The sequence below is a fragment of the Eleutherodactylus coqui genome, chromosome 2, assembly GCF_035609145.1.
Source record: "Eleutherodactylus coqui strain aEleCoq1 chromosome 2, aEleCoq1.hap1, whole genome shotgun sequence".
In the NCBI taxonomy this organism is placed as follows: domain Eukaryota; kingdom Metazoa; phylum Chordata; class Amphibia; order Anura; family Eleutherodactylidae; genus Eleutherodactylus; species Eleutherodactylus coqui.
Genome location: NC_089838.1, coordinates 325,293,290 through 325,437,052, shown reverse-complemented (window position 1 = coordinate 325,437,052; position 143,763 = coordinate 325,293,290). Strand labels below are relative to the sequence as shown.

General features: G+C 46.6%; 2 protein-coding genes and 12 non-coding genes across 19 annotated transcripts; 2 read left to right on the top strand and 12 right to left on the bottom strand.

Moving 5' to 3' along the window:
• Nucleotides 1-41,569: 41,569 nt before the first annotated feature.
• TRAPPC1 (trafficking protein particle complex subunit 1) lies at nucleotides 41,570-59,070 on the bottom strand. 3 transcript variants are annotated; one of them, XM_066593810.1, is made up of 5 exons: nucleotides 58,996-59,070; nucleotides 53,282-53,380; nucleotides 53,093-53,163; nucleotides 44,201-44,339; nucleotides 41,570-42,128 (listed from the first exon to the last, which is right to left on the bottom strand). In XM_066593810.1, exons 2-5 carry the CDS (start codon nucleotides 53,378-53,380, stop codon nucleotides 42,000-42,002), a joined length of 438 nt encoding a protein of 145 aa, XP_066449907.1. In that variant the 5' UTR covers nucleotides 58,996-59,070; the 3' UTR covers nucleotides 41,570-41,999. The 3 variants fall into 3 exon arrangements, with proteins under 3 accessions (XP_066449907.1, XP_066449908.1, XP_066449909.1); XM_066593811.1 differs by having other exon boundaries at nucleotides 53,282-53,401; nucleotides 58,996-59,029; XM_066593812.1 differs by lacking the exon at nucleotides 58,996-59,070 and adding an exon at nucleotides 58,214-58,323.
• Nucleotides 59,071-59,199: 129 nt separating this feature from the next.
• CNTROB (centrobin, centriole duplication and spindle assembly protein) lies at nucleotides 59,200-90,051 on the top strand. 4 transcript variants are annotated; one of them, XM_066593807.1, is made up of 19 exons: nucleotides 59,200-59,308; nucleotides 65,096-65,469; nucleotides 68,088-68,175; nucleotides 68,250-68,307; nucleotides 68,935-69,079; nucleotides 70,028-70,144; nucleotides 73,838-73,954; nucleotides 77,666-77,764; nucleotides 77,842-78,048; nucleotides 80,409-80,555; nucleotides 80,782-80,915; nucleotides 81,004-81,129; nucleotides 83,451-83,592; nucleotides 83,853-85,146; nucleotides 88,080-88,219; nucleotides 88,531-88,597; nucleotides 88,741-88,795; nucleotides 88,893-88,980; nucleotides 89,068-90,051. In XM_066593807.1, exons 2-19 carry the CDS (start codon nucleotides 65,116-65,118, stop codon nucleotides 89,152-89,154), a joined length of 3,465 nt encoding a protein of 1,154 aa, XP_066449904.1. In that variant the 5' UTR covers nucleotides 59,200-59,308; nucleotides 65,096-65,115; the 3' UTR covers nucleotides 89,155-90,051. The 4 variants fall into 4 exon arrangements, with proteins under 4 accessions (XP_066449904.1, XP_066449905.1, XP_066449903.1 ...); XM_066593808.1 differs by having other exon boundaries at nucleotides 59,217-59,308; nucleotides 65,268-65,469; XM_066593806.1 differs by lacking the exon at nucleotides 59,200-59,308 and having other exon boundaries at nucleotides 64,855-65,454.
• A 3,145-nt stretch (nucleotides 90,052-93,196) lies between these two features.
• Nucleotides 93,197-93,278, bottom strand: TRNAS-AGA (transfer RNA serine (anticodon AGA)). Its single transcript has one exon. It is a non-coding gene; the product is annotated as a tRNA-Ser (tRNA).
• Nucleotides 93,279-93,926: 648 nt separating this feature from the next.
• On the bottom strand, nucleotides 93,927-94,000 carry TRNAI-AAU (transfer RNA isoleucine (anticodon AAU)). The gene has a single exon. It is a non-coding gene; the product is annotated as a tRNA-Ile (tRNA).
• Nucleotides 94,001-94,212: 212 nt separating this feature from the next.
• TRNAQ-CUG (transfer RNA glutamine (anticodon CUG)) lies at nucleotides 94,213-94,284 on the top strand. The gene has a single exon. It is a non-coding gene; the product is annotated as a tRNA-Gln (tRNA).
• A 4,101-nt stretch (nucleotides 94,285-98,385) lies between these two features.
• Nucleotides 98,386-98,459, bottom strand: TRNAI-AAU (transfer RNA isoleucine (anticodon AAU)). The gene has a single exon. It is a non-coding gene; the product is annotated as a tRNA-Ile (tRNA).
• Nucleotides 98,460-103,763: 5,304 nt separating this feature from the next.
• On the bottom strand, nucleotides 103,764-103,835 carry TRNAQ-UUG (transfer RNA glutamine (anticodon UUG)). The gene has a single exon. It is a non-coding gene; the product is annotated as a tRNA-Gln (tRNA).
• Nucleotides 103,836-106,928: 3,093 nt separating this feature from the next.
• TRNAQ-UUG (transfer RNA glutamine (anticodon UUG)) lies at nucleotides 106,929-107,000 on the bottom strand. The gene has a single exon. It is a non-coding gene; the product is annotated as a tRNA-Gln (tRNA).
• A 3,190-nt stretch (nucleotides 107,001-110,190) lies between these two features.
• On the bottom strand, nucleotides 110,191-110,262 carry TRNAD-GUC (transfer RNA aspartic acid (anticodon GUC)). Its single transcript has one exon. It is a non-coding gene; the product is annotated as a tRNA-Asp (tRNA).
• Nucleotides 110,263-111,617: 1,355 nt separating this feature from the next.
• Nucleotides 111,618-111,689, bottom strand: TRNAQ-UUG (transfer RNA glutamine (anticodon UUG)). Its single transcript has one exon. It is a non-coding gene; the product is annotated as a tRNA-Gln (tRNA).
• A 13,139-nt stretch (nucleotides 111,690-124,828) lies between these two features.
• TRNAD-GUC (transfer RNA aspartic acid (anticodon GUC)) lies at nucleotides 124,829-124,900 on the bottom strand. Its single transcript has one exon. It is a non-coding gene; the product is annotated as a tRNA-Asp (tRNA).
• Nucleotides 124,901-126,250: 1,350 nt separating this feature from the next.
• TRNAQ-UUG (transfer RNA glutamine (anticodon UUG)) lies at nucleotides 126,251-126,322 on the bottom strand. The gene has a single exon. It is a non-coding gene; the product is annotated as a tRNA-Gln (tRNA).
• A 7,887-nt stretch (nucleotides 126,323-134,209) lies between these two features.
• TRNAD-GUC (transfer RNA aspartic acid (anticodon GUC)) lies at nucleotides 134,210-134,281 on the bottom strand. The gene has a single exon. It is a non-coding gene; the product is annotated as a tRNA-Asp (tRNA).
• A 1,362-nt stretch (nucleotides 134,282-135,643) lies between these two features.
• On the bottom strand, nucleotides 135,644-135,715 carry TRNAQ-UUG (transfer RNA glutamine (anticodon UUG)). Its single transcript has one exon. It is a non-coding gene; the product is annotated as a tRNA-Gln (tRNA).
• Nucleotides 135,716-143,763: the final 8,048 nt, after the last annotated feature.

Below are 143,763 nucleotides of genomic sequence, written 5' to 3'. Positions count from 1 at the left end.
TTCCACAACCCTATACGGCAGCATCTCAAGGCTGATAAATTTGGCTATGTGGACGGTTAACGATTGAGCGTGCGGGTGCGTGGCGGCGTACTTGTGCTTGCGCTCCAACACTTGCGCTAGCGACGGCTGGACTGTGCGGTGCGAGACATTGCTGGATGGGGCCAAGGACAGCGGAGATGAGGGTGTGGGTGCAGGCCATGAGACGGTTGTGCCTGTGTCCTGAGAGGGAGGTTGAATCTCAGTGGCAGGTTGGGGCACAGGGGGAGAGGCAGCGGTGCAAACCGGAGGCGGTGAACGGCCTTCGTCCCACCTTGTGGGGTGCTTGGCCATCATATGTCTGCGCATGGTGGTGGTGGTGAGGCTGTTGGTGGTGGCTCCCCGGCTGATCTTGGCGCGACAAAGGTTGCACACCACTGTTCGTCGGTCGTCAGGCGTCTCTGTGAAAAACTGCCAGACCTTAGAGCACCTCGGCCTCTGCAGGGTGGCATGGCGCGAGGGTGCGCTTTGGGAAACAGTTGGTGGATTATTCGGTCTGGCCCTGCCTCTACCCCTGGCCACCGCACTGCCTCTTGCAACCTGCCCTGCTGATGCCCTTGCCTCCCCCTCTGAAGACCTGTCTGAGTAGGCGTTGCACACCAGGTGGGGTCAGTCACCTCATTGTCCTGCTGCTCTTCCTCCGAATCCTCTGTGCGCTCCTCCCTTGGAGTTACTGCCCTTACTACTACCTCACTGCAAGACAACTGTGTCTCATCGTCATCGTCCTCCTCACCCACAGAAAGTTCTTGAGACAGTTGGCGGAATTCCCCAGCCTCATCCCCCGGACCCCGGGAACTTTCGAATGGTTGGGCATCAGTGACGATAAACTCCTCTGGTGGGAGAGGAACCACTCCTGCCCAATCTAAGCAGGGGCCCGAGAACAGTTCCTGGGAGTGTTCCCGCTCCTGAGCAGGTGTCATTGTAGTGGAGTGAGGAGGCTGGGAGGAAGGAGGAGCAGCAGACAGAGGATTCGGATTTGCAGCAGTGGACGGCGCAGAACTGTGGCTGGACGATAGGTTGCTGGAAGCACTTTCTGCCATCCAGGACAGGACCTGCTCACACTGCTCATTTTCTAATAAAGGTCTCCCGCGTGGACCCATTAATTGGGCGATGAATGTGGGGACGCCAGAAACGTGCCTCTCTCCTAATCGCGCAGCAGTCGGCTGCGACACACCTGGATCAGGAGCTCGGCCTGTGCCCACACCCTCACTTGGGCCTACGCGTCCTCGGCCACGTCCACGTCCACGTCCTCTAGGCTTACCCCTACCCCTCAGCATGCTGTATTACCAGTGATTTGATTTCCCAGGCAGGAAATAAATTGGCGCAAGCCTGCAGGCCAAATATAATTTCTTTTCCTTTTTAGCAAAGGGAAGACCCCACTGCGTATATTCAATGAACAAGAAGTTTAATATCTGTGGTGTGGCCCTCAAAAAGTGTCACACAACTATAGTGTAGCAGAGTTATTAACTCTAGCAGAGCAGGTATTTGCCAGTCAGGAAAGACAATGGCGCTAGACTGCAGTAAAGCGTAGCTGGTTGCGTCTGATTTTTGTACGTTCTCCACGCAGCACACACGTACACGGAGACCTTAGGACTGACACAGGCTGGCCAAATATAATTTTTTGTCCTTTTTTGCAAAGGGAAGACCCCACTGCGTATATTCAATGAACAAGAAGTTTAATATCTGTGGTGTGGCCCTCAAAAAGTGTTACACAACTATAGTGTAGCAGAGTTATTAACTCTAGCAGAGCAGGTATTTGCCAGTCAGGAAAGACAATGGCGCAAGCCTGCAGTAAACCGTAGCTGGTTGCGTCTGATTTTTGTACGTTCTCCACGCAGCACACACGTACACGCAGACCTTAGGACTGACACAGGCTGGCCAAATATAATTTTTTGTCCTTTTTAGCAAAGGGAGGGCCCCACTGCGGATATTCAATGAACAATAACTGTGTTGTGGCCCTGCCTACACAATTCTGTCCCTGTAGTATCAATGGAGGGTACAATGCTCTGCACAGACGATTTTTAGAAAAAAAAAATATGCAACACAGCTAACAGCAGCCAGCACAGTACTGCACACGGATAGAAGTGGCCCTAGAAAGGACCGTTGAGGTTCTTGAAGGCTACACTCACTCCTAACACTCTCCCTGCCTAACCCCCACTTCTGTCCCTAATGCCGGGTGCAATGCTCTGCACTGCCGATTTTGAGGGAAAAAAAAAAAAAAACACTGCTAGCAGCAGCCTGCACACAGGTAGATGTGGCCCTGAGAAGGACCGTTGGGGTTCTTGAAGCCTACACTAACTCCTAACGCTCTCCCTACAGCAGCACCAGCAGCAGCACTTTCCCTCAGCTAAGTCACAAGGCATGTGTGGCGAGCCGCGGGAGGGGCCGATTTTTATACTCGGGTGACATCTGATCGCCCCAGCCACTCACAGCAGGGGGGTGGTATAGGGCTTGAACGTCACAGGGGGAAGTTGTAATGCCTTCCCTGTCTTTCAATTCGCCAGAAAAGCGCGCTAACGTCTCAGAGAGGAAACTGAAAGTAACCGGAACACCGCTTGGTACTCGTTACGAGTAACGAGCATCCCGAACACCCTAATATTCACACGAATATCAAGCTCGGACGAGTACGTTCGCTCATCTCTAATTATTAGCTTTAGTTTTTCTGACACTTGCCCTACAGTTTCTGCAGATGGCATTATATTCTTCTTTAGATATTCCCCCATTAGATATTCTTTCCATTTGATAAACATATTTTTCTTAGTTTTTAACATGTCTGTAAGTTCTGTGTTCATCCATCGTGGTCTCTTTAAATGTTTCCCATTCTTCCTTCTTTTAAGGATTGCTAACGATGGTTCTTTGAGAATCTCATTCTGCAATATTTCCCAACCTTCTTGGACATTTCTGTCCTTAAGAACATCCAGCCATTGGATTCTTCCTACCCTCTTTCTGGGTTCATTAAAATCTGCTCTTCTGAAATCCAATTGATTTAAAAAAAAAATACATGCCATACTCTAAACATGCACTTGAGGCCCCTGTGATAATATTGAACTGCCAGATCAAAGACCAGGAAGTCTTTTCATGGAGATACTGACACCAAAAGCCAAGAGGCTTGGAAGTCCACTGAAGTAACCCGAACAATGTACAGCTGCCCTCCATGTGATGATACACCCTAGCAGATTCTACACCGTATAGACTAAAATATTATACTGTTATTTACAGATACTTTTTTTAGACACAGACCCCCTTTTGCCCATGGGCTGTATTGGGCATTGCAGCACAGCCTCAATCACTTGAATTCTACACACAATCCATGGAAAAAAGTTCTGCAACTTTTGAGGAATGAAAACAAACTTTTTCCATTCAGTCTTGGATAACCCCTCTAATTTGGAGCTAAAGAACGATTACTTTGGACTTCATTCCCTGAGACTTAGCTGGCATCACTGGTGGTTCATTCACCCGCAGACGGTGGTTAAAAGAAGAACTACAAGATTTACATATTAGCTCTCAAACCACGGGTGGTCAGATTGGTCATATCAGTACCAGGAGGCAGCTGTAAAGTCTCCTGAGCAATGCTCCTGTTATACGGCCACTCCGGTGATCTTTGTTTTTTACTCGTTCATTATGCAGCTATTCCCCCAGTATATATAAGTCAGCTAGTGTTACCTTGGTTAGTTATTCCTTTCGATCTGAGACTCCTGGCCTCTTTCTCCCCAGATTGTCATGTGATCTCATTTCTGACCAGCTCTGAAGTTATGCTGTATGAAACTAGTCAATTAGTCAGTTTGTGTGATGCTATTGTATGGATCTACCACAGAAATTGCCTACAGGGGAACACATACACTTCTATCACAGTTACTGCTGATGGTCACACAGGTATAATAGAGGAGATCACAGCTCATTCTCCTGACTGTATACTTATTGGATGTAGCTTATATAGGTGAATATTGAAGGTAATGATAATCAAACTGCCCCCCACCCTCACAGGCAGAAATTGAATAGCCTCTAGATAATGCTTTGCTGATGCATCATGGGATAGAAGTGAAAGTTAAAAAAATCGAACCATCAAGATGGTGGCTGATAAGCATCAGACAGGGGCATGAAAGTGACTGCAATACACAAAGGAGACCCCCCAGAGTGTGACAAATAATCAGGTTGATGGGGCTGGGGATGGAAAAATGTGTTTGTGCTTGAGTGGCCCTTTAAAGAGGTGCTTTCATTTCGACGACTTGTACCCATAGTCCTATTTCGGACATATGGATGCAATAGAGGTGGTCCTCAAGGACAGGATTGCTGCTTTGATGGATAGTACAGCTTGTTCAGACAGCAGATTTTTGAGAATTTGAGGTGGAATTCACACTGATACAAAATCCACAGTGAATCCGCATCCCGTAACATTCAATGTGAATCCGCACCGCAGTCTATGCAGCACAGGCTTTTTTGCATACGCAGATTTTAAATCCGTGTGCAGAAAAAAAAAGTCATGTCACTTCTCGATGCGCATGGAATCCACATCGGGAATGTTTCACTTGGATTACCCAGTGAAAAAGACTAAATCCGTGTGCAGATCTATGGCCAAATATGTGCACAGCCATGGCAAGAATCTGCAGCTAGGTTGCGGACTCCTGCTGTGAATTTTAGAAAATCTATCGGATTCTACCCTGTTAGCAGAACATACCCGAGGGAGACGTTCACACATTGCTGATTTAATGCAGATTTTGTTGTGGATTTCGATGCATCCAGATCTGTGAAGAAAATCTGCACCTAATCGGCTACATGTGAACACAACAGAATCTGCTGTGGAAAATCTGCAGTATAAGGCTGTATTCACACGGGCGTATATTGACCGGGTCTTCACACCCAGCTGATATGGCCTGCCCCTCTGATGCATTGGTTTACAATGCATCAGTGCACATGGAAGTATTTCTGTGGTGTAAAAGTGCCTGGCGGGGCCAAGATGGTGCATTTCGGCCAGGTGCTTTACGCCGGCAGCGGCTGCATAGACTCCTGTGGGAGCCTATCACAGCAGCCGGAGAAGGGAGGTGGGAGGGAGTCTAGCACCATGACTCCTAAACTCCCTCCCCTTCCCTGCTCCTCCCCACCCCATGCCGTCTTTTTGCAATGGGAGGGGGCGGGACGGAGTCATAGCTAAGCTCCACCCCCGTCCTGCCCCACCCTTTGCTGGCCACGACAAGGAGTGGAGAGGGAGCGGGATCTTAGCACATTAGCTCCCGCTCCGTCCCGCCTCCTTCTCTTGCAGAGATCCAGTGAGTGGGAGGGAAGAGGGAGACAGCTTAGCAGAGCTAAACTGTCTCCCCTGCCTAACGGCATTGTGGGCACGGCATAAATGCGCCAGGTTTGGGCTGGCTGAACGGGCGCACAAACGTTAGCTTTCTGCACCCGTTCACACATTTTCATGGCTCCGGTGGTTGCACGTAAAAACGCCGTGTGAATAAGCCGTAAGCCCCAGGGACAAAGTTTTAAAACTTTTGTTCATTCGGTGCGGAAAAATTCTGTGTGGAATCCGGTGCGTATTTGAAATCCACCGCTGGCTTTAAATCCACAGCATGTCCGTTTATGTTGCGGATTTTGACAACAGATTTCAACCTTTGAATTGCAACAGTTGAAACCCGCAGCAAATCCACGCCAAAACCTGCTGCCAAATTGACACCACTGAGGTGCAGATTAGTCTGTCGATGGCTTCTAAGAACTGGCAGCCCCTGGAGTCTAGAAAGCTGTAGACGATCGGATGGCTCAAGAGTAGATTTGTTTAATTTTGGATAAAGCTGAGGTTTTTATCAACTAGACTAACTTCTGGTTTGTAATGGAGCGGTGGGGGCGCCTCAGGAGCTCATTGGCTCTCTGGTAGCCCTATATAGGGAGAATTAGTCTTCGCCTAAAGTGTCGAGCAGCGTTGACTTTAAAGTAAGTCTGTCACCTAAAATTAGCGTCTTGACCTAAGGATGTGGGATATGCAGGCAATTCTAACCAACATTCCATATTTTCACAGTGACTTAAATCCCATAAACTTGCCATTTTTGCATCTCTCTGTGGTATGCACATAGCTGTAACGGGTCAATGGGCATTTAATAGTTGCAGGTTAGGCCCAGTCTCTTTTAAAACTCATGCCTTGGTATCTCTACAGATGATGTGCGCTGTATGTCCGTGCACCACGTTTCCGGAAGCGATGCTCCTGTCGTGGACCTCTTACTGACATCACATGCATGCGCTTTCCTCTTTGCAGCTTCCCATGGGAATAACCTAAGTCATAACATCTCTGAGGAAGCAAGATGGCCGCAGCCGGGAACATCAATGTGCATGCCTTGATTCTGGAAGTGTGATGCATCCGTAGTGAGTGAACGCAAAACGTCTCCAGCTAACGTGAGCTAGTGATGTCAACAGAGCCAAGGCAAATCAATAGGAGAGACCAGACCGGTCCTGCAAAACTTACAGCTAATTTTCATACCACGCATGCTGGGTGAGAGGGGCAATTTTGAGGAATTGGAGTTACCGTGAAGAGAAGAGTTGTTACGGCCAGAGTTGGCTGCGTACGCTACATCGTTAGGTTGGATATTAGTATGCAAATTTTAGGTTAACAACTTCCTTTAAGATTGCTGTGTGACACTTAGGCTGCCTGTCCATGAGCGTTGCGGTATCCCACGACAGATCTCCACCGCGGGAGCTGCCGCCCGGGAGCAGGAGCCGGCAGACGGATCTCCACTGTCAGCCTGTCTGACAGATAGGCTGGCCGCGGAGAATTGCGGCAATTCGCAGCATGCTGCAAATTGCCGGCCGCGAGCGAAGAATGGCAATGATTCTCCACTCGTGGACAGAGGGCCGGTGCTATGGAAAGCTTCAGATAGCATTATTCGCTTGTGATATACCACCGGAGGAATCACGCCCGTGGACAGGAGCCCTGGGAAAACTTAATTCTCTATCCATAGTGCAAATAGTGAGCTAATGAACCCGAAGGCGACCGTGCTACTCCATTAGAAAGTAACATCCATGTTGTATAGATTTTATCCAATTTCATGTTAAGGATGGTAGCTTGTGGACCTTTAGCCAGAGTAAACTAGGTAACTATTGCTAGGAAGGCCCCCCGAGAGAGTGTTAAAATACAATGCGACAATAATGTAACTTTTGTCTTCTGAAATGAGAATTGTTATGGACGCGTGACGATGGACGTGGGATGGGTGGTAATGCTTGGTATAGGGAACATGCCCCGTGTATGTACTACTAACCTAGGGTACTTCCGTTGCCACCGTATGATGAGTCACCATATTTATTGAGATACCACATTTCTTCTATGGATGAATATCTCCTTATTGGAGAATATCACTAGTATATCTCCCTATACAATGGGGCAGATTCAGCATGACCAAATGGCCATGTAGACTTCTAAGGATGCACTATTAGGACTCCAGCTAAACTAGAGCTTGTACAGAGCCCTAAATCTTTGTGACATTCTCTATGTGCCCAGCCATGAACTTGGATCTTGGTATGATTGACGTCATTGTCCTTGAAGACATCTTTAATAGGTTCTGGTGATTAAAGGCTCCATAAAGGTTTTGGTGTTTTGACTAAGAGTTGGAGTCGCAATGTCCCCTAATAAGACAACACAATGTTCTAGCAGTAGTTTTGCTCGTCATGATTGGACAAGGCGGTAAAATGCTGGTGTTCTAGGCTCAGATCTCATCAAGGACAATATCTGAATAAACTTTCAGAAACTCCAGATTTGAACCTAAAACTCCAGCACTGAAAGATAGCAATGCTAACAACTGAACCACCACACTTGTTCTTCTCCAGAGCAGAAGAGGGAGAAAAAAAAAACAAACACAAAGAGAACATCAAAATTCTAAACATATGTTGTCCTTGGACAGATCTGAACTTAGAACTCAAGGACTGCAAGGCAGCAGTGCTAACAACTGAGCCACTACACTTGTTTTTTCTTTGCAGGAGGAGGGGGAGGAGGAAAAGAATATTGGTGCACCACCAGAGGTGGTCCATTCACTGACATGCAAGAAGATACATGTGACTAGAGGTTGCTGATGTGTAACTTTCTGCTTCTGCACTGATTTATATGATACATTTTGGAAAGAGAGAATGGGACTTGTTATGCTGTTTCGGTGCTCCATCCCCTATAACAGAGGGGCAAACAGCTGTGTTATTCCATATGATTAGTCGTAGCATTGTGATCCGCCTGCCTGGCCCGCCAGGGCAGCTGCACCACAGGTGGCGTCCTATCCCTTTGTCCCAGCCCTGTGATGGAATCTGGACTCTAGGCCAATAGCAGCATAGGTTTTCAAACTTTTTTTTACCATAGAGGAAACCGTGTATGGGACACCTCTTCAATGGATCCGTTAAAAAGAGGGTTAACTACATATGGTACACAAGGTTGCTTAGGAAAATCAGACACTTAACCCCTATTTGACCAAGCCTGTTTGCACCTTAGTGACGGAGCCAAATTTTGGAAATCTGACATGTGTCACTTTAACATAGAATAACTCCGTAAAGGTTTTGCATTACCAAGTGATTCTGACATTGGTTTTTGGCCACATATTGTACTTTATTTAGGTGGTGAAAATAGTCTGATAGAATTTGTGTATATTTATTAAAAGTGCCAAAATTGGGAAAAATTTGAAAAAATTGTCATTTTTTTCACCTTTTCAACTGCAATATCTCAAATATGTGCAAACATACGGTACACTTTTTTGATTAGATATATATTTCCATCTGTTTGCTTTATTCACATTGGAAAAACTTTAGTTTTTTTTTTTTTCAATTAGGAGACGTGCAAATTTAACATTAATTATTAACATTTTGAGAAACACTTTGTTTTCCTGCACCAAGCCAAGATTACAAAGGCTCATAGGTGTCAGAATGATAGATGCCCCCACAAATTACCCCATTTTAAAAACTGCACCCCTTAATGTATCCACTAAGGGGAGTCATGAGTATTTTGACTCGACGGTCTCTTTTCAGGAGTTAATGCAATTTAGAGGAGAAAAAATAAAATTTCATATTTTTGCAAATATGTAATTTTAAAGACAGGTTTTTTTTCTATAGTGCACATGAAAATGAGGATTTGCACCCCAAAATTGATCCCCGTTTGTCCTGTTCAGAAACATATCCGTTGTGGCCCTAATCTTCTGTCTGTATGTACGAGGGGCCCAAACCGAAAGGAGCAGCCGGTGGCTTTCAGAACAGACATTTTGCTTGAAGGCATTTGAGGCCCCATTGCCCACTTGTAGAGCCGTTGAGCAGCTAAAACGACAGAGAACCCCCCCAAAATAACCACATTTTGAAAACCAGACCCTTTAACGAATTCATCTAGGGGTGTACTGCATATTTTGACCCTACAGTTTTTGAATGAATCTAAGCAAAGCAGAAGGAAAAAATTACGATTTTTCATTTTTTTGGCTATTGTGTCAATTTAAAATCATTTTTTTTTTGTACAGCACACACATGAATGAAGACTTGCGCCCCAAAATGGATCCCCCTGTTTTTCCTGTGTTAAGAAACATACCCATTGTGGCCCCAGTCTACTTACTGGGCACACGCCTAGGCCTAAAATGGAGTGAACACCCGTTGGCTCTCAGGGCACAACTGAATAAATTCCAGGCCCAATTTCTCACTTGTGCAGAAAAAATATTGACTCCTTAAAAGTACCCCCCCCCCGCGCCCTTTTTGGCATTCCCTAAATCTTAGATAAAAGTAATAATGTAAACTGAGTGATATGTCTGAAAACAGGGGTAATTACGAAGGCCTGGTTGGGATGGGCACATGGGGTAATAAAACCATCTATCCCTCCTCCTCCCATGCTTCCTGCAACACCCAACACTTTTTTGGGGGTATTTCTTGACCTCAGCGGCAGGGATGGGGTGTAAAGAGTGGCGCTCTGTGAGGCTTCGTAATCTTGATGAGGTGCGGCGGTCTCCGACAGAAGGCGCACAGCAAGCTGCTCCTGGAACTGCCGGAAGGCGAGCGTTCCCGGGGCTTCTTGTCAATTACATCGGCATTACAGGTAGCGGTCTGCATAACGCCGGGCTCAGATGGACGAATGTGGCGCTGCGTAGGCCACTTAATGTACTGCGCATAACTGCGTACTCACACAGCCCGTACACAATGTAGTTACGTATGGGCTGCGGGTATATCCACGACCATGGAGCACAAAGGCCTCTATGTTGCGAATATCTATGGTAAAATTGAACCCGCTGTGTTCTGCTTTCTGTGAGTGGTTTACGTATTTCTGACCTGCTAATGTGAGCGGAGTTCTGTAATCCAGTGCATTTGATTGATCTGTGTATTACTGCAAATCAAATGCATGTGGAATCCGCAATTTCTACCCGGTCGTGTAAGACCGGCCTAATGGTAGATGGCTACCTTTTTATCACGTGACCGGGGACCGCTCAATGAGGCCACCCGTCACTGCTCCAGGCACTACCGTTGGTTGCCAGGAGCAAGGAAATTTTAAATTTCCTGGGCCCTCCCCGGGTTCTGCACATGTGTCTGGCACTTTGCCGGCGGGTGCATGCGCAGAAGCCAGAGAAGGTCCACGGAGAAGGATCACACCTTACCTGTAGTTTCTCCTATCAGTACAGAGCTACAGCCTGGCTACAGTCTCCAGGGCCGTGCTGCAAAAACCTACTGAAGCAGTGAAGAACCAGGGACTACAGCCACCATCCTCAGGACCAGATGCTGACTTAAGGCCGTGTGCACCGGTACGGGGGCGCCATCCTGTTGGGATTTCCTGTTCCGGCTGCGGCATAAGCCATATCTGTAGCATCCAGGTACGAAATCTCCAGGATTCTTTCATCATGGAAGAAGAAGGGGCCGGACACTTTCCCAGAGATTATAGCGCAAATCACATTCACCCCAGAGGAGTCGCCCGTACGCTCCACGTAAACCAGTGGTTCCCCTCCGCCAGATTCTGACATTACGCTTGTTTCCCTAAAGCTGGAAGGCGACTTCATAACTAAAATCTACGCTTTCCATTAGACTCTCACAGAAAGAACGGCGCCGCGCGTTGTCGTCCGGTTTCAGGCTAGAAACAATTACAATCAGTAGGGATAACATCACAAACGTTTGCACAGCATCTTCCGCACAGTCGGCGGCGGGACGACCAATTCTCCGCTCGCTCTGATGGTGGGTTTCTGAGGACTTTGTGTGAAGCTTGCCGGACGCGCTCCAGTGAATGTAATCAATTACTTGCACATCATTCTGTCGGCCTCTTTGTCTCCGGGTCAGCAGCCGGTAAGTACAATGTCTAATAGTAAAGCTCTTCTTGTGATAGATGTCCTTGCGTCATTTCTTCTTATCACGAGGCTCCGGGTGTAAGGACTTGTCCTTTTGTACTAAAACAAAGAAATTGTCCACCCAAGGTTCTGGCATTGTTCCTTAGACTATGTTCCTAGATTACGGCCTGCAGTCTGCTTTCTCCAGGCTTCACCTGCTGATTATGTTATGTTCCATTACCAGTAAGAAATGCTTTACTATCTAAGATGTACTTAATAAACGAGCTTCAGAGGAGAAGCTGGAGACTCCGTCTCGACTGTCTTCATGCACCGTAATAATAATTAAGCATACCTGACGGATAAGGCTATGATATCCATTGAGTAGCACCTCAATTAAGTGATTAATTAACACTCCAGTAATAAAGGTTAACCCTTTGCAATCCAATTTTGGATTCAGGGTTTCCTAGGGGGCTTTCTCTTTCTGCCATCTACTGGGCTAGAGCCAGTACTGCGGTATGTGACATACTGGAGAGGCCCCCGACAAGAGAGCAGCCAGTAATCCACAGTAAGAATACCCTGCCGGGCGTCTTCCAACATCGGAGCTGTACAGCCTTCAATAAGAATGTCTTTAGACGTCAGACAGTGGATTGGATAGGGTTAAAACTAAAAGCCCTTTTGCCAAATTTATAATAAAGGAATCTAAATAATAAAACAAAAATACATATTTGGTATCGCTGCGTCTGTAAAAGTCACCCTGTCTCCAGGGAAAGATGCATTAAACAGTGATCAAAAAGTCATATGTATTCCAAAATGTTACCAATGCAAACTACAGGACGTCCCGCAAACAATGACCACAACTATGTTGACCGAAAAATAAAAAAGTTATTGCGCACAGCAGACTTTGAAAAAAATCCAAGTAGTACAGCAAAAAAAAAAAAACTATAAGTTTGGTATCGTAGTAATTGTACCGACCCATAGAATAGACGTATCAGGTCATTTTTGTTGTAGTTTGTGCACCTCAGAAACGACGCACCGAAAGATGGTGGAATTTCATTCTCTTTCCATTTCTCAACACTTAAAATTTTTTTTACGTTTTTCATTACATTATAAGCTACATTAAATAACACCATTGAAAAATACAACTCGTCCTGCAAAAAACAACAAGCCCTCATACAGCGACGTGGATGGATAAATAAAAGAGTTATGATTTTTTAAAAGGGGGGAGGAAAAAGTGAAAATGGAAAAATGAAAAAAGGTTGGTCACTAAGGAGTTAAAATTGGAGTGCACTTACAAATTGTGTGCCCACTGGGTAGATCTTCACCAAACTTTGTTCAAAAATGACATTGCTCACTGATAGCAGATTGGAAGATGTGAAAATCAAGGACACAGAACTCTCTTCTATCTTTGTTGGCAGCCATTTTGCCTCATACCCCCCTAGCGACAACTACTGCAGAATAAAACTTTTTGGGCCTCATTTAGCACAACTGTCTACCACAAGACAGTCCTTACTGTCCAACCAATCACAGTGCAGCTTTCATTTTATCTCAGCAGTTTGAGAAATGAACTCTGCCTTGTGATTGGTTTCCTGGGGGTCCCAGTGGTTGGACCCCCAGTGATTAGACGTTTATCCTTTATACTACAGAGAGGGCATAAATGTTTGGTGGTTTGATTACTGGTAGCAGAAATCATACAGGTGTATCTAATATGTAAGCAGCAACATCAGAACTCCTGCTGGATGACAGGAAGACAGTAGCCAACTGTGAGCTACTACTCTGCTATTAGGAGTCCTGATCTGCAGCAGAGCCCCATACAGAGAACAGTATAGGAAGCTTATATAATATTATTGAAATCTTCATGGACACCAAATGGTGAATTTGAGTAGTTAATAAAATATAATAAAATATTATCCAGCTCTCCCAGCATGCAGTCTCATAGAGAAACAAACTACTGCTGCTCCCCCTCCCCTCTCACAGCATGCAGTGCCATAGAGAGAGAAACTGCAGCTGCTTCTTCATTCACATCATGCTGTCTAGAGAGAGAAAGAAAGACAGAAGCATGCAGTCTCGTATAGAAAGAGAGAGGAAATGCTCCTGCTTCCCCCTTCCCTCTCACATCATGCAATCTCATTTATATAGAGAGAGGAACTGCTGCTGCTCCCCCCTCTTCTCCCAAATCATGCAATCTCATAGAGAGAAAGAAGCTGGCTCCCCTTCCCTCACAGCATGCAGTACCATGGAGAGAGAAACTACTGGTGATCCCCCTCCCCTCTCACAGCAAGCAGTACCATGGAGAGAGAAACTACTGCTGCTCCCCCTCCCCTCTCACAGCAAGCAGTACCATGGAGAGAGAAACTACTTCTGCTCCCCCCTTCTCTCTCACAGAATGCAGTACTATGGAGAAAGAGACTACTACTGCTCTCCTTCCCTCTCACAGCATGCAGTACCATGGAGAGAGAAACTACTTCTGCTCCCCTTCCCTCTCACAGCATGCAGTACCATGGAGAGGGAAACTACTGTTGCTCCTCCTTCCCTCTCATAGCATGCAGTACCATGGAGAGGGAAACTACTGTTGCTCCTCCTCCCCTCTCATAGCATGCAGTACTATGGAGAGGGAAACTATTGCTGCTCCCCCTCCCCTCTCACAGCATACAGTTTCATAGAGAGAAACTGCAGCTGCCTATCCCTCCCTTCTCACAGCATCAAGTTTCATAAGTGCATTAGACAGTGAATGAGGAATTTTGCAAACATGTAGAGAGAAGCTGCTGATGGGAAGAGGGGTACCACAAGCCGCTGAAAGCCGACGTAGAGGTCACTTTCCCTACTAAGATACATAACAAGTCACTACTGATGTGTGCAAAAAATGTTCTAGCTATAGGTATGTTATAAGGATCTTTGGTCCAAAAACAGTACAAGACATGTTAGGTGTAGATATCCTCCCATCACATAGAAGTGACTCTAAAGGGTGAGATTTATTAAGGCTGGAGTTTCATATGACGGTCATAATCTAAACTGCACTGGAGAAAGATGTGCCAAAATGATTAAAGACAATGTGTAATCAAAAATAACCTTTTTCAACTTTCAATGTCACAATCTATATTTTAAAAAGATCCTGAAATCCTGCAGTTCTCACTCTGACCACTACGCCCAATAATAGTCCAACATTTCCTGTTCTACAGAGAAAACTTCTCAGCAGTCATCTCATTATCTCAGGGAGGATAAGAATGAAAGGGAACACCTATATAGATAGATAGACAGACAGATAGATAGATAGATAGATAGATAGATAGATAGATAGATAGATAGATAGATAGATAGATAGATAGATAGATAGATAGATAGATAGATATGAGATAGATAGATATGAGATAGATAGATAGATAGATAGATAGATAGATAGATAGATAGATAACACAGGATCCAGCATTCACAGTAGGCAATGGTCAGAGCTCACCTGCTCATCCTCCCTGCAAAGGTCACAGGGAATTCCCACAATACTCTCCCATAGAAGTTAATGAGTCCACTCCTGTCCATTGCTTGAGATGCTGTAAAGCACATATATGAATGCTGTTATCAGCAGCTCAGGCAAGATGGCCACCCCTGCAGATATGTACAGACAGAAGAATTAAAAATCTACAGAAAATAAAAAAATAGAAAAATGGAAAATGTTTCATCAACTGTATTTAATTAGTACAAAAGAATATAATTTGCCTTTAGTTTGGCAGATCTTTTTCTGTCTATGCACTAGAAATTCAGATCTACAGCAAATATCTGCTGACATACATTTGCGCTATGATTTCTAGCCTAAATTATAGTAAATGTATCAGTCCACAGAAGGCCCCACCCCTTCTAACAAGCAGAGTCCACTATTCCCAGCACCTTAGAAAAGTGCAAAAAGAGGGGGATTTGGGAATGTAAATTATTATGCAACTGTTGCATGTGTCATAATTAGTGACTTTTTAAGGCCACAGTTGTATCGCACAAATTTTCAGCTTCCGCAACTGCCTCGACCACTGCCAGGGTCAGTGGCCAGTACGTGACGCGTCACTCCTACGCCGGCCGCGTCTATCCTCCGGAGTCGATGGTGAAGGCGCACGTGTCCCTCTTCCCGGCACGCATGCGCACTCGCCATCGACTCTAATCAGTGCTGCTTTAATTCCACATTTACTTCTGGTTACTGCAATCACATGATTGCCTCAGCCAATCCCCGGGCTCAGCATTAGAATGGCTGAGGCTACTGATTGGCTGCAGGCAATGAAGACTGGAGTGGTGGCAGGAGGAGTGAAAGGGTGAGTTTTTTTTAATTTTGGCCGACTATTCCTTGGCTGCCCCCAATATCCAAAACATCAGGGATTAAAACAGTTTAGTGAAAAGCTTGTAGAAGCCATGTCTCCTTAGTAGTAGGGCCTTGAGCATTTCCTGGAGACTGTATTTAGTCATTGTATCTGCATTCCTTACTCTTACCTATGTAGTTAATGTACACATTATGTATTCATTCATCAGTACTAAACTTTAATGATTTGCTACATTTTCTACTCCAGTAAGGTGTAACTTAGGTTGTTGTCTAAATTGAAATGAGTACTACAACAATGGGGTCTGCCGCTCGAGACCTTTGGTCATTCAGGTTGCTGTCCTGTGTGGCGAGGAGGTGTGGGCTCTGGCTTCACTCCTATTGAAATCAATGGGAGCACTGCACTACTTTTCTACTTCCTGCCCAGGACAGGGTGTCAGAAACAGGAAGTGGAATAGCAGTGTGGAGCTCCCATTAATTTCAATGGGAGTGAAGCCAGTGCCTCCACTTCCTCCCCTGTACAGTGATGACGATATCCAGCCTGTTTAACTAGACAGTCGGCCTGACTATTAGCTGATGGATGGGGATTCTAAGCAGCAAACCCACGTTTGTCAACTACTGATGACCTATCCAGATGATAGGTCATCACTTGAAGACCGAGCAAAAAACCCATTTAAATCACAAAGTAAATTAGGAAGTCACACAACTTTATACAATGATTAATCTTAAATTAGATGAAACATAAGAACTCCTTTATGCAAAGTAAGGCTTGAGGACTAAAGTCCATCCATGTAAACAATAAAGCTCCATAGATCTCTGTTGTTAGACCACTGACATACAGTTTTAATCCCCTCATAAAATAAACACTCCTGCTGACCTAGAAAGTTCTCAGTATTATCAGCACATGCAGATTGTCTCCTTTCTACAAGTCTTGGTTACAAGCTCTCAGAGGTTACCTGTATCTCATGATCTTGTCTGTCACTGAAAGTCCATGTGTCCTCATGAAGCCCTCTATCCCACGGTCTACCTGTCGACTAGAGGCCCAACGATGAGGTGGTGAAAGAGCTTCCCCTGATCCAGAACTCAAAACTCTTCGTTTCCATCCTCCTCCACCCTTGCGATGAGGGCTTCCGAAGATATCATTGCAAGATGCTTTATAGGCATACATGAAGAAGACACTCCAGAAGACTCTCCAAGATATGGACAAGTTTAGAAGACGAAGAAAGATGATTTGGAGAAGACAAAGAGCAAAAAATAAGTATGAAGACCAGATAAAGGAATGAATAATGAAGAAGAGCAAAGAAATATCACACAGATGAAGAAGAGGTTAAAAGATGACCAAGGGAAGAATCCAAAGACGAAGAAGAAAGAAGACAATATTACGAGTGGAAGCTCTGTATGAAGTGAAAACTAGAGAGATGACGCATTAGTCTCGCTTGAGATGTCTCACAGACACACGGAGCACGACATCGGTGTCCCTTCTGTGTCTGGGTGCCTGAGGGGGTCACAGCTGAGGCACAGAACTGTGCCAGGGAGCGCGGACTGAATAAAAAAATGAGAGAGGGGAGACAGAGGGTAACGGGGAGAGGAGCCAACCAAGTGAGAGACTGAGATTAGAACCGACAGGTTGACATAAGCAGAGTTAACGTACGAGGGAGGGAACGAAGACAGAGATGGGAACACATGGAAGAAGTGAAAGTACACGCTGCAAATAGACTGGAGGCTAGCGGTACTTCTTCAGGTCCCGTTCACACCTGTCAGTATTCTTTCTCTGTTTTGGTCCATCTGGCCAAAGGACGTTTGAAAATGGATGTCAGGATGGATCAGTTATAACAATGGGACTTACTATTGTGTAAAATGGGCTCAAAATGAGTCATTTATTATCCACGAACATGTTGGTCACAAACCAAGTTCCATAGGAATAAATGGGATTCATCATGATAATGGGTTACATGGACAGAAAAGGAGAAAAAAAAAACCTGAAGCTAGTGTAACCGGCAACCCATATGGGGCTATTTGCTCCAGGGTAGGACGCCATGTGGCCATTCTATTTTTATTGTTTATGATCTATGAAACATGTCTATATTTTCAAGTAACTCCTTCCAACATAAAATGCCCTCTGACAATATACTGATCACAGGGGAACTTGTTGTCAGGACCCTGAAGCAGGGTGACCAGCAGATACAAGTTGTGGCAAGGCCATTTTCCAGCCTTCGCGGGCAAAGGGAGCTCAGGTTTTCAGCGGCACTCACAGGTTTAGGTGCACGCTAGTTGGTAATGATCAGGACAGGAATAGCATTCACCACTACCAGAAGCCTCTGGGCAAACAGCAGGTCACAGGCTTTTCCCAGACCGTGGCCTTGTTTCTTGATGTCAAGGGGAGAAATCCACTCCATGTTGATGCAGCTTAACAATCAACTTTATTGGAACAAATCAACTTCTTGCTTTATCTCTCTCTCAGGGACCAGACTGAGAAGCTGTCTGATGGCTGCCATGGACAGGCAATATTTGGTCCACTCTAGGGTCGGACAGTTGTAACCAACAGAGCTCATCTATCTCTCTAGTGTAGCCTTATTTCCGAGCCTGCGCACCTGGTGGAACCCAGCTTTAGTTTTCTCTCTAATGGCACACAGCAGACCAGTTGTGAAATTAGCAACGCCTTTTACAGTATTCTCGAGCATCATGTTGCAATGCCTGAATCCCAACTTTCTTACTTGTGGCCAGGGGCGTAACTATAGAGGATGCAGGGGATGCGGTTGCACCCGGGCCCAGGAGCCTTGGGGGTCCCATAAGGCCTCTCTTCTACATATAGGGAGCCCAGTACTATGAATAAAGCATTATAGTTGGGGGCCCCGTTCCAGGTTTTGCATTGGGGCCCAGGAGCTTCAAGTTACGCCTCTGATTGTGGCACTTGAACTCCTCCCACCCAGGTCCCAAGGGCACTACAGTGCCTAAACGTTACAAACAGCTAACAATCACAAGGAATATAACATGTATGAATTATAGACCGGCCTGGGCACCTTCCCTACACCCCCCACACAACAGGGGCAAGCAACAAGGGAACCTGTCCCCTTCCACCATTCCCAATAAGTTTTCCTCTGTAAAGAAGCTTTTTAAATGTATATGTATTAGTGCTGAGTAGTCCTGCATACCTCTAGTAAAGTAGTTCTAAAAGTCCTGCACCGTATGCTAATTAGCTTTCAACAGTCCGGTGGGTATATCCAGACTGTGAGCTGTGAGTTGAATTCATCCATAGCTTGCTCAATTCTTTTGACTCACTTGGATGACGTCCCCTATATCATCTACAAGCTGCTTCTCTTCTATGGACATGTGCAGAGGAAGCATGCTGAGGACCAGCGCATGCGCAGTTTTTTTAGCCATGTTGTGGGCACAGGAACCAGGTTTACTTTGCACATGTGCCACTCCTGATATCCAGACATGACAAGTGGCTCATAGATAATGTAGGGGATTCATCCACCTCAGTCAAAGGAAGGGGGACAGCTTTTACACTCCAGATACGTCCATCGGACTGTTGAGAACTAATTAGCATATGTGTGGCACTATTAGAAACTACTTTACCAGAGGTATGCAGGACTACTCAGCAGTAATAGATAAACATTTAAAAAGGGGTTTTACAGACTGAAAACCTGGTGGGAATGGTATCATAGGGGGTAAGTTGATGACCAGTTCCCTTTAATTGATGCCCAGCTGCATGAAATTCGACCAAGTCAAGTCCTTCAGAGGAGAGGCGCTAGAATGAGATTTCACTAAAGGAAGATCCCCTTCCAATAAAAAAAAAAAGTTACCCCAACAGTCAATATGAAAAAGGGTCTTCTAAAGCAGACAACCCCCATAAATGCAGAAACACCACCTCATCCTTGTAACCTCTATATTCTTATGTGGTTGATGCCATTTAATGTGTTGGACAATGTTGTATATTTTTATCTATGCATTTCACACAAGTTCTAGTAAAGCAAAATTAAACCCCCGCTTTGTTTTGCCTTCCGGTATGCAGCGTTGGCTCACTATGGACATTGCAGATGACAAACACCTGTACCCATGTCGAAAATGACAGTGACATATAAAGAATTAAAGAGAACCTATCAGCACTTTTCACCACACTGACCCAAACCTGTGTAGAAAACGTATTTCCCCATGTCACTTTATAAATCATACCTGAAGAATTGCTATTTAGGGCTCAGTCACACAGGCGCTGATCCGCCCGTGTTTCAGGACGGGAAAACGGCCGTACCGCGTGCGGAAGAATCTCCGCATGACCAGCTCTATTGCCAGCCATATGCTATTTTTTTGGCAGGTGCGGAGATTCGTCCGTACCTGCAGTGCGGCCGTTTTCCCGTCTTGAAACACGGGGGATCGGCGTCTGTGTGACTGAGCCCTTAAAAAGTTTCCGTGTGGCATGTAAATTAGGCAAAACGGTGCATTGGGCGAACTGGACCATCCCTCTTCTCTGCAACCTTTCCCTATAAGTCCTCCTCCTTGGGCCCTTGACAAACCACCAGTAGAGAGGATCGTCTGACCCTAGATCAAGCATGAGGAGCTTCAACTGTTTCATTGTACACCATCCAGAGACAGGTAGCACCATCGTTACATCCCTGTGTCTGTCAGAACCATTTCCATTCACTTGGCTAAAGAACATTTGGCCTCACCGCGCCCATTACATGTTCTATCATTGCCTATGTTTGCAGTAGTGTTGTTAATGATAAAACTGGCCGCTACAGAGTGAAACCGGATTGTCTTCAGCGATGAATTGTGGTTTAGTTAGGGCACCAATGATGACCGTGTTCATGTTTGGAGACCTCGGGGTAAGCGCCTCAATCCTGCCTTTGCTGTGGAGCGGCACACTGCCCCCTACTGGTGTGATGGTCTTAGGGGCCATTGCATATGACAGTCTGTCCCTCCTAGTAGTGCTACGAGGGACAATGACAGCTCAGGGATAAGTTCAGCACTTCCTGCAGCCACATGTGTTCCTCTCGTGGCGGCTTCCAAGAGGCAGCAGGATAATGCTTGGCGACATACACAAGGGGGGCACAGGAAGCCCCCACAACATAGCCACACTTCCGTAGCCTAACAGGTCACCAGATTTATCACCAATAGAACATGTATGGGACCAACTGGGATGTCAACTTTGATGGCATTACAAGTTTGTACAATCTAGAGGCTCAGTTACAGCAAAAGGGGAGCAATATGCCGCAGGATACCATACAGAACCTGTATGCCTCCGTGCCCCCCCATATTGCATCTTGTATCCAAGCTACATGCGGACCAACGGGGTACTAGAGCTTCCTTTCCTGCCCATATCATATCATCCAAGTTAGCGGTGGTACTACAGAGTACTAGAGCCTCCATGCCTGCCTGTATCGCACCTTGTATCCAAGTTAGAGGCGGTACAACAGAATACTAGTGCCTCCATGCCCACTTGTATCGCATCTTGTATCCAAGCTAGAAGCAGTACAACAGGGTACTAGAGCCTCCATGCCCCCTCGTATCACATCTTGTATCCAAGTTAGAGGTGGTACAACAGGGTACTAGAGCCTCCATGCCCACCCGTATCACATCTTGTATCCAAGTTACAGGTGGTACAACAGGGTACTAGAGCCTCCATGTCCTCCCATATCACATCTTGTATCCAAGTTAGAGGTGGTACAACAGGGTACCAGAACCTCCTTACAAGGGGTCAGTTCTCCACTATAAATGACCCTTCTGCTCTGATATTGTAATCACTCACTTATATCCACGTTACAATCACTCAGAGAAAGTTTCATTCCATCTGGCAACTTCTAGGGGAGGGATTGGTTTTGCAATGAGTGTATGTGATTGCGGGATCCATTACACATGACACCTATGAGCAAGCCTGAGTAGTACACACTTTGCAGTTTGATTGTGTTTGCACAGCTTCTGCCCCCACTTCCCGCATTATCACCGGACATACTATTAGAAGACCACAATTAGAATGTAGTAGTGCAACAGTTTGCAGGAACATATTAAATACGGAAATTCTATCAGATTATAGGTGAATTAAATAGGAAGAAAGGAGGCTGAGAGAGAAGCAAGAAAAGGATCCCAAAGCCAAAACAAGGCCAACTTGGAAGAAAAAGCTGAATGGGCTAAAAAACAAAGCAGAGGGCAGGAGCCTACATGGAGGAACAAGGATGGTGGGATATGACACAAAGCAAGAATGAATGATATGGAAGAAGTCGCCAGCCTTGTGTCTTACATCTTCTGATTCTACATGAGCTCTCTTCTCCTGAGCGCACAGAGAAGAACTGTGGGAAGATGACAAATCTGCTGGGGGCATAGACTGTCCTGACACTAACAGTCCCTGACACCTTTTAGGACAACGCATCGTCTCTCCCTGTGTTGAGTCACATGGATGCTCATAATAACCCGCAGCATGTTTTCAGTTTACATATTCCCCCCTCCCGAACCTCGATCAGTGAATACAAGGTTTGGAAGGCGATGTTCTCTCTTTTATCTGTGCTCACGCATGTAATCAGGGCCAATTATGAGAATCAGGGTTTGTTCTCTTCTTCCATTATCTGTATTTAACCCCTGCACAAGCTGGCAGTACCCATTACAAGAGGAACAACAGTTTCTTTTTTGACCATCGCAGGTTAATGTCTGACCATCCGTAAGAGGAATGATGTATCCTTTATCACAGGTCCTGGATAGTATGTCAATCCATACACATTACAAGAGTGGTAGAGTCTTAGGGTCCATTTACACAGGATGACCTGTTGGGCGCAGATGCCTGAAATGTTGCCTCAGCGATGATCATTCCTTTGCTTTTACACAGAAATGAGCATCGCTAATGAATGGATTGGACGGGGATTGTTCCAGCCTCCAATCACAGCAAACAGACAGTTGTTCTTAAAGGGGTTGTCCTGCGCCGAAACGTTTTTTTTTTTTTTCAATAGCCCCCCCGTTCGGCGCGAGACAACCCCGATACAGGGGTTAAAAAAGCAAACCGGACAGTGCTTACCTGAATCCCCGCGCTCCGGTGACTTCTTACTTACCTGGTTAAGATGGCCGCCGGGATCTTCTCCCTCGGTGGACCGCAGGGCTTCTGTGCGGTCCATTGCCGATTCCAGCCTCCTGATTGGCTGGAATCGGCACGTGACGGGGCGGAGCTACAAGGAGCCGCTCTCCGGCACGAGCGGCCCCATTCAGAAAAGAAGAAGACCGGACTGCGCAAGCGCATCTAATCCGGCGATTAGACGCTGAAAATTAGACGGCTCCATGGAGACGAGGACGCTAGCAACGGAACAGGTAAGTGAAAAATTTCTGATAACTTCTGTATGGCTCATAATTAATGCACAATGTACATTACAAAGTGCATTAATATGGCCATACAGAAGTGCTTAGCCCCACTTTGCTTCGCGGGACAACCCCTTTAAGTGAACTCACTGTCTGGAGGAATCCAAACAAATTATTGGTCCGTGTAAAAGAGCCCTAGGATGTCCTGCTTAGGCTGCAGTGATGGGTCATGGCATCACAAAAATAAATGTTCCAAATGGTCACTTGGGAGGGTATCCACTTTTTGTAATGCCTTTAAATTTAAAAGCCACCTGAAAATAAGTGGATTACAATTTGTCTCACTAATGAGAGTTCAACTTTTAAATTCCTATTTTGCATCTGTTTTCTCTCAGAAAGTAGATGGAACATCAACTGGTCTTCCAGTGTTTCACATTTTTTTAAATGATATAGAGGAGGGAATTGAGGGGAAACTGATCAAGTTTGCCAACCACACAAAGCTAGGAGGGATAGCTAAAACTGGAGAAGAGAGAGAGGATTCGAAACAATTGTGGACAAACTTGAACAGTGGGCGGCGAACAACAGAATGGTATTTAACAAAGAGAAATACAAAATACTACATCTTGGTAAGAAAAATGAAAAAAGCACATATAGAATGGGAGGAATTGGGCTAAGCAGCAGCACATGTGAAAAAGACTTTGCTATAATAATAGATCACAGACTGAACATGAGTCAACAGTGTGATGCAAGGCAAACACAATTCTGGGATGTATTAAGAGAAGCATAGAGTCTAGATCACATGAGGTAATTATCCCCCTCTACTCTTCCTTAGTCAGACCTCATCTGGAATACTGTGTCCAGTTCTGGACACTACAATCTAAAAAAAAACAACAATAAACTGGAACAAGTTTAGAAAAGAGTTACCAAGATGGTGAGCGGTCTGCAAACGCTGTCCTTAAAGGATCTGGGAATGTTTAACTTGCAAAAAGAAGGCTGAGAGGAGAGCTGTCTACAAATATCTGAAGGTCTGTTACAGTGTAGAGGGATCAAACCTATTATCGTTTGCATAAGGAAAGACTAGATGCAATGAGATGAAACTGAAAGGGAGGAGACACTGATTAGATATTAGAAAGAGCCTTCTGACAGTGAGGGTGATCAATGAGTGTTACAGGTTGCCATGGAAGGTGGTGAGTTCCCCTTCAATGTAAGTTTTCAAATAGAGGCTGGACAGACATCTGTTTGGATTGATTTAGTGAATCCTGCACTGAGCAGGGGGTCGGACCCGATGACCCTGGAGGTCCCTTCCAACTCTACCATTCTATGATTTATGGAATCATTCATACGACCGATCCCACCAGCAGCATGCCAGACAAAACTGGTCAATGAGCAACACCAGTCTTGCTGGCCTATGGTCAAACACTACCACCCCTAGACACAGGTAAACCTATAACTTCCAGTTTTAACCCCTATTCTCACATTCCCCAAAGTATACCACTGACTTCTGTATCTGCATGGACACAAGACATCTCGCCTTCAGGGCTCCTGCTTTGCTAAAGTAGTGCAGACAGCTGCAGCTAGTGATACAGAGGTCAGGGGTTACTGTGGAGGTTCTCAGAGCAGGGGTTGAAACTGCCAGGGTTTAAGTGAGTTAAAAAGATCTATTATCTTTTTGGAAAACCTCTGTATATCTCTGCCCTTGGGAAAACGATGGGTGAGATTCTCCAATCAAACGGATTATATACTCAGTAGACGTCCATCATGAACTATCGTTTTTGGGGGGGTTTTCAAAACCATGGCCCAAATAGTCAAAATCCACTTTGGGTGATTGTGTATGCCCTGCTTCTACTCTAATCCTGTACATCCCCTCCAGTGAATTATAATGTAAAGTACTGCTTGGGGATTGGTTCAGGTCTGCCTGACTACAGCATTGGTCCACACAAATATACTCCCTAAGCTCTCCAGCTTTTAGGAAACAACAGTTCCCCAGCATGCCCTCCCAGCAACAGACTACACAGGACAGGCTGGGAATTGTAGTTTCCCAACAGCTGGAAAACCAAAAGGTATAAAAAGTACAAAGCAAAATTTAAAAACTCTTAGAAAAGCAAAACCTATAATACATTTTACGAGGGGGTGCTGATAAGTCTTTGGCTTTACCCAGAAAGAAATGAGATGGGAAGATGAAACTTTACAATTATTCCACATACTCTCCACTGATGTCAACACACTTCTTACATCGGTATTCCAAGTTTTGTAAGCCTTGCAAAAAGAAGGATTTCGGTTGTGCCTCAAACCAGTCATCCGTAGCAGCCATGGCATCAGAAATGGTGTGAAATTTGGTCCCCTTGAGGTGTTTCTTCAGGTTTGGAAACAGATGATAGTTGGAGGGAGCCAGATCTGGTGAATAAGATGGGCGGTCAACCAGCTGGAGGCCTAGCTCCACCAGTTTTGCTGTGGTCGCTTCTGCAGTGTGAGCGGAGGCGTTGTCTTGCAGGAACAAGATTCCTTTGGACAGCTTGCCGTGCCTTTTGGCCTTTAGAGCTGCCTTCAATTGGTCCAAAAGTTCAATGTAATACCTTGCATTGATGGTGGAACCATTTTAAAGGTAGTCCACTAGCAGCATGCCGTCCTTATCCCAGAACACAGACGCCATCACCTTAGTGGCTGAGAACCACTGGGCCTCCACTTTGACTGCTCCTTGGTTTCAGGGTCATACAAATAAATCCAGGTCTCATCCATAGTGACCAGTCGATCCAGGAAGTTCTTATCAGTCCGGAAACGCTGACAAATGGTCGCATGCTTTTCTGATCTGTTGTCAAACATTTGGGGACGCACTTTGCAGATCGCTTCTTCATGTTCAAATGTTCATGGATAATGAGACAAACACGTTCACCAGAAATCCCCATGATGTCTGCTATTCCTTTAGCCAAAGATGGACGATTCTCCAGTATGAGGTTGTGCGCAGCATCGACAATCCCCAGAACAACAACCTCTCTAGGTCATCCAGGACATTCCTCATCATTGGTGCTGAAGTGGCCCGTTTTAAATTTGGCAACCCAGTTCTTAACTGTAGAATATGAAGGGCATTGATCCCCCAATGTCTGCGACATATCACCATGAATATCCTCCGCCGACTTTCCTTGCAGAAACAAGGATCTTATCACTCCTCTGCTCTCATTTGCTGTGAATATCACCTTAGACTCCGCCATTTTGTTTTCCCGCGTTCCTAGATCACTGTTGCCATAAGCTACAAACACAACATTATGAAAACATATATTAGACACATAAGGCTTTCATGTGATGTAACATTCGTTACCATAGAAACAAAAAGAACACAAAGCCAAAGATTTATCAGCAGCCCCTCGTATACCACGATTTCTGTGCCTCTAAGCCTGCCTGTATTTCAGAAGGATATTCATCTCAACTCGGCGTCTGATTGGTGTTTTGGATACCAAATTATTGCAGAGGAACATGAAATCTGCAGAAAGCTGAATTCCAAAACTGTGCACTAACCAAGACATCCATAGGACATAAAATAAAGAATCTTAATCTTAACCTTTACAATTATCATCCGAATTATCACTGGAAACCGCAAATTGAGACAATAATCACGCCGTGTACGCGCAGCCGCTGAAAGGGCAGTGAGTAAGAAACTGCTCACCTGTCATGGTCGGTTTTTTCTCAGCAACTGTAAACCAAGTGCCTTTCGGGCCATATAAACAGGAGCCACTCAGTCTTTGGGGGACAATCCACGGCCACTCCGCCTCCATTCACTGTGAGTGATAGTCGGGCCGTAGTCCAGCTGTCGGGTGCCGTCACCCAACAATTATCTTATGTAAGGAGACCTTAATTCATATCTGGTAGTGTTTTAGCACTCTGGGTCAACTGACCCTGAGGAATGATGAAGCTGGCATATGCCAGGAGATGTCAACCATAGCAAGTTATAGAGTACATAATGGTTCACTCTTCCAATGTTTGTAATTCAGCGCTTCTGTGATGCACCAGAAATTGATTCCACATCATGCGCAATTACCCAACACCATGTACACCATTTTTTTACATGATACACTGAATTGTAACTTTATTAACCCCCCACCCCCTCCATCAGATAGTAACATGTTGAACCTTCTTTGGCCTTCAGAACTGCAGCAATTCATCATAGAATCCATCCACAGGTATCAGAAAACCTTCCCTCCCCTTCCACCAGTCTGACAGGAAGGGGTCAGCGCTTCATTCTGTTTGCTCTAAATTCTGACTGCCCCACAGTTACTGGAGGGTGCATGGGGGAGAATCCAAAGAGCGACAATGATGATCGTGGTGGTTCCACATATACTCAATTGGGTTCAAGCCTAGGGAATTAGGGGGCAAGGGAAGTACTTGGAAGTCTTGGTTGTGCTCCTCCAAGCAGTGTCAGACATTTCTAGCTGTGTGACTCTCGTATTGTCTTACTGGAAGATCCCATCTGCCCCGGGAAGACAAACAGCATATATGGGTGTACATGATCTGCAAGGATGGATTCATAACCAAATCGATTCAGAGTGCCATACACATGGATGAGTTGGCCCAGAGAATGCTACGAAAACATTCCGCAGACCATATCGCTGCCGCCACCGGCTTGTGTTCTTCCAGCAATGGTTGCAGGGTGTTTGTTCTCTGATGTATCTCGCCTGACACACCAACATCCATCTGTTCAATGAAGCAGAAAACATGCCTCAACGGAGAAGGCAACCCTTTGCCTATAAGCAGTGGTCCAATTCTGAAATTGCTGTGCAAATTGAAGCCTTTTCTCTTGTTAGCATACAGTAGGTGCAGTGCCTATCTGTGTGACTCAGAGCCCCATACGCAGTAGGATTCACCGATCTGTTACTTTAGACACATTTGGTGGTCCCCCGATTCATTTTTATGGTGAACTGCTCCACTATAGCGTATTGATCGGCCATTGCGCAGCTTCATAGCCGACGTTCCCCTGTCACATCAATAACATGTGGCGCTCTGCAGTTTTCACGTTGGTTATTCCCAATGGTGCCATTTGTCCACTCACAACACACTTCCACCACAGCAGCATGCGAACAGTTCACAAACTGCGCTGTTTGAGAAACACGGCTATCCTTGGTCCAAAAGCCAATAATCTTCCCTTTTTGCAACTCTGATAAATCGTCCCTTCTACCCAAGGAGTGATATGTGAGCAGACAGCCTTTCGCACACCCTATATACCCACGAAGCCAGCGGCCAATGTCACTTCCTACCTGGGCTACTCACTGCCGATGTCGAAAGTAGGAGATGGTCATAATAATGGACTTGACTGTGTATAATGTCCTCTCAATTTCCGTGGCCCTGGGGAAAAATTGGCAAAGTGGCCCCATGTTGTAGGTGAGCCCAACTAGCACCAAGTGGGGCAAATACAAGTAGGTAGGGGTCAGCAAATTGCCTGCAGCAGCCACAAAGGTGGTAGGAGCTTGTGTGGGTGCAGAGCTCACCCCGGTAAATTTACTATGAAGCACAGAATATGTTAGGCTGGAGGTCACATTTAGGTGCCACCTACCTCTAACCCGTAAAGCCTCCATGATGTAAATGAACATCATAGACTGGCTTGTCTTTAGCTTCTATGACAGACATTTATGTCCCGTGTTCTGCGCCCACATGATCCCTGTGTTGACTGACAGCCGCTACTCTCGCTGTAATGGCAAAGACTCTGTTCCCTGTCATTTAACTCCCTAGTTGCTACCGTCAATAGCGACCATGGTATCTAGATGATTAGACAGAGGGATTGGGCTCCCCGTCGCCATCGCCACCCAACAAATGCAATCGTAGTATGCCAATGGGCAACCATGGCAGCCAGAGGCTTAGAAAAGACCCCCAGGCATGCAATAGCTGTATAACTTTTAGGCTGAGCCTTCAGCACAACCTAATTGATTGCTTTGCAGTTTTAGACACACAGGGAATAATTCTTTGCTACAGTACACTAAGTTTACCAAATATCACATAGTAACGTCCCTCATGGGACTAAAAAAATAACAAAATAAATGTTAATAAAGTTTATTAAAAATAAGAAAAAACATTGCCGGTATAATTACCTCCATACTGTCACTGTACAAAATCCATTAAAACAAGACCAACATTACCAATAATAACAGTATATAAGGGACTAATGATACCCCACACCATGATCACATATTACCACTACAGAGTGATTATTAACATACTGTCACTAAATAAGGGCTACTATAAATATCAGTATTTACCATAAGAACACTATATGAGGGCCAAATAATACCGCCAGAATGTGATCACACAATACTACCATATTGGTACTGAAAAAATGACTATGGATCAATATTACCCTGATATAGTGGCCATATAGCAGTATATACTAGATCTACATAGGCACTGTGCAGGCCATATAAATGATTATAGTATCGTTATCCAGTAATCACAGGTGACGTCCCCTCTAACTAGAGTTGTTCACTTCCCCTTTTTTCTTCATCTAGCCCAGACCGTCATGATGACCTCTCCCAGTCACAACTTGTCTCTGCAGAATTTGACACAGACATCTTTGACAAACTTCATTTTCCAAACTTCTACATCATTTCTCCATCCATAGTGCCCCAGATAGTAGTAATTCCACCTGAGGAGACACACACAAGAATAGTATCTGCCTTTTTGAGTTCTCTGTACACCGCATATCGTACTGCTACTTTTTGTCTCACATACACATTAAAAGTACCTCTCTCAATAATAGTGTTCCACTAATGCCCCCATTCAATAATAATGCCCCAAATAGACCTCCACTGAGTAATAATGCCCAATATAGGCCCCCCACTCAGTAATAATGCCCCAATATAGGCCCCCATGCAGTAATAATTTCCTATATGGGCTCACACTCAATAATATTGCATCTCACATGCCGCCATTCAGTAATAATTCTCTAAATGGGCCCCCACTCACTAACAATACTCCACATATGCCCCCACTCAGTAATAATGCCCCATTCATGGCCCAGAAAGAAAGTATGGCTATATTTACATAGATGTGAAGGCAAATGCCCCACCTCCCTTGAGATGCAGACAGACCAAATGCTAGCATGGAGAAGCTTATAACAGGTGCAAAGTAATTATGAACAACCGCTCACATGACCGCCCTACAAAGAGGGGAGTGGCTACCCAGTACTACACCTGCACATAGATAAAGTATATAAAGGGTATGAGGCCCATTGAAGTGTGTGATGCTCCATGTCAATTGCAATGTGGATTGCTTAGGGGTGCGGTTCAGCCCGCTGAGTTCTGTATTGTGGGCTTTGGATCTGCATGCTGTGTTGCTTCTCCTGCTCCTGGCCTCTGCAAACTGCGCTGGCACTAACACTGTTCACCCACTGATGTGTCCCATGATCATGGAACCCAGAATTCAGCAGGTGAACTGCACGAGCGTGGACTACAGAGGCGATTAGAACTTTTTTTTAACATTTCACCAGAAACTTAAAAAAAAAAAACCTCCCATCCACCGACCCCAGGACCCGACTGGCCAACCAGGAATTTTCCCAGTGGGTTGTATGGCCAGTTCTTTCCAGCTTACTAATGATCAGACTCCCACTGTGTATCCTCACTACGCATGTTTTTGGTGGTTGTCCACTTGTGAACTATTGATGACCTATACTCAGGGCAACCCCTTTATAATTGGAAATTACTACTAGAAACAATGTTATCATTTCTTGTGTGCCTCCTGACTTGGTGTATGAATCTGTTTAGCTTGCCTCCACATGCAATAATACAGTAGCCATTATGTAATAGTTAGAGTTACTCGCCTGTATCTCATGCCGCTTGGCATTCCTTGGCTCTGGTAGTCTTGGGTTTGGTACTCCCGAGAGTTGCATAACAGTTGAGACCCTGCAGTACCATTTTCTCCTCTCTTCTTCAGATCTAGACGGGGCTTCAACTTCTTGGAGACATTAAAGCCATAAATTTCATCAACACTGAACCTCCCTGCCCGCCCCAGGCTGCCGCGTTGAGGATGGGAGAACATCCCAAGTGGTAGAAAACCAGGTAGATAGTAGAAAGAAAGGAGATCGAAGGATGGAGATGAAACCACAAAAAATAGGTGTCGTAGGACAAGGATAGGAATGGATACAAGTATATATGGATGGAGAACAAAAAGGATAAGACCCAGATGCTGTATAGGATAGAAAAGGGTAATAGAGGGAGGTAATGTAAGATGGAGAACAAGAATGATGATACGGTAGGGAGCGGAGGACAGAGGACAAAGAGGGTAATACAGCTAGGTAATGTAGGACAGAGAACAAGGAGAGTTACACAGGTAGTTAGTGGAGGATGGAGACCAAAGAGAATAATAACACAAGTAAGTAGTAGAGGATAGAGAAGAAAAAAGACACATGAATAAGTAGGGATGAATGAAGAGTAAGAATGAGAATACAGATAGGGAGTGTATGATAGAGAATAAGGCGATTAGCACAGGTAGGTAGTAGGAGTCAGAAGAAAGAGGATAATATAGGTAGTGGAAAATTGAGACTATAATGGATAATAAAAGGTAAGTGGTGGAGAATAAAGGATAATACAGGTGGGAGTGGAGGATATAGATGATTATACAGGTAGGCAGTGGAGAATATAGAGGATAGTACAGGTAAGTAGTGGGGTATAGGAGGGATAATACAGTTAAGTAATGAATAATATGGGTGATGATACAGGTGAGTAGTGGAAGAGAGGGATATAGAGAATAAAATAGGTAAGTATTGGAGGATAGAGGATAATACAGGCAAGTAATGGATGATATACTGGGGGATATACAGGATCTTACAGGTAAGTAATGGAAGCTATAGAAGATAATATTGGTGAGTAGTCTAGGATATAGGAGATAATAAAGGTAAGTAATGGAGGATCTACAGGATAATACAAGTAAGTAGTGGAGGATATGGGAGATAATACAGGTGAGTAGAGGAGGATAATACAGGTAAGGAGTGGAGGATGGGGAATAGAGAAGATAATACAGGTGAGTAGTCTAAGATTAAGGGGATTGTGTGGATAATATAGGTGCGTAGTGGAGGATATGGGGGATAATACAGGTGAGTAGTGGAGGATATGGGGATAATACAGGTGAGTAGTGGAGGATATGGGGGATAATACAGGTGAGTAGTGGAGGATATGGGGATAATACAGGTGAGTAGTAGAGGATATGTGGATAATACAGGTGAGTTGTGGAGGATATTGGGGATAATTAGGTGAGTAGTGGAAAGTATAGATGATATTACAGGTAAGTTGTGGAGAATATGGAATACAAAAAGTAATACTGGTGGGCACTTATATGAGAGAAGACAGGTAAGTGGCACAGGTATGTCAAATACCACAGCAACACAGTGTAAAGTGACAGATGAAGTGTGAGCTCTGCGGACAAGGTGCTGATCCCAGGATCCTTCATCTCCTTCTATCTGCTCTCCATGGTCAGTGTTTCTTCTCGTCTTCTCCCTGACATGACAGAGGAGCTGTGTCCCTTCTATATGTGCACAGCCCCATCACCGCTGTCACACCTGTAGCTCTGCCTGTTCGCTCTGCTCCCTGTCAGTCCCTGTCACTGCTCCCCCTCCACTTCCTACTCCAGATTAGTAGAGCGATTAGCAGCTCACATCCAGCCAGACAGATGGTATGCAGGGCATCGCCTCTCCTGCAGAGCATCGCTCTCCCCAGCCTCTGCTAGAGACATATAGGGCATCATCTCATCCTGGCTCTTGGCAGATCACCTCTCCCAGTAACAGAGCTTCGCGCATCCCTCTGCGTAGCGCACATCTGTCGCTTTAAATCGCCCTGACGTATATTCGGATTGTGAGGAATATTCTCTATGTGCCACATTTAAGTACATTTAAAGAGAACTTCCCAAAAATCAAAAGGCAGATTTCCCATCCAGATAAGGGAGAGAAGAAATTGCGCGAGAACGCGGTGAAGCAGTCCTGCGTCTATGGTGGCCATCCTAACAGCACATTGACCCAAACGGGCACTTTTACCCGCACTGTAATATTACGCAGGGTACTGGGGAGTATGCAGATTTTGACATGAAATTGCTGGCAGATTTAAGAAGTTTGAAAATCCGCGTCAAAATCCACACGTTAGTTATGCCGAATTTGTGAGGATTTTTCCACACCAGATAATATTCCAATGTGTGTGAGAGCGCCCGTACAGTCAATGCGGGCACACAGATGGAACGGGGTGCTATGTTATTGGTATTGAGGTTGGTATGGTTATGGATAGCATTCTTGTTCTTGCAGCCTTCTGCCTTTATGTTGGGGTGGAAGCGAGGTGAGAAAGTCTCTGCGCGAGCTCTGGAAGACGTCACAGGCAGGAGATAGGGAAACTCCCTGGAGGAGCCTCGGATGCAACTCTACAGCCCAACGGGCATTTCTGAGATCCTGCGGGAGGCTGGAATGCTTCTTGTAATGGTACGATGGTCCAAGTAAAATAACCACAGCCTGTCCGATTCTGGGGCGATATCTCAGATGTTACCCATTCAAGTTAATAGATGCGCAAAAGAAACCAGACAGAGACACAAATTGAGTGAGAATATCGGCCATGAGAATATGGCCCAACTGCGTTCTGTCTCTGTATCAGCCTGAAAGAGGACGGGCAGACTCACAGCCCCCTTCTGTATATATCACCCTGCAGGGGGAGGAGCAGACTCATAGCTCCCTTCTGTATATATCACCCTGCAGGAGGAGGAGCAGACTCATAGCCCCCTTCTGTATATATCACCCTGCAGGAGGAGGAGCAGACTCATAGCCCCCTTCTGTATATATCACCCTGCAGGAGGAGGAGCAGACTCATAGCTCCCTTCTGTATATATCACCCTGCAGGAGGAGGAGCAGACTCATAGCTCCCTTCTGTATATATTACCCTGCAGGGGGAGGAGCACACTCATAGCCCCCTTCTGTATATATCACCCTGCAGGAGGAGGAACAGACTCATAGCTCCCATCTGTATATATCACCGTGCAGGAGGAGGAGCAGACTCATAGCCCCCTTCTGTATATATCACCCTGCAGCAGGAGGAGCAGACTCATAGCCCCCTTCTATATATATCACCCTGCAGGAGGAGGAGCAGACTCATAGCTCCCATCTGTATATATCACCGTGCAGGAGGAGGAGCAGACTCATAGCCCCCTTCTGTATATATCACCCTGCAGGGGGAGGAGCAGACTCATAGCTCCCTTCTGTATATATCACCCTGCAGGAGGAGGAGCAGAGTCATAGCTCCCTTCTGTATATATCACCCTGCAGGAGGAGGAGCAGACTCATAGCCCCCTTCTGTATATATCACCCTGCAGGAGGAGGAGCAGACTCATAGCCCCCTTCTGTATATATCACCCTGCAGGAGGAGCAGACTCATAGCTCCCTTCTGTATATATCACCCTACAGGAGGAGGAGCAGACTCATAGCCCCCTTCTATATATATTACCCTGCAGGAGGAGGAGCAGACTCATAGCTCCCTTCTGTATATATCACCCTGCAGGGGGAGGAGCAGACTCATAGCCCCTTCTGTATATATCACCCTGCAGGAGTAGAAGCAGACTCACAGCCCCTTCTGTATAAATCACACTGCAGGAGGAGGAGCAGACTCATAGCCCCTTCTGTATAGATCACCCTGCAGGAGGAGGATCAGACTCATAGCTCCCTTCTATATATATCACCCTGCAGGAGGATCAGACTCATAGCTCCCTTCTGTATATATCACCCTGCAGGAGGAGGAGCAGACTCATAGCCCCTTCTGTATAGATCACCCTGCAGGAGGAGGATCAGACTCATAGCTCCCTTCTATATATATCACCCTGCAGGAGGATCAGACTCATAGCTCCCTTCTGTATATATCACCCTGCAGGAGGAGGAGCAGACTCATAGCCCCCTTCTGTATACATCACCCTGCAGGAGGAGGAGCAGACTCATAGCCCCCTTCTGTATACATCACCCTGCAGGAGGAGGGGCAGACTCATAGCTCCCTTCTGTATATATGACCCTGCAGGATGAGGAGCAGACTCATAGCTCCCTTCTGTATATATCACCCTGCAGGAGGAGGAGCAGACTCATAGCCCCCTTCTGTATATATGACCCTGCAGGATGAGGAGCAGACTCATAGCTCCCTTCTGTATATATCACCCTACAGGAGGAGGAGCAGACTCAAAGCCCCCTTCTATATATATCACCCTGCAGGAGGAGGAGCAGACTCATAGCTCCCTTCTGTATATATCACCCGCAGAAGGAGGAGCAGACTCATAGCTCCCTTCTGTATATATCACCCTGCTGGAGGAGGGGCAGACTCATAGCCCCCTTCTGTATATATCACCCTGCAGGAGGAGGAGCAGACTCATAGCCCCTTCTGTATAGATCACCCTGCAGGAGGAGGATCAGACTCATAGCTCCCTTCTGTATATATCACCCTACAGGAGGAGGAGCAGACTCATAGCCCCCTTCTATATATATCACCCTGCAGGAGGAGGGGCAGACTCATAGCTCCCTTCTGTATATATGACCCTGCAGGATGAGGAGCAGACTCATAGCTCCCTTCTGTATATATCACCCTGCAGGAGGAGGAGCAGACTCATAGCCCCCTTCTGTACATATCACCCTGCAGGAGGAGGAGCAGACTCATAGCCCCCTTCTGTACATATCACCCTGCAGGAGGAGGAGCAGACTCATAGCCCCCTTCTGTATATATCACCCTGCAGGAGGAGGAGCAGACTCATAGCCCCCTTCTGTACATATCACTCTGCAGGGGGAGGAGCAGACTCATAGCTCCCTTCTGTATATATCACCCTGCAGGAGGAGGAGCAGACTCATAGCTCCCTTCTGCATATATCACTCTGCAGGAGGAGGAGCAGACTCATAGCGCCCTTCTGTATATATCACCCTCCAGGAGGAGGAGCAGACTCATAGCCCCCTTCTGTATATATCACCCTGCAGGAGGATCAGACTCATAGCTCCCTTCTGTATATATCACCCTGCAGGAGGAGCAGACTCATAGCCCCCTTCTGTATATATCACCCTACAGGAGGAGGAGCAGACTCATAGCCCCCTTCTATATATATCACCCTGCAGGAGGAGGGGCAGACTCATAGCTCCCTTCTGTATATATGACCCTGCAGGATGAGGAGCAGACTCATAGCTCCCTTCTGTATATATCACCCTGCAGGAGGAGGAGCAGACTCATAGCCCCCTTCTGTACATATCACCCTGCAGGAGGAGGAGCAGACTCATAGCCCCCTTCTGTATATATCACCCTGCAGGAGGAGGAGCAGACTCATAGCCCCCTTCTGTACATATCACCCTGCAGGAGGAGGAGCAGACTCATAGCCCCCTTCTGTACATATCACTCTGCAGGGGGAGGAGCAGACTCATAGCTCCCTTCTGTATATATCACCCTGCAGGAGGAGGAGCAGACTCATAGCCCCTTCTGTATATATCACCCTGCAGGAGGAGGAGCAGACTCATAGCCCCCTTCTGTACATATCACTCTGCAGGGGGAGGAGCAGACTCATAGCTCACTTCTGTATATATCACTCTGCAGGAGGAGGAGCAGACTCATAGCCCCCTTCTGTATATATCACCCTCCAGGAGGAGGAGCAGACTCATAGCTCCCTTCTGTATATATCACCCTGCAGGAGGAGGAGCAGACTCATAGCCCCCTTCTGTACATATCACTCTGCAGGGGGAGGAGCAGACTCATAGCTCCCTTCTGTATATATCACCCTGTAGGAGGAGGAGCAGACTCATAGCTCCCTTCTGTATATATCACCCTGCAGGAGGAGGAGCAGACTCATAGCCCCCTTCTGTACATATCACCCTGCAGGAGGAGGAGCAGACTCATAGCTCCCTTCTGTGTATATCACCCTGCAGAAGGAGGGGCAGACTCATAGCCCCCTTCTGTATATATCACCCTGCAGGAGGAGGATCAGGCTCATAGCCCATTCTATATATATCACCCTGCAGGAGGAGCAGACTCATAGCCCCCTTCTATATATATCACCCTGCAGGAGGAGGATCAGACTCATAGCCCCTTCTATATATATATCACCCTGCAGGAGGAGCAGACTCATAGCTCCCTTCTGTTTATATCACCCTGCAGAAGGAGGAGCAGACTCATAGCTCCCTTCTGTATATATCACCCTGCAGGAGGAGAGGCAGACTCATAGCCACCTTCTGTATATATCACCCTGCAGGAGGAGCAGACTCATAGCTCCCTTCTGTATATATCATCCTGCAGGGGGAGGAGCAGACTCATAGCCCCCTTCTGTATATATCATCCTGCAGGGGGAGGAGCAGACTCATAGCCCCCTTCTGTATATATCACCCTGCAGGAGGAGCAGACTCATAGCTCCCTTCTGTATACATCACTCTGCAGGAGGAGCAGACTCATAGCTCCCTTCTGTATATATCACCCTGCAGGGGGAGGAGCAGACTCATAGCTCCCTGCTGTATATCTCACCCTGCAGGAGGAGGAGCAGACTCATAGCCCCCTTCTGTACATATCACCCTGCAGGAGGAGGAGCAGACTCATAGCCCCCTTCTGTATATATCACCCTGCAGGAGGAGGAACAGACTCATAGCCCCCTTCTGTATATATCACCCTGCAGGGGGAGGAGCAGACTCATAGCTCCCTTCTGTATATATCACCCTGCAGGAGGAGGAGCAGACTCATAGCTCCCTTCTGTATATATCACCCTGCAGGAGGAGGAGCAGACTCATAGCCCCCTTCTGTGTATATCACCCTGCAGGAGGAGCAGACTCATAGCTCCCTTCTGTTTATATCACCCTGCAGAAGGAGGAGCAGACTCATAGCTCCCTTCTGTATATATCACCCTGCAGGAGGAGGAGCAGACTCATAGCCACCTTCTGTATATATCACCCTGCAGGAGGAGCAGACTCATAGCTCCCTTCTGTATATATCATCCTGCAGGGGGAGGAGCAGACTCATAGCCCCCTTCTGTATATATCATCCTGCAGGGGGAGGAGCAGACTCATAGCCCCCTTCTGTATATATCACCCTGCAGGAGGAGCAGACTCATAGCTCCCTTCTGTATACATCACTCTGCAGGAGGAGCAGACTCATAGCTCCCTTCTGTATATATCACCCTGCAGGGGGAGGAGCAGACTCATAGCTCCCTGCTGTATATCTCACCCTGCAGGAGGAGGAGCAGACTCATAGCCCCCTTCTGTACATATCACCCTGCAGGAGGAGGAGCAGACTCATAGCCCCCTTCTGTATATATCACCCTGCAGGAGGAGGAACAGACTCATAGCCCCCTTCTGTATATATCACCCTGCAGGGGGAGGAGCAGACTCATAGCTCCCTTCTGTATATATTACCCTGCAGGAGGAGGGGCAGACTCATAGCTCCCTTCTGTATATATCACCCTGCAGGAGGAGGAGCAGACTCATAGCTCCCTTCTGTATATATCACCCTGCAGGAGGAGGAGCAGACTCATAGCCCCCTTCTGTGTATATCACCCTGCAGGAGGAGCAGACTCATAGCTCCCTTCTGTATATATCACCCTGCAGGAGGAGCAGACTCATAGCTCCCTTCTGTATATATCACCCTGCAGGAGGAGGAGCAGACTCATAGCCCCCTTCTGTATATATATCACCCTGCAGGGGGAGGAGCAGACTCATAGCCCTCTTCTACATATATCACCCTGCAGGAGGAGAAGACTCATAGCCCCTTCTGTATATATCACCCTGCAGGAGGAGCAGACTCATAGCCCCCTTCTGTATATATCACCCTGCAGGAGGGGCAGACTCATAGCTCGCTTCTGTATATATCACCCTGCAGGGGGAGGAGCAGACTCATAGCTCCCTTCTGTATATATCACCCTGCAGGCGGAGGAGCAGACTCATAGCTCCCTTCTGTATATATCACCCTGCAGGAGGAGGAGCAGACTTATAGCTGCCTTCTGTATATATCACCCTGCAGGAGGAGGAGCAGACTCATAGCCCCCTTCTATATATATCACGCTGCAGGAGGAGGATCAGACTCATAGCCCCTTCTATATATATCACCCTACAGCAGGAGGGGCAGACTCATAGCTCCCTTCTGTATATATCACCCTGCAGGAGGAGCAGACTCATAGCCCCCTTCTGTATATATCACCCTGCAGGAGGAGCAGACTCATAGCTCCCTTCTGTATATATCACCCTGCAGGAGGAGCAGACTCATAGCTCCCTTCTGTATACATCACCCTGCAGGAGGAGCAGACTCATAGCCCCCTTCTGTATATATCACCCTGCAGGAGGAGGAGCAGACTCATAGCTCCCTTCTGTATATATCACCCTGCAGGGGGAGGAGCAGACTCATAGCTCCCTGCTGTATATCTCACCCTGCAGGAGGAGGAGCAGACTCATAGCCCCCTTCTGTACATATCACCCTGCAGGAGGAGGAGCAGACTCATAGCCCCCTTCTGTATATATCACCCTGCAGGAGGAGGAACAGACTCATAGCTCCCTTCTGTATATATCACCCTGCAGGAGGAGGAGCAGACTCATAGCTCCCTTCTGTATATATCACCCTGCAGGAGGAGGATCAGACTCATAGCCCCCTCTGTATATATCACCCTGCAGGAGGAGGAGCAGACTCATAGCCCCCTTCTGTATATATCACCCTGCAGGAGGAGGAACAGACTCATAGCTCCCTTCTGTATATATCACCCTGCAGGAGGAGGAGCAGACTCATAGCTCGCTTCTGTATATATCACCCTGCAGGGGGAGGAGCAGACTCATAGCTCCCTTCTGTATATATCACCCTGCAGGCGGAGGAGCAGACTCATAGCCCCCTTCTGTATATATCACCCTGCAGGAGGAGGAGCAGACTTATAGCTGCTTTCTGTATATATCACCCTGCAGGAGGAGGAGCAGACTCATAGCCCCCTTCTGTATATATCACCCTGCAGGAGGGGCAGACTCATAGCCCCCTTCTATATATATCACGCTGCAGGAGGAGGATCAGACTCATAGCCCCTTCTATATATATCACCCTGCAGGAGGGGCAGACTCATAGCTCGCTTTCGTATATATCACCCTGCAGGGGGAGGAGCAGACTCATAGCTCCCTTCTGTATATATCACCCTGCAGGAGGAGCAGACTCATAGCCCCCTTCTGTATATATCACCCTGCAGGAGGAGCAGACTCATAGCTCCCTTCTGTATATATCACCCTGCAGGAGGAGGAGCAGACTCATAGCTCCCCTCTGTATATATTACCCTGCAGGAGGAGCAGACTCATAGCTCCCCTCTGTATATATCACCCTGCAGGAGGAGCAGAGTCATAGCCCCCTTCTGTATATATCACCCTGCAGGGGGGTGGGGGACAGACTCATAGCGCCCGTCTGTATATATCACCCTGCAGGAGGAGCAGACTCATGGCCCCTTTTGCATATATCACCCTGCAAGAGGAGGAGCAGACTCATAGCCCCCTTCTGTATATATCATCCTGCAGGAGGAGCAGACTCATAGCTCCCTTCTGTATATATCACGCTGCAGGAGGAGGATCAGACTCATAGCCCCTTCTATATATATCACCCTGCAGGAGGGGCAGACTCATAGCTCGCTTTCGTATATATCACCCTGCAGGGGGAGGAGCAGACTCATAGCCCCCTTCTGTATATATCACCCTGCAGGAGGAGCAGACTCATAGCCCCCTTCTGTATATATCACCCTGCAGGAGGAGCAGACTCATAGCTCCCTTCTGTATATATCACCCTGCAGGAGGAGGAGCAGACTCATAGCTCCCCTCTGTATATATTACCCTGCCGGAGGAGCAGACTCATAGCTCCCCTCTGTATATATCACCCTGCAGGAGGAGCAGAGTCATAGCCCCCTTCTGTATATATCACCCTGCAGGGGGGTGGGGGACAGACTCATAGCGCCCGTCTGTATATATCACCCTGCAGGAGGAGCAGACTCATGGCCCCTTTTGCATTTATCACCCTGCAGGGGGAGGAGCAGACTCATAGCCACCTTCCGTATATATCACCCTGCGGGAGCAAGAAGAGCCGACTCATAGCTCCTTCTGTATATATCACCCTACAGCAGGAGGGGCAGACTCATAGCCCCTTCTGTATATGTCACCCTGCAGGAGGAGGAGCAGACTAATAGCCCCCTTTTGTATATATCACCCTGCAGGGGGAGGGGCAGACTCATAGCTCCCTTCTGTATATATATCACCCTGGAGGAGGAGGAGCAGACTCATAGCTCCCTTCTGTATATATCACCCTGCAAGAGGAGCAGACTCATAGGCCCCTTCTGTATATATCACCCTGCAGGAGGAGGAGCAGACTCATAGCTCCCTTCTGTATATATCACCCTGCAGGAGGAGGAGCAGACTCATAGCTCCCTTCTGTATATATCACCCTGCAGGAGGAGGAGCAGACTCATAGCTCCCTTCTGTATATATCACCCTGCAGGAGGGGGAGCCGACTCATAGCCCCCTTCTGTATATATATCACCCTGCAGGAGGAGGAGCAGGCTCATAGCTCCCTTCTGTATATATCACCCTGCAGGAGGAGGAGCAGACTCATAGCTCCCTTCTGTATATATATCACCCTGCAGGAGGAGGAGCAGACTCATAGCCCCCTCTGTATATATCACCTGGCGGGAGGAGGAGCAGACTCATAGCTCCCTTCTGTATATATCACCTTGCAGGAGGAGGGGCAGACTGATTTGTTCCCTATTATACGTTTTGCTGTATTTTCCACCCATAGTATGACACATGTTCTAGTAACTGAAGTAGTTTAATAGACAATAACATTACACCCCGTTCCCCCAGTATACAGCAGAAACCAATCACAGGTAGACGAGCATTAACACTTAATAGAGTCCATATCAGATGAAACCAACCAGCCGCTGCTCCTGTGTTGGTTCGGAATCATTGGAACCTCTTCTATCAGTAACTGTGGTATTAGCTGAAGACTCTTCATACTAGATGTACAACGATTAACAATTGTTCACAAGCCTCGTGTAACATGCATGTGTTTTAAGCCATTTGTGTGAGCAAGGAGAGTCCATGGGGTTCAGACATTATACAGCAATTTCTCCGTTAGTGATGGGAAGTCTCCTAGTGTTGAGTTTGGATACCCCAGAGCCTCCAAGGTATCATCTTCTGGCTAGGCGCTCAAGGTTGGCGCGAGTCCTTTAGATTGGGTTTAGCCAGCCCGGGCAGAGAAGTAGGGCAGACTCCGGATATAGCTGTCCAGTTTGCTTTTGAAAAGTTCACTTTGAATAGGCTCATTGAGGGAACAGAGGGCATTTTTCACCACATATTCTACGTAAATCTGCAGATAAAAATGGGACATTGTAGATTAGGAGGAAATACATCATGGCAATATCATCTACAGATTTGTTTGAGGATACGACATAAACAGGGTGGTCTGCTAGGGCCTCATATGCTGTTTTCCGAGTTGTATAGCTTGCAGGCAATGTTTTAAAGGGGTTGTCTAGTTGTAAACTATTCATAGCCTATCCCCAAGATAGGCCATCAACAGAAGATCGGCAGCGGTTCACAGCCCAGGACCCCCTCTGATCAGCTATTCTCTGGGGTGGTGCTCTCCAGTCCCATTCTCTCCCCAGTGGTCTGCCTTGGTATTACAGGCAACGTTATCCTGCGGCCAGGCTAACAATAGTTTACAATCTCTTTAAATATAAAACTTAAGGCACTTTTACACAGAACGATTATTCAAAAAAAAAGTTGGATCATGCGAATTTCAACAAAAAACCACGGCCAAAGACTGAACAAAAAACTATAATTCTTCTGCTTATTGTACAATTTACGGAGGAAAAAAACCCAAAACCTTACTTGCTTGTTATGGGCAAACAGCGACCACTCGCTGGTAGGGATTGGCTGAACAATCGGGCGAACGAAAATAAAATGATCTGCGTGTATAAATGATCTGAACGAGTGAAGTCTGTCAGCATCTGCTCGTGTGAAGGGGCCTAACCTATACGCACTACGCTGAACCCCAACCAGGCTCCGTTTAGTTTGGCAGCAGAGGCGATGTCCGTATACACATGCGTATTGGCTGCAGGTATTCACTGGCCTCAGTGGCATAGGTCTCAAGACCATTAAGCCCACTGACTGCCTGCAGCGGCCATGCGTCAATACAGAAGATCACCTCTACAGCTAAAGTAAACTGATCCCGGAGGGGAGGACAGAAGGACATCATTGGAACGGCAGAGGAATGGGGTGACGAATGTCCGTATCTAAAAGCATGCTGCGCTATTTTGCGCAGCATAGGCAGAGGGCTGGATGGACGCCGTTACAGTCAAGGTTTCCGTTATAGAATGCATCCAGCATTCCCATGAAGTGTGGTCTTGGCTCTGGGAAAACACCAATCCCCACTGTAATCATAGGTCACTGATTGTAATGGGCGACCTATGCTTCCTAATCGGTACTACAGCGATCTTCTCAATCTTGAATAGGACAAGCTCAAGAATACAAATATAAACTACTCAATGAATATTAAAGGAGCACTTAAAGGACGGATTGGATCTCGATGAGCAAAACATATGTGCTCAATGTGAACTTGCTTTCACTTGTGAAGAAAATGGGGCACCAATGGCGGACCTACCAATACTGTTGATCTCTGGTGAATGCCGAAGGAGCTAGACGATGTTTGGCTGTGAGCATAGCTCCTAGTACAGGACCTCGGGCCCCCGTGGAGACGGTGTATCATAGTTTGGTCAGTAGGCTCTGGAGGTCATTGTGTCGGGCTCCGGCCTGGTCCTCCAGCTCTCCTCGTGTAGTGATTTGCATGCTGGTATCCGTTCAATGCTCTTGAGACCGTGCAGGAAGACACAGCGAACCTTCTTGTGACGACACTTATGGATGCCCCATCCCAGAGCAGCAGGACTACCTGTACACCCTGATTGGGCTGCAGGTGCGCCTCATGTACCAGTAGTGAGGAGGACAGCAGAACTAGAGAAGTATCAGACAGGAAGGAGAAGAACTGTCTTCAGTCCCTTTTTGAGGGCGTCTTGCCGTTCCTCTCCGGTGCTCTTGTTGTTATTTTCATTTGCACCAAAGTAGGGAAAAAGGATTCATAATCACTTCTGCTTCCTGACTGGATTTATATCCATGGAGTATAAGTGATTTGGGGTTATACACAACATATACTTCATCACTCAACTGTTCCTGAAATGTTTTAAACAGTGTATTATCTAATATATTCTACAGAAATGGTGACTGAACACCCGTGGGACCTTCACTCCTCAACAAACACAAGTATAAAGATCTCCAGTCTTCTTGGAGTCATTTCATCCTAACGATCCACTGAAAGTACATTCTACCTCCTGAGCTCCGCTTCCCTTTCATGCCCCAATTGCCCTTACAAGGCCCATAGTCTCTCACCGTGCTGTAGATCTGATGAAGGACGTCCCGTGTGCTCCCCACGCTTAGGTCTGTGTTCATCACCATCTTCAGACCACTCGGAGTCTCGTAGTAGTGAAGCTTATACTTGCTAGTTTGGAAGGAAAGGAAGCCGTCCTTCCTTTAAGAGGCTGGTTAAAGAACATTACGCTTCAGTGGGCCGACTCTCCTACAGCTGCTGCTTAAAGGGAACTTGTCATCGGTTTTCATCAATATAAACCAATGGCAGCACACGATCGATCATGAATAAACCACTTCATGCCTGGTGAAATAAACTTTAAATGTCATCTTCAAAACAGGATCCTAAGAGTCCAGTGGGTGTGGCCGCAAAATGATTATAGTGGGTGTGGCCGGACTGTTCCTGCTGCCCGAGTATGCCCTGTAATCCTGATCCCCTGCTCGTGATTGACACAGATGACGTCTCCTGAATCATCCACAATTCTGTCTGGATCTTGCCCACCCAGAGATAGGCGTTTGCATAGTTTAGCCACACAGGAATTCTGCTGAGGCACTGCCGACTGAAGAAGCCCATCTATTGGAAGCCAGACGGGCACATGCGCAGGACAGTCTTAAGAGTCCGACAACCATAAGGCTAAGCAAACTGTGCATGCGCCGCTCCCTAGGTGCATAGCGCATCCGTGAGATTTAGAAGGGATTGTGGATGGCGTACGAGATACCATCAAAAAAGCGGCGGAGGGCCAGGAGTAGATGGCAGTCTGTGCAGCAGGAATTGTTCATACCCACCGGATTGTTAGGATCCTATCGGCATATATCACTGGAATGTTTAACTTTATTTCACAAGGAATGAAGACATAATAAGCCATAACACACACAGATATCGAATGATTTCTATGTGGTTTATATCATGCTGCCGACGCTTTATAATCCTGAAAAAAAAGATAACAGGTTCCCTTCAAGTGGCTTGTCAAATTTTAAAGAACTTTGAATACATCAATAGTACAAGCAAATAAGTATCTTTCTAATATATGTGCCTCTTTCTCCGCGTTTTTAAACTCTTTTTCTTACCTGCTCCTCCCCCTTCCCCTCTCCATAGACTTCTGTGGGTAACATGTAATCTGATCTCTAAGTGAAACTCTTTGAGATACAGATTTTATCAGTGAATTCAGAGTCAATAGTCTCACAATTTACAAAGGAAGGTGGCGCCAGATAAGTGGAGTAAGAGCATGTTTCTGTAAGATGATATATTACAAAGTTTCTTATTTTTCTAACTACTTATGTAAAGTTACTCACCAGTTTTGGGTAAAAGTATTCCAATAGGTGTCTACAGAAAGGACAAGAGATTTACCCCCAAGCCCGGTTTTGACACTAATGGACTACTATAATACTGCCGTCTATGTACAAAAATATAACTACTATAATACTGCACCCTATGTACAAGACTATAACTACTATAATACTGCCCCCTATGTACAAGAATATAACTAGTATAATACTGCCTCCTATGTACAAGAATATAACCACTATAATACTGCCTCCTATGTACAAGAATATAACTACTATAATACTGCACCCTATGTACAAAACTATAACTACTATAATATTGCCCCTATGTACAAAAATATAACTACTATAATACTGCCTCCTATGTACAAGAATATAACTAGTATAATACTACCCCCCTATGTACAAGAATATAACTACTATAATACTGCCCCCATGTACAAGAATATAACTACTATAATACTGCCCCCATGTACAAGAATATAACTACTATAATACTGCCCCCTATGTACAAGAATATAACTACTATAATACTGCTCCTATGTACAAGAATATAACTACTATAATACTGCTCCTATGTACAAGAATATAACTACTATAATACTGCCCCTATGTACAAGAATATAACTACTATAATACTGCCCCTATGTACAAGAATATACAATAATACTGCCCCCATGTACAAGAATATAACTGCTATCATACTGCTCCTATTTACAAGAATATACCTAACATAATACTTTCCCCTATGTACAAGAATTTAACTACTATAATACTGCCTCCTACGTACAAGAATATAACTACTATAATACTGCCTCCTATGTACAAGAATATAACTACTATAATACTGCTCCTATGTACAAGAATATAACTACTATAATACTGCTCCTATGTACAAGAATATAACTACTATTCTACTGCCCCCTATGTACAAGAATGTAACTACTATAATACTGCCTATGTACAAGTATATAACAACTATAATACTGCCCCCTATGTACAAAAATATAACTACTATAATACTGCCCCCTATGTACAAGAATATAACTACTATAATACTGCCCCCTATGTACAAGATTATAACTACTATAATACTGCCCCCTATGTACAAGAATATAACTACTATAATACTGCTCCCTATGTACAAGAATATAACTACTATAATACTACCCCTATGTACAAGAATATAGCTACTATAATATTGCCCCCTATGTACAAGAATATAACTACTATAATACTGCTCCTATGTCCAAGAATATAACTACTATAATACTGCCCCCTATGTACAATAATATAGCAGCTATAATACTGCCCCTATGTACAAGAATATAACTACTATAATATTGCCCCCTATGTACAAGAATATAACTACTATAATACTGCCCCCTATGTACAAGAATATAACTACTATAATACTGCCCCCTATGTACAAGAATATAACTACTATAATACTGCCTCTAATGTACAGGAATATAACTACTATAATACTGCCTCCTATGAACAAGAATATAACTACTATAATACTGCCCCCCTATATACAAGAATATAACTACTATAATACTGCCCCCTATGTACAAGAATATAACTACTATAATACTGCCCCCTATGTACAAGAATATAACTACTATAATACTGCCCCCTATGTACAAGAATATAACTACTATAATACTTACCCCTATGTACAAGAATATAACTACTATAATATTGCCCCCTATATACAAGAATATAACTGCTATAATACTGCCTCCTATGTACAAAATATAACTACTATAATACCGCCCCCTATGTGCAATAATATAGCAACTATAATACCGCCCCCTATGTACAAGAATATAACTACTATAATACTGCCCCCTATGTACAAGAATATAACTACTATAATACTGCCCCCTATGTACAAGAATATAACTACTATAATACTGCCCCCTATGTACAAGAATATAACTACTATAATACTGCCCCCTATGTACAAGAATATAACTACTATAATACTGCCTCCTATGTACAAGAATATAACTACTATAATACTGCCCTCTATGTACAAGAATATAACTACTATAATACTGCCCCCTATGTACAAGAATATAACTACTATAATACTGCCCCCTATGTACAAGAATATAACTACTATAATACTGCCCCCTATGTACAAGAATATAACTACTATAATACTGCTCCCTATGTACAAGAATATAACTACTATAATACTGCCCCCTATGTACAAGAATATAACTACTATAATACTGCCCCCTATGTACAAGAATATAACTACTATAATACTGCTCCTATGTACAAGAATATAACTGCTATAATACTGCCCCTATGTACAATAATATAATTACTATAATACTGCCTCCTATGTACAAGAATATAACTACTATAATACTGCTCCTATGTACAAGAATATAACTACTATAATACCGCCTCCTATGTACCAGAATATAACTGCTATAATACTGCTCCTATGTACAAGAATATAGCTACTATAATACTGCTCCTATGTACAAGAATATAACTACTATAATACTACCCCCTATGTACAAGAATATAACTACTATAATACTGCCTCCTATGTACAAGAATATAACTACTATAATACTGCCTCCTATGTACAAGCAGTATTATAGTAGTTATATTCTTGTACATAGGGGGCAGTATTATAGTAGTTTTATTCTTGTACATAGGGGGCAGTAATATAGTAGTCATATTCTTGTACATAGGAGGCAGTATTATAGTAGTTATATTTTGTACATAGGGGCAGTATTATAGTAGTTATATTTTGTATATGGGGCAGTATTATAGTAGTTATATTTTGTACATAGGGGCAGTATTATAGTAGTTATATTCTTGTACATAGGGGGCAGTATTATAGTAGTTATATTCTTGTACATAGGGGGGTAGTATTATAGTAGTTATATTCTTGTACATAGAGGGCAGTATTATAGTATTTATATTCTTGTACATAGGGGGGCAGTATTATAGTAGTTATATTCTTGTACATAGGGAGCAGTATTATAGTAGTTATATTCTTGTACATAGTGCGCAGTATTATAGTAGTTATATTCTTGTACATAGTGCGCAGTATTATAGTAGTTATATTCTTGTACATAGGGGGCAGTATTATAGTAGTTATATTCTTGTACACAGCAGGCAGTATTATAGTAGTTATATTCTTGTACATAGGGGGCAGTATTATAGTAGTTATATTCTTGTACATAGGGGGGTAGTATTATAGTAGTTATATTCTTGCACATAGGGGGCAGTATTATAGTAGTTATATTCTTGTACATAGAGGGCAGTATTATAGTATTTATATTCTTGTACATAGGGGGGCAGTATTATAGTAGTTATATTCTTGTACATAGGGGGCAGTATTATAGTAGTTATATTCTTGTACATAGTGCGCAGTATTATAGTAGTTACATTCTTATACATAGGGGGCAGTATTATAGTAGTTATATTTTGTACATAGGGAGCAGTATTATAGTAGTTATATTCTTGTACATAAGAGGCAGTATTATAGTTGCTATACTATTGTACATAGGGGGCGGTATTATAGTAGTTTTATTCTTGTACATAGGGGGCAGTATTATAGTAGTTATATTCTTGTACATATTGGGCAGTATTATAGTAGTTATATTCTTGTACATAGAAGCAGTATTATAGTAGTTATATTTTGTACATAGGGGGCGGTATTATAGTAGTTATATTTTGTACATAGGGGCGGTATCATAATCTTACTTTTGTCCATGCTGGACAGCTGGAATAAGTTATATATTTTTGCATTCAGAAAACCGCAGATTCTGCTCTGTAACTGTGTATAACACAACCAACACATATCATTATGTATGACACTAGAGAAGTATTGAGCAGGGAAAATGTTATGTTAGTAGGCACAGCACTGTAAACAACCACTATTAACCGCAGGCAGTGCTTGTCTCTGCTTCTGTCTCCCTCTTCCACCCTCCAGAGTTATCCCCCTGCTTCACTTATTGTTCTTGTTACTAGACATTGGCATCACTTAAAGTGAACCTGTTATCTTGGAACAGCACCATGAGTGAAGTTACAGTGCTGTTCAGGGAGGTGACGGGGACCAGGGCAATGAACTTTTTATACTCATCTGCTCCCACTGGTGAAGTCCATGTGCAATCTGAAAATCTGACCCTTTTCAGAAGTTATATTATATTATATTAGAAGTCTATGGGAGTGCGTGTACACAGCAAAAAAGACAGATTTTCACACTGAGCACGGACTGGCCTAACATAACATAGTTTATGGTGCTGAAGTGACAAGTTCCCTTTAACAACAGGCAGTAGACAGTACATTTGAAGGAAGGGAGACCCCTAGTGGCCAGCACTGCAGAGCGCTTCATCAGCACAATGTTGTCATTTTACACCTTTGCTAGTTATCACGTTGGCCATCACATAAGCAAACATTTCTTCCATTGTTGTATTTTTGATCATGTTTGAATCTTGGACAAACTCTTTCACCAAGCAAGGGTTCTGGGGTGATAAAGCACTCACCAGCTGATAGGGTACCGCCACCCATACACACCAGATTAAGGTTAGCAGAAATGGCCAATTGTGACTATTCTGGCCGACCATCATGTGGAAGTGATACCGGAACAATAACTGACATGGTCTACCATATATGTGATCTGTCAGCCACTGCCGGTGAAGATATAAGTGTATGCCACGGTGAGAGGAATGCAGCTGATCATTTGCTACTTTGTGCAAGCATGCCCACTACTGTTCCAGCACAGTCTGGCACGTTGGCACCCATCTGATCGGCCGCATGCAGGCAAATACTTCTACGTAGGGCCAGCTAGAGAAAGCAACCGACTTCCTCTGGAAGGCAAAAGTGGCCATTCACCACCCAGGAGGCTTCGTGTTACCTTTCCTTGGACCAAACAGCTGCGTAGCTGATATCTATGGGCTGAAATAGTCTTTTAGCCCTTAAGGACGCGGCACTTTTTCAAAAACTTTTTCCTCCTCACTTTCAAGGAATTATAAGTCTTACTTTTCCGTGGCCGTCGCTGTCTGAGGCTTGTTTTTTGTGGTACAAGTTGTATTTTTCAATAATACTATTTAATGTACCAAATATTATATTATAGTGGAGTGAAATGAAAAAAACCCCTGCAGTTTCCCTACCTATGGAGGGTAGGGGGGGTACTACTCGTTTTCCAACATACTGCGGCAAAAATGACCTGATCACTTTATTCTGTGGGGCGGTACGATTACGACGGAGCCAAATGTATTTTGTTTTCCTTGATGTACTACTTTTAAAAAATAAATTATCTTTAAAAAAAAAAAAAGCTCTCTGTCGCCCTCTTGTGACCACTATAACTTTTTTTTGATGCTGCTGGTGGGCTGTGCAGGAGCCCATTTTTTGTAGGACGACCTGTGGTTTCTATTGGAACCATTATGGCATACATGAGACTTTTTGATCGCCTTTTATACGTTTTTCTGGGAGACGGTGTGACCAAAAAAAACTAAGTTTTTGTATTGTAAAAAAATAAAAGGTACTTTAATTAAAAAAAAGAAAAGATCAAAACAAAACCAAAGCATTTGGCATTGCCACGCCTATAAATGTCTGATGTATCAAAATAACGCATTATTGTATCCTGCATGGTGAACATCAGCAGGAAAAAAAAATACAGAATAACCAGGATTGTGCTTTTTCTACTTATTGTTTCATTTTTTTACTATTTTAACATCCCCATAGGGTACTTGAACTTGCAATCGTTTGATCACTTATAACATATACTGCAATACTTCAGTTTAGCAGTATGTAATATTTTTATCGGCATTCTATTAGAATGGGCCACAGGCCTATCCCATGGCAGATCTGCGGAGACTTTAGAAGGACCTGGGCTGCCATGACAACCAAGCAGCACCTTGCAATCTCATCGTAGGGGGGGAATGTTTAGGACTAGAGATGAGCGAGCGTACTCGATAAGGCAAACTACTCGAGCGAGTAGTGCCTTATTCGAGTACCTGCCCGCTCGTCTCCAAAGATTCGGGTGCCGGCAGGGGGCGGGGAGATCTCTCTCTCCCTCTCGCTCCTTCCTGCTCACTGCCGCAACTCACCTGTAAACCGCGCCGGCACCCGAATCTTTACAGACGAGCGGGCAGGTACTCGAATAAGGCACTACTCGCTCGAGTAGTTTGCCTTATCAAGTATGCTCACTCATCTCTATTTAGGACCCTTGAACCCCGATAGTGCCATTTAAATCCTGCTGTCAGAATCGACAGCCACATTTGAACAGTTAGGAGACAGACGATACCTGCCGTGTAGGGAGCGGAATCAGCTTCCAATCCATACCAAGCCCCGACGCTGGAGGACAGACAAGTACGTCCTTTAAGGTCAAGGGGTTAAAGGGACACCCTGGTGAAACTTTGCTCATTCATTATGTAATTAGCCCCCCCAGTACATATAAATGGGCCACTGTTACCTTAGTTAGTCATTCCCTTAGCCTCCGTACCCCAGTACATATAAATGGGCCACTGTTACCTTAGTCATTCCCTTAGCCCCCCAGTACATATAAATGGGCCACTGTTACCTTAGTCATTCCCTTATTCCCCCAGTACATATAAGTGGGCCACTGTTACCTTAGTCATTCCCTTATTCCCCCAGTACATATAAGTGGGCTACTGTTACCTTAGTTGGTCATTCCCTTAGCCCCCCCAGTACATATAAATGGGCCACTGTTACCTTAGTTAGTTCTTTCTATCTGAAACTTCCAGCCTCTTTCTGCTCAGATGGGTCATGGAATACCAATTCTGACCAGCTCAGATTTACCTGGCTTTGAGTATTCTCATATCAGTAATTTTCCAGTCAGCATGATCCCTGCGATGGAGCTCATCACACATGCTCTGCAGAGGGGGACACAGACACACACACACAGCTCCTGTCAGACAGGTATAATAGAGGAGATCACAGCTCATCCTCCTGACTCTATACTTATGAGCTGTAGCTTATTTAGTTATATGTACACTAGCATACAAAAGGTAACGGCAGTGTTGCAGAGATGGCACTGGCTCTAGTTGGTCATATAATGGGCAGATGCATTATGGGAGAGTAAGCAGAGCACAGAGAAAGTGAAGAGGTAAAATCTCACACCAAGATGGTGCGTGTTAAAGGGGTTTTTCTGAAACATTAAGAAAAAAATTGTATGGGTTTAAAATCGTGTGAAGAAAGAACCCATACTGACTTATTCTGGCAGCTCCAGGTCCAGCTCTGCAATCTTGGTGCCCGCCGCACGGAGCCAGAAAGAAGCAGCGCCCGGTGAAGTGCCAGTCACTGTGCATGTGAGCGCTCAGGCAGTCCCAGGCTTCAGCAGTGATTCTGTTATGGTTGCTGAAGCCTGTGACTAGCTGAGTGATCACATGCACAGTGAGCGGCACGGGACCACTCTGCGCCTCTTCTGGGTTTCGTGAGGCGGGCACCGAGGTTGCAGCGTTGGATGGAGAGCAGCTGTAATAAGTGAGTTTGCATTTTCTCTTCTGACAGGAGGCCGCACTGCAGGGAAGTGACTGCAATATACAGAGGAGACATCCAGAGTGTGACAGGCAGCCAGGTGAGGGAGCGGGGGTGCTTATTCTAGCTCTCAGGGTCTCCAGGTAAGGATACATGTCCACAGGGCTCATCTTGCTGACGAAGGAGCGGATGGAGAAGAGCATCCCGTACATCAGCTTGTATTCCTGGGAAGGAGAAGGGACAAGAAGGAAGAGCGATGTTAGAGAAGTACTGAGACAGAGAGGGAACTGGGGGCAAGATAGGGATGTGAGCAGTTTGTGACTACTCCTCGAGTGACATCACCTCATCCTTCGAGATCCCGGCCTGCTTCCGGCGGTTCCACTCGCTGTAGTGAAGACAGGTCCCGTTCCGGTCAAATATGTACAGATTGTGGATCGTCATCTGGGAAAGGCAAACAAAAGCCTAAATGGGATCAAAGAAGGTGGAATCCCAAACATATAAAATCCAGTTATGTCTTCTCAGCCTCAGGGATATTTTATATATATATACACATATACATACATACACACATACATACATATATACATATATATATACACATACATACACACATTTTTTTTTTACATTTTAGTAAAATTTCTCTTAAAGGGGTAGTCTAATAAATAAACAACATGGCCGCCATCAGCAGACTGTGGGAAACCAATGCCGCAGCTCATCAATACATCAAACGTCTTGCTGACACAATCTGTAGGTTGAGGCTCACCAGGCGGGAGGAGCGGACCGCTTCCTCTGAATCCCGACTTGACCGGAGATTTTTTATTTTTTTAATCCCTGCTTATAAAAAAAAAAAAATTATATATATTTTTCCCGCAGTCAGATCGCCACGAGGCATTGCTTATACAGGAGGAGTTGAATATATTTTTTTTTAGTCTGAATGCCCACGGATGGGTTTCGGACCACCTAATAGCTTTCTGCCTGCCAATGCTCACATGCAAAATTCTACCATGGATTTCCGCAGCGGGAAATAAATGGCGGTACGTTCTATTTGCCGCGGATTTACGTCGCGAGAGATCTATCATTAATAAAGCATTAATGGAGACCGTGGAATTCCGTGATCACCAGCAGGCACTTTTTGTTTTTAAACGCGGCGTAAATCCGCGAGCGTATCCGGCGACGCTCATGGGCATGAGCCCTAAATCCGCGAGCGTATCCGGCGAGGCTCGTGGGCATGAGCCCCTAATGGCACCACATAATGTGGCGTTAAATAGAAATAAAGATGCGATTGTGCCGTTTTTAAGGAGTTTTTGTATTTAAGGCCTCCAGGGTGCGGTGTGATGACGCTCTAACTTTATTCTATGGGTCAGAGATAGAACAATACAGCTGACCGATCCCGGGAGCGAATGGCCGCGCAGTCGCTGCATTATAACGTGACAGGTAATCAAGGGATCAAGTCCCAGGAGTTGGAAAAGACATGAAATCCTGCTGCGGATTAGTTAGATTCTGGTCCAAACTATTTGAAAGTGAACAGTAATTAGTTGTGACGATACATTAGCGGCTCCGGCATTGTGTGTGAGCCGTAACACCGGGGCACGCCTAAGAGGAACGGTTAGGTTACTTAGAATACCTTGCAGCCTGGAATCTGGGGAGTTTGCTTTCAGTACTACTGGTCTCTCAAAACACTATTTCCTCGTTTTTGGCAAGGGTCTTGGGGAAAAAGATGGAGGGGGGGGGGGTCCAGCCAACTACAATGGTCCATTTCACAGCAGATAGTATAGGCGCCAACACCTGGCGAAGCCTTTTAGGGAGCCCTGGTATGGATGCATTAAAGAGCGCAGATGAGGGGGAGCATTGGACCCGGGTTCAGAGTTTGGAGGGAGCCCTGGTATAGATGCATTAAAGAGCGCAGATGAGGGGGAGCATTGGACCCAGGTTCAGAGTTTGCAGGGAGCCCTGGTATAGATACATTAAAGAGCGCAGATGAGGGGGAGCATTGGACCCGGGTTCAGAGTTTGGAGTTAAAGAGTCTTTCAGCTCTTTACCAATGTGCCTGGGGAATCGGACAGAACCAGAATATATGAGATAGAGTACCAATGTCCACAGGGTTGTGAAAGCAGGTATTTGGGTAGCAGGGGGTGATTTTAGAGCGCCGCTCCGGAGGCTGGTGGGCACTTTGTATGAGGTCTCTTTAATGTTGTTAGTTTGGGAAACAGTAAGATTGTTAAATATCTCCTGCCAGGATCCCCCTCCGAGGATAGAGCATAGTTCTCTCTCTCATAAGCATTTACGAAGTAAATAACCGCACGACTGAACAAACTGCCGCCATTTTTTAATAAAATGACACGTACAGTTAATGGCTTTAATCATCCGCATTGTTCTTCTCCCAGCAGAGTAAGCAGTGGACTAGTTAGGTATGCTAAGCAAACACAATGGATGGTTTTTATGCGGGCTAAAAACCAGCTCTTAGCGACAACTGAACGAATTGCGCACGACTGCTCACCTTTACATGTAACGATTATCGCTCACTTTCAGCAAGTTGAATGAATTTTGAGTGATAATCGTTACATGTAAAAGGGCCTTCAGACCTGCATAGAGGGACTCCCAAACTGGCCATACAGATTAGATAAGCCTCCCTTGCCTCTAGGAGAGTTACTGCAGAAAACCTTGAACCCCGTTATCCATGCGCATGCTTCCCGTGTGTATGCTATGCAGTACACAACAAAAACTTACATACATGCGTGTGTTAAATCCCCATCGCCCACACAGGCGTGTAATAAGCACCAAAATAGGATTCGCTGTGTTTTTCTCACATGTAATAAGTGGGTGAAAAAATAAAACTCAGATGCGAGAGTCCCAATAGAAATCAATGGGCTTTTAGCATTGCGTGATACACATGTAATCCGCCGTGTGAGCGCGCCCTCATGGCACATTTACACGGGACGATTATCATCCAGAGTTATTCAAGCTCCGGCGGGAATCTGAGCTCAAATTGTGCCACGTAAACGCATGCAGCGACGGAACAAGAATTAGCCATAGACGCTCCACCTCCATGCCGGCAGCGCTGTGAGCAATGCCCGCCGTATTTGCTCCTCTGTAACACTTTTTCAGTATATATGCTGAAGAAAAAAAGCCAAAACGTGGTAAATACTGCTGCAGAATCCCAATAAAATCTGAATTTTGCCCGTATAAAGTGTTAAGAAAATTGTAGATGAATGTATCAGGTCATTGTTTGTGCTATTGGATTGTAGACTAGAAATATATAGCATGATGCTAGTATAAGTAGTGAAGGGGTTAAAGGGGTTGTCCCGCGAAACAAAGTGGGGTTATACACTTCTGTAGGGCCATATTAATGCACTTTGTAATGTACATTGTGCATTAATTATGAGCCATACAGAAGTTATTCACTTACCTGCTCCGTTGCTGGCGTCCCCGTCTCCATGGTGCCGTCTAATTTTCAGCGTCTAATCTCCCGATTAGACGCGCTTGCGCAGTCCGGTCTTCTCCCTTCTGAATGGGGCCGCTCGTGCCGGAGAGCGGCTCCTCGTAGCTCCACCCCGTCACGTGTGCCGATTCCAGCCAATCAGGAGGCTGGAATCGGCAATGGACCGCACAGAGCCCACGGTGCACCATGGGAGAAGACCCGCGGTCCACCGAGGGTGAAGATCCCGGAGGCCATCTTCGCAAGGTAAGTAAGAAGTCACCGGAGCGCGGGGATTCGGGTAAGTACTATCCGTTTTTTTTTTTTAACACCTGCATCGGGTTTGTCTCACGCTGAACGGGGGGCTATTGAAAAAAAACCAAAAAACGTTTCGGCGCGGGACAACCCCTTTAAGTATAACTATTTCTATATACTAGTGAGTGTATAAGACAGGGATAAGATAGTCCCCCAGACCCCCCCTCCCATTTTTTTCTAATGAAATCATAACGGTTTCTTTGCATGTTGTAGTTATACCTAAAAAGGTGTAACTCATGTTAATCATTTTAGTTGTACCCCATCATGTATTATCACTAGAGATGAGCGAGCGTACTCGGAAAAGCACTACTCGCTCGAGTAATGTGCTTTATCCGAGTATCGCTGTGCTCGGGTCTGAAGATTCGGGTGCCGCTGCGGCTGACAGGTGAGTCGCAGCGGGGAGCAGGGGAGAGAGGGAGAGAAAGATCTTACCTCCGTTCCTCCCCGCTCTCCCCTGCAGCTCCCCGCTCCGTGCCGGCACCCGAATCTTCTGGGACGAGCACAGCGATACTCGGATAAAGCAAATTACTCGAGCGAGTAGTGCTTATCCGAGTACGCTCGCTCATCTCTAATTATTATTAATCTTAGAGGTATGTACTTTTCCTGTGATGTCACTTATGGTATATAAACCACATGCATCTTTGAATACATTAGTAATCATCTGACACCGCACAGGCTGGTGTGATTTGTGTTTCTCCTGAGGGCCCTGGGCTTCTACACGAGATCTGGGATCGTCTTCTCCTTGGTAAACAAATCAAATTCTCCTTCCATAAAGCGCTCTAAGAGGATCGCGACTGTTCCCCACGGACTCTGATAAGACGCGTCGCACTCACCCCATTTTGAAGGATTAAAAGAAAAAATTGGAACACAAACGTAAAGCCTTCAGCGCTTCTGTTCGCTGTTCGGCGCCGTCCGCAGAAATATCGGTTCTATTTTTTTTTTTAAACAGAAAACTAAATTATTGGAAGCAGCCGGAAAACATTCCGTTTACTTTCCTTTTTCTAATAAACAAACAGTGCAGACTGCGGCGCTCGTTTCCCGCTATGACCTCGTTCAGATGGCGTTTATTCTCTCTTACGGTTTTCTGGACTTCTGTTCCGTTTTTGAAGCGGACAAAAAGAATTAACGATTTCCGGTTTTGCCCATCGATTTCAATAAGTTATCAAAAAAAACGGAACGCAAGGCTTTGAGTTCGCGTCCGTTTGGTTTTCTAGCTGCAGGACTCCGCCCGCCGCGCCATTTATTCCTGCAAAACACAGAACCCAAACGAAAGGGAAACAAAGAGAAAGCTTCCTGTTTATGTCACAGTGGCAGGACGGCGGGAGCCACCCGTTACTCAGGGGTTAATACAGCTTAGTCTGAACCTTCCCCGATCCCGTTTACAGGCGGCCATGTTTAGGCTCTGTATCCGCGCTCCTTCCTCATCAGTGGAGGTGATGCCCGCCCGGCACACCGTGTACTCAGCAGGTTCACACGGGCACCCCCCCCCCCATACGGGCGCGAGCGTATTGCGGAATGAACTACGGCTTTTAGCGCACACTTACGTGTTATACTCTACTTCCTCCTCCCCCGTAAGGCATCTTCATTCGCACACGGCAAAAAACTGCACCGACTGAGCGGCTAATTAGTCTAACGAGTTCCAGATGCCATTTTTTTCTGCGTAATTCCGCAGTGTTTCCCGCATCTCCGTTCAGCGTATTTTGCGCACATTCGGCAGCCACGTTGACTTCTTGCGGACTCTGGCGTGACGTCTGTTCAGCTGAATGGATTTATCCGCATCAGTGACTTTTTTGAGAAAAAAATAAAAATGGCGTCCGCTCCACTTCAGGCGTTCGCCATTTCCTAGAAGCACTTGGATAAACCGCGCACGGCGCCCGCATGGAGTCTGCGGTAAACACGCTCACGTGCCTCAAGAACGCAATTTCACAGAAACTAGGAGATTTTTAATCAAAAACACATCGCCATGAAAAAACGGCACGCTGGGCCCGATACGGCGCCGCCCGTGTGACTCCGGCCTGGCGAGGGTTAATCACTGCTCTGAAGAAGCCCTTAGCGAAAAAAAAGGTGCCGCAGTTTGCGCTATTTTGTCAATTACAAAAAAAAAAGCCCGAAAGGCGCCGGAAGGCCAGAACAGACGCTCAGAGCCCCCCGGGACCAGCGGGGAGTAACGCAGAACCGGCATATCTGTTCCGCGTCTCCTCTGATGGAACAGCAGAGCGAAAAACAAAACTACTGATGTGAACGAGCCCTAAACCTGCGGGAGGACTACAAATCCCAGCCCAGCAGGGAGTCACATGACATCATAGGCAGGCATGCAGGCACTTACTGCGTCCAGTCCAGTCAGCAGCCTAACTTCCGGGATAGAAGCCCCGCCCCGCGCTCTGCGTGATGACGTCACGCCAGGTTACTGCATGGCGAGCGGCCTGCGTATATGGAGGACGTAAGGAGGAGGCAGCGTCTGTCTTGTAGGACCGTTGAAGCCTTCGGGAAGTTCAAAGATGGCGGACGCTGATTCACTAGAGCGACTGTTGCCATGGTGAATCCGTTAGCTGGGCGGGCGCAGGAGAGTGACGTCATGCGGCGGCCGTGGAAGCGGGTTCAAAGAAGGCAGAAGTGCGGAGTGAAGCGGCGGCTGTGATGTGAGTCCTCGGGGTGCCGTAATATCACGTTACCGGTTGGCACTGCCCGCCGGTGTTACTCACAGCGTGTTTGGGTTCTGCTCCTGTTCACACGGGCGGGTTTGCTGCAGTTTTTCCTCCTGGATCCGCCATATAGAAAATTCACAGAGGTGAAGAAGGGAAGGAGGTATTCAGTAACTGGCCCCTCGCTGGCGGAAACATCTGCGCAAAACCCGGGGGAAACTAACGTACGGAGGGGGATGGGAACCGGCTGCGTCTGTTATAGCGCCATTTATACTTGTAGACTCCGCCTCTTCTCAATAAGGAGGGATTTTGCCCAAACCGGCGCAGAATGCGGTGTTGATGCCGACATTCCGCAGCAGATCGGCGCCGTGTGACCGCGCCCTTACGGTCGTCCGTGCGGTTTTGGTCACGTGATGCGATTGGGTCTTTTCCCCCTAGTTTTAGTCCCCTCACCTGTGACTGACATCATGTGACCGCGGTGACCGCCATTCATCGGGGGGGGGGAGGTTTCCGTGTCGCACATAGATCAGCGTGTTGTTGCGTGTCCGCCGCTGATCTCTGCGCTGAGCGCCCCATTATCAGAGGATCTCCCCGCTGTTCACACGCAGCGTATTTCGTGTGGCTCCATGTCACTATCTGCGATGAAACCCGCGCCGAATCCTGTTATGTGTGACTCTATCCAGAGGGGGCTGCGAGGCGGTGGGACCGCTGGGACCCCAACTAGAGCCGCGCGTCCACCTCCGTGTGACCGCTGAGCAGCAGCCCAGTGCAGCGCTCCGCCATCTTTATCAGCCCCACAGAGATGAGCCCAGCGCTGTGGGCGGAGCTATATGGCGTCCATCTACAGCAGCGGATTGGTTCCCATTTTTAACGGATTTGCTTTTTTAACCCCTTAGTGCCGACATATTTTGGCCATAAGGACACGATTTCTGTGGATTTCCGTCTCCACAGAAGCCATAACTGTTCGTTCTCCCGTCGCCGCGGCCGGCCTCGTTGTCTGCCAACTGTAGTTTTATCGGTTCCCCTTTTTGGTGCGTTTGATGTATTGCAGGACTTTTATCATTTTTCTGGAGACCCAAACCCCCATTCTGCCTCTAAACGGCGCCATCCTCATCCTGCGGGTCGCTACGGTTACCAAAGTAAAAACCTTTATTTTCTGGAAGTGATCCTTCTATCTACGGCGCTGCGCTCGCGCTCCCACAGCGGTTTTATCTCCCCGTGGACGGAGATCTGTGAGGCTTGTTGTTTGCAGGACAAGTTGTAGTTTTTATTGGTACCATTTTGGGGTACGTCACGGCGTTTTTCATCACTTTTATAGATTTTTTTTTTTGTGAGATAAAACAAAATAAGCATTTTGCCTCTTTTTTTTTTTTATCGTTTTTTTGCTGTGTGTGACAAATCTTGTGTTCAGTTTGTAGTGCCGGTCGGTACGGACACAATGATACCAAATATGTGGGGTTTGCTTAAGTTTTAACTTTTTTTTTTTGTACGAGTACGGTAGGAGGAAAAGTAAAAAAGTTTTTTTTGTGTTACATGTTTTTGTTACGCTCTTTATGTCCCTGAGGGGGACCTGATCCGTAGCACCGATGATCGCTATGATAAAGCATTGCAGGACTTCAGGACTGCAATGCCTTATCGCTTGTAATAGCCATCATAGGCACTGGCAAAGCAGGATGCCTGTATCTGCCGTCCTGTTGCCATGGCAACCCATCGGGCCTCCATGGGGGTCCAATGACCTCATAGAGGGAGCGCCCTCCCTCTGAAACCCTTTACATGCTGTGATCTACATAGATCGTGGCATGTAGGGGGTTAACAGAGGCGGTCCTGTTGTTATGTACCCCCCACTATTGCGGCAGGAGACCGGCTGGCTCAGCTTCTGACCTCACGTCCTCCACAGGGTGTAAGTTTACGTCCTGTTGTGTTCAGTACCCTGCAGCCGGGACGTGAGATATATTCTATTTAAATGGTTTTATTATGGAAAAACCTAAAAAATATCATTTCGGTATTGTCGTAATCCTCCCGTCCCGCAGAAACAATTCGCCGCGCCATTTATGCTGCATGATTAGTGCTGGAAAAAAGAAAACAAGTGACAGAATTGATGGGATTTTTTTTTTCCTGCCCTACAAAAGTTAGACGTTACACGTACCCCATAAAGACGTTACACGTACCCCATAAAGACGTTACACGTACCCCATAAAGACGTTACACGTACCCCATAAAGACGTTACACGTACCCCATAAAGACGTTACGCGTACCCCATAAAGACGTTACGCGTACCCCATACAGACCTTACGCGTACCCCATACAGACCTTACGCGTGCCCCATAAAGACCTTACGCGTGCCCCATAAAGACCTTACGCGTGCCCCATAAAGACCTTACGCGTGCCCCATAAAGACCTTACGCGTGCCCCATAAAGACCTTACGCGTGCCCCATAAAGACCTTACGCGTGCCCCATAAAGACCTTACACGTGCCCCATACAGACCTTACACGTGCCCCATAAAGACCTTACGCGTGCCCCATAAAGACCTTACGCGTGCCCCATAAAGACCTTACGCGTGCCCCATAAAGACCTTACGCGTGCCCCATAAAGACCTTACGCGTGCCCCATAAAGACCTTACGCGTGCCCCATAAAGACCTTACGCGTGCCCCATAAAGACCTTACGCGTGCCCCATAAAGACCTTACGCGTGCCCCATAAAGACCTTACGCGTGCCCCATACAGACCTTACGCGTGCCCCATACAGACCTTACGCGTGCCCCATACAGACCTTACGCGTGCCCCATACAGACCTTACACGTGCCCCATAAAGACCTTACACGTGCCCCATAAAGACCTTACACGTACCCCATAAAGGGTACAAATAAAACTCACAAGGCCACGAAGTGCGAGCCTCAGACGGCCATGTTGGCGAAAAATCAGTTATGGCTTTCAAAAACTGGAGGTGAAAATCCCCCCCAAATGATCGGGCCGCGTCACTGAGGGGTCAAAATGAAAGGGGAACCAAAACGGAATGAAAGCAGCTGTGACTGGAGGCGGCGGGGGGCTCTCACAGATCGGGGGGAGTTTTGGTTTTTTACAGTCCTATCCGTGTTTTTCCCTTTGCTTACGGTTTGCGGCCGCCCTTACCGGATGCGTCTTGTATTTCTCCCCCGTCTGCGCGCGCTCGTATAAAACGGGGGTTATTTAAAGGGGTTGTCTCGCGAAACCAAGTGGGGGTATACACTTCTGTATGGCCATATTAATGCACTTTGTAATGTACATCGTGCATTAAATATGAGCCATACAGAAGTTATTCACTTACCTGCTCCGTTGCTGGCGTCCTCGTCTCCATGGTTCCGTCTAAATTCGCTGGCAGCTTGCTTTTTTAGACGCGCTTGCGCAGTCCGGTCTTCTCCATTCAGCACGAGCCGCTTCAGTGTGCTCCCCGCTACAGCTCTTCTGCGCATGCGCAGACGAGCTGTCACTGCTCGGGAGCGCGCTGCAGCGGCCATTCTGTACCTTCCTCTGTTAGAGGAAGGTGCAGAAACTGGAGCTGCCCAGCGGAGAAGCCCAGCCCAGCAGCCCCGAGAAGCCTCCCAGGTAAGTGATTTGCCGGGGGGGGGGGGCTGTCGCTGCGCCGGGGGGGGGGGCTGCCGCTGTGATGGGGGAACTAGCGCTAGGCCGGGGGGGGGGGCTGCCGCTGCGATGGGGGGGCTGTCGCTAGGCCGGGGGGGGCTGCCGCTGCGATGGGGGGGCTGTCGCTAGGCCGGGGGGGGCTGCCGCTGCGATGGGGGGGCTGTCGCTAGGCCGGGGGGGGCTGTCGCTGCGATGGGGGGGCTGCCGCTAGGCCGGGGGGGGCTGCCGCTAGGCCGGGGGAACTAGCGCTGGGCTCCGGAACCTAGCGCTGGGCTCCGGGGCCTTCACCTGGGCTGAGGGTCTAGCGCTGGGGAGCCGGGGGCTAGCGCCGGTTACCTGCTGCCTGGCGGTGGGCGTCTGGTCGGCGGCTGCGATGCGTCCGGTTGCCATGGAGACACAGCTGGCGGCGTCTCGGGAGCGCGCACGTCGGGCTGCAGCGAGCGACGGGGAAAGAGCCGGCAGCCATCTTGAGGAAACTTTTATAAGTTGCTGAAACGCTGGAACGGTAAGTACGAACCAGCTAGAAATGTCATTTACAGGGGGGCTTAGTAATGTGTACTTAATGGGGGGGACTGGGCAAAAAAAAAATTTAACTGCTTCCTCGAGACATCTCCTTTAAATGCAAAACAAACGCAGCCGCAAATGGCGCCTTTCCCATGCGTTCCGGCACCCGCTGACTACAATGTAAACAAACCCCAGAAGGCTCCTCTCCATTTGCAGTCTGTTAATTGTTTTCATTTTACAATCGGAGATCAGGCAGAACCGACCTGAGCCCTGGAAATCACACTGAAGTCAAAGGGAAGTGACAGAAAACCCAACCGCCGGCCGGTACCGCCCCAGGTCTGCTGCCGCCCGCGTGTTCCTGCGGCCCTTCTCCATCCATCCAGGAAGCCGCGGCGGTTCTCGCACAAACACACTGGTGGTCAGCGGGTAGCGGACATGCTGAGGACTTACTGCAGCAGAAACCTGCGCCACAATGGTTCTGTCTTTTCACGCTTTGCTGTAGGTTTTCCCTGGGAGGGCGCTCACACAGCAGATCCTTTTTTATACGGATTTCCCTTTAGATCCGTGCCCCATTACTCTTAGTGACAATCTGCGCCATCGTCTTTGCCAAGCAGATTCTTTTTTTTTTTTTTCCCTGCGAAAAGATTTGAAATCCAAGTGCCGAAAAAAAGTAACGTCAATTCCTGACACTGCGTCCCTACCCACCGGGTACAGACTAACCGGGGACCCCCACTGATCTCCAGAAATGGAGTCCTGAAGGTCCCCATTCATGCGGGCACGTCACAACCCCTATTCTCAGGATTAAAGGAGGTCCGAGGAATTGGACCCCCATAATTACTAAGCTATCTCCTAGCCTGTGGATGGGGATAACTCGGCACAACCCTTTTAAAGGGGTTTACCAAGCAGCGTCCACTGTTAGTGGGGTACTCCGGGGTCGGGCGGGAGCCGCTGCTCTGACCACTGTGTTGGCCGCGGCTTGTTATTGAAATCGATGGGAGCTGCACCTGCAAGCACTGGCCACTACAGAGGGGTCGGAGCAGTGGGGTTCACTCTGACCCCCATGAATTCCGCACTGACAGCGGTCACTGCCTGGAAAACCTGTCTCAGGTCCGGAGCTGGTGACAACTTACAGAGTAGCTGCAATTAAAATTTATTTTCTAGAGGTTGATAAAAACCCGTTGTGAAAATGCATAGAATCACCTATTCTGTCCATTTTAGAAAGGGGAAAAAATAGTACCGCTACTGTTTCACTTTTTTCTTATTTGGGAAAATTGCTATCGTGGACCTCCTTATTTCATGGTCTATAGGCATAGCTGAGAGGTGCTGGTGTTCACCCCTCCCCCGAGTGCCCCTTCCCCCCCGTCTTTACTCCTGAGTGGTGGTGTTTTGGGTTTGCCGTTTTGCAGAAGGGTGTTTCCGCTACTGATGCCAGGCAGCTCTTGGCGGTGCCCTTAATGGACATCGGCTGGCAGAGGCTCCGAAGCTTCATCTCCCATAGGTAGCAGCTATATTCAGTTAGATAAGCTTTGCAGTAGAGCATTTATGTAACCGCCTCCTCCATGGTACCAGCGCTCTTGGTTTGGTGTTGGAGGAGGACAGATACTTCACCCTCCTTATATTATTACATGAGTAACACCTGCTCTCCCGTCTCTCCTCCAGCTTCCTGTCTGTCTCTTTTCATGGCTCTTCTTCACGCCTTCTCTCTCCAAGACGCTTCCCTCCTCAGCGGCATAGAGCCTCTTCCTCTGTCGTCTCCTACATCTCCACGTCACTCCATCACCACTCTTTCCTCTCCTCCACCTCTCCTCCTTTCACCTTCTACTTCTCTCAGACGCGCCGTCTCCTCTGAGGTGACGGCTCAGCTCTACGCCTCCTTGAGACGCAGCCAAGAAGTGGATGAAGAAGAGGAGTCTGAGGAAATCCATAAAGCCTCGAGAAGAACAGAGCCGGCCCAAGGTCCGGCCATGACATCTGAGGTGGAGGATGAATTGTCAAGGAGGCTCCAGGAAGGTGATGAGGTATCAGAGAGGAAGGTGCACTGAGATGAATTCCCTTCTTGCACGTTATTGCCTTGACCAAACAGACATGTTGGAGATGGGAAGCAGCTTCCAAACACCTTTTAGTGCCACTTCTATCTATGGAGAGTAAGATACGGCAAACCTCCAGTCTGTCATGTTCTCTGGGGCAGCAGACATCAGGGGGTGGTCTACGAGTCTCTGTACCCCTTAGATTGTCTTCAGATACCACCTCAGTGTTATATCTATGGGCAGCCTAGGCACATACGGCATAAAATCCTACGTTATACAAGGGGCTGCTGATAAGTCTTTGGCTTTACCGGGAAAGAAACGAGATAGGAAGATGAAACTTCACATTTCTTCCACATACTCCCCACTGGTGCAAACACACTTCTTACATCGGGATCCTAAGTTCTGTAAACCTTGCAAAAAGAAGGATTTCTGTTGTGCCTCAAACCAGTCATCCGTAGCAGGCATGGCATCAGAAATGGGGTGACATTTGGTCCCCTTGAGGTGTTTCTTCAGGTTTGGAAACAGATGGTAGTCGGAGGGAGATACATCTGGTGAATAAGGTGGGTGGTCAACCAGTTTGAAGCCTAGCTCCACCAGTTTTGCCGCGGTCGCTTGTGCCGTGTGGGCGGAGGCGTTGTCTTGCAGGAACAAGATTCCCTTGGACAGCTTGCCGTGCCTTTTGGACTTCAGAGCTGCCTTCAATTGGTCCAAAAGTTCAATGTAATACCTTGCATTGATGGTGGAACCATTGTGAAGGTCGTCCACTAGCAGTGCGCCCTCCTTATCCCAGGACACAGACGCCATCACCTTATTGGCTGAGAACCACTGGGCCTCCACTCTCTGACTGCTCCCCCTAGTGGTGGCCGTATATATCTGTACACAGATGCCATCACCTCAGTGGCTGAGAACCCCTGTGCCTCCACTCTGACTGCTCCTTGGTTTCAGGGTCATACAAATAAATCCAGGTCTCATCCATAGTGACCAGTCCATCCAGGAAGTTCTTATCAGTCCGGAAACGCTGACAAATGGACCGGGAAGTCTTCACTCGCATGCTCTTCTTATCTGTTGTCAAACATTCGGGGACCCACTTTACAGATCGCTTCTTCATGGATAATGAGACAAACACGTTCACCATAAACCCCCATGATGTCTGCTATTCCTTTAGCTGAAATTGGCCGATTCTCCAGTATGAGGTTGTGCGCAGCATCGACGATCTCCGGAACAACAATCTCTCTCGGTCGTCCAGAACGTTCCTCATCATTGGTGCTGAAGTGGCCCGTTTTAAATTTGGCAACCCAGTTCCTAACTGTAGAATATGAAGGGCATTGATCACAGGGCACATGAATATCCTCCGCCGACTTTCCTTGCAGAAACAAGGATCTTATCACTCCTCTGCTCTCATTTGCTGTGAATATCGCCTTAGACTCCGCCATTTTGTTTTCCCGCGTGCCGAGATCACTGGTGCCATAAGCTACAAACACAACATTATGAAAACATATATTAGACACATAAGATTTTCATGTGATGTAACATTCATTACCATAGAAACAAAAAGAACACAAAGCCAAAGACTTATCAGCAGCCCCTCATATTGTATGTTCCTCTTGCCGCCACTAGATGGTGCTGCTGTTCTTCGCCTGATTATGTCTCTACCGCCACGTTCTTCCAGCGGTTGTTCATATGGCGGTGCTGCGGTTATCGGATCGTGTTCGTGCTTCTGGAGATGTTGGTCCCCACGGCTGGAGAGTCTTCTGTCTATTCACTGACAACAAGCAGAGGTTTCTGTAGCGGAAGGTTGCAGTGCTTCCTCACTCACACTAAGGGTTTGTTCGCTCGTATCTGAAATAGTGCCGATTTTTCACGGCCGGCAATCTGCATCGTGATTGATGTGGTGTTTGTTAGGAATCTGTAGCAGATTTCATCGTGGACCGTTGAAGGGGTGAAGTCTGCGGCGGATCCACATCAAAGCCACAGTAATGGCGCATCTTTTGATGTGACTTTTTTTATTGCGGTTTGGTGGAAAATCTGCCTCATTTCTGTTACATGTGAACGCACCCTTAACCCCTTAATGATGAAGTACGATCCCGCTGCATACAATGCCGGCTATTTCTTATAGCGGACGCCCATCGGCAGCAGCCGCACTCAGCATGTATGCATTTTATATCCCCCAGTCCGAGTACAGGTGTCCTGAATGATACCCTGGTGAGGCAGTTGTGAGGTGCTGTTCGGTTGTCATGGCAGCCTGGGGCTTCTGCAGGCCCCCCGGCGCTGCCGTGGTTGATTGCCTGTGAGATCGTGATATAATGTAATACTCTGGTATTATGTTATACTGCAGGAGGGATCAGATCATTGTAAGTTGAAGTCCCCCCTATGGGGAGTAAAAGAAAATAGTTTTAAAAAAGTAAAAGTTTTAAAAATCTACCATTTTCCCATATTTATAATAAAAAAATGTAAAGCAATAATAGAAAAAGAAGTCAATGCAATAAAAAACAAACCTTTGGTGTTCCTGCGTCCGTGAAAGGCTGATCCAGCCAAGTAACGCATTACGTGTCCTGCACATGGGGTAATAAATGCATGCCGGAATTGGGTTTTGTTTGACGCAGCTTGTGATGTCTGCTGTACAGGAGCCGTTGCCGTACATCTCCCAGATGGAGTCCCTGCGATGCCACCTGAAGAACATGCTCACCCTGCACAGCACAGCGCCCCCATATGGTGAGTAGAACGAGGACCAGGCGACATGGAGGTAAACCATAGGCGGCTTCATTTCAGCTGATTGTACTTTGCAGGAGAGGCGCAGGAGAAGAGACTGGAGCAGCAGAGCGACGCCACAAGCACCCTCCTCAGGTACAGCGCAGCCATCCACCGATGGCAAGTGTGCGCCGCAGTGATTGGCCAGTTTACTGCAGTCCCCATCTAGTAGCAGGTTGGACTCCTTTGACCTTCAGTTCGTCATGGGGTAGATTCTACTAGGTGTTAAAGTTGTTCTGCAGGAATACCGGCCCCCGCGGACAGGAAGCTTTTATAGTTGCCACATAATTACATGACGCTCCTCACACGCTTCTGAACAGGAAGGGGTCATCGATTCCTACTAGTTGCGCCAGTTGTTGACCCTTCCATCAGCACGGAGTAACGTAAATCTGGATTCATCCGACATGTGGATGTTATTTCACTGCTCAGTAGTATCATTGTTGCGCTTTTTGTTCTTTCTCCCCTACACTGTCCTTTGCAGACGTGGGGTCAGGGCCGGGCACATTATTTTCTCCATATGCACAGTAGAGAATTACTTCCACCCCCCCCCTTTCTATACAGCTGACTGGTACTGTGCATCTGAATGTTTCCGGTGTCAGTCATGTACCACTGAGGAACCCGCCTGCTACTCCAGTGGAAGGAATGCATCTTGTGCCCTTAGTTGAATGATACTTGTATCCCGCTGATTACTTGAGTTATGTGCTGTTCTCTGCTCTCTCGTAGTGCCCGTCCTGATCAGGACCTCTCCCCACCCTTGTCTCTAGCTGGCTTAGAGGGGCTCTTCCCTCGTTATTCCACACTGTACAACGCTCCTCTGCCTGACCTACAGCTGAGAGAAACTCTGGAGAAAGAGACGGCGCGACGCAAGGTAATCCTGTCCAGACCCGGCCCCCGTCTGTAGAGGTTTGCTGTGTTTATTCCATCGCTCTGGCAGAGTCTCTGCTTTTGTGTTTCTTCTCATTTTACTCTCTTTGCCCATAACTCCTGCTGTCTTTGCCTCTGCCGCCTGCCCCCTTTTGTGCTTCTTTTTGCCTCTGGTCCACACTTGCATCCCTACACCCCTTTCCTTACACTTGCCTTCAAGCCACTTTTTGCCCCTGCCGCCCATCCCCTCTTGCACCCCTCTACTTGTCTCTGCCTTGTCTCAGCACCACTCTTCCACCTCTCACTTTGCCCCACCACCTGCCCTTCCTCCACCTCTCTCTTTGTCTCTACCCACTCTTCCGTCCCACTTTAGCCCCTGCCGCCCGTCCCTCCCTTCTTCCACCCCTCTTTGTCTCTATCTACTCTTCATCCCTCTTTTTCCTACGCTGCCCACCCCCTCTCCAGCCCCCTTTTTTGCTGCCACAGGCCCGCTCTTCCGCCTCTCTCTGTCTCTACTGTCTACCTATTCCTTTACCTTTTCTACCTCTTCTGCCCCTCTTTTTTCTGTGACCAGCCTTCTTCCTTCCCTCTCTTTGCCTCAGCCTTCAACCCCCTCTTCTGCCTCTCTCTTTGTACCTGCCCCCACCTACTATTCCACCCCTCTCGGCAATATCTGTAAGGTGGCTCCTGGCTCTCCTGTGTGGGCCAACCCCTTGGACCCCGTTCCTCCACCTCCTCCCCTCCAGATCTCCCTCAGTGACTCTCCGTCATCTGTCGTGACTCTGGATCAGCAGTTAAGCCTCTGTGTGATGTAATCCTGTTAATGCATCACGTGGGGACTGTCCAAATTAAAACCAGCTCAGCTTTCTTCTAATTACCCGGCATCCCCTCCCCCCACCCAGCACCTTACCAAACGCCTCCCCCACATGGCAGTCTGTGTCTCCCTCCGCAGCACCTGGAACGGCACATCCAGAACCTCCAGAACGAGATGCTTGAGCTCCAGCAGAGGGTGTCGGTGATGCTGGCGGCTGACCGCCGGAAGGACAGTATGATCCAGCAGCTGGACCAGGTGACCTTATACCACTGCATGTATGGCTGATGGAGGCTCTGCAGTCACATGACCACCACGGGAAGTGCCGACTGATTGTGTCTATAGTCATTAGGCAGTTGCATTAAGAACGAGTTGCTCCTGTTGGCAGTGTGACAATGGAGCTGAGGGAATACATGGAGGTCTGCAACTTGCTTGTGGTGAAATCACTAAGCACCAAAATAAGTATGAGTGTGCCCCCTTGTTGTCCCACTGTGTACTCCAGCCGTGCCGTGGATGCGGTTTGTGCTTACAGTCTGTGCCCTTTATGGTACGTTCACAATATGAAATCTGTGTTGGATTTGCATATCGGCTGCTGCGGATCCCCACATGGAATGGCTTCATCCAATGTGCGGAGAACCCAGTGCGGATTCTGCGTCAAGTATTGTCTGTCTCGCGAAGAGAATTAAGAGTATGACCGCTGATTGTGGTTGACGGTCAAATGTCATTATTTAAAAGGATATTTCAGGCTTTTTTTTTAAGTGATAACCTTTCTTTAGAATCGGTCATCAGCATCAGATCGTCGGGGTCATCAGCATCAGATCGTCGGGGTCATCAGCATCAGATCGTCGGGGTCATCAGCATCAGATCGTCGGGGTCATCAGCATCAGATCGTCGGGGTCATCAGCATCAGATCGTCGGGGTCATCAGCATCAGATCGTCAGGGGCCCCACCGATCAGCTGTTTTTTCCGAGCCGAAGCAACTGGAGCTAGTTCAGCTCTGTACACTGTGTAACTGCCCGGAATTGCCCTCAATGAGGCCAGGCATGCAGTATCTTTGCAGGCCACTGCACAGTGTATGGAGACATCACAGCAGCTGTCTACACCCACCAGCTCATAGATAGGGGAGCAGGATCTCTTCTCTGTGTGCAGTGTATGGAGACATAACAGCAGCAGTCTGCACCCACCAGCTCAGAGATAGAGAAGAGATCCTGCTCTCATGTGTGTGCAGTGTATGGAGACATCATAGCAGCAGTCTACACCCTTCAGCTAAGAGATAGAGAAGAGATCCTGCTCTCCTATATGTGCAGTGTATGGGAGACATCATAGCAGCAGTCTGTACCCACCAGCTCAGAGATAGAGAAGAGATCCTGCTCTCCTATGTGCGCAGTGTATGGAGACATCATAGCAGCAGTCTGCACCCACCAGCTCAGAGACAGAGAAGAAATCCTGTCTCCTATGTATACAGTGTATGGAGACATCATAGCAGCAGCCTACACCCACCAGCTCAGAGATAGAGAAGAGATCCTGCTCCCCTACATGTGCAGTGTATGGAGACATCATAGCAGCAGTCTACACCCACCAGCTCAGAGATAGAGAAGAGATGCTGCTCTCCTATATGTGCAGTGTATAGAGGCATTACAGCAGCAGTCTACAGCCACCAGCTCAGAGATAGAGAAGAGATCCTGCTCTCCTATGTGCGCAGTGTATGGAGACATCATAGCAGCAGTCTGCACCCACCAGCTCAGAGATAGAGAAGAGATCCTGCTCTCCTGTGTGCGCAGTGTATAGAGGCATCATAGCAGCAGTCTGCACCCACCAGCTCAGAGATAGAGAAGAGATCCTGCCCTCCTATGTGTACAGTGTATGGAGACATCATAGCAGCAGTCTACACCCACCAGCTCAGAGATAGAGAAGAGATCCTGCCCTCCTATGTGTACAGTGTATGGAGACATCATAGCAGCAGTCTACACCCACCAGCTCAGAGATAGAGAAGAGATCCTGCTCCCCTATATGTGCAGTGTATGGAGACATCATAGCAGCAGTCTACACCCACCAGCTCAGAGATAGAGAAGAGATCCTGCTCACCTATATGTGCAGTGTATGGAGACATCATAGCAGCAGTCTGCACCCACCAGCTCAGAGATAGAGAAGAGATCCTGCTCTCCTGTGTGCGCAGTGTATAGAGGCATCATAGCAGCAGTCTGCACCCACCAGCTCCGAGATGGAGAAGAGATCCTGCTCTCCTATGTGTGCAGTGTATGGAGACATCATAGCAGCAGTCTACACCCACCAGCTCAGAGATAAAGAAGAGATGCTGCTCTCCTATATGTACAGTGTATGGAAACATCATAGCAGCAGTCTACACCCACCAGCACAGAGATAGAGAAGAGATCCTGCTCCCCTATATGTGCAGTGTATGGAAACATCATAGCAGCAGTCTACACCCACCAGCACAGAGATAGAGAAGAGATCCTGCTCTCCTATATGTGCAGTGTATGGAGACATCATAGCAGCAGTCTACACCCACCAGCTCAGAGATAGAGAAGAGATCCTGCTCCCCTATATATGCAGTGTATGGAGACATCATAGCAGCAGTCTACACCTACCAGCTCAGAGATAGAGAAGAGATCCTGCTCACCTATATGTGCAGTGTATGGAGACATCATAGCAGCAGTCTGCACCCACCAGCTCAGAGATAGAGAAGAGATCCTGCTCTCCTGTGTGCGCAGTGTATAGAGGCATCATAGCAGCAGTCTGCACCCACCAGCTCAGAGATAGAGAAGAGATCCTGCTCTCCTGTGTGCGCAGTGTATAGAGGCATCATAGCAGCAGTCTGCACCCACCAGCTCAGAGATGGAGAAGAGATCCTGCTCTCCTATGTGTGCAGTGTATGGAGACATCATAGCAGCAGTCTACACCCACCAGCTCAGAGATAGAGAAGAGATCCTGCTCTCCTATATGTGCAGTGTATGGAGACATCATAGCAGCAGTCTACACCCACCAGCTCAGAGATAGAGAAGAGATCCTGCTCTCCTATATGTGCAGTGTATGGAGACATCATAGCAGCAGTCTACACCCACCAGCTCAGAGGTAGAGAAGAGATCCTGCTCCCCTATATGTGCAGTGTATGGAGACATCATAGCAGCAGTCTACACCCACCAGCTCAGAGATAGAGAAGAGATCCTGCTCTCCTGTGTGCGCAGTGTATAGAGGCATCATAGCAGCAGTCTGCACCCACCAGCTCAGAGATGGAGAAGAGATCCTGCTCTCCTATGTGTGCAGTGTATGGAGACATCATAGCAGCAGTCTACACCCACCAGCTCAGAGATAAAGAAGAGATGCTGCTCTCCTGTGTGCGCAGTGTATAGAGGCATCATAGCAGCAGTCTGCACCCACCAGCTCAGAGATGGAGAAGAGATCCTGCTATCCTATGTGTGCAGTGTATGGAGACATCATAGCAGCAGTCTACATCCACCAGCTCAGAGATAGGGAAGAAGAGATCCTGCTCCCCTATATGTGCAGTGTATGGAGACATCATAGCAGCAGTCTACACCCTTCAGCTAAGAGATAGAGAAGAGATCCTGCTCCCCTATGTGTGCAGTGTATGGAGACATCATAGCAGCAGTCTACACCCACCAGCTCAGAGATAAAGAAGAGATGCTACTCTCCTATATGTGCAGTGTATGGAGACATCATAGCAGCAGTCTGCACCCACCAGCTCAGTGAATACTTGAGTTAGTGATGGAGCCTGCAGAGGGGAAACTGGTGATAGATATAGGATACAAGTCATGCAATGGTTAAATATTCCTCATGTTCACACAGAGCAGCTTATTCTGAAAAGTCACCTGAAAATGCGGGTTCCCTTTTAAGATGTGTGTTTTTTTTTTCAAATTCTTTCTTCTATGCATCTGTTGTTAAGCTTCTGGGCTCATACAGACTTTCTGTCCTCAGACTCTGGCCTTGGTGGTCGGGGGGTGGAAGCAGCAGGAACTTCAGAGAGAAGAGTCTACACATCGTCTCAGACAGGAGAAGGAGGAGATGGAACAGGCCAGGACCAGAGACCAGGAGGTGAGCAAACGCTCGGCCAATGTTATGCAGATATCCCTGGTCTAAGGCTGGGACATCGAAATACCGATACATCGCTAATGCTTTGGCGATGCCTTTCATCGATATTCTGTTTGATATATCGGTAACATCGATAGTTTAAAGTGATATAATATCAGTTTTTGTAAAGAAGAGACTTGTCTTGTGGTCCGGTGACCAGATGTTCTTTCTTTACATTCCGCCCTTTCCCTTGTGTTGGCACAGGATGTAGTTTTGCTCACGAAACTTATAACCAAGTTCTTAAAACTTCTGTAAAGTGTGAGGAGACTCTTTGTGACCAATAAGGTTTGCTCCAGGCTAAACGACTCTCAGAATAGTGGGGTCTTCGGCCCCTCCCCCACATGCGTTTGTTCATCGCGTTAGACGAGGCTCTGAATGCTTGCGTCTAACGCCATGGCAGTGGGCAGTGCTGTCTAAATGAAAGATGGAGGGCTGCGCTGAACGCGTCTAACGCGAACGCAGTGCCCATAGAGCCATTTCTTGGCTCATTCGATAACGATTATTGGGGCCAACGATAAAAACCTTCTTCTCATGGACCTCATTGTAATTCTATGGCTCATCTGTCATTTTTATTTTCATTTGTAACTTATTTTCCTGTTATTAATAGTTAGAAGTTAATAATAAATTCAACGGTTTAGAGTTTTAAAAGAAATCTATAATTTTTTGCTGATTGTTGCTTTATTAACCCCAGACCTGCTTTATTTCTATACAGCATTTAAAAGTCGATCTATCGATAGTTTCCACCGATATTTCACAATAATCGATAGTTTGCTCAGCGATAGTCGATACTATCGATATTTTTGTGTCGATGTCCCAACCCTCCCCTGCTCTCATTGGTTGCCCAAATCCATAAATGTCATTATGCCACCAGATATGTTCTCAGGGTAGCAAGTGATCAGACGGGTAACCATAAACCCGTTTAACCCTAGTTCCTTGGTGGCAGACACCGGGTCATGATCAGGCTGGCACTTATACATTTTACATCAGCAGATCACAGAATTTAAAACTCCTCCAGGCCTGGAGGAACAAAGATGGCCACAGCAGCTTCTCTGACGACCTGATGCACACTGTGCGTTAGCATGCATCATTAGTCTGGGGGCCCTTTTACACGCATCCAGCGGGAATCTGAATGATTATTCAGTATAAATGCATGAATGATTAATGAGAATTTGTTTGCTTGTCGTTCAGCTTCTGCATGCAGAAAACTGAAGGATGGCTCGGCCGCGTAAGTAGGCAGTTGCGGTGCGGTTCGGAATGATGATCCAGGTCACTCTGCCTTCATTCACTAACGATGCTCATTCCTGTGTAAAAGCACAGGAAAGATTATTGTTGGGACGTCTTGTCCAGCATTTGCGCCTCACAAGTCGACCCATTAAAAGACCCCTGAGATACAACAGCTGCTTTGATGACCCAGTACTGCCCCATGAGCAACACTGGCCAGTCAGAGCAGCACGTGGGGCCGTAGGCCTCCCTCACGGGCACTTTTTTCCCGCTATTAACGCAGCGTTTTCAGCGCTTCGCTAATCGCGGTATAACGCTTCCATTGTTTTCAGTGGAGCCTCCCGGACAGACGCTCGATTCATTTTTGAGCCGAGTCTTTTCTATTTTGTGACATTTAGCGCAGCTCATCGCTTTGCCGACTGCCTTGTGAAGGAGGCCTTGGGGTCCTCTTACACAGAATGATGACCGTTTAAAAAAACCGTTGGATCGGGTGAATGTGACCGCTAATCATTCAGTGTAACCACGGACAATGATTGAATGACGAATGATAATTCATTTGCTTCTCGTTCGTCCATTTTATACAACTCGTTTTTGCTCATTTGCGCGTCGTTGCTTGTGAACGGCGATCGTTGTACAGGGAATGTAAATCACTCAATGATCTGCCAACGCATTTGCGAACAATTTATCTGCCTGTATGAACGGGCTGCACGAGCGAACTCTGTCATCTCTCATGCGAACGATTTATTGTTCTGTGTGAAAGGGGCCTCAGACTACTAATGCATACTTCTCGCAGTGTGCGTCAGAGAAGCGGTTCAGCCATCTTTGTTACTCCAGGCCCGAAGAGTTGCTTCAATTTGAGAGGTACAGACATCTAGGTCACTTGTCATGGAATATCTCTTCAAAGCTAACCTGTCAGGCCCTCGGGTCAGCAGGGCCGGCTGCATAGCCTTGCAACTGTGGTCCTGCTGACAGATTTACCTTGGCCCCCTCATTCCACCTTACCAAGTCTTGTCGGATTCAGCTCCTGACGCTTTGAATCTGTCAAGTCGGCGGTCTACTTTGCTCACTGTCAGTTAAATCTGATGTCTTACATTGAGAGTGAACAGTGGAGACCGCCTACTAGAGAGATTCGAAGCGCCAGGAGCTAAATGTACGGAGACAAGAAAATCTGTGACAGTCAGCGGGTCCACAGTTCCAAAGCTATGCAGCCGGCTCCACTGACTGAGGACATGGCAGGTTCCCTTTAAACGCTTCACGCCTCAGGCTATATATCTATGTCCTGGGCTTTTGGGGTTTGTATGGAGTAGGCTCAGGAGCCAATCCCGCTACATATTATGCACGGGCCGGCTGTCTTTGACAGCTGACATTCCCCACATCCGCTACAATCCGTATATGAAAGTAACACATTATTCATCCCACACGGGGGACATCAGCAGGAACAAAATTACACAACGACAGAATTATACTTTTTTTTTTGTCACCCTGACTCCAAGAAAAATTGTAATAAAAAGCCATCAAAAAGTCGTATGTACTTCGAAATGGTACCAATAGACACCACAAAAAGGACACCCCGCACAACTGTGCAGACGGACATATAAAAAAGTTATGGCGGACAGAAGATGGAGGCAGAAAACCATTTTTTTTAATGATTGATCATTTTCTTAAAAGTATTCATTCTGACCCATAAATAAAGTTATCGTGTCCTCTCTGCTGCAATGTGTGCCCTGTAAAAGCAAGATCACCCCTCCCCCCACCTTCCACACACGCGATGCTATAATGGCTGCTTTTTCTCCCATTTCACTCCACTTAGATATTTGTAAGTTTCCGGCACATTATCTGGTACCTCAGGCAGCTGTCTGAGGGCTGGACGGTCCACGTCGATGGGCAAATAAGAGTTGGGTTTTTTGAGAGTGGGGAGAAGAAACCAAAAATAAATAGGAAAAAAAAAAAAGAGCCTTGTCCTCAACGGGTTAAAGGGAATCTGTAAGAGGGTAAGCTGAGGAGGCCCAAGTGTTAGCACTATTGGTATAACCCACAGAAGACATTCTGCACAAAGAAACCTGCAGTGAACACACATATCAGTAGGTATTCCGTGGTTGGGGGGGGGGGGGGGGGGGGGGGGGTCGCTTTTTGCACCTGTAGACGTTAATGGGCAATTTTGGTCTTTGAATATGGAGAAAAATAAGAGATGCTAAAAGAAGATTAAAAAAGAATTATTTTTTTTATGCACAACATTGGGCCACGTAAGAAAAACGAAAAACCTCCCCTTTGAATACTTATTAATTCAGAGGGTCTGTATTCTGTCTGTATTCAATCAGTGAAAAATATGGACTGCGTACAAACAGAAAATCCGCCCATATGACGGGCCTAACTGCTTAACTGAAGGGAAGGACTTGTGTCCGCTGTGCCACCACTGTCTGTTATTCTTCACTCCTAATCTCCCATATGCCCCAGACCGTGACACGAGTGGGACAGGAACTGGCTGCGGCTCTGGAGTCGTTGGAGCGGGAGAAGAATGCCACCAAGGAGCAGCAGATAGAGCTGCAGGGACTGGTAAGGGCTCAGTTACTGCCACACTAACTGCCCAATGCCTCTACATCTAGTGTGATTGGTCGATGTTCTTCCTTCAGGCTGATGAGCAGACGGCTCGAGTGTCTCGGCTGCAGGAAGAGCTGGAAGCGGAGGAGGAAGCCAGAGAGCAAGGAAGCCGAGAACTGGAGGCGTTGCAGCAGCGTATGCAGGAGCAGCAGAGCTCCTGGGAGGAGAGGGAGCAGGAGCTGCAGGAAGAGTGCAGACGGGTGGAGGAGCGGGGGATGAGAGAACTGGAGGAGGAGAAGGTAACCCCATGTCCCAGAATCCTCTGCTAGATATATCTTCTCTTTGTAGAGGGCACTTTCGTATCTTGAAGGTCCCCAGATGTTGTGCACATACAAGCCTGCTAGACTTCGTTGTAGAATAGTACCCCCCTCCCCACGGCTCCGCTGCAGTCATCATGTTCGGTATTGGTAATGCCCTTAGGGGATATCCACCATGATTGGGGTGACACAGCTGCTACCCCCTCAGATCAGGCAATTACTCAGAGAGAGTTCACCTTTAATAATACACATCATGGTCACTGGCGATGGGATGTCATGTAATATAGGTACTCTGACTTCTAGATTTGGAATTGAGAAGTTAGGCCAGTTTTTCCTAAGATTAGCCAAATTGACTTCTAGCTCATGTTTTTTTTTTTTGCCTTTTCTCTGGATCAACATTGCAGGATAATAGACCGAACTGGATGGACAGATGTATTTGTTCAGCCTTATGTACTATGTTTAAAGGGAACACATCACCTCCAAACATCCCTATAAACTGAGTGATGCTGCTGTTTGGGAAGGTTATAGGAAGCCGGTGGGGGGTGGGTTGTACTTTTTATACTCTCCAGTTCTCTCGGTCCTGCGCTGCCCCCTGGTGAAGTTGGCAAGTGGCACAAAAACGGACTCTTTCAGACCGTCGTGCATGCGTTCCCATAGAAGCCCTAAATCTGCTAGGACACTTTTTATTTTTTCTGTTACAAAAATGCTACATTTGTGTAGATTGCTCTCTCAGACCTTATTTCTGGTGTCTTTTTGCACAAAATAAAACCTCCTACTTTTTGCTGTTGGTCAGTAGTAAAGCACAATTTTCCATCCCTGCCCCCTCACCTGATTTCCCGTCACACTCTGGAGGTCTCTTCTATGTCTTGCAATCCCTTCCATGCAGTGCAGCCCCTGTCTGATGCTTATCAGTCACCATCTTGATGCTGAGATTTTTTTTTTTGCTTCCAGTTTCACATGTATCCCATGATGCTTCAGCACAGCATTAGCTGAGGCTATAACATTTTTATCTGCTGGGGGCAGTTTGATTGTCATTACCTTCAATATTCACCTATATAAGCTACAGCCCATAAGTATACAGTCCGGAAGATGAGCTGTGATCTCCTCTATTATACCTGAGTGACAGAATCTGTGTGATTATCAGTACTGTGATAGGAGTGCCTCTCTCTCCCTCTCTGTGGTAGATCCATGTAACAGTATCACACAGACTGTGAAACTGACTTAATTTGGGAACACATAAATCTAAGTAGATCTCAGAATTCGCATCATGTGACCATCTGAGGAGAAACTGGCTGGTGGCTTCAGATGGCCAGAAGTAACTAACCAAGATCACTGTGTGTTTATATAAACAAACTGCATTTTGGGGGGCGAAGGGCACCATTTTTCTCACTTCTGATGTGTTTTTGGGGTCATTGATGTTTTTAAAGTCGCATTGTGCTCCATGTCTAGCTTTTTTGTGGTGTTTTTCTCTTAGGCTTCTCTGTTGGAAGAAAACCCGTGTGTGCCTATAGAGTGCCAATGATAGCCGTACACTTTCTGAAGTTCCACGTCAGATTTTTTCAATATGAATCTGACAGTTTCATCCATGGCACAACTCTAAAGGCCCTTTTACACTCAGCGATTATCGCTAAAACGGCCAAGCGACTGAACGAATTCATGACATTTTTGCATAAAATTACATGTACCGATAATGCCTTTCAATCATCTCTATTTCCCTTATTAGCTCAAGTAAACTCAGTAATGTTTGTTTGCTCAGGTGGGTGTGTGTTTATGCAAGGGATTATCTGGCCTGCAGGATTCCTTTGTCTTCTCCTGGCATGAGTCTTATTGTGTATGTAAGGCAAACAAACCCTTCCCCCTCAAGTTAGCAAACCTCTCAAAAGACTGCACGAATTCCATTCAAATGCAGACCGACGACTATTTATATACTTTCTAAAAACCAGAGTTAAACGACGAATGAATGAATGGCGCATGACTGCCCACGTTTACACGTAATGATTATCGCTCATTTTTGACTGTTTGAACGATTTTTGAGCAATAATCGTTGTGTGTAAAAGGGCCTTAAGGCTGAGCCTCGGAGATCCGCTGCAGATTTTGATGCAGATCCACCCATGAATTTGCCTGTGCAGCTGCTCATCGTGGTTTCCATGCCAAGAATTGATACGTCAGTTTGTTTTACCCTCAACGGGAATCTGTGTGCGGAAAATGGCACAACGTATGACTTTTTTTTTTTTAAGCATTCAGAATGCTAAACTAGTGCAAAATGTTACAACTGTTATAGGCTTGGAATCTGCACATGTGACTGAGGCCTAGATTTTATTTTCTCCTCCTTCTTCTTGCAGGCACGCTCTCAGCAGGAGATCCAGAAGTCTCAGCAGTTACAGCTGGCTCTCAACGCCCTGCAGGGAGATGTCCGACGCTTGGAGCATGAGCTGCAGACATCGCACAGGGAGAGAGATACTCTGCAGATGGAGCTCAACCTGGAGAAGGTAAGGACCTACCTGAATACTTCCTCATGGCCAATAACTGGTAATCGGTATGACCTGGGTAGAGTATATACCTCGCCACATATCATCATTCTCCACACTGGCTACATGACAAGTTGGAGGCCTGCAACTACAGGTTCTACTGGCATTATTCTGCACGGTTAACACTACCCCCCCCCCCCCCCCCTCCTATCCCCTTTCACTTTGCTTATACACCTCCACTTTGTAGGCACGAAACGAATCTGAAAAAGTGCGGATTGATAGTGAGCACAAAATGAGGCTGGAAGAAGTGATCACGGAGAGACTGAGTGCGCTTCATGAAGAGAGTGCGCAGCACTTGTGCACGGTTAGGGAACATCACAGGTACTGACCCTGGGGCTGCTTGGAAGTGAGGAAATAGAGTTTAACTCTCTGATTCCTGTAAGTTTAACTCTGGCTTCACAACCTTCAGAAAACAGCTACTGGAGCTGACTTCTCAGCACGAAGCAGAACTATGTGCCCAGATGTCCCAGTTCAAGTCCGAATTACAGGAGCGAGAACGGCGACACCGAGACATTGCCATGGACCTCGAACTCAAGTGAGTTCATCGCCTGTTACTGTTCTGTCATGGTTATCTTGTCATTATAAATGATAATCGTTCAGTGTAAATGCAGAAAAATCGCTACTTTTCGTTCACAGGTTGTTAAGCTGACTTTTCAATCAGCTTAAAAACCATCCCTGGATCCGCAGGCTTGTCGTTTTGTGTAAACACTCCCAGCTCCTCATAGGGGGTGAAGCTTTGGGTGAGGAGCCCGCGATCCAGCGGTGAAGACTTTCAATGTATACGCTCTGCACGAACGCTGACGACCTTAGCGGTGACCTCAGCACTTGTGTAGTCGTTTACCTGCCTGTCGGCCCATGTAAAAGGGCCATTAGGCCCCGTATCTTTAAAGTGTACATGCACAGAATAAACTGTTGTACTTTTTTGAGGGATAACACTATATTTGCCTATTATATTGCTTATATCATGCTTTTTTTTCAATAGCTTTCCTCTTTTTGACTCTCTGATTCTCAATCTTCCCTGAGCTGGTGGGTATAGACGTCTGCTATGATTTTTTTCCATACACTCCATACGTAGTGGAGCAGATTCTCTTCCCTGACTGTCAGAGTTGATGGGTGTAGATTAACTGCTATGATGTCTCCATACACTGCATAATAGGGAAATAGGATTTCTTTTCTATCACTGAGCTGGTGGGTGTAGACTGCTGCTCTGATGTCTCCATACACTGCACACATAGGAGAGCAGGATCTCTTCTCTATCTCTGAGCTGGTGGGTGTAGACTGCTGCTATGGTGTCTTTACACTGTAAACATAGGAGAGCAGGATCTTTTCTCTATCTCTGAGCTGGTGGGTGTAGACTTCTGCTATGATGTCTTTATACACTGCACACACAGGAGAGCAGAATCTCTTCTCTATCTCTGAGCTGGTGGGTGTAGACTGTTGCTATGATGTCTCCATACACTGCACATGTAGGGGAGCAGGATCTCTTCTCTATCTCTGAGCTGGTGGGTGTAGACTGCTGCTATGATGTCTCCACACACTACACATATAGGAGAGCAGGATCTCTTCTCTATCTCTGAGCTGGTGGGTGTAGACTGCTGCTATGATGTCTCCATACACTGCACACATAGGAGAGCAGGATCTCTTCTCTATCTCTGAGCTGGTGGGTGTAGACTGCTGCTGTGATGCCTCCATACACTGCACACATAGGAGAGCAGGATCTCTTCTCTATCTCTGAGCTGGTGGGTGTAGACTGCTGCTATGGTGTCTTTACACTGTAAACATAGGAGAGCAGGATCTTTTCTCTATCTCTGAGCTGGTGGGTGTAGACTTCTGCTATGATGTCTTTATACACTGCACAGACAGGAGAGCAGGATCTCTTCTCTATCTCTGAGCTGGTGGGTGTAGACTGTTGCTATGATGTCTCCATACACTGCACATGTAGGGGAGCAGGATCTCTTCTCTATCTCTGAGCTGGTGGGTGTAGACTGCTGCTATGATGTCTCCATACACTGCACACATAGGAGAGCAGGATCTCTTCTCTATCTCTGAGCTGGTGGGTGTAGACTGCTGCTATGGTGTCTTTACACTGTAAACATAGGAGAGCAGGATCTCTTCTCTCTCTCTGAGCTGGTGGGTGTAGACTGCTGCTATGATGTCTCCATACACTGCACACATAGGGGAGCAGGATCTCTTCTCTATCTCTGAGCTGGTGGGTGTAGAGTGCTGTTATGATGTCTCCATACACTGCACACACAGGAGAGCAGGATCTCTTCTCTATCTATGAGCTGGTGAGTCTAGGTATAAATTTGCTACTAAGACTTTTCCCATGCACTGTACAAATGGGGACCAAAATCTCTTCTCCAACTCTCTTTAGAAGACTTTTATAAGTAACAGCATTATGATGACATTATACAGCAGTACACTGAGCAGTGTAGATGTGCTTTTTTTAGTAGCTGTCAGACACAGTAAAACACCATTAGTTGCAGCAGCACATCTGGGTGAGTCCCTCTCTCCCTCTGCAGCAGTTTCCTTCTGCTTTCCCTTCTCCATAGCTTTCTATGGTCAGTATAAGTCATTCCGTTCCTCCACTGCCTGTGTTCCATCTTGAACTCCACTGACTTCACTTGGCAACATTCATTGGACCACAAATTAGAAAAAGGGAGACTCCTAATTGCTGTCACATCTATAGGGATCTTTCAGCACCAAAACATCATTTTAGGTAAATAAAGTGATTTGTACTTTAGTTCTAACATTGGCTATCACATGAACATACGTTGTATCAGAGTGCGCCCACACTGTAAGGCAGGCTCCTAACCTATGAAATTTAAAGCCCTTTCCCTTTTTTTTTAATTGAAGGTTCTCGCGCTCAGAGGAACGCTGTCAAGAGCTGTCTCGGTCCCTTCGCCGGTTGGAGAGTGAGAGAGCAGAAATGCTGTCCCAGCTTCAGGACGTTATGAAGAGTCATTGGAGTCAGGCGCTCCAGGTTCTCACTGCCAAGGTCTGAGCCCTTTCTAGAAGAATGACACTGATACTTCCCACCTGTCTGCATTGCCTTTCTTGCCCCATCCCGTACATCTTTTGATGTACTCTGTGCTGCTGTGGGACCGCACTACTTCCACTAGCAGTCTTGTTGTTTTGAAATGTTGAAGCAAGCATTTATGAAACGATCTCCTCTTGCTTTGGGAATATTTAACTTAATTTTATGCCCCAACATAATGCTTAAAGGCCATAAAGCTGTGCTTTCATGACTTTACATAGGTTCCCTCTGAGAGCTTCTCGAGTGTTGTACCCTATCAGCAGACAGAGACTTCTGAACAGTGGACCTCCCAACTAATGAGAGAAGGCGTCTACGGTGAAGAGACCAGTGTCCATGCAACGCAAGGGATAGTTGGAACTGGCAACCGGACTGGAATTGCCAACCGACACCTGAAAAAAAGTACTGACTCCCATAAAGAGACTGATGGACAAATTCAGAGGGGTGGCCTACAGATCACCACCTGTGGTAGCCAACATGTAGAAGATGGGCAAGGAAGCAAACAGGTCGATAGTAGAAATCTTACAGATAGCAGTGGCTCAGACTTGATTAACTTCAGCCGAATTATGGATAACAAAAGCCAAAGCATCACTGCGTCAAGTCCTGTAAAGGAACCAAGTCTCAGATTTATGGGAGATGGAGCACACATGAGTAACCAAGACGTTATCGGTAGCAAACCTGGGGTGCAAGCTGCTCCAAGTGATATCAAATTGAGTAGCAATATTCCATTAGGCAAAACCCCAAGAGCAGAAGACGCCACCAGTCTATATAATAGTGGTACTTTTAAGGCCGGTGATCTCCAAACCCTCCAGGAAGTTCTAGCTAGTGAAACGATAAGAAAGTATATTGCTGGCCAACATATGAGGGAACCCTATGATCAGTTAGTATTGGATAAGTGCCAAAATTTGTTATACCCAAAGATGACCAACTTTAATACTATTGGGACTGACCAAAGCAAGAACACCAGTGGTCACTCAATGATAAGAAATCAGATGATTATGCCAAAAGATAGTAGCAGCCTCCAATTAGATGGAATCCATCAGGCATTGATGGGAAGGGGCCAACAAATGCCTTTAACAGAAAAAGCCATCGTAAGCCATACTGTCAATACCCAGTTCAATAGCTCAGGTGCATATCCTTTTACTAATGGTGGTAAACAACCCCCAAACCTAAGAAACTCTACTACTGTCCAAACCCAAAATGATGCCAATCGGATCACCATCGGTGGCAGCAGCCAGTTGAAGGAGTATAGTAACCCCGCTACTCACTCTAGCCTAGATCACACTCCATTAACTATTCCTAACCTCAGTCCTATATCCAAAGTGTTTTTCCAAGGACACAGACATGAATTTACAATCCCTTCTGCATATCAAGAGAACCTGGTGAGCAATAACCAACCAAGTCATAAAGTGTCTGCCCCAGAAGAGACTTTTTACCCAATGCAAGTCGAAGAACTGAGTCAAAGCTTCAGCAGCCAGCGTGGCTTTTTCCCTCTGGAACCACACCCAGATGGCACTAGTGAGTATGATCTCGGATGCATGCTGTATTTCGTAAAAGTTGTCCTATGTCATTGGTAGCTGGTAGAGTTACCAAGGTAGCCTGATATACAGGGAAAACCTCTGTTCAGGGATGCTTAAAGGGGGTCTACCAAAATTACAGGTTATTCACTATCGCTTGAGGGCTCAACTTTTTCCTGACCGGTAATGTCAAGGGAAGGAAGAATGAATGACATTGAATGTCAGTGCAGGAGTTGTCTGGCTGTGGCTTGACTCTCTAAACGCATGAATACTTTGCCGAGCTGAACATTCGTGTATATTGGTAAGCCGGGGAAAACGGGTGTCGAAAGTTGTTGAAAGGGCATTGGAGGACCTTTAGACTGAGATAAGTCTTAATAAAGGGAGCCTGAAGAATCGCTGTAACTACGAATGGATAAAAGGGGGCATGACTATGGCGTCAGGAACTTACCTTCCCCCAATGCCTTCCCTGAACGGGCTCTTACACGGCATCCTCTCTGCTAATTCAGTATTATGACATCACAGTCTTTGCCATGAGAGTTGCTTCCAGTTTTCAGGACATAGAAAATCCAGGCTAAGCAGAGAGAAAGGATTTGCTGGGGGATTGAAACGCAGCAGAGGCCTTACTGATTTTTTTTTTTTCCTAACTGCAAGTTGGGTAAAGATGCGCTGTGCAGATGGACGTCTTCTAGATCCCAGTTATCTTTTTTTTTTTTTTTCTTTTTTTTTGTCAGATTTTTTGAATCGTTAAGCGCTTTAAGAGGACCCATCGCCTAACCCTGCCTATCATTTATACATTACAGCTCAGTGGAGTCCCCCAAAATAGAGGTTTATGTAACTAGACCCATAAAAAATGCTCCTTAACGCTGCTTGAATGCTACGACTTTTGGGATAAAGCCAGCCTGCCACTTCCGGGTTTTGTCCTCCCAGCACCCCTCGGTGGCATCAGACAGTTTTGCGGTGCAATATCTCACAAGCCATTATGAAATCTTGCTTTCTGATCAAAATGCTGCTTTATGAAAGTGGCAGTTGCGCACAAAGCATTAAAAGTGCTTTTTTTAATTCATTTTTTTATTTTTTTTATTTATTTCAAAAACTGGCTCAGCCAGCGGTATGAATATAATAGAAGACATACCTTCCCCACTCCTGTTCTGCAGACATCTGGTCCCTGCTGGTCTTCAATTCAGTTTGAAGAATGATATGTGGAATGGTGAGGTCATGTGACTACTGCAGCTATTCATTAGATGAAGTGAGCTGTTGATTGGCTGCAGGAGTCACATGCCCGGGGTATAAGTGAAATCATCACTGGCTTACTGCACCCAGAAATGAAGATCAGCGGGGACCAGGCACCAGCAGAACAGGAGTGGCAGGGGAGCAGGAAAAGTGAGTATTACTTCTGCTATGTTTGTACTGCAGGCTGAGCCAGTAATTGAACACACAGATGTCCCTGGATAACTCCTTTTTTAATGCTTGCCAAATCTTGTGTTCTGAGACTGTCTGAAGCCATGAGGGTATATTGGGAAGATGAAACACTGAAGTGGCTGGCCAACACTTCCTGAAAGTCACTGGATTCAAACAGTGGAATGGGTGTTTGTCTTTAATTGGTCTCCAGTTAGCCAAACTTATTTTGGATAACTAATGAGTTCTAAAATGAAGCTCATAGGTAGAGTTGGGTTATAGGAACTCTTTAGGAGCCTGGTCTAACCTCACAACTGTAGTGCACTGAGCCCTGGAAGAAATGGACCATAATGTCTCTGAAAGGTCCCGTGTATAATAATAAAAGACGAAGTGACTCGCTGCCCCACAGACCGTTTCTGTATGGATTCACACCATGCAATTCTGCAAAATTATCTTACAAGTCGGAATTCAAAATTAACAGCAGATGATGATGATTGGAAATCTAGTTTGAGTGTAAAGAAAATTGCTGAAATCACATAATTAGTCCAAAAACCAGAAAGGCTATAGCCGTTAAACTTATAATAAAATGTCCAAAACGTGTCTCCTCTGAACAGTAAGAAATACCCTAGACCTGGACGAACTGCAGTCATGAGAGATGGACTCAGAATGAAGCAGTCTATATAGAAATAGGTTCTGGGGCATAATGGTTGCCCTCTAAACCTGTAATTTAGAGACCACCCAAATAAAATCAGTGACTGTATACCATGTGCTAACATGACCTAACCAATACTGGGTAAGACGAGTTCTTTTGCAGTGCCTCTCCTTGGCTTGGCAAACATAAACGGGTTTTAAGGCTGTGGCGCCCCTCCCTCAGTACTTTGCTGGGAACCCACTTCTATAATGAAATCTTCTTGCTTGAGTCTCAGTTATATCTTTGCAATGATTCCATGAAATCAATTTGGTTGAAATTACTTTTTTCCAGTTCTTTGGTTACAGTGATATGTTAGGATTTCTGGCTGAAGGTACTCAACCTCTGTGGTTGCCGTGTGTCTCTCGAACTTGGTAGCTACCTGGGGAGCACAGAAAGCTGGTCTGTCTGAGCGAATAGTTCTAATCTAACAATCATGAAGAATTTGAAATGGCTTGCTGAATTTCTTGCGGTATCCAAGGTCAGGAGACACACGGCAACCACAGAGGTGAAGTTCCTTCAGCCTGCAATTACATTATAGTACAGCTAGAAGGCCCTGGCTGTCAATCGAGGTGCAGGACGTCCTATCTTCTCCTGACTGTTGCATTGAGGGCAGTTCACAGCTGCGGTGTCTTGCTTCAGCCAACTGTATTATGTAATGTTATGAGTATATTCTGTAGCAAAGAACAAGTTAAACTGGAGGTAAATTATTAATATGGAATGGCAGGGAGTCGGGCTAATGAGCAGAGACAACTGCAGGGGAGTTTAGTGCCATATCACTAGGGGGCCAGATCAATAGATCACTCTGTTCATTCATATTTGTATCTCTCTAATGTCTCTTATCTTTTCAGTGTCCACAATTCTCCCTCAAACTTCACCAGAACACCCATTTTATGAAGAACCTTCCATAATCCCCAGGGAGACACCATCCAACTGGGAAGGAGGAGACCAAGCCATCCCTAATCCAATTCTGCAGTACTACATACGCATGGTGAGGGTCCATTATTAGTAGGGGGTTTCCAGGAGTTAAAAATGGTTATATATGCAGATAAATGTTAAAAATAGAAGAAAAGTAAGGCATAATGCTCTCTTCTGTCCCGTGATCGTCTTGTATTGGGACTTCTGTGTTGGTCCACAAAAAAGGTGACCATGCCTTATTTTTCTACTTTTAACCTTTCCTTGACTGTATCATCATTTTATTTCACCCCTTTAATGTGTAGAAATCATGGTGTGCATTATGGTAAGGTGGGAGAGCGTATTGTATACTTCCTATTGTTTACCTTGCAATTTCCTGTTTCTCAGTTACTTGATCGGACTCCAGGAGACCCCCTGAATGAACTGGATAAAGGCCTGTTTCATGTGAACCCTGGTAAGTGGACTGGGACATTCGGATGGAGGGGTGTGCTCCTATGGTGGCATGCCTTTAAATATAGGGTGTAGACATAACTTTGGATGAAGGTGGTGAGCTCTACAGTGCACGTATTCTTGACTTACAATACTCTCTTCTCCTAGATATGATGGAACTGTCCCAGTCTCTAGAGAGCAGAAGAAACCAGCCCCACCTTAGGTAATCTCACTCTGTAATATTTAGTGTAGACTTTTCAGTTCTTTGTGGTCTACTTTCCTCATGTCACTTGATGCTTTTATAATACCCATCACTACAGATCGGAAGAAAAGGAACAAGAGGTCTCCAAACTTCCCACTAATCCCAAGAGAAATCCTGCTAAAGGACCAGAAGTTGTCAGGAAAGAAGTAAGTGTCACTGACCTTCTTAGATACTGAAAAGTTGCACTTTGTCTTCTATAGCTCTTTTCACCCCCTTCCCAATCTCTAACTCAGGTACTGTCTAATCAACGTCGTCCTGGTCCACCCAAACCTTTGAAGAGGGTGTCTGTGCGCGGAGGACGTACAGGGATCTGGAAATAGATTTTGGGCTAGCTATGTGTTGTATGTGTGTAGTCTTCACCTTATGTGCCTGCGATGCTGGGATAGGTTGGGAAAGAACTGAAACAGAAATGTGTGTAGCAGATTGTGGGGTCCTGGCACTTACAGTTGTGCAGTAAGTACATGTGAAGCACATGTTTTTATGCTCTGTGCCTGCTGCAAAATGGCTCCAATTATGCAGGGGGGGTAAGGGTGCTTTTACACCAGGGTTTGTTGTTGCAGCTAACTCTTGCAATTTACCTCTAAGGCTAGACGGGTGAGCGAGATATCGAACCGTGAAACTCGCTTCACTTCAGCCGCTCTGGAGCATCGGCAAGTGTTTTCAATGGCAAACCTCGCATCACACGCACATGCACCTCACACCGTGCAGTGTTTTTTTTTCTGGCCCCATTGAAAACCATGGGCATATTCATGCAAAAAAAATTTTGTGCGTCTCGCAATGCAAAAATCTGCAATTTTTCTCAGCCGCGTGAAAGCGGCCTAAGTGTCTGGAAATAATGGCAAGTCCGGGTGCATTTTGCAGCATTTTTCTAAATTCCCATGTGATTGGTCTTAGAAGCAGATTATTGGTTAATAGCACAGGGTTCGGTGTATGATGGCCACAAACTGTCTGCAACTGGACGGTAGATCGGATCGGGCTGTTCTGCACTTTCGAGTCTGCATGAAGTATACAATACCTTTCTGCTGGGAGGAGCAGTAGCTACAGAGGACTGTCTGCATGCCGTCCTGTCGCCCCATCACAGTGCCTTCAAACCATTCAGCTTTTTTATACTGTGCCTTTTTTCTTTAATGAATTGTTTGATTTGATGTTTGTCTGCGTATTTATTAATATTTAATTAAATATTTTGTCGAAACTTTAATAAACAAATGTATTCTTGTACAGACCAGTTATTGTCATGTGGTTTTTCTTCTATCCTCTGTTCTGTATTCTCTACACTCCTGTACACACAGTCTGGGCCACAAATGGGGACCTAAGAGAGAGGACTGCTTTGGAGAATTATTTGATTTGGTATAGAGACCACTGAATCTAGAAAAAAATCTATCCTAAAATCTGGATGTGACCTCAACAAGATGGCGGACATAAGGATATAGAGGGGCGTAACAGACAATGTACAGTATCTGAAACTGGTGCACAACTACAAACTTAAATTTGGATCTCATTGGACTTGGAGTGGTTGTTTTCCTCATATTTGTTGTGTGTATTGAGGTTGTTCCACATCAAATGATAAGTTGATTAATGTATATTTGCCTCTGGGGTAACGAATAGGGAACTAGAGGTCTGTCTGGAGCAAATCTTATAAAAGCTGAGCAACTCCTCCACAAGGTTGGCTCCGGCAAGGGTGTTGGGAGTATACTGTGACTGGTGTGACTATATCACAATCATGTCTTGTTGGCTGTTTTATCCAAGGGGGTTGTTTGGGACTTTTGCTGACCACAGGTTATCGGCGAAGGTCCACTACTCATATCCTCACCATCAGTGGATCGCTTGGCCTGCTGTCCATATTGCATCGGCCTGGTTTGGTGCCATACGCTTAGCTCTGGCTCAGTGAAGTAGAGCTAAGTCTATTATCATTAATTAGCCCTTCACAGTATAGAGTATTATTAAAACTTATGTTTATTAGTACAATTAAAACTAGGGCTTAGATGGACAAAAAAGATTGGCACGCCAGTCCCCAATCTCTCAAAGACTTTGTGTGATGTGATTCTGTGGGGATGACTTGTTCACAAGGACAAACAAGGTGAAGAAAATAACTAAAGAAAGTGCTGCTAAATAGCCAGAAGTTCCCCACGGGTAAGTAAATCCATTAAGTCAATTCTCAGATCTCTATACTAGAGGTTCCCCATGGGTAAGTAATTTCATCAAGTTCTCGGTTTGACGCGTTTCACTGGGGGGTGCACTTCATCAGGAACCCGATACTTTTTTTTTTTTTCTACTGGAAAAAGCTCATCCCTAAAGAATATATAGGTCCATATCAGGACTAAGATACAATTACCATCATAAGCCCTAAGGATATAAACCTATCAGCTCCTAAGTCCTACAATAAGAGCTAGCAGATAGAGGAACATCTGATCACCCTGCCTACATAGCTAAAATAAAGCTCAATGAAGGCTAAAGGTATGAGGAGCGTATAATAACTCTTCCTACCTACCGTAGCTACTAATGCAAGCTGAAAAATAACAAATGCAGCAGAGCCAACAGCCCTGATAGCGGACTGCTGGAGAGCTATGGCTGCTGCAGGGTTGACCATGCTATCTGCTCCCAGAGCTGTCCACGCTAGCAGCAGCTGATTGCCAGGCATCCCAAATGGCAGATCCCTGACTATCAACTTTTTTGCTCATGTTATTGGGGGACACACAAAGACCATGGTATATAGCTACTGCCACTAGGAGGCAACCCCAAACACAAAAAGTCTTAGCTCTGCCCGCTGGCAATATCCCTTCCTGCAAACACCCGGCTAATTAGTTTTAGCTTAGTGTCCGTAGGAGGCGGACAGTCTCGCCCGCAAATGGGCTGAATGGATTTTCCAGGATGGACCAGGGCTAACAGGGACTAACAGCTCTTCCTTTTAACCCAACCGAGGAGGGCGAACAGAAGTTGAATGCTCCTCCTGTTGTCTGCCCGGCCCCCTCAGAAGAAAAAGGAGGACCACCCGGGTACTCCTGCGTGTATCCCGCCAGCCATAGAGCAACCTCCCCCCCCTCCCCTGTTGGTTCGGGTCAGCATCCCCTCCCCGTGCAGGGCAGGCGATGTTTGGGGTGAGTCCTCTGCTGGAATTGATGGCTGGCTGACCCCAAGGGCACTAGGACCCGCCAGCCATAAAGCTTCCCGTTTTTCTTCTGAACGATCCACATCCCCTCCCCGTGAAAGGGCAGGCGATGGTGAGGGTTAGGCTCTGCTGGAGTTGAGGAGCCATCTTAAGAAACAAGAGAGAAGTTGGGTGAGTAGAAAGAAGCAGGTAAGAAAATAGCTTCCCTTGCTTCCCTGTCCTGTTCAGGGTCCCCTCCTGGGTCATGCTGCCCGTCAGGCTGAGTATTTGTTGCGTGGGGTATTTGCCGCCATGCAATGTGTTGTGTTACACCTTCACTGGCTGCTTTGGGGCCATGTTAGAGCTTACTGATGGGATCTGCTGTTCTTTAGAGGCTCAGCTTCACAGGTGGGGTTGATTGTGCTGGTGCTTCAGTCAAGGGAGCTCCTTGTCAGTGTTTGCTGGTTCTCTGGAGCAGTTATGTGTGGGCCAGGTGTAAGCAGTGCACTGTCTGGTATGTCCTGCTGTAATCCGTATCATTCTTTTGTGTCTCCGTGCCGTTTCTTGTCTTCACGAACTACTGTGTTCTAACTAATTACCAGCATGGCTCCGGCCTTGCTGAGATCTGTGGTACCCTTCATGTGGAGTGAGTACTCGCACAAGGAGTCCCAGGACTCGTCCCTCTCTTAGGTCTGTTTCTCACCGGGTGGAGCCTTGCCTGTGGGTAGCTCTCTGGTTGCCCCTCCTGCAGTTCCCTGCAGGCAGCTTTGGCGCAGTGTCTGTGTCTCAATGACATGTGGACAGGAGCCGGCCAGAGCCACGTATTATGTGCACTCTCTCTACAGGCATCCAGCCACAGAAGATCTTGTCTTGTAAAGTAATTACAGCATGGTTCCAGCCGTGCTGACACCTGTGGTACCCTTCAGGTAGAAGGAGTACTCGCACAGGGAGCCTCCGGACTGGGGCAGCAGGCTCAGTCAGCCGTGTTAATGTGGACATGGGTCACTCATGTCGAACGGACCTCGCATTTTCCCCTATTAGGCATGGAATCCAATGCATCAAATGGTTGAGATTTTCAGCCCATGTTTAATCACGGCAAAATTGTCACGCTAAAACGCTCATGTGAACAAAGCCTAAAGTACGACCTCAGTGTAGCGCGGCTCTTTAGAAAACATTTTTTACAATTGTGCTATAAACTAATGCTTAAAATGTAACTCTGGGTGTGAATATGTAACTCTGGGTGTGGATATGAAGGTGTGGCATATATTATGACAAAACGTAGTCGGCAGGATTCGAACCTGCGCGGGGAGACGCCAATGGATTTCTAGTCCATCGCCTTAACCACTCGGCCACGACTACATGGGTGCTGTTTGGTTTTTACAGTTACAGTGAGTAAAAAAACTTGTACATCAGTTTATATTTTACTTCTTTTCAGTATCCAAGACTGAATGGAATATGTCATTAAATTTTTTTTCTTGCACACCTTTGTACATACCGAGTCCTTTCTGGTCTGAAATAAGGTGTTGCCCTAATTATGCCTGACTTTTTTCTTAATGACCTTTTATTTACAGACAATGTATATAGTGGGCTGTTGTCAGTTTCCATGATGTACATATTGATCATGTCAGACTGCACCTGCGTGTCCTGGGCTGTTAAACATGGGCAAATAAAATACAAATTTTAGGATGTAAAATGTATTGAGTAGGTTTACAATCTTGCTTATGGTTTCAGGCGATCATGTGAACAAATGTTCTTTGAGGATAAAACAGTCTCCTGCATTACAGGTGGGGATACTTACCACTATACTAATGAGGAAAGGCTGAGGAAAATTTCCGTAATTAATTTCTCTTAAAGGAGCACTTCAAAGAAATGCTTTTCTTACACTCGTGCAGTGTATCTTGATTTGTCTTTTCCATGTTTTTTTTTTTCTATCGTCACTGCGTTCAGTTCCATAGACCTCCATGGCAATACCGTTTTGAAATTAAAAAAAAAAAAAAAAACACACCCTGGCCCGTACGGGGATCGAACCCGCGACCTTGGCGTTATTAGCACCACGCTCTAACCAACTGAGCTAACCGGCCATTTTGAGGTACTTGTTTTTCTTGTTCTAAATTCGGGAAGATTGTGACCGGGTCTTATAAAGTTATGCAATTCCTTTTTTTGAGAATAAAGAAAAGGTTGTGATAACCATATAGACCCATTCTATGCAGGTCTTTTAAAACCTATAGAAGTGGGTAAAATGCACATTGGAGCCTAATATTTATTTTATGTTACGCTCTCCAGAGCTTGTCAAGGTTCCATGGTGTAATGGTTAGCACTCTGGACTCTGAATCCAGCGATCCGAGTTCAAATCTCGGTGGGACCTACTTTTTGAACTAGACTCATAATCTAGCTGGAATCAAAGGATTGCATAAAGAGTTATGGAGGTGAAGATTAAAGAAAATGTTGTGACCACTCAGTGCCGTGCTTCTAACCGTAGGAGGAAGTGTAAAATGTATTTGGGAAAATTCTCAAAAATGTATCCGGCTTTATAAGCCCTGATTTCTTCACCTTTGGATGTTTTGAAATTCTGATATGTGATGTCAAGAGCTAAAAATATATGGAATTCTTGTTTTTTTATGTACTGGCAGTATTTATGTATAAATTAAGGGTTCGTATCGCTTATTAGATTTATATATTGTATCATTATCACTCTCTGTATGCGAGGTTAGATAAGTCTACCAGCAGGAGTGCAACAGATAATTAAGATATTGTTACCATGCAGCGCGGCGCGGGGTCCCGCAGTCAGCGCGCGCCGCTCCGGCTTCGGCTCCGGCGTCCTGGAGCTGTGACGTCAGGGCTCTCCCGGCGATGTGGGGCGGCCGGTGTGCGGCGGCGTGGGCGGGTCTGCCCGTAGGGCGCCGCCCGCATCCCTTCCCCTCTCTTGTGCCTGAGTGGGGGAGTTAGCTCCTCCCACTCTCCGCCCCTGGGCGGAGTCTTTCGTTTATAAGGCTGGCAGTGACCTGAGCTCACTGCCAGTTATTGGTTCTGTTAGCTGCTAGTCCGTTCTGTCTGCAGCCTGTCTCAGTCAGTACTAGTTGCTAGTCAGTCTCCTTCTAGTTTGCCTTTAGCTCAGTCTGTTCCTGTTTGGCCATTCCATCTGCCTTTTCTGTCGGCACTCTGTCCCCCGTTAGTTGTATCCTTGTAGTCGCCAGGTCCCTAGCCAGGATAGGGACCGCCGTCCAGTTGTCCGCCTGGGGTTAGCCAGGGTCGAGGCAAGTAGGCAGGGACAGTGGGGTGTGGGAAGTTCAGGGCACCCCACCTGGTGCTCGGGGGGTCAGAGTGCCGTAACAGATATATCAAACAGATATGCAGCAAATAATCAACTTTCACGTAGTTCCTTGGTAAGGCCTCTCTTACATTAGCCGATTCTCTTCTGTACAAGCACATGAGTGATTAATATCACCACTACTTCGCTCTCAAGCGTTCACGCTTGTGCAGAATGTTTAAACAGGCAGATCATTGTTAAGAATCGCTCACTTCTCGTTCAGTGATTCACATTCCTATGTACACCCTGAGTGGGAAGCGTTTTAAATGTAACAAGAAGTGAACGAACTGCTGATGATTTCTATGCTGGCCGAGAGCTCTTTCACACGAGCTTCAATTTGATGCTCAAATAGCCGCGCTAAATGATGGACAAATACCCGCGAGCTTGTCTTATTTCAACAGAAACGCTTTGAAACCTCAAACTTCTATCTGGAATCGAGGACCTGAATCTAGAACGTAAACCTGAAACTAGAACTTGCATGTAGAATGAACCTAGAAATCTAGTCTAGAATCTGAATCTAGAACTGAGAACTTGAACTTAGAACCTGAATATAGAAACTGAAACGGACGTGTGCTCAGGGTTAGCCCCTTGGAGGTCACATATGTGAGGTCTGGTCCGATGTTCTGGTGAGGCCCCACACCAAAGAATGGTAACAATCTTACTTTACTCCCTGTTATTTCACTGTCTGTGATATCATATGTAAGTCTCCTGCCGATTATCTTGTAACATCATTTTTGAATTTTTCTGTAAATAAGCACTGCTCTTTTCTGTGAGAATTAAACTTTAAATTAATTAGTGAGCCTCGTCGGTGTTACACGAAACCGGTTTCTCCGAAGATTATATTAATAATTCATAAATCTGATTCCAATTTATCATTACGAATTTGGTGGTGGCAGCTGTATGCATATTGTAGAGCTCTGGAGTGCATTAGAACGGATCAGCTGGTGATTTGAGCTTTCACTTTGTGTGCAGAAGTGTTGGGAAGCTGGATACAACTCAGTCTGTATTCTAATGACTGCCAGCTTGCAATACTGCAGAGTGTTTGAGGACAGCGGCGGGATCGATAGGTATCGTCCCTTCCCCTCTCTCCTTCTGTCCAGTGAAGGACAAGTTGATTTTACATTGCAGGGCCAGGCAGAATGCTGTAGAGTTGTGGCTGTGGCTCACGGTCACTTGTCTGGTGTCTCGGAACGTTGGGTACCAGTCACTCCACAATCTAAGAGCCTTCCTCCTTCCATTCGCCTTGCTCTGCTGCTACATGACAAACCCCATTAAGTAAAACGTGTTATAATTATGTGCCATCCAAACTAGTTTCATTCAATAGCCTGTCGAAGGGGGTGAGATATCCCCAGAAGCTTGCTGTAACGTCATGCATTTTTGTTAGCCATTAAAAGGTATCATATCTACAAGATTACTTGGTTTCTGAGAATAATCACACGTGACAAACCCCTTAACACCACGGGACGTAAGGTTATGTTATGGCAGCAGGATACTTAATGCAGCTGTTACCAATGGGCGGCGTCTCACTGCAAAAGTGAGGGTGCATAAGGACAGCAACCCTTGCTGTTAACCCCTTACATGCCGCGATATATGTAGACAGCAACATGTAAAGGGTTCACAAAGGGAGAGCGCTCGCTCTGAGGTCATTGGACCCCCGCGTTGTAATCACGGAGGGCTGACGGATTGCCATGGCAATAAAAAAAGATAAAATAGATCAGCACTTCCCAATAGAAATCCATAGGTGCACGTTAAACCATAGCTGCAACATACAATAGAAGCAGAAATCAAAGAGTGGCCACAGCATGCAAAATACATTCGCTACCAGAAATATACATACCTATAATAAATTCTCTAATCACATTAAATAATGCAAGGCTCTTAGTATATAATTTGATCTAACCATATTGCCTGCATTGCCAGTGCCTATGATCATTATTATAAGCGATAAGGCTTTGCAGTACATAAGTTCTGTAATGCTTTATAATAGCGATCATAGGTGCTAAGGATCAGGTCCCCTACAGGGACATAAACAGTGTAAAAAAGCAAAAGAAATTGTGTAAAAAATATACTTTTTATATGCACCCAAAAATAGTTCTAACAAAAACTATAGTTCGCCACGCAAAAAACAAGCCTTTATACGGCCGTGTCAATGGAAAAATAAAAAGGTTATGGCTCTTTAAAAGTATAAATAAAAATTTCTCCTAAAATCGTTGCGTTCTTAAAGGGGTTGTCCCGCGAAAGCAAGTAGGGTTATACACTTCTGTATGGCCATATTATTGCACTTTGTAATGTACATCGTGCATTAATTATGAGCCATACAGAAGTTATTCACTTACCTGCTCCGTTGCTAGCGTCCCCGTCTCCATGGAGCCGTCTAATTTCAGCGTCTAATCGCCCGATTAGATGCGCTTGCGCAGTCCGGTCTTCTCCCTTCTGAATGGGGCCGCTCGTGCCGGAGAGCTGCTCCTCGTAGCTCCGCCCCGTCACGTGTGCTGATTCCAGCCAATCAGGAGGCTGGAATCGGCAATGGAACGCACAGAGCCCACGGTGCACCATGGGAGAAGACCTGCGGTCCACCGTGGGTGAAGATCCCGGCGGCCATCTTCGCAAGGTAAGTAAGAAGTCACCGGAGCGCGGGGATTCGGGTAAGTACTATCCGTTTTTTTTTTTTTAAACCCCTGCATCGGGTTTGTCTCGCGCCGAACGGGGGGGCTATTGAAAAAAAAAAAAAAACCCGTTTCGGCGCGGGACAACCCCTTTAAGCCTAAAATAGCCTGTGTCCTTTTAGGCCTCTTTGACACAGGCTATAAAATCATCGCTACAATACACAAGTATGTAAAGCCCATGGTTTCCAATGGGTGCTGTCAGGCTACAAAACTTTGCTCATGTGAAAGAACCCATTGCTTTTGTGAGGGTATGTTAGATTATTTGGCTCCAACAGAGACCATGTCTTCAAGACATTGCTTTTGTTGAACAGTATATAAGTGTATTTTGGTTTTGTGCTACTTACTACTTTTTCATGTTATGTGTCTTGTAATTAAGTTCGGTTCTGCAGACCTCACCTGCAAATAGATATTGATATAATAGAACAAGAACTAATACAAAGGCTATGAACAGCTATGGTGGAAGGACCATGCTGTTTTGAGATAGAAAATAAAGTGGCCCGTACGGGGATCGAACCCGCGACCTTGGCGTTATTAGCACCACGCTCTAACCAACTGAGCTAACCGGCCATTTAACTTTCTTGTATTTATCCTGTTGTTCAGAATTTAAGTATATTAGAACCTGATTTTGTTTTAATAGAGTGCAGTTACTTTTGTATGGATTAAAGAAAGGCTGTGATAACAAGGTGCAGTGCTTCCACCCAGAGGATGTGGAATATGCGATGTTTTAGGCCTCTTTCACACAGCAATATGCATTTTTACGCCCGGCCGATCGCAGTTGAAATTTGCATGAAAGAATAGTTACGATCAAGTCCCAATCTTAAATAGCGTTCTTGTTCCATTCACACAGGCGGCCGAAGCGTATTGGTAAAAAAATATGCTGCAACATGGAAATGCCTTGGTCGGCAGAAATCCTCAGAATGACTGCTAATGCTTAAATAGAGTCAGCTTTCTTCTTTTCCCCACATTGGACGCAGGTAAACTCCCTCCCTTTCCTTTTTTTCAGCTCCCATAGAAATTTATGACTTATAAGTGTAAGGCTTCTTTCCCACGAATATATATCAGCCGCTGTTTTCACGGCCGGCCGATATACGCTACGTTGGGAGAGGTAAAACTGGTGAGCGGGCGCACAAATCAAACATTTGTGCGCCCATTCAGATTACCACAGGAAAAACCAAAATTCTTCCTCGCGCTCCAAGGGTTACAGCATAGATACAGACCGCGGGTTCGTAAATTTACAATACTGTTTATTGTTGCTACGCGTTTCGGCGTTCAAATCACGCCTTTTTCAAGCAAAATAAGACCTAACATATAAAAATGTTCATATTATCATGTAAACAACCCAGCTTCTGTGAGGAAAAAAATAGAGCCTCCCCGTCGGGGAATCGAACCCCAGTCTCCCGCGTGACAGGCGGGGATACTTACCACTATACTAACGAGGAATTGCTATGAGTTAACTGTTTATCATTTCTCTCTTAACCCCTTGAGTGGCAGGTTTCCTACCACCCTGTCGTGCCCACCAGGGCAGGTTTTTTAAAATGGTCTAATCATTGAATTTCAACTAGTTTTGCAGTTGCGTCTCAAGAGCCATAACTTTTTCATTTTTCCATTGACTGGGCATATAAGGGCTTGTTTTTTGCGGGACAAGTTGTGATTTTTTAAACAGGGGGGAGGAAAAAAAGAAATGGGGAAAAAAGAAAAAAGGGGCCATGTCATTAAGGGGTTAAATAATGTATTAACTTCCTTCTCTGGGTCATTACGACGCACATGGATACCACATGTGTGATTGTATTTTTGATTTTTTACAAAGTAAAGGGAGACAAGTGTTTTTTTTATTTTTTTTAATAATTTTTTTACTTTTTTTTTTTTAATTTTTTAAAAATTTTTTATTTTTTTTTGTCCCTTTAGGGGACTTCCACAGGGACCCATCAGAACCCCTGATCACATTCCAGGGGTCCGATGGTGACATCCCTTTACATGCTGCAGTGACAGCCCTTTACATGCTGCAGTCACATAGACTGCAGCATGTAAAGGGTTAACACAGCAGAGATCGGAGGTTTTCTCTGATCTCTGCTGTAAGAGCTAGTACCTAGCTGTCCTCTGACAGCTAACAACCAGCTCTCCCTGCCACAGAGACCATCGGCTTGCTTCTGACAAGCCGATGGTCTCTATGGCAACCTGTAAACAAAGCAGGACATTGCCGACATGTCGGCAATATCTTCTGCTGGTTTTTCAAAGCCCTTGCTTTGTTCTCTGTGGGTCTGTGCAGGCAGAGCACACTGTCACAGCTTGTGGCATTGTGCTCTGCAGCTCCCATAGTGATACATAGCCCGGAAATCTTCCGGGCTATGTTGCTATGAGCAGTGGAGCTCATCACGGAACTTTTCCGGGCGTGCCACTCAAGGGGTTAAAGGGACAGTATCCTCATAAATAAGGTTTTCTCATAGAGGACATGAGTGCAGCTTGGATTTGTCTTGCTTCTTTGTTGTGATTTTTGACACTGTTTTCTGCTCTACAAACCTCACATGCAAAATGACATTGATAGAATGCATGTATATAGACTAAAAAAATTACTTACGAGCCATTATCCGAGTAATTGGCATCCCTCCTGAAGGACCATGAGGAACTCTTCGATCATACTTGGGCATCCTGGTATCAATTTTCCCTAACTATGCGGTTCTGGAACCCTTAGCCCAGACCAACCCCAGCGACCTTAGTCAGACTTTTAGTGTTACCTCTACGCCTCCTGTTTAACAGGAAGAGGCTCAAGAGAAACCATGAGATTGGAAGAATTTCATAGGACAGACAGACATGAAGATGCCCAACTTTAAACCATTCCCTGTGACCCTCGTGCCTTGACCCCGTGCCTTGACCCCAACAACAACCTCCCCCTTTTTTTTGCTGTTTTATGTTTCGGCAGTCCTATTTCAAGATTATTATTTCTGCCAACAATACTTTTGAAAAGGTAAAAATAAGTAGTTTGTTCTTTGCAATTTTATCAGATGTGACTTTCTATCAGGAATATAATCTTCCGTGATGCATTCTTGATCTGATGTTTATTGAATAATGACTGCATTGTTTATATATGTTTCAATGTATTTTTTATTTGATTCAAAATCTAATAAAATTCATGAGAAACAAAAGGTAGAAGAGAAAACAAAGGGATCTGCTATCTAATTGTTACCAACAGGGGGGGAATGGTGGAGGAAGTAAGGGGGGTGGCTGGGACCTTAGGAGGCAGTGATCATGCTCTCTTTGAATTTTGGATAAAAAGGACCGAAAAGACCTGAGAAAACTCAGACCTCAAGGTTGGATTTCAGAAAGGCAGATTGTAATGAACTCAGAAAGAGGAAGAATCCAATGGCTGGATGTTCTTAAGGACAGAAATGTCCAAGAAGGTTGGGAAATATTGCGAAATGAGATTCTCAAAGCACAATCATTAACAATCCCTAAAAGAAGGAAGAATGGGAATAATTTAAAGAGACAAAGATGGATGAACACAGAACTTGCACACATGTTAAAGGAAGAAAAATAGGTTTATTAAATGGAAAGAGGGAGGAATATCTAAAGAAGAATATAATGCGGTCTGCAGAAACTGTAGAGCAAGTGTCAGAAAAGCTAAAGCTAATAATGAATTGAGGCTTGCAACTAAGGCCAAAAGCAATAAAGGATTTGAGGGGTATGTCAAAAGGAAAGTCAAAGATGCTATTGGATGCTTACAAGATGAAAATGGTGAATTGGTTAAGAATGATATTGAGAAGGCCAAACTTTTAAATTCCAACTTTTTGAATGTTTTCTCTCAGAAAGTAGATGTAAGTAACATCAACTGATCTTTCCTGTGCCGTTCTGGGAATATAATAATACAGGCTATCTATAAGCAGAGAGATGGTGAGAAAACACGTAGCTAACATAAATGAATTCAAGTCTCAAGGTCCAGGTGAATTACATCCTCGGATACTAAAGAAAGCAGCAGAGGTAATTGCTTAACCACTTGCCATAATCTTTGAAAATTCCTGGAGAACATGAGAAGTCCCAGAAGATTGGAAAAGGGCAAATGTTGTCCCTATCTTCAAAAAGGGAAGAAGGTGGATCCAGGAAATTACAGACCTGTGAGCCTGACTTCTATACCGGGAAAGATCTTTGAACAAATTATTAAGCAGCATGTATGCAAGTACTTGGATAAGAATGGAGTAATTAACCAGAGCCAGCATGGGTTTGTAACAAACAAGTCATGCCAGATGAATCTTATTTCCTTCTATCATAATATCACTGACTGGGTTGATCAGGGAAATGCGGTAGATATAGTTTATCTTGACTTTAGTAAAGTATCTCATACCATACTTATTTAAAAAAAAGACCAAATATGAGATTTACAAGGCAACTGTTAGGTGGATTCACAACTGGCTGGTGGATCGTACTCCAAAGAGTGCTCATAAATGGCTGCACATCCAAGTGGAAGAATGTATCAAGTGGGGCACTACAAGGCTCTGTCCTAGGCCCAGTGTTGGTCAACATTTTTATAAATGATCTGGAGGAGGGAATTGATGGGAAACTCATCAAATTTGCCAATGACATAAAGCTAGAAGGGATAGCTAACACTAAAGAGAGATGATTAGAAAAGATCTGGACAAACTGGAACAGTGGGTGGCAAGTTACAGAATGGTATTTAACAGGGAGAAATACAAAGCACTACAACTGTCAAGAAAAATGAGAAAAGCACATACAGAATGGAAGGAATTGAGCTAAGCAGCGGCACTTGTGAAATAGACTTGGGTATTCTAATAAATCACAGACTGAACATGAGTCAACAATGTGATGCAGCAGCCAAAAAGACAAACACAATTCTGGGATGTATTAAGAGAAGCACAGAGTCTAGATCACGTGAGGTAATTATCCCCCTCTACTCTTCCTTAGTCAAACCTGATCTGGAATACTGTGTCCAGTTCTGGCCACCTCACTTTAAAAATGACATAGACAAAGTGGAGCAAGTTTAGAGAAGAGTTACCAAGATGGTGAGCGGTCTGCAAATCGTGTCCTATGAGGAACAGTTAAAGGATCTGGGAATGTTTAGCTTGCAAAAAAGAAGGCTGAGAGGAGACAATAGCTGTCTACAAATATCTGAAGGGCTGTCACAGTGCAGAGGGATCAGCCCTATTCTCATCTGCACAAGGAAAGACGAGAAGCAATGGGATGAAACTGAAAGGGAGGAGACACAGATTAGATATTAGACAGTGAGGGGATCAATGAGTGGAACAGGTTACTACGGGAGGTGGTGAGTTCTCCTTCAATGGAAGTGTTCAAACAAAGGCTAGACAAATATTTGTCTGGGATGACTTTGTGAATCCTGCACTGAGCAGGGGGAAGTAGAACCAGATGACCCTGGAGGTCCCGTCCAATTCTACCATTGTTTGATTCTAATCTTGTAGATATGATACCTTTTAATGGCTAATAAAAATACATGCCTGAGAATCGTCCTGTGTAAATGGCCCTTTAGGCATGATCCCTCTCCCAATTACATGAACTATGGCAAAGCATTAACCCACTACCCCAAATTGCATGAACTATGGCTCAGTACTCCCCCTCCCTATCTAGTCTTGTACTTATCCTCCTGCATATTTTCCTACTCTTTCCCTAATAAGGTCATAGTCTTGCACTGGCTGTCCTGCACATTGTCCCTCCTCCCTGTCACCTATAGTCTTGTACCTTATTTGCCCTCCAAGCCATCTATAGCCTTACACAATATCTCCTCCTCCACCAGTTCTCCATAGTTTTGCACATTACATCCCCAACCTAATGGGCAAAACATCCAGCAGGAATCAGGACAATTATCAGTGCAAATATTTTAGTGCAGCGACACGAGTCAAAGAGAAAAATAGGTTCCACCGAGATTTGAACTCGGATCGCTGGATTCAAAGTCCAGAGTGCTAACCATTACACCATGGAACCTTAACAAACTCTGCGGAGTGTATCATTAAATACATATTTATCTCCAAACTGCATTTTTCTGTGCACTTTTGTATTTTGAAAGCCACTAATAGAAAGGGTCCAAATATAGCCAAAGATAACTGGCATGTTATCACATATTTTAGATTATTTATCACCTTTCTGTTTCAGATTACTATGAAAACAATAAAGTTCTATGGGAATGAAAGGCCTCCTAAACAGGGAACCAAACCCCTTACTCCCATGTGACAGGCAGGGATATTTATCACTATACTTTATCGTGTTCTTTTTTTAAAGGACATTGCTTGTGTTGCACGGGACATGACGTGTTGCCACGTATCTTGACTTTGTGTTACTATGTTTCTTGTGTTTTTTGTCACTGTGTTCAGTTCTGAAGACCTCACCTGCAAAAATTCATTAATTCAATAGAACAAGTACAAATGACAATAAAAATGGTGGACGAACTGGCCACACTGTTTTGCGATAGAAAACTGACTGGCTGATACAGGTATGGAACCCACGACATTGGTGTCTTTAGTACTATAGTATAATCAGTTTTATTCTGTTTTACTAAAGGTCGAGTGTAATTACCTTTGCATAGATTAAATAAAGGTTGTGATAACTAGGTGCTCTGCTTTCACCCATGGGATTTGGGCTATGATGTGTTTAAGGCTGCATTCACAAGAACGTATATCGGCTCGGTTTTCACGCCGAGCCGATATACGTCGTGCTCATCTGCAGGGGGGGGGGGGGGGGATGGAAGAGCCAGGAGCAAGAACTGAGCTCCCGCCCCCTCTCTGCCTCCTCTCCGCCCCTCTGCACTATTTGCAGCGAAAGGAGGCGGGACGGGGGCAGGGCTAAGTTCCGAGACTTAGCCCCACCCCTGTCCCACCTCTCTCCATTGCAAATAGTGCAGAGGGGTGGAGAGGAGGCAGAGAGGGGGCGGGAGCTCTGTTCCTGCTCCTGGCTCTTCCATCCCCCCCCCCCCCCCCCCCCGCAGATGAGGACGACGTATATCGGCTCGGCATGAAAACCGAGTCGATATACGTTGGTGGGAATCCAGCCTTATTGTGTTACTTTATATATTATTTATCAGTAAAATAGACAAGAATTTGAATCCCAAAGTTATATTCCCATTTTTATGGCAACTAGCATATTGCCCTGGTAGCATATCCACAGACCCGGTGTTTCCTTTCACAATCTTTACCCACGTGTATGCTCATGGGACTTCTCCATCCTTTTTTATAGAAATTGCAAAAACTCTTCTTGTTGTGCTGATTCATTATTAATTACTGTAACTTATTACTTAATACTCCTCCTCTCATTATACACTACCCTCTCTAAACTGTCCTGAATAGAGCAGCCAAACTATCCAACTAGGTAATAGAGGGTCTGTGGTGAGTATGTTCAGCAAAAAGAGGCCAAAATTTGGTAAACTCACATCAAAGTCCCCAAAATAGTTTATATGTTATACGCATTATGGTCAACAATATTTACCCTAAATATACTATTAAATAACCATATAACGCAATGCCAGAGCAGCAGTAGAGGTGTATTCACTTCAATCTATACTGTGTGAGTATAGATTGAATTGAATACCTCAACTGCTGCTCTGTCATTGCATTATATGGACTGTTAAACTTTGGATCCTGCTGTCCGAATCTCTGTACAGAGCGTGCAGTACTGTGTGAAGAGTCTTGTCTCCCTGAATGGGATTTGATTGTGGTGCCGCTGAATTATTTGTGAATTGAAGGTATACTATTAAATGAGTCTTTGTGCAATATTTGATGTATAGAAAGCTGGTTCTATTTCGATGACACATATGAGTGTAAGTCAAGGACAAATTAAAAGAAAGTCCGACCAAGATTTGAACTCAGATTACTGAGAGTCTTAATCATTACACCACGGAACCAAGACCGACTATGCATCATGTATCAAAAATATGACTAAAGACTATTTTAATCCTGGGTCTTCTCTTCAGAGGAATTGCTTTTCTTTTTCTCCTTTTTATTAGGATTGTTCAGTTCTGGAGACCCAACCAGTCAAAAGCAATTAATAGAATAGAATGGGTCCATGGATGTCCACTGAGAACTGATAGATTATGAAATATTGTGGCTTATTGAATAGTTATGCATAAAACTTTTGGTTATTTTCAAACTTTTTGGAGTTTTTGTCAACTGCTTGCTGCTCTGTTTTTCTTATTAAAATTTCTTACTGTGGTCGAACCTGAAAAAAACCCATTATAAGTTAGAGGCATCCACCGATCATCTGTGTTGTGTGACTGATCCAACACTTTGCCCTGGTCTTTATTGTGTGATGGACAATGTGAAAGCAGCCCAACTTACAACTTGAAACTTTATACATTTTATATTGAATATAGAATAGTTTCACTGTGCCAGCTGTGGACAGAGGTTGTGTGAAGGAATGTCTGCCAGCAGATTTTTAGTATTGAGTATGTTTTTGATCGTGCTAACATATAAAAATGTTCAGATTATCATGTAAACAACCAGGTTCTGAGAGTATAAAAATAGAGCCTCTCCGTCGGGGAATCGAACCCCGGTCTCCCGCGTGACAGGCGGGGATACTTACCACTATACTAACGAGGAATTGCTATGAATAAACTGTTTATCAATTCTATCTTAAAGGGACAGTATCCTCATCAATAAGGTTTTCTGGCTGGGACCTTAGGAGGCAGTGATCATACTATCTTTAAATTTTGGCTAAAAGGACAGAAAAGACCTGAGAAAACTCAGACCTCAAGGTTGGATTTCAGAAAGGCAGATTGTAATGAACTCAGAAAAAGGGTAGGAAGAATCCAATGGCTTGATGTTCTTAAGGACAGAAATGTCCAACAAGGTCATAGTCTTGCACTAGCTGTCCTGCACATGGTTCCCCCTCCCTGACACCTATAGTCTTGTACCTTATTTGCCCTCCCAGTCATCCATAGTCTTACACAATATCTCCTCCACCAGTTCTCCATAGTTTTGCACATTACATCCCCAATCTAATGGGCAAAACATCCAGCAGGAATCGGGACAATTATCATTCAGTGCAAATATTTTAGTGCCGTGACACATCTGAGTCAAAGAGAAAAATAGGTTCCACCGAGATTTGAACTCGGATCGCTGGATTCAAAGTCCAGAGTGCTAACCATTACACCATGGAACCTTGACAAACTCTGCAGAGTGTATCATTAAATGACAGGAATTAGGTCCTACCTGTTAATTCCCTTTCTTGAAGTCATCCTGACAGCATACACCTGGAGGTTGTCCGCTGGACACCTGTTGGGACAGGAAGCGGAAAAACACAAAAGGTAACTCCCACCACCGGGAAGACAGTATGTCGCTGGATAGTCAGAGCAACCTCATGTCTATATCTCAGCGCGTTGAGGAGGGGGAGGAGCATGAGGAGGAGGGGGTAGAGACAGCTTGGCCCACTGCTGAGGGAACAGATGCTGCTTGCCTGTCATCCTTTCAGCGTGTATGGCCAGAGGAGGAGGAGGGGGAGGAGCATGAGGAGGAGGGGGAAGAGACAGCTTGGCCCACTGCTGAGGGTACAGATGCAGCTTGCCTGTCATCCTTTCAGCGTGTATGGCCAGAGGAAGAGGAGAAGGAGGAGGAGGATCCTGAAAGTGATCTTCCGAGTGAGGACAGCCATGTGTTGCGTACAGGTACCCTGGCACACATGGCTGACTTCATGTTAGGATGCCTTTCTCGTGACCCTCGCGTTACACGCATTCTGGCCACTACGGATTACTGGGTGTACACACTGCTCGACCCACGGTACAAGGAGAACCCTTCCACTCTCATACCCGAAGAGGAAAGGGGTTCGAGAGTGATGCTATACCACAGGACCCTGGCGGACAAACTGATGGTAAAATTCCCATCCGACAGCGCTAGTGGCCGAAGGCGCAGTTCCGAGGGCCAGGTAGCAGGGGAGGTGCGGAGATCAGGCAGCATGTACAGCACAAGCAGGGGAACACTCTCTAAGGCCTTTGACAGTTTTCTGGCTCCCCAGCAAGACTGTGTCACCGCTCCCCAGTCACGGCTGAGTCGGCGGGAGCACTGTAAAAGGATGGTGAGGGAGTACGTAGCCGATTGCAGCACCGTCCTCGGTGACGCCTCTGCCCCCTACAACTGCTGGGTGTTGAAGCTGGACACGTGGCCTGAACTCGCGCTGTATGCCCTGGAGGTGCTTGCTTGTCCTGCGGCTAGCGTCTTGTCAGAGAGTGTGTTTAGTGTGGCTGGGGGAATCATCACGGATAAGCGTACCCACCTGTCAACCGACAGTGCCGACAGGCGTATTACACTCATCAAGATGAACAAAGCCTGGATTTCACCAGACTTCTCTTCTCCACCAGCGGACAGCAGCGATACCTAAGCAATACGTAGGCTGCACCCGCGGATGGAAGCATCGTTCTCTATCACCATCCAAAACGGGGACCTTTTTGCTTCATCAATCTGTGTATAATATTCATCATCCTCCTCCTGAAACCTCACGTAATGACACCGAATGTGCAATTTTTCTTAGGCCCACAAGGCTCAGTCATATAATTTTTCTAAACAATTTTTATACGTTTCAATGCTCATTAAAGCGTTGAAACTTTCACCTCAACCAATTTTTATTGTAACTGGGCTGCCTCCAGGCCTAGTTACCAATTAAGCCACATTAACCAAAGCCATTAATGGGTTTCACCTGCCCTCTCGGTTGGGCATGGGCAATTTTTCTGAGGTACATTAGTACTGTTGGTACACCAATTTTTGTGGGCCCTCGCCTACAGTGTAATCCAATAAATTTTTGGCCCACCTGCATTACAGCTGACATTACATCAGCTGTGATGGGCAATGCAATGGGATATATTTATGTACCGCCGGTGGCTTCCTGGCACCCACCCATGCTGTGGGTCCACAGGGAGTTGTAAATGCATCTGTTTCCACTTCTAAAGAACCCCAGTCTGACTGGGGCATGCAGTGTGGGCCGAAGCCCACCTGCATTAAACATGACAATACTACCTCAGCTGTGATGGGCACTGCAATGGGATATATTTATGTACCGCCGGTGGGTTCCAGGGAGCCACCCATGCTGTGGGTGCACACGGAATTCCCATTGCGGAGTTGTACCTGCCTGTGACTATATATAAAAAAAAGGCGGTCTGACTGGGGCATGCAGACACCTTGACAGAATGAATAGTGTGTGGCACATAGGTTCCCCATTGCTATGCCCACGTGTGCAGCTCCAGATGGAGGTGGCACAGGATTGGATTTCTCATTGCTTCTGTACAGCATTGTGGGCTATCGCCCCGCCCCTTTTAAAGAGGGTCGCTGCCTAGCCGTGCCAACCCTCTGCAGTGTATGCCTGCTGTTCCTGTGGCAGACGCACTTATAAATAGACATGAGGGTGGCGTGGCATGAGGGCAGCTGAAGGCTGGGCAGGGACAGTTTGGTGTGCGCTGTGGACACTGGGTCGTGGGGGGGGGGGGTTGGCAGCATGTAACCCAGGAGAAGTGGCAGCGGAGTGTCATGTAGGCAGTGATTGTGCTTTGTTGGAGGTAGTGTGGTGCTTAGCTAAGGTATGCATTGCTAATGAGGGCTTTTCAGATGTAAAAGTTGTTGGGAGGGGGGGGCACTCTTGCTGCTATTGTGGCTTAATAGTGGGACCTGGGAACTTGAGATGCAGCCCAACATGTAGCCCCTCGCCTGCCCTGTCCGTTGCTGTGTCGTTCCCATTACTTTCTTGAATTGCCCCGATTTTCACAAATGAAAACCTTAGCAAGCATCGGCGATATACAGAAGTGCTCGAGTCGCCCATTGACTTCAATGGGGTTCGTTACTCGAAACGAACCCTCGAGCATCGCGAAAAATTCGTCTCGAGTAACGAGCACCCGAGCATTTTGGTGCTCGCTCATCTCTAATAGTTATGCATAAAACTTTTGGTTATTTTCAGACTTTTTGGAGTTTTTGTCAACTGCTTGCTGCTCTGTTTTTCTTATTAAAATTTCTTACTGTGGTGGAACCTGTAAAAAAAACCATTATAAGTTAGAGGCATCCACCGATCATCTGTGTTGTGTGACTGATCCAACACTTTGCCCTGGTCTTTATTGTGTGATGGACAATGTGAAAGCAGCACAACTTACAACTTGAAACTTTATACATTTTATATTGAATATAGAATAGTTTCACTGTGCCAGCTGTGGACAGAGGTTGTGTGAAGGAATGTTTGCTAGCAGATTTTTAGTAATCAACTTGGAAATTGTAATGCCACTCAGTTTTGTATTGAGTATGTTTTTGATCGTGCTAACATATAAAAATGTTCAGATTATCATGTAAACAACCAGGTTCTGAGAGTATAAAAATAGAGCCTCCCCGTCGGGGAATCGAACCCCGGTCTCCCGCGTGACAGGCGGGGATACTTACCACTATACTAACGAGGAATTGCTATGAATAAACTGTTTATCAATTCTATCTTAAAGGGACAGTATCCTCGTCAATAAGGTTTTCTCATAGAGGACATGAGTGCAACTTGGATTTGTCTTGCTTCTTTTCAATGTTATGTTTGTTGTGATTTTTGTCACTGTTTTCTGCTCTAGAAAGCTCAGATGCAAAAAGACATTGATAGAATGCATGTATATAGACTAAGAAAATTACTTACGAGCCATTATCCGCCCGAGTGGCTATTGCGCGCTCCTGGAGTAAGGCCTCGGTTAGCATTGACCTCGTTAAGGTTAAATTGTCATGGATAATGACCAGCGAGTAATTGGCCTCCCTCCTGATGGACCAGGAGGAACTTTTCCATCATACTTGGGCATCCTGGTATCAATATTCCCTAACTATGTGGATCTGGAACCCCACGTCTTAGTCCAGACCAACCCCGGCGACCTTAGTCAGACTTTTAGGGTTACCTCTACGCCTCCTGTTTAACAGGTAGCAGCTAAAACCATGAGATTGGAAGAATTTCATAGGCCAGGCAGACATGAAGATGCCCAACTTTAAACCATTCCCTATGACCCTCGTGCCTTGACCCTAACAACACCCCCTCCCCCTTTTTTTTGTTTGTTTTGGCAGTCATATTTCAAGATTATTATTTCTGCCAACAATACTTTTGAAAAGGTAAAAAGAAGTAGTCGGCTCTTTACAATTTTATCAGATGTGACTTTCTATCAGGAATATAATCTTCCGTGATGCATTCTTGATCTGATGTTTATTGAATAATGACTGCATTGTTTATATATGTTTCAATGTATTTTTTATTTGGTTCAAAATCTAATAAAATTCATGAGAAACAAAAGGTAGAAGAGAAAACAAGGGGATCTGCTATCTAATTGTTACCAACAGGGAGGGAATGGTGGAGGAAGTAAGGGTGGCTGGGACCTTAGGAGGCAGTGATCATACTATCTTTAAATTTTGGCTAAAAAGGACAGAAAAGACCTGAGAAAACTCAGACCTCAAGGTTGGATTTCAGAAAGACAGATTGTAATGAACTCAGAAAAAGGGTAGGAAGAATCCAATGGCTTGATGTTCTTAAGGACAGAAATGTCCAACAAGGTCATAGTCGTGCACTAGCTGTCCTGCACATGGTCCCCCCTCCCTGACACCTATAGTCTTGTACCTTATTTGCCCTCCCAGCCATCCATAGCCTTACACAATATCTCCTCCACCAGTTCTCCATAGTTTTGCACATTACATCCCCAATCTAATGGGCAAAACATCCAGCAGGAATCGGGACAATTATCATTCAGTGCAAATATTTTAGTGCACTGAATAGACACTATGAGTCAAAGAGAAAAATAGGTTCCACCGAGATTTGAACTCGGATCGCTGGATTCAAAGTCCAGAGTGCTAACCATTACACCATGGAACCTTGACAAACTCTGCAGAGTGTATCATTAAATGACAGGAATTAGGTCCTACCTGTTAATTCCCTTTCTTGAAGTCATCCTGACAGCATACACCTGGAGGTTGTCCGCTGGACACCTGTTGGGACAGGAAGCGGAAAAACACAAAAGGTAACTCCCACCACCGGCTCACCAGTGTGTACCAAATGACTACAGTGACCCCGTTCTTGCCCAACCAATATTTTTAATACAGAAATTATGATACAGTACGTTACTTCACGTAAACATAACTCAAGGGGAGGGAAAAGCCCCTATGCTGTCAGGATGACTTCAAGAAAGGGAATTAACAGGTAGGACCTAATTCCTGTCTTCCCCTCGTCATCCTGACAGCATACACCTGGAGAAGTGTCAACAAACTGAGGGCTTTTTTAGGGGGGGGGGACCACTGCTTGTAGAACCTTATGCCCAAAGGCCATATCACGGCTGGCCCCCAAGTCCAGGCAGTAGTGTTTGGTGAATGTGTGGGTATTCGACCATGTGGTGGCCCTGCAGATTTGGTCGGTTGTCGCCTGGGCTCTCTCCGCCCAGGAACAGGCGACCGCCCTGGTGGAATGGGCTTTAACGTTGCCCGGGAGTGAAATCCCCTGGGATCGGTATGCGTCTTCTATAGCCCTCCTAACCCATCACGCTAAGGAGTCTTTAGTAGTGGCCCCTCCTCTGCCTGGACCCTGAAATTGAATAAAAAGGTTGTTAGACTTTCTGAAGGAATGCGTGACCTCCAAGTACTTCAAGACTGCTCGCCTAACGTCTAGAATATGGAACCTCTGTTCCGTGGTGTTATGGGGTTCCTGGCAGAAGAAGGGAAGGATTATGCGCTGTTCCCTGTGAAAGTCCGTGAGGACTTTAGGCTGAAAGAAGGGGTCAGGTTTGAACTCTATTTCATCTGGGAAGACTGTCATATACAGAGTCCTGATGGAGAGGGACTGGATTTCCTCAATCCGTCTAGCGGATGTGATGGCGACTAAGAAGGCTACCTTATAGGAAAGAACCCTGACTGATAGCTCCTCCAGGGGCTCAAAGGGGTGTGCACAGAGTGCCTGTAAAACTAGGTTAAGGTCCCAGGGAGGCATGGTTTCCCTTACAAAGGGGTGAAGTCTGACTGCCCCTTTGAGATATTTTCTAATTAATCTCTGGTCACCCAAGGGGGAGTCAAAGAAGGCTCCAAGAGTGGCCACCTGGACCTTAAGGGTACTAGGTCTTAGCCCCATATCTAACCCATCTTGCAGGAACTCCAATATCTGGCTAATGTTAGGTTGTTGGAGATCATGGATACTATGACCCAACCACCTAGAAAAGGTCTCCCAAACCCTAGCGTATATGTTTCTAGTAGATTTTTTGAGGCTCTCGCTTAAGGTAGTTATTACCCTTCCTGATAGACCCAGACCCTGGCTCAGATATTTTACCCGCTCAGCTTCCAGGCCGCCAGCCTGAACTTCCGGACCCCTGGGCATATCAGAAGACCTTGCTGTAGGAGGTCATCTCTCTGCGGAAGATATAGAGGGTCCTGGGTCGAGAGAGCGGCCAGGAGCGGAAACCAGGGTCTTTTGGACCAGAATGGAGCCACCAGGATGACAGAGCCTGGGGACCCCTGAATCTTCCTCAGGACTAGTGGGATTAGGGGTATAGGTGGGAAGGCATAGGCGAGGTCCCAATCCCAGGCCTGGGACAGAGCGTCCGTTCCCAGAGAACCCCCGTCTGCTCCCCTGGAGAAAAACCGGGGACATTTGGTTTTCTCCTGTGAGGCGAACAAGTCCACCTGTGGTGTCCCCCATTTTTCTATAATCAGCCGAAATGCGTGCGGGTGTAGAGTCCACTCCCCCGGATCTATCTTCCTGCGGCTGAGGAGATCCGCCATGGAGTTTTCTGGGCCCCTTACGTGAAACGCTGTGACAGAAGGTGTCCGCTGTTCTATCCATCCAAGAATTTTCGCCGCTAGGCCTTGGAGTCGGGGGTTCCGCGTGGATCCCTGGTGACGAATGAGAGACACAGTTGTCACATTATCTGAAAAGATTTTTATGTGTCTACCTCTGACCTCTGCCTCGAAGCCACGAACGGCCTTCCAGACAGCACAAAGTTCCTTATAGTTGGAGGACTGAATAGCTTCCTCCCGGTTCCTACCCCCTTGGACGTAATAACGGCCTGAGTGGGCCCCCCAGCCAGTTGCACTTGCATCAGTAAAAATGAATACTGGGGATGCGGGGTACCAAACTGTGGCTCTGGCGAGGTTGGTAGTGGACATCCACCACTCCAAAGATCTCTTTATCTTGGGGGTAAGGAAAACGAGTTGATCCAGAGAAGCGGGTAACTTATCCTAGCTACTCAGGATGAAGTCCTGGAGGGTTCTGCAGTGCAATTGGGCCCAAGGGACTACCCCGATGCAGGATATCATGAGGCCGAGGACCCTCATGCCTCTCCTAAGGGAGACTTTAGTGGAGAGATAAAGTGCCTGACATTCGTCCAGTATCGCCTTCTGTCTCTCTAGGGGGAGGGACGAGCACTGGCGGTGAGAGTCCAGGATAACCCTAAGGAATTCTTTCCTTTGTTCGGGAAGGAGACTAGACTTGACAGTGTTGACGATCCAGCCCAATGATTCAAACAGGCGGAGAGCAAGATCAATATGGGACCGAAGCTCTGTAGCTGATCCTGCTATGATCAGGAAATCATCTAGGTACGGAACGATCAACACTTTGTTTGCCCTTAGTGCCGCCACCATCTCCAACACTAGCTTGGAAAATACCCAGGGTGTGGAAGAAATCCCGAACGGCAGGCACATAAACTGGAAGTGTGAGACTGAGTCATCAACCATCAGAGCGAACCGCAGGAACTGCTGGAAATCTGCGTGAATAGGGATGTGGTAGTAGGCGTCCTTTAAGTCTATGGTGGCCATGACGCTATCCGGTGCGATTAAGGGGATTGCTGACCATACCGATTCCATTTTAAATCTTTTGTATGAGATGGACCTTTTAGAAATTTCAAATTAATAATGGTTCTATAAGACCCATTGGGCTTTTTAACGAGGAACAAGGGGGAGTAGCAACCCCTGAACTGCTCTTCTATGGGAAACCGCTTCTGGACACCCAACTGGAGGGCCTGAGCAGACGAGGGCGACTGGCAGGGGTTGACCACGAACCTCCGAGGAGGGGAGGAGGAGAATTCAATTTTGTAGCCCTCCGTAACTAGGCGTAGGGCCCAGGGATTGGAGGTCACCTCCTTCCATTTGAGGGCGAACTCTATCAACCTACCCCCAACCTGTAGGGTTTTTGAGGGCGGTGTCTCACCCTTTCCGTCCTTGGGGTAGGACCAGCGTCCAGTCTTCCCTTTTCCCTTGTATATCCTGGGGGGAAAAAAGGATGGAGGGTAGGAGGAGGGAGGCCGCTTGAAGGACTTCTCCGTGGCTCTTGTCTGATGCCTTTTCCAAAAGGGTATCCAGAGAAGGCCCAAAGATCCTATGTCCTTGGAAAGGCAGGGCGCAGAGCCTGTTCTTTGATGTGTTATCGCCCGCCCAGGCCTTGACCCAGACGGCTCTCCTGGCTGTATTAGAGAGGGCTGCTGAATGGGCTCCGAACCTCACCGACTCCATAGAGGCATCCGCCAAAAAAACGGTTGCTTGTTGGAGGAGGGGAAGGCAGCTGGAGAGGTCTTCCCTGGAACCCCTCTGGGTGATCAATGTCTGGAGCTGGTCCAGCCAGCCGGTCATGGACCTTGCCACTGACATGGCTGTAATATTAGCCTTAATGGTCAGGGCTGCGATCTCCCAGGCTTTTTTCATTGCTGAATCCACCTTGGTGTCAAGTGGATCCCGCAATTGTGAGACGTCCTCAAAGGGGAGGGCTGCTTTTTTTGAAACCCTGGCCACGGCCAGGTCCACCTTGGGGGTGGTTTCCAGGAAATCAACGTCGTCTGGTGCGAAGACCATACGGTCCCTGAATTCCTTTGACTGGAAGAATTTTTGCTCCGCCTGCTTCTATTCTGTCAGAATTAATTGCTTCAGAATGTCATTTACTGGGAATGTGGGTTTAGGTTGAGGTTGGAGCCCCTGAAACAGACTATCTTGAAATGATGGCTGCTGTGGCACCTCTTCCTCCACCTGCATGGTGCGTCTGACTGCATTTAACAGATGACCCAGATCCGTCGCTGAGAAGTAGTATTTTTTCATGTCTTCCATTGGTAGCATAGATTCTGAGGGGGAGTCTTCCAAGAATCCTTCCTCGGAGTCAGACTCCTCCGTATGCATCCGCCTCGCCCTTTTCATGGGGGGCAGAAGAGGAAGAGAGGAGAGACAGGCTTCAATTTCCTCACGAATTACGGAAACGGATGTCCGCCATGGCAGAGGAGCCCTCTTCACGGATCACTTTCGCTGTACAATCTGTACACAGTGGTTTTGCATGGCTCTCCTCTAGCCGTCGTAAGCAGACCGGGCATTTACGTATGCGTTTTTTGGCCTCTCTATTCTTTTGCGCATCTCTGTCCTAAGAAACTGAGATAGCAAAGACACTTCCAGCACCTTAACATTTTCCTTCACCCAGGCAAAGACCCATATACTACCTACTTACAGGTAGACCACTCTCGGTGTCCTCCCTGGCTGACATCTTGATAGTAAAGACAAACTTCCAGCATAAGGTGTAGACAGGTGAGATGCAGAGGAAAATCCAGCCTTTTAAAATTTTGATTTTGGCGCCGACACGCCCCCCCGAGTGAGGCTCCACCCCCCCCATGTGACGCGGCAGCGCTGACGGGGGATACGGGGGTTACGCCGCACGCGTAAGTCTCGGAACTTAGCCCTGCCCCCGCCCCGCCTCCTTTCGCTGCAAATAGTGCAGAGGGGTGGAGAGGAGGCAGAGGGGGCGGGAGCTCTGTTCCTGCTCCTGGCTCTTCCATCCTCCCCCCCCCCCCCCCCGCAGATGAGGACGACGTATATCGGCTCGGCATGAAAACCGAGTCGATATACGTTGGTGGGAATCCAGCCTTATTGTGTTACTTTATATATTATTTATCAGTAAAATAGACAAGAATTTGAATCCCAAAGTTATATTCCCATTTTTATGGCAACTAGCATATTGCCCTGGTAGCATATCCACAGACCCGGTGTTTCCTTTCACAATCTTTACCCACGTGTATGCTCATGGGACTTCTCCATCCTTTTTTATAGAAATTGCAAAAACTCTTCTTTTTGTGCTGATTCATTATTAATTACTGTAACTTATTACTTAATACTCCTCCTCTCATTATACACTACCCTCTCTAAACTGTCCTGAAGTGAGCAGCCAAACTATCCAACTAGGTAATAGAGGGTCTGTGGTGAGTATGTTCAGCAAAAAGAGGCCAAAATTTGGTAAACTCACATCAAAGTCCCCAAAATAGTTTATATGTTATACGCATTATGGTCAACAATAATTACCCTAAATATACTATTAAATGACCATATAACGCAATGCCAGAGCAGCAGTAGAGGTGTATTCACTTCAATCTACACTGTGTGAGTATAGATTAAATTGAATACCTCAACTGCTGCTCTGTCATTGCATTATATGGACTGTTAAACTTTGGATCCTGCTGTCCGGATCTCTGTACAGAGCATGCAGTACTGTGTGAAGAGTCAGCTCTCCCTGAATGGGATTTGATTGTGGTGCCGCTGAATTATTGGTGAATTGAAGGTATACTATTAAATGAGTCTTTGTGCAATATTTGATGTATAGAAAGCTGGTTCTATTTCGATGACACATATGAGTGTAAGTCAAGGACAAATGAAAAGAAAGTCCGACCAAGATTTGAACTCAGATTACTGAGAGTCTTAAGTAGAGATGAGCGAACGCGTTCGTCCGAGCTTGATATTCGTGCGAATATTAGGGTGTTCGGGATGTTCGTTATTCGTAACGAACACCATGCGGTATTCGGGTTACTTTCACTTCCTTCCCTGAGACGTTAGCGCGCTTTTCTGGCCAATTGAAAGACAGGGAAGGCATTACAACTTCCCCCTGCAACGTTTAAGCCCTATACCACCCCCCTGCTGTGAGTGGCTGGCGAGATCAGGTGTTCACCTAATATAAAAGTCGGCCCCTCCCGCGGCTCGCCTCAGATGCGGTGTGAGTTAGATGAGGGACAGTGCTGTTTATACCGGAGCTGCTGTAGGGAAAGAATTGGTAGTTAGTGTAGGCTTCAAGACCCCCCAAAGGTCCTTATTAGGGCCACTGATAGCTGTGTGTTGGCTGCTGTTAGCAGTGGCATTTTTTTTTTCTCAAAATCGGCTCTGCAGAGCGTTGCACCTGGCATTAGGGACAGAAGTGCTGCATAGGCAGGGAGAGTGTTAGGAGTGAGTGTAGCCTTCAAGAACCTCAACGGTCCTTTCTAGGGCCATATTTATCCGTGTGCAGTACTGTCCAGGCTGCTGTTAGCTGTGCTGCATTTTTTTTGGGCTTCTCAAAATCGCCTCTGCAGAGCATTCCACCCTCCATTGATACTGCAGGGAAAGAATTGTATAGGCAGGGCCACAACACAGTTATTATTCATAGAATATACGCAGTGCTGCCTTTTGGTGGAAAAACAAGTGGAAACAAATCTATTTGTCCAGCCTCTGTCCGTCCTAACGCCTGTGGACACGTGTGAGCTGCGTGAAAAACATTGCTAAATCATACGCACCCAGCTATGCTTTACTGCTGGCTTCGCCATTTGCTTTCCTTAATTGGGAAAAAAAATACCTGCTCTGCCAGAGTTATAATAACTCTGCTACCCTCACGTTCTGTGACACATAAGCAGGGACACAGCACAGTTATTAAACTTCTCATGTTCATTGAATATACGCAGTGCTGCCTTTTGGTGGGAAAAAACTGAAAACAAATCTATTTGTCCAGCCTCTGTCCGTCCTTACGCATGTGGACACGTGTGAGCTGCGTGAAAAACATTGCTAAATCATACGCACCCAGCTACGCTTTACTGCTGGCTTCGCCATTTGCTTTCCTTAATTGGGAAAAAAAATACCTGCTCTGCCACAGTTAATAACTCTGCTACCCTCACGTTCTGTGACACATAAGCAGGGACACAGCACAGTTATTAAACTTAGATTATTCATTCACTAGAGGCAGTGGGGCCTTTCGTTTTCCCAAAAGGGCAAAAATTATATTTGGCCTGCAGTCTTGCGCCAATTTATTTCCTGCCTGTTAAATCAAATCACTGGTAATACAGCATGCTGAGGGGTAGGGGTAGGCCTAGAGGACGTGGACGCGGCCGAGGACGCGGAGGGCCAAGTCAGGGTGTGGGCACAGGCCGAGCTCCTGATCCCGGTGTGTCGCAGCCGACTGCTGCGCGATTAGGAGAGAGGCACGTTTCTGGCGTCCCCACATTCATCGCCCAATTAATGGGTCCACGCGGGAGACGGTTATTAGAAAATGAGCAGTGTGAGCAGGTCCTGTCCTGGATGGCAGAAAGTGCTTCGAGCAACCTATCGTCAACACGCAGTTCTGCGCCGTCCACTGCTGCAAATCCGAATCCTCTGTCTGCTGCTCCTCCTTCCTCCCAGCCTCCTCACTCCACTACAATGACACCTGCTCAGGAGCGGGAACACTCCCAGGAACTGTTCTCGGGCCCCTGCTCAGATTGGGCAGCAGCGGTTCCTCTCCCACCAGAGGAGTTTATAGTCACTGATGCCCAACCATTCGAAAGTTCCCGGGGTCCGGGGGATGAGGCTGAGGACTTCCGCCAACTGTCTCAACAACTTTCTGTGGGTGAGGAGGACGATGACGATCATACACAGTTGTCTTGCAGTGAGGTAGTAGTAAGGGCAGTAAGTCCGAGGGAGCAGCGCACAGAGGATTCGGAGGAAGAGCAGCAGGACGATGAGGTGACTGACCCCACCTGGTGTGCAACGCTTACTCAGGAGGACAGGTCTTCAGAGGGGGAGTCAAGGGCATCAGCAGGGCAGGTTGCAAGAGGCAGTGCGGTGGCCAGGGCCAGGGGTAGAGGCAGGGCCAGACCGAATAATCCACCAAGTGTTTTCCAAAGCGCCCCCTCGCGCCATGCCACCCTGCAGAGGCCGAGGTACTCTAAGGTCTGGCAGTTTTTCACAGAGACGCCTGACGACCGACGAACAGGGGTGTGCAACCTTTGTTGCGCAAAGCTCAGCCGGGGAGCCAACACCAACAGCCTCACCACCACCACCATGCGCAGGCATATGATGGCCAAGCACCCCACAAGGTGGGACGAAGGCCGTTCACCGCCTCCGGTTTGCACCCCTGCCTCTCCCCCTGTGCCCCAACCTGCCACTGAGATGCAACCCCCCTCTCAGGACACAGGCACGACCGTCTCATGGCCTGCACCCACACCCTCACCTCCGCTGTCCTCGGCCCCATCCACCAATGTCTCGCACCGCACAGTCCAGCCGTCGCTAGCGCAACTGTTGGAGCGCAAGCGCAAGTACGCCGCCACGCACCCGCACGCTCAAACGTTAACCGTCCGCATCGCAAAATTCATCAGCCTTGAGATGCTGCCGTATAGGGTTGTGGAAACGGAGTCCTTCAAAAGTATCATGGAGGCGGCGGCCCCGCGCTACTCAGTTCCCAGTCGCCACTACTTTTCCCGATGTGCCGTCCCAGCCCTGCACGACCACGTCTCCCGCAACATTGTACGCGCCCTCACCAACGCGGTTACTGCCACGGTCCACTTAACTACGGACACGTGGACAAGCACAGGCGGGCAGGGCCACTACATCTCCCTGACGGCACATTGGGTGAATTTAGTGGAGGCTGGGACAGAGTCAGAGCCAGGGACCGCTCACGTCCTACCCACCCCCAGAATTGCGGGCCCCAGCTCGGTGCTGGTATCTGCGGAGGTGTATGCTTCCACATGTTGGCCAGGCTCTATGAACAACGTAGAGCTATAGTCGAATACCAACTCCAACATGGGCGGCGCAGTGGGAGTCAGCCTCCTCAATTCCTTTCAGAAGAGTGGGCCTGGTTGGCAGACATCTGCCATGTCCTTGGTAATTTTGAGGAGTCTACCCAGGTGGTGAGCAGCGATGCTACAATCATTAGCGTCACCATTCCTCTGCTATGCATCTTGAGAAATTCCCTGCAAACCATAAAGGCAGCTGCTTTGCGCTCGGAAACGGGGGCGGGGGAAGACAGTATGCCGCTGGATAGTCAGGGCACCCTCCTGTCTATTTCTCAGCGCGTACAGGAGGAGGAGGAGGAGCATGAGGAGGATGAGGAGGAGGGGGAAGAGACAGCTTGGGCCGCTGCTGACGGTACACCGGCTGATTGCCTGTCATCCTTTCAGCGTGTATGGCCTGAGGAGGAGGAGGAGGATCCTGAAAGTGATCTTCCTAGTGAGGACAGCCATGTGTTGCGTACTGGTACCCTGGCACACATGGCTGACTTCATGTTAGGATGCCTTCCTCGTGACCCTCGCGTTGCACGCATTCTGGCCACGACGGATTACTGGGTGTACACACTGCTCGATCCACGGTATAAGGAGAACCTGCCCACTCTGATTCCCGAAGAGGAAAGGGGTTCGAGAGTGTTGCTATACCACAGGACCCTTGCGGACAAGCTGATGGTAAAATTCCCAGCCGACAGCGCTAGTGGCAGAAGGCGCAGTTCCGAGGGCCATGTTGCAGGGGATGTGCGTAGATCGAGCAGCATGTACATCCCAGGCAGTGCAACAGTCTTTAAGGGCCTGGCCAGCTTTATGGCTCCCCACCAAGACTGTGTCACCGCTCCCCAGTCACGGCTGAGTCGGCGGGAGCACTGTAAAAGGATGGTGAGGGAGTACGTAGCGGATCGCACGACCATCCTTGGTGACGCCTCTGCCCCCTACAACTACTGGGTGTCGAAGCTGGACACGTGGCCTGAACTAGCCCTGTATGCCCTTGAGGTGCTTGCTTGTCCTGCGGCTAGCGTCTTGTCGGAAAGGGTGTTTAGTGCGGCTGGGGGAATCATCACAGATAAGCGTAGCCGCTTGTCAACCGACAGTGCCGACAGGCTAACACTCATCAAGATGAACAAAGGCTGGATTTCCCCAGACTTCTGTTCTCCACCAGCGGACAGCAGCGATACCTAAGCAATACGTAGGCTGCACCCGCGGATGGAAGCTACGTTCTCTCTCACCATCCAAAACGGGGACATTTCTGCTTCATCAATCTGTGTCTAATATTCCTCCTCCTCCTCCTCCTGCTCCTCCTCCTGAAACCTCACGTAATCACGCTGAACGGGCAATTTTTCTTAGGGCCACAAGGCTCACTCAAATAATTTTTCAGAACAATTTTTATAAGTTTCAATTAGCTTAAAAGCGTTGGAACTTTAACTTGAACCAATTTTTCGTTACACTGGGCTGCCTCCAGGCCTAGTTACCACTTAAGCCACATTAACCAAAGCGATTCACCTGCCATCTTGGTTGGGCATGGCCAATTTTTACTGAGGTACATTAGTACTGTTGGTACACCAATTTTTTGGGGCCCTCACCTACAGTGTAATCATAGTAATTTCTATGTTCTTCGCCTGCACTCATGGTACAGAAAGGTGTGTGGGGTTGGCCTACACTTTAGCTACATAAATGTCACTTGTGCCTTGGCTATACTAAGGCTACTGAAATGGAACTAAGACTGCGCTCCCGCTATACTGCTGCTTCAGAATTGTTACTGGGGCCTGTCTTGAGTGCTACTATTGCTTACATGGAACGAAGACTGCGCTCCCGCTATACTGCTGCTTCAGAATTGTTACTGGGGCCTGTCTTGAGTGCTACTATTGCTTACATGGAACGAAGACTGCGCTCCCGCTATACTGCTGCTTCAGAATTGTTACTGGGGCCTGTCTTGAGTGCTACTATTGCTTACATGGAACGGACACGTGGAGAGGACACGTAGTGCCTCAACAACATCCCCCTCCTCCTCCAACAGGGAAAACATTGTTGGCAAATGCCTTTGCATTGGTTCGTCTGGTGGCAGTCCAAGAATTTCACCTTTACCGACACTACAAGAGAGCCCCCCCACCATCCCCCCGCCACGGCCCACTTAATCCTGGCCACATTCCGAAAACCAACAAAATACAACCGTGGTACTAGGTCCGCAGTCACCACCACATTACCACCAACGCGGTTACTGTTAAGGTGCATATAACCACGGACACGTGGAGAGGACACGTAGTGCCTCAAAAACATCCCCCTCCTCCTCCAACAGGGAAAACATTGTTGGCAAATGCCTTTGCATTGGTTCGTCTGGTGGCAGTCCAAGAATTTCACCTTTACCGACACTACAAGAGAGCCCCCCCACCATCCCCCCGCCACGGCCCACTTAATCCTGGCCACATTCCGAAAACCAACAAAATACAACCGTGGTACTAGGTCCGCAGTCACCACCACATTACCACCAATGCGGTTACTGTTAAGGTGCATATAACCACGGACACGTGGAGAGGACACGTAGTGCCTCAAAAACATCCCCCTCCTCCTCCAACAGGGAAAACATTGTTGGCAAATGCCTTTGCATTGGTTCGTCTGGTGGCAGTCCAAGAATTTCACCTTTACCGACACTACAAGAGAGCCCCCCCACCATCCCCCCGCCACGGCCCACTTAATCCTGGCCACATTCCGAAAACCAACAAAATACAACCGTGGTACTAGGTCCGCAGTCACCACCACATTACCACCAACGCGGTTACTGTTAAGGTGCATATTACCAGTCTGACTGGGGCATGCAGACACCTTGACAGAATGAATAGTGTGTGGCACATAGGTTCCCAATTGCTATGCCCACGTGTGCAGCTCCTGATGGCGGTGGCACAGGATTATATTTCTCATTGCTTCTGTACAGCATTGTGGGCTATCGCCCCGCCCCTATTAAAGAGGGTCGCTACCTAGCCGTGCCAACCCTGTGCAGTGTGTGCCTGCGGTCCCTCGTCGTGGCAGACGCACTTCTAAATAGACATGAGGGTGGTGTGGCATGAGGGCAGCTGAAGGCTGCGCAGGGACAGTTTGGTGTGCGCTGTGGGGGGGAGGGGGTGCGGTTGGGCAGCATGTAACACAGGAGAAGTGGCAGTGGAGTGTCATGCAGGCGGTGATTGTGCTTTGTTGGAGGTAGTGTGGTGCTTAGCAAAGGTATGCCATGCTAATGAGGGCTTTTCAGAAGTAAAAGTTGTTGGGGGGGGGGCCCACTCTTGCCGCTATTGTGGCTTAATAGTGGGACCTGTGAACTTGAGATGCAGCCCAACATGTAGCCCCTCGCCTGCCCTATCCGTCACTGTGTCATTCCCATCACTTTCCTGAATTGCCCAGATTTTCACACATGAAAACCTTAGCGAGCATCAGCGAAATACAAAAATGTTCTGGTCGCCCATTGACTTCAATGGGGTTCGTTGTTCGAAACGAACCCTCGAGCATCACGGGAAGTTCGTTCCGAATAACGAACACCCGAACATTTTGGTGTTCGCTCATCTCTAGTCTTAATCATTACACCACGGAACCAAGACCGACTATGCATCATGTATCAAAAATATGACTAAAGACTATTTTAATCCTGGGTCTTCTCTTCAGAGGAATTGCTTTTCTTTTTCTCCTTTTTATTAGGATTGTTCAGTTCTGGAGACCCAACCAGTCAAAAGCAATTAATAGAATAGAATGGGTCTATGGATGTCCACTGAGAACTGACAGATTATGAAATATTGTGGCTTATTGAATAGTTATGCATAAAACTTTTGGTTATTTTCAAACTTTTTGGAGTTTTTGTCAACTGCTTGCTGCTCTGTTTTTCTTATTAAAATTTCTTACTGTTGTCGAACCTGAAAAAAAACCATTATAAGTTAGAGGCATCCACCGATCATCTGTGTTGTGTGACTGATCCAACACTTTGCCCTGGTCTTTATTGTGTGATGGACAATGTGAAAGCAGCCCAACTTACAACTTGAAACTTTATACATTTTATATTGAATATAGAATAGTTTCACTGTGCCAGCTGTGGACAGAGGTTGTGTGAAGGAATGTCTGCCAGCAGATTTTTAGTAATCAACTTGGAAATTGTAATGCCACTCAGTTTTGTATTGAGTATGTTTTTGATCGTGCTAACATATAAAAATGTTCAGATTATCATGTAAACAACCAGGTTCTGAGAGTATAAAAATAGAGCCTCCCCGTCGGGGAATCGAACCCCGGTCTCCCGCGTGACAGGCGGGGATACTTACCACTATACTAACGAGGAATTGCTATGAATAAACTGTTTATCAATTCCATCTTAAAGGGACAGTATCCTCATCAATAAGGTTTTCTCATAGAGGACATGAGTGCAACTTGGATTTGTCTTGCTTCTTTTCAATGTTATGTTTGTTGTGATTTTTGTCACTGTTTTCTGTTCTAGAAACCTAAGATGCAAAAAGACATTGATAGAATGCATGTATATAGACTAAGAAAATTACTTACGAGCCATTATCCGCCCGAGTGGCTATTGCGCGCTCCTGGAGTAAGGCCTCGGTTAGCATTGACCTCGTTAAGGTTAAATTGTCATGGATAATGACCAGCGAGTAATTGGCCTCCCTCCTGATGGACCAGGAGGAACTTTTCCATCATACTTGGGCATCCTGCTATCAATATTCCCTAACTATGTGGATCTGGAACCCCACGCCTTAGTCCAGACCAACCCCGGTGACCTTAGTCAGACTTCTAGGGTTACCTCTACGCCTCCTGTTTAACAGGTAGCAGCTAAAACCATGAGATTGGAAGAATTTCATAGGCCAGGCAGACATGAAGATGCCCAACTTTAAACCATTCCCTATGACCCTCGTGCCTTGACCCTAACAACACCCCATCCCCCTTTTTTTTGTTTGTTTTGGCAGTCATATTTCAAGATTATTATTTCTGCCAACAATACTTTTGAAAAGGTAAAAAGAAGTAGTCGGCTCTTTACAATTTTATCAGATGTGACTTTCTATCAGGAATATAATCTTCCGTGATGCATTCTTTATCTGATGTTTATTGAATAATGACTGCATAGTTTATATATGTTTCAATGTATTTTTTATTTGATTCAAAATCTAATAAAATTCATGAGAAACAAAAGATAGAAGAGAAAACAAGGGGATCTGCTATCTAATTGTTACCAACAGGGAGGGAATGGTGGAGGAAGTAAGGGTGGCTGGGACCTTAGGAGGCAGTGATCATACTATCTTTAAATTTTGGCTTAAAAGGACAGAAAAGACCTGAGAAAACTCAGACCTCAAGGTTGGATTTCAGAAAGGCAGATTGTAATGAACTCAGAAAAAGGGTAGGAAGAATCCAATGGCTTGATGGTCTTAAGGACAGAAATGTCCAACAAGGTCATAGTCTTGCACTAGCTGTCCTGCACATGGTCCCCCCTCCCTGACACCTATAGTCTTGTACCTTATTTGCCCTCCCAGCCATCCATAGCCTTACACAATATATCCTCCACCAGTTCTCCATAGTTTTGCACATTACATCCCCAATCTAATGGGCAAAATATCCAGCAGGAATCGGAACAATTATCATTCAGTGCAAATATTTTAGTGCCGCGACACTATGAGTCAAAGAGAAAAATAGGTTCCACCGAGATTTGAACTCGGATCGCTGGATTCAAAGTCCAGAGTGCTAACCATTACACCATGGAACCTTGACAAACTCTGCAGAGTGTATCATTAAATGACAGGAATTAGGTCCTACCTGTTAATTCCCTTTCTTGAAGTCATCCTGACAGCATACACCTGGAGGTTGTCCGCTGGACACCTGTTGGGACAGGAAGCGGAAAAACACAAAAGGTAACTCCCACCACCGGCTCACCAGTGTGTACCAAATGACTACAGTGACCCCGTTCTTGCCCAACCAATATTTTTAATACAGAAATTATGATACAGTACGTTACTTCACGTAAACATAACTCAAGGGGAGGGAAAAGCCCCTATGCTGTCAGGATGACTTCAAGAAAGGGAATTAACAGGTAGGACCTAATTCCTGTCTTCCCCTCGTCATCCTGACAGTATACACCTGGAGAAGTGCCAACAAACTGAGGGCTTTTTTAGGGGGGGGGGGACCACTGCTTGTAGAACCTTATGCCCAAAGGCCATATCACGGCTGGCCCCCAAGTCCAGGCAGTAGTGTTTGGTGAATGTGTGGGTATTCGACCATGTGGTGGCCCTGCAGATTTGGTCGGTTGTCGCCTGGGCTCTCTCCGCCCAGGAACAGGCGACCGCCCTGGTGGAATGGGCTTTAACGTTGCCCGGGAGTGAAATCCCCTGGGATCGGTATGCGTCTTCTATAGCCCTCCTGACCCATCACGCTAAGGAGTCTTTAGTAGTGGCCCCTCCTCTGCCTGGACCCTGAAATTGAATAAAAAGGTTGTTAGACTTTCTGAAGGAATGCGTGACCTCCAAGTACTTCAAGACTGCTCGCCTAACGTCTAGAATATGGAACCTCTGTTCCGTGGTGTTATGGGGTTCCTGGCAGAAGAAGGGAAGGATTATGCGCTGTTCCCTGTGAAAGTCCGTGAGGACATTAGGCTGAAAGAAGGGGTCAGGTTTGAACTCTATTTCATCTGGGAAGACTGTCATATACAGAGTCCTGATGGAGAGGGACTGGATTTCCTCAATCCGTCTAGCGGATGTGATGGCGACTAAGAAGGCTACCTTATAGGAAAGAACCCTGACTGATAGCTCCTCCAGGGGCTCAAAGGGGTGTGCACAGAGTGCCTGTAAAACTAGGTTAAGGTCCCAGGGAGGCATGGTTTCCCTTACAAAGGGGTGAAGTCTGACTGCCCCTTTGAGATATTTTCTAATTAATCTCTGGTCACCCAAGGGGGAGTCAAAGAAGGCTCCAAGAGTGGCCACCTGGACCTTAAGGGTACTAGGTCTTAGCCCCATATCTAACCCATCTTGCAGGAACTCCAATATCTGGCTAATGTTAGGTTGTTGGAGATCATGGATACTATGACCCAACCACCTAGAAAAGGTCTCCCAAACCCTAGCGTATATGTTTCTAGTAGATTTTTTGAGGCTCTCGCTTAAGGTAGTTATTACCCTTCCTGATAGACCCAGACCCTGGCTCAGATATTTTACCCGCTCAGCTTCCAGGCCGCCAGCCTGAACTTCCGGACCCCTGGGCATATCAGAAGACCTTGCTGTAGGAGGTCATCTCTCTGCGGAAGATATAGAGGGTCCTGGGTCGAGAGAGCGGCCAGGAGCGGAAACCAGGGTCTTTTGGACCAGAATGGAGCCACCAGGATGACAGAGCCTGGGGACCCCTGAATCTTCCTCAGGACTAGTGGGATTAGGGGTATAGGTGGGAAGGCATAGGCGAGGTCCCAATCCCAGGCCTGGGACAGAGCGTCCGTTCCCAGAGAACCCCCGTCTGCTCCCCTGGAGAAAAAACGGGGACATTTGGTTTTCTCCTGTGAGGCGAACAAGTCCACCTGTGGTGTCCCCCATTTTTCTATAATCAGCCGAAATGCGTGCGGGTGTAGAGTCCACTCCCCCGGATCTATCTTCCTGCGGCTGAGGAGATCCGCCATGGAGTTTTCTGGGCCCCTTACGTGAAACGCTGTGACAGAAGGTGTCCGCTGTTCTATCCATCCAAGAATTTTCGCCGCTAGGCCTTGGAGTCGGGGGTTCCGCGTGGATCCCTGGTGACGAATGAGAGACACAGTTGTCACATTATCTGAAAAGATTTTTATGTGTCTACCTCTGACCTCTGCCTCGAAGCCACGAACGGCCTTCCAGACAGCACAAAGTTCCTTATAGTTGGAGGACTGAATAGCTTCCTCCCGGTTCCTACCCCCTTGGACGTAATAACGGCCTGAGTGGGCCCCCCAGCCAGTTGCACTTGCATCAGTAAAAATGAATACTGGGGATGCGGGGTACCAAACTGTGGCTCTGGCGAGGTTGGTAGTGGACATCCACCACTCCAAAGATCTCTTTATCTTGGGGGTAAGGAAAACGAGTTGATCCAGAGAAGCGGGTAACTTATCCCAGCTACTCAGGATGAAGTCCTGGAGGGTTCTGCAGTGCAATTGGGCCCAAGGGACTACCCCGATGCAGGATGTCATGAGGCCGAGGACCCTCATGCCTCTCCTAAGGGAGACTTTAGTGGAGAGATAAAGTGCCTGACATTCGTCCAGTATCGCCTTCTGTCTCTCTAGGGGGAGGGACGAGCACTGGCGGTGAGAGTCCAGGATAACCCTAAGGAATTCTTTCCTTTGTTCGGGAAGGAGACTAGACTTGACAGTGTTGACGATCCAGCCCAATGATTCAAACAGGCGGAGAGCAAGATCAATATGGGACCGAAGCTCTGTAGCTGATCCTGCTATGATCAGGAAATCATCTAGGTACGGAACGATCAACACTTTGTTTGCCCTTAGTGCCGCCACCATCTCCAACACTAGCTTGGAAAATACCCAGGGTGTGGAAGAAATCCCGAACGGCAGGCACATAAACTGGAAGTGTGAGACTGATTCATCAACCATCAGAGCGAACCGCAGGAACTGCTGGAAATCTGCGTGAATAGGGATGTGGTAGTAGGCGTCCTTTAAGTCTATGGTGGTCATGACGCTATCCGGTGCGATTAAGGGGATTGCTGACCATACCGATTCCATTTTAAATCTTTTGTATGAGATGGACCTTTTAGAAATTTCAAATTAATAATGGTTCTATAAGACCCATTGGGCTTTTTAACGAGGAACAAGGGGGAGTAGCAACCCCTGAACTGCTCTTCTATGGGAAACAGCTTCTGGACACCCAACTGGAGGGCCTGAGCAGACGAGGGCGACTGGCAGGGGTTGACCACGAACCTCCGAGGAGGGGAGGAGGAGAATTCAATTTTGTAGCCCTCCGTAACTAGGCGTAGGGCCCAGGGATTGGAGGTCACCTCCTTCCATTTGAGGGCGAACTCTATCAACCTACCCCCAACCTGTAGGGTTTTTGAGGGCGGTGTCTCACCCTTTCCGTCCTTGGGGTAGGACCAGCGTCCAGTCTTCCCTTTTCCCTTGTATATCCTGGGGGGAAAAAAGGATGGAGGGTAGGAGGAGGGAGGCCGCTTGAAGGACTTCTCCGTGGCTCTTGTCTGATGCCTTTTCCAAAAGGGTATCCAGAGAAGGCCCAAAGATCCTATGTCCTTGGAAAGGCAGGGCGCAGAGCCTGTTCTTTGATGTGTTATCGCCCGCCCAGGCCTTGACCCAGACGGCTCTCCTGGCTGTATTAGAGAGGGCTGCTGAATGGGCTCCGAACCTCACCGACTCCATAGAGGCATCCGCCAAAAAAACGGTTGCTTGTTGGAGGAGGGGAAGGCAGCTGGAGAGGTCTTCCCTGGAACCCCTCTGGGTGATCAATGTCTGGAGCTGGTCCAGCCAGCCGGTCATGGACCTTGCCACTGACATGGCTGTAATATTAGCCTTAATGGTCAGGGCTGCGATCTCCCAGGCCTTTTTCATTGCTGAATTCACCTTGGTGTCAAGTGGATCCCGCAATTGTGAGACGTCCTCAAAGGGGAGGGCTGCTTTTTTTGAAACCCTGGCCACGGCCAGGTCCACCTTGGGGGTGGTTTCCAGGAAATCAACGTCGTCTGGTGCGAAGACCATACGGTCCCTGAATTCCTTTGACAGGAAGAATTTTTGCTCCGCCTGCTTCTATTCTGTCAGAATTAATTGCTTCAGAATGTCATTTACTGGGAATGTGGGTTTAGGTTGAGGTTGGAGCCCCTGAAACAGACTATCTTGAAATGATGGCTGCTGTGGCACCTCTTCCTCCACCTGCATGGTGCGTCTGACTGCATTTAACAGATGACCCAGATCCGTCGCTGAGAAGTAGTATTTTTTCATGTCTTCCATTGGTAGCATAGATTCTGAGGGGGAGTCTTCCAAGAATCCTTCCTCGGAGTCAGACTCCTCCGTATGCATCCGCCTCGCCCTTTTCATGGGGGGCAGAAGAGGAAGAGAGGAGAGACAGGCTTCAATTTCCTCACGAATTACGGAAACGGATGTCCGCCATGGCAGAGGAGTCCTCTTCACGGATCACTTTCGCTGTACAATCTGTACACAGTGGTTTTGCATGGCTCTCCTCTAGCCGTCGTAAGCAGACCGGGCATTTACGTATGCGTTTTTTGGCCTCTCTATTCTTTTGCGCATCTCTGTCCTAAGAAACTGAGATAGCAAAGACACTTCCAGCACCTTAACATTTTCCTTCACCCAGGCAAAGACCCATATAAGGAGGTCTACTTACAGGTAGACCACTCTCGGTGTCCTCCCTGGCTGACATCTTGATAGTAAAGACAAACTTCCAGCATAAGGTGTAGACAGGTGAGATGCAGAGGAAAATCCAGCCTTTTAAAATTTTGAATTTGGCGCCGACACGCCCCCCCGAGTGAGGCTCCACCCCCCCATGTGACGCGGCAGCGCTGACGTCACGCCGCCGCGCCGGACCCGGGGGATACGCCGCACGCCAGGGAAGGACACACCACGCTGTCTCCTGCAGACCGCAAGCACGGCTGTCTGGACCCGCGCCCGAACCCCTCCTGCTGTCATACCTTCCGCCCTGATGGGTCTGCTGGATCCGGAGGGAAGCACATACCCGGCTGTTCTCTGCCGTTCCGAGCCCTCTCAGGTACCGGGGGTCATTCCGCCAGCCAGCTACCCTCTGGGCAGCGCACTGGGGAGGTTTTCCCTCATAGGGAATAGGTGCTGGGTAATATCCTGTGGGTGAGGGTCCCCTCGTAGGGTCTCACCCACACAGACCCTGTCAGCCCGATAGAGAGGACATCCCGTCCCATCCTCCCCCCCCCCCCCCCCGGGCGAACAGGTTGCTTTGGAGTTCCTTTCCTTTGTTCACCTCTGGCATACACCTGGAGGCTCCGCTTGGACTGTCCTGTAGGAACAGGAAGACACTGGTGAGCCGGTGGTGGGAGTTACCTTTTGTGTTTTTCTGCTTCCTGTCCCAACAGGTGTCCAGCAGACAACTTCCAAGTGTATGCTGTCAGGATGACGAGGGGAAACATATGTATCTCTAAACTGCATTTTTCTGTGCACTTTTGTATTTTAAAAGCCACTAATAGAAAGGGTCCAAATATAGCCAAAGATAACTGGCATGTTATCACATATTTTAGATTATTTATCACCTTTCTGTTTCAGATTACTATGAAAACAATAAAGTTCTATGGGAATGAAAGGCCTCCTAAACAGGGAACCAAACCCCTTACTCCCATGTGACAGGCAGGGATATTTATCACTATACTTTATCGTGTTCTTTTTTTAAAGGACATTGCTTGTGTTGCACGGGACATGACGTGTTGCCACGTATCTTGGCTTTGTGTTACTGTGTTTCTTGTGTTTTTTGTCACTGTGTTCAGTTCTGAAGACCTCACCTGCAAAAATTCATTAATTCAATAGAACAAGTACAAATGACAATAAAAATGGTGGAAGAACTAGCCACACTGTTTTGCGATAGAAAACTGACTGGCTGATACAGGTATGGAACCCACGACATTGGTGTCTTTAGTACTATATTATAACCAGTTTTATTCTGTTTTACTAAAGGTTGAGTGTAATTACCTTTGCATAGATTAAATAAAGGTTGTGATAACTAGGTGCTCTGCTTTCACCCATGGGATTTGGGCTATGATGTGTTTAAGGCTGCATTCACACGAACGTATATCGGCTCGGTTTTCACGCCGAGCCGATATACGTCATGCTCATCTGCAGGGGGGGGGGGAGGATAGAAGAGCCAAGAGCAAGAACTGAGCTCCCGACCCCTCTCTGCCTCCTCTCCGCCCCTCTGCACTATTTGCAGCGAAAGGAGGCGGGGCGGGGGCAGGGCTAAGTTCCGAGACTTAGCCCCACCCCCGTCCCGCTTCTCCATTGCAAATAGTGCAGAGGGGTGGAGAGGAGGCAGAGGGGGCGGGAGCTCTGTTCCTGCTCCTGGCTCTTCCATCCTCCCCCCCCCCCCCCCGCAGATGAGGACGACGTATATCGGCTCGGCATGAAAACCGAGTCGATATACGTTGGTGGGAATCCAGCCTTATTGTGTTACTTTATATATTATTTATCAGTAAAATAGACAAGAATTTGAATCCCAAAGTTATATTCCCATTTTTATGGCAACTAGCATATTGCCCTGGTAGCATATCCACAGACCCGGTGTTTCCTTTCACAATCTTTACCCACGTGTATGCTCATGGGACTTCTCCATCCTTTTTTATAGAAATTGCAAAAACTCTTCTTTTTGTGCTGATTCATTATTAATTACTGTAACTTATTACTTAATACTCCTCCTCTCATTATACACTACCCTCTCTAAAATGTCCGGAATAGAGCAGCCAAACTATCCAACTAGGTAATAGAGGGTCTGTGGTGAGTATGTTCAGCAAAAAGAGGCCAAAATTTGGTAAACTCACATCAAAGTCCCCAAAATAGTTTATATGTTATACGCATTATGGTCAACAATATTTACCCTAAATATACTATTAAATGACCATATAACGCAATGCCAGAGCAGCAGTAGAGGTGTATTCACTTCAATCTATACTGTGTGAGTATAGATTAAATTGAATACCTCAACTGCTGCTCTGTCATTGCATTATATGGACTGTTAAACTTTGGATCCTGCTGTCCGGATCTCTGTACAGAGCGTGCAGTACTGTGTGAGGAGTCTGCTCTCCCTGAATGGGATTTGATTGTGGTGCCGCTGAATTATTGGTGAATTGAAGGTATACTATTAAATGAGTCTTTGTGCAATATTTGATGTATAGAAAGCTGGTTCTATTTCGATGACACATATGAGTGTAAGTCAAGGACAAATGAAAAGAAAGTCCGACCAAGATTTGAACTCAGATTACTGAGAGTCTTAATCATTACACCACGGAACCAAGACCGACTATGCATCATGTATCAAAAATATGACTAAAGACTATTTTAATCCTGGGTCTTCTCTTCAGAGGAATTGCTTTTCTTTTCCTCCCTTTTATTAGGATTGTTCAGTTCTGGAGACCCAACCAGGCAAAAGACATTAATAGAATAGAATGGGTCCATGGATGTCCACTGAGAACTGACAGATTATGTAATATTGTGGCTTATTGAATAGTTATGCATAACACTTTAGGTTATTTTCAAATTTTTTCAGAGTTTTTGTCAACTGCTTGCTGCTCTGTTTTTCTTATTAAAATGTCCCACTGTGGTGGAACCTGACAAAACCCATTATAAGTTAGAGGCATCCACCGATCATCTGTGTTGTGTGACTGATCCAACACTTGGCCCTGGTCTTTATTGTGTGATGGACAATGTGAAAGCAGCCCAACTTACAACTTGAAACTTTATACATTTTATATTGAATATAGAATAGTTTCACTGTGCCAGCTGTGGACAGAGGTTGTGTGAAGGAATGTCTGCCAGCAGATTTTTAGTAATCAACTTGGAAATTGTAATGCCACTCAGTTTTTTATTGAGTATGTTTTTGATCGTGCTAACATATAAAAATGTTCAGATTATCATGTAAACAACCAGGTTCTGAGAGTATAAAAATAGAGCCTCCCCGTCGGGGAATCGAACCCCGGTCTCCCGCGTGACAGGCGGGGATACTTACCACTATACTAACGAGGAATTGCTATGAATAAACTGTTTATCAATTCTATCTTAAAGGGACAGTATCCTCATCAATAAGGTTTTCTCATAGAGGACATGAGTGCAACTTGGATTTGTCTTGCTTCTTTTCAATGTTATGTTTGTTGTGATTTTTGTCACTGTTTTCTGTTCTAGAAACCTAAGATGCAAAAAGACATTGATAGAATGCATGTATATAGACTAAGAAAATTACTTACGAGCCATTATCCGCCCGAGTGGCTATTGCGCGCTCCTGGAGTAAGGCCTCGGTTAGCATTGACCTCGTTAAGGTTAAATTGTCATGGATAATGACCAGCGAGTAATTGGCCTCCCTCCTGATGGACCAGGAGGAACTTTTCCATCATACTTGGGCATCCTGATATCAATATTCCCTAACTATGTGGATCTGGAACCCCACGCCTTAGTCCAGACCAACCCCGGTGACCTTAGTCAGACTTCTAGGGTTACCTCTACGCCTCCTGTTTAACAGGTAGCAGCTAAAACCATGAGATTGGAAGAATTTCATAGGCCAGGCAGACATGAAGATGCCCAACTTTAAACCATTCCCTATGACCCTCGTGCCTTGACCCTAACAACACCCCATCCCCCTTTTTTTTGTTTGTTTTGGAAGTCATATTTCAAGATTATTATTTCTGCCAACAATACTTTTATAAAGGTAAAAAGAAGTAGTCGGCTCTTTACAATTTTATCAGATGTGACTTTCTATCAGGAATATAATCTTCCGTGATGCATTCTTTATCTGATGTTTATTGAATAATGACTGCATTGTTTATATATGTTTCAATGTATTTTTTATTTGGTTCAAAATCTAATAAAATTCATGAGAAACAAAAAGGTAGAGGAGAAAACAAGGGGATCTGCTATCTAATTGTTACCAACAGGGAGGGAATGGTGGAGGAAGTAAGGGTGGCTGGGACCTTAGGAGGCAGTGATCATACTATCTTTAAATTTTGGCTAAAAAGGACAGAAAAGACCTGAGAAAACTCAGACCTCAAGGTTGGATTTCAGAAAGGCAGATTGTAATGAACTCAGAAAAAGGGTAGGAAGAATCCGATGGCTGGATGTTCTTAAGGACAGAAATGTCCACAAGGTCATAGTCTTGCACTAGCTGTCCTGCACATGGTCCCCCCTCCCTGACACCTATAGTCTTGTACCTTATTTGCCCTCCCAGCCCTCCCAGCCATCCATAGCCTTACACAGTATCTCCTTCTCCACTAGTTCTCCATAGTTTTGCACATTATATCCTCAACCTAATGGGCAAAACATCCAACAGGAATCAGGACAATTATCATTCAGTGCAAATATTTTAGTGCCGCGACACTATGAGTCAAAGAGAAAAATAGGTTCCACCGAGATTTGAACTCGGATCGCTGGATTCAAAGTCCAGAGTGCTAACCATTACACCATGGAACCTTGACAAACTCTACAGAGTGCATCATTAAATGACAGGAATTAGGTCCTACCTGTTAATTCCCTTTCTTGAAGTCATCCTGACAGCATACACCTGGAGGTTGTCCGCTGGACACTTGTTGGGACAGGAAGCGAAAACACAAAAGGCAACTCCCACCACCGTCTCACCAGTGTGTACCAAATGACTACAGTGACCCCGTTCTTGCTCAACCAATATTTTTAATACAGAAATTATGATTCAGTACGTTACTTCACGTAAACATAACTCAAGGGGAGGGAAAAGCCCCTATGCTGTCAGGATGACTTCAAGAAAGGGAATTAACAGGTAGGACCTAATTCCTAATTCCCCTCGTCATCCTGACAGCATACACCTGGAGAAGTGTCAACAAACTGAGGGCTTTTTTAGGGGGGGGGGGGGCACTGCTTGTAGAACCTTACGCCCAAAGGCCATATCACAGCTGGCCCCCAAGTCCAGGCGGTAGTGTTTGGTGAATGTGTGGGTATTCGACCACGTGGTGGCCCTGCAGATTTGGTCGGTTGTCGCCTGGGCTCTCTCCACCCAGGAACAGGCGACCGCCCTGGTGGAATGGGCTTTAATGTTGCCCGGGAGTGAAATCCCCTGGGATCGGTATACGTCTCCTATAGCCCTCCTGACCCATCGCGCTAAGGAGTCTTTAGTAGCGGGCCCTCCTCTGCCCGGACCCTGAAATTGAATAAAAAGGTTGTTAGACTTTCTGAAGGAATGCGTGACCTCCAAGTACTTCAAGATTGATCGCCTAACGTCTGGATTATGGAACCTCTGTTCCGTGGTATTACGGGGTTCCTGGCAGAAGGAAGGAAGGATTATGCGCTGTTCCCTGTGAAAGTCCGTGAGGACCTTTGGCTGAAAGAAGGGGTCAGGTTTGAACTCTATTTTATCTGGGAAGACTGTCCTATAAGGAGTCCTGATGGAGAGGGACTGGATTTCCCCAATCCGTCTAGCGGATGTGATGGCGACTAAGAAGGCTACCTTATAGGAAAGAACCCTGACTGATAGCTCCTCCAGGGGCTCAAAGGGGTGTGCACAGAGTGCCTGTAAAACTAGGTTAAGGTCCCAGGGAGGCATGGTTTCCCTTACAAAGGGGTGAAGTCTGACTGCCCCTTTGAGATATTTTCTAATTAATCTATGGTCACCCAAGGGGGAGTCAAAGAAGGCTCCAAGAGCGGCCACCTGGACCTTAAGGGTACTAGGTCTTAGCCCCATATCCAACCCATCTTCCAGGAACTCCAATATCTGGCTAATGTTAGGTTGTTGGAGATCATGGATACTATGACCCAACCACCTAGAAAAGGTCTCCCAAACCCTAGCGTATATGTTTCTAGTAGATTTTTTGAGGCTCTCGCTTAAGGTAGTTATTACCCTTCCTGATAGACCCAGACCCTGGCTCAGGTATTTTACCCGCTCAGCTTCCAGGCCGCCAGCCTGAACTTCCGGACCCCTGGGCATATCAGAGGACCTTGCTGTAGGAGGTCGTCTCTCTGTGGAAGATGTAGAGGGTCCTGGGTCGAGAGAGCGGCCAGGAGCGGAAACCAGGGTCTTTTGGACCAGAATGGAGCCACCAGGATGACAGAGCCTGGGGACCCCTGAATCTTCCTCAGGACTAGTGGGATTAGGGGTATAGGTGGGAAGGCATAGGCAAGGTCCCAATCCCAGGTGTGGGACAGAGCGTCCGTTCCCAGAGAACCCCCGTCTGCTCCCCTGGAGAAAAACCGGGGACATTTGGTGTTCTCCTGTGAGGCGAACAAGTCCACCTGCGGTGTCCCCCATTTTTCTATAATCAGACGAAATGCGTGCAGGTGTAGAGTCCACTCCCCCAGATCTATCTTCCTGCGGCTGAGGAGATCCGCCATGGAGTTTTCTGGGCCCCTTATGTGAAACGCTGTGACAGAAGGTGTCCGCTGTTCTATCCATCTGAGAATTTTCGCCGCTAGGCCTTGGAGTCGGGGGTTCCGCGTGGATCCCTGGTGACGAATGAGGGACACAGTTGTCATATTATCTGAAAAGATTTTTATGTGTCTACCTCTGACCTCTGCCTCGAAGCCACGAACGGCCTTCCAGACAGCACAAAGTTCCTTATAGTTGGAGGACTGAATAGCTTCCTCCCGGTTCCTACCCCCTTGGACGTAATAACGGCCTGAGTGGGCCCTCCAGCCAGTTGCACTTGCATTAGTAAAAATGGATACTGGGATGCGGGGTACCAAACTGTGGCTCTGGCGAGGTTGGTAGTGGACATCCACCACTCCAAAGATCTCTTTATCTTGGGGGTAAGGAAAACTAGTTGATCCAGGGAAGCGGGTAACTTATCCCAGCTACTCAGGATGAAGTCCTGGGGGGTTCTGCAGTGCAATTTGGCCCAAGGAACTACCCCGATGCAGGATGTCATGAGGCCGAGGACCCTCATGCCTCTCCTAAGGGAGACTTTAGTGGAGAGAGAAAGTGCCTGACACCCATCCAGTATCGCCTTCTGCCTCTCTAGGGGGAGGGAGGAGCACTGGCGGTGAGAGTCCAGGATAACTCTAAGGAATTTTTTCCTTTGTTCGGGAAGGAGACTAGACTTGACAGTGTTGACGATCCAGCCCAATGATTCAAACAGGCAGAGAGTAAGATCAATGTGGGACCGAAGCTCTGTAGCTGATCCTGCTATAATCAGGAAATCATCTAGGTACGGGACGATCAACACTTTGTTTGCCCTTAGTGCCGCCACCATCTCCAACACTAGCTTGGAAAATACCCAGGGTGCGGAAGAAATCCCGAATGGCAGGCACGTAAACTGGAAGTGTGAGACTGATTCATCAACCATCAGAGCGAACCGCAGGAACTGCTGGAAATCTGCGTGAATGGGGATGTGGTAGTAGGCATCCTTTAAGTCTATGGTGGCCATGACGCTATCCGGTGCGATTAAGGGGATTGCTGACCATAACAATTCCATTTAAAATCTTTTGTACGAGATGGACCTTTTAGAAATTTCAAATTAATAATGGTTCTATAAGACCCATTGGGCTTTTTAACGAGGAACAAGGGGGAGTAGCAACCCCTGAACTGCTCTTCTATGGGAACCCGAATGATGGCCCCTAAGGATAACAGCTTCTGCACCCCCAACTGGAGGGCCTGAGCAGACGAGGGTGACTGGCAGGGGTTGACCACGAACCTCCGAGGAGGGGAGGAGGAGAATTCGATTTTGTAGCCCTCCGTAACTAGGCGTAGGGCCCAGGGATTGGAGGTCACCTCCTTCCATTTGAGGGCGAACCCCATCAGCCTACCCCCGACCTGTAGGGTTTTTGAGGGCGGTGTCTCACCCTTTCTGCCCTTGGGGTAGGACCAGCGTCCAGTCTTCCCTTTTCCCTTGTATGTCCTGGGGGGGGAAAAGGATGGAGAGTAGGAGGAGGGAGGCCGCTTGAAGGACTTCTCCGTGGCTCTTGTCTGATGCCTTTTCCAAAAGAGTATCCAGATAAGGCCCAAAGATCCTATGTCCTTGGAAAGGCAGGGCGCAGAGCCTGTTCTTTGATGTGTTATCGCCCGCCCAGGTCTTGACCCAGACGGCTCTCCTGGCTGTATTAGAGAGGGCCGCTGAACGGGCTCCGAACCTCACCGACTCCATAGAGGCATCCGCCAAAAAAACGGTTGCTTGTTGGAGGAGGGGAAGGCAGCTGGAGATGTCTTCCCTGGAACCCCTCTGGGTGATCAACGTCTGGAGCTGGTCCAGCCAGACTGTCATGGACCTTGCCACTGACGTGGCCGTAATATTAGCCTTAATGGTCAGGGCTGCGATCTCCCAGGCTTTTTTCATTGCTGAATTCACCTTGGTGTCAAGTGGATCCCGCAATTGTGAGACGTCCTCAAAGGGGAGGGCTGCTTTTTTTGAAACCCTGGCCACGGCCAGGTCCACCTTGGGGGTGGTTTCCAGGAAATCAACGTCGTCTGGTGCGAAGACCATACGGTCCCTGAATTCCTTTGACAGAAAGAATTACTGGGAATGTGGGTTTAGGTTGAGGTTGGAGCCCCTGAAACAGACTATCTTGAAATGATGGCTGCTGCGGCACCTCTTCCTCCACCTGCATGGTGCGTCTGACTGCATTTAACAGATGACCCAGATCCGCCCATGAGAAGTATTTTTTCACGTCTTCCATTGGTGGCATAGATTCCGAGGGGTAGTCTTCCAAGAGTCCTTTCTCGGAGTCAGACTCCTCCGTATGCATCTGCCTCGCCCTTTTCATGGGGGGCGGAAGAGGAAGAGAGGAGAGAGAGACTTCAATTTACGGGCCGGATGTCCGCCATGGCAGAGGAGCCCTCTTCACGGATCACTTTCGCCGTACAATCTGTACACAGCGGTTTTGCATGGCTCTCCTCTAGCCTTCGTAAGCAGACCGGGCATTTACATATGCGTTTTTTGGCCTCTCTATTCTTTTGCGCATCTCTGTCCTAAGAAACTGAGATAGCAAAGACACTTCCAGCACCTTAACATTTTCCCTCACCCTGGCAAAGACCCATATAAGGAGGTCTACTTACAGGTAGACCGCTCTCGGTGTCCTCCCTGGCTGACATCTTGATAGTAAAGACAAACTTCCAGCATAAGGTGTAGACAGGTGAGATGCAGAAGAAAATCCAGCCTTTTAAAATTTTGATTTTGGCGCCGACACGCCCCCCGAGTGAGGCTCCACCCCCCCATGTGACGCGGCAGCGCTGACGTCACGCCGGACCCGGGGGATACGCCGCACGCCAGGGAGGGACACACCACGCTGTCTCCTGCAGACTGCAAGCACGGCTGTCTGGACCTGCGCCCGAACCCCTCCTGCTGTCATACTTTCTGCCCTGATGGGCCTGCTGGATCCGGAGGGAAGCGCATACCTGGCTGTTCTCTGCCGTTCCAAGCCCTCTCAGGTACCTGGGGTCATTCCGCCAGCCAGCTACCCTCTGGGCAGCGCACTGGGGAGGTTTTCCCTCATAGGGAATAGGTGCTGGGTAATATCCTGTGGTGAGGGTCCCCTTGTAGGGTCACACCCGCGCAGACCCTGTCAGCCCGATAGAGAGGACGTCTCCCCCCCGGGCGAACAGGCTGCTTTGGAGTTCCTTTCCTTTGTTCACCTCCGGCATACACCTGGAGGCTCCGCTTGGACTGTCCTGTAGGGACAGGAAGACACTGGTGAGCCGGTGGTGGGAGTTACTTTTTGTGTTTTTCCGCTTCCTGTCCCAACAGGTGTCCAGCGGACAACTTCCAGGTGTATGCTGTCAGGATGACAAGGGGAAACATAGTTATCTCCAAACTGCATTTTTCTGTGCACTTTTGTATTTTAAAAGCCAGTAATAGAAAGGGTCCAAATATAGCCAAAGATAACTGGCATGTTATCACATATTTTAGATTATATATCACCTTTCTGTTTCAGATTACTATGAAAACAATAAAGTTCTATGGGAATGAAAGGCCTCCTAAACAGGGAACCAAACCCTTACTCCCATGTGACAGGCAGGGATATTTATCACTATACTTTATCGTGTTCTTTTTTTAAAGGACATTGCTTGTGTTGCACGGGACATGACGTGTTGCACGTATCTTGGCTTTGTGTTACTGTGTTTCTTGTGTTTTTTGTCACTGTGTTCAGTTCTGGAGACCTCACCTGCAAAAATTCATTAATGTAATAGAACAAGTACAAATGACAATAAAAATGGTGGACGAACTAGCCACACTGTTTTGAGATAGAAAACTGACTGGCTGATACGGGTATGGAACCCACGACATTGGTGTCTTTAGTACTATATTATAACCAGTTTTATTCTGTTTTACTAAAGGTTGAGTGTAATTACCTTTGCATAGATTAAATAAAGGTTGTGATAACTAGGTGCCCTGCTTTCACCCATGGGATTTGGGCTATGATGTGTTTAAGGCTGCATTCACACGAACGTATATCGGCTCGGTTTTCACACCGAGCCGATATACGTTGTCATCATCTGCAGGGGGAGGGGGGGAGGATGGAAGAGCCAGGAGCAGGAACTGAGCTCCCGCCCCCTCTCTGCCTCCTCTCCGCCCCTCTGCACTATTTGCAATTGGGAGAGGCGGGACAGGGCGGGGCTAATTCTCAACTTAGCCCCGCCCCCGTCCAGTCTCCTTTCATTGCAAATAGTGCAGAGGGGCGGAGAGGAGGCAGAGAGGGGGCGGGAGGTCAGTTCCTGCTTCTGGCTCTTCCATCCTCCCGCCTGCAGATGAGGACATCATATATCGGCTTGGCGTGAAAACCGAGCCGATATACGTTCGTGGGAATGCAGCCCAAGGCCTATGTCACGTGGCTGTATGCGTTTCTATCTTAATTAGCGCATTATCGTCCATTAACATGGGCGGCTGCCGCGTGATGGCAATAAAATATGCTGCTGCGCGGAAATCCCTCCTTTGGCAGAAATCCTTGGAATGATCACTAATGCTTAAATAGACCCAGCTGTCTTTTCCTAGTGTTGGAAAAATCCCTCTCTCTTCCTTTTTTTTTTAGCTCCCAAAGAAGTTTATGGAAGCTGCCAGCGTATTTCGGCAAAAGGTAAATCAAGACCTATCTTTTCACAAGCCATATAAATCGGTTGCCGTTTTCCGTCGCTGATGTGCTATTCTTCATCTGAATAAATATATCGGAATCCATTGCTTTGGATGGTCATGATTTTTGAATGCAGCTACAATAGCTGTATATATATGGTCTTGTGAATAAGGCCTTAGAAAGAAATGTAGCAGGCTTCAGGGCTCATGCGCAGAGCGTATCTACAGATATACTTGTGAGGGGGTGACATGATTGCGCTCTGAATGGAGCGCTATCACGTGTTCTTGCAAGGGTAACCACACTGCTTATTGTACTCTTTTGCGCTGTTGGCTCCGTTCACATTAGCGCGGGATACACCTGCTCCAGTTTTTAACCGACACAGTAGACTAATTAGTCCCTGGTGTTGACTAATTAGTTTCCTGAAAAGGAAGAGAAAAATCCAACACCTGTTAGACTGCAGGCCAGGCTCAATCGCTGTACACCCTAGTAGAATGCAGAGAGCCAAACTGTGATATGGAGGAGCTACTTGTTTAATGCAGACCAATAGTGCAGCCACTCACTCGACCCAGTCCAGATTGAGGAGGAGTGACTGCAAACAAACACTCTGCACATGTGAACGGATACCAAATGGGTCGAGTAAGTGGTTGCAGGCTATCAGGTGTTGCATTTCTGTAAAAATGAAAGGTTCATATCTCTTATTGTGTTACTTTATATATTCTTTATCAGTAAAATAGACAAGGATTTGAATCCAAAAGTTATATTCCCATTGCCCTGGTAGCATGTCCACAGACCCTATGTTTCCTTTCACAATCTTTACCCACGTGTATGCTCATGGGACTTCTCCGTCCTTTTTTATAGAAATCACAAAAACTCTTCTTTTTGTGCTGCTTCATTAATAATTACTGTAACTTATTACTTAATACTCCTCCTCTCATTATACACTACCCTCTCTAAACTGTCCGGAATAGAGCAGCCAAACTATCCAACTAGGTAATAGAGGGTCTGTGGTGAGTATGTTCAGCAAAAAGAGGCCAAAATTTGGTAAACTCACATCAAAGTCCCCAAAATAGTTTATATGTTATACGCATTATGGTCAACAATATTTACCCTAAATATACTATTAAATGACCATATAACGCAATGCCAGAGCAGCAGTAGAGGTGTATTCACTTCAATCTATACTGTGTGAGTATAGATTAAATTGAATACCTCAACTGCTGCTCTGTCATTGCATTATATGGACTGTTAAACTTTGGATCCTGCTGTCCGGATCTCTGTACAGAGCATGCAGTACTGTGTGAAGAGTCTGCTCTCCCTGAATGGGATTTGATTGTGGTGCCGCTGAATTATTGGTGAATTGAAGGTATACTATTAAATGAGTCTTTGTGCAATATTTGATGTATAGAAAGCTGGTTCTATTTCGATGACACATATGAGTGTAAGTCAAGGACAAATGAAAAGAAAGTCCGACCAAGATTTGAACTCCGATTACTGAG

What these genes read in the sequence shown, in the direction of transcription:
- TRAPPC1 (XM_066593810.1), bottom strand. Translation starts at nt 53,380, where the DNA reads ATGACGATCCACAATCTGTACATATTTGACCGGAACGGGACCTGTCTT. An exon ending in CCGGGATCTCGAAGGATGAG is followed by an intron (nt 53,164 to 53,281) that starts GTGATGTCACTC and finishes TCTCCTTCCCAG; the next exon opens with GAATACAAGCTGATGTACGG. An exon ending in TTCATCAGATCTACAGCACG is followed by an intron (nt 42,129 to 44,200) that starts GTGAGAGACTAT and finishes TTTTATCTGCAG; the next exon opens with ATTTACGTAGAATATGTGGT.
- CNTROB (XM_066593805.1), top strand. Translation starts at nt 64,996, where the DNA reads ATGGTACCAGCGCTCTTGGTTTGGTGTTGGAGGAGGACAGATACTTCA. An exon ending in ATGAGGTATCAGAGAGGAAG is followed by an intron (nt 65,470 to 68,087) that starts GTGCACTGAGAT and finishes TCTGCTGTACAG; the next exon opens with GAGCCGTTGCCGTACATCTC. An exon ending in AAGAGACGGCGCGACGCAAG is followed by an intron (nt 69,080 to 70,027) that starts GTAATCCTGTCC and finishes CTCCCTCCGCAG; the next exon opens with CACCTGGAACGGCACATCCA.